Source organism: Hyperolius riggenbachi, chromosome 4 (genome assembly GCF_040937935.1).
Source record: "Hyperolius riggenbachi isolate aHypRig1 chromosome 4, aHypRig1.pri, whole genome shotgun sequence".
Lineage (NCBI taxonomy): Eukaryota > Metazoa > Chordata > Amphibia > Anura > Hyperoliidae > Hyperolius > Hyperolius riggenbachi.
This window is the reverse complement of record NC_090649.1, coordinates 210,001,802-210,145,980: the sequence shown is the minus strand read 5'-3', so window position 1 is coordinate 210,145,980 and position 144,179 is coordinate 210,001,802. Positions and strand designations below refer to the sequence as shown.

The 144,179-nt window shown below is 43.8% G+C and overlaps 1 protein-coding gene across 2 annotated transcripts; it reads left to right on the top strand.

Annotated features, from left to right (window-relative positions):
- Nucleotides 1-77,751: 77,751 nt before the first annotated feature.
- On the top strand, nucleotides 77,752-135,745 carry THPO (thrombopoietin). 2 transcript variants are annotated; one of them, XM_068279348.1, is made up of 4 exons: nucleotides 77,752-78,099; nucleotides 126,390-126,517; nucleotides 133,303-133,389; nucleotides 134,399-135,745. In XM_068279348.1, the coding sequence occupies exons 1-4, from the start codon at nucleotides 78,087-78,089 to the stop codon at nucleotides 134,717-134,719; spliced, it is 549 nt and encodes a 182-aa protein (XP_068135449.1). In that variant the 5' UTR covers nucleotides 77,752-78,086; the 3' UTR covers nucleotides 134,720-135,745. The 2 variants fall into 2 exon arrangements, with proteins under 2 accessions (XP_068135449.1, XP_068135450.1); XM_068279349.1 differs by lacking the exon at nucleotides 77,752-78,099 and adding an exon at nucleotides 95,719-95,903.
- The last annotated feature ends 8,434 nt before the right edge of the window (nucleotides 135,746-144,179 follow it).

Here is a 144,179-nt window from a genome sequence, read left to right as displayed (position 1 = left end):
CAGCCATGCAGTTGGCGGCACTGATTTTCATCAGATTCGATAATTACGCCGATGTTCAATTGGCTGCCAAGTCTACAGATGCACGGGCAACGTTACATCTGTAGAGGATCAGCAGGAGAGCCAGGCAACTGGTATTGCTTAAAACAAGAGACAACACTTCAGTTGTCCTTTAAAGGATACCCCAAGTGACATGTGACATGAGATAGACATGGTTATGTATTGTACAGTGCCAAGCACACTAATAGCTATGCCGTGTTCCTTTTTTTCTTTCTCTGCCTGAAAGAGTTAAATATCAGGTATGTAAGTGGCTGACTGCTGTCCTGACTCAGACAGGAAGTGACTACAATGTGACCCTCACTGATAAGAAATTCCAACTATAAAACACTTTCCTAGCAGAAAATGGCTTCTGATAGTAGGAAAGAGATACAAAGGGTCAATAGTTCATAGATTTTTAGCTCTAGCATACTTCAATTAATGTGTCATTGAGAAAAAAAACAATAAAACAATAAAAAGTAGATTTAAACATAAAATAAAACTGTGGAATATCTTAAAAAGTAATTTTTAGGTGAAGCAAGATAGATACAATAATTTACTTCATTAGTTTATTTTCGCTTCAGGTATCCTTTAAATGTCAGTACAGAAGGGAGGGAGACTGCTACACTCACATAGTATCCCAAATGGGAGCAGGGAGTTGCAAAGCCAAAAGTCCAGAAGTAGTGATAAAAATCCCGCTGCACCAGATGGTAGGGCAAAATAGAAAAGTCTTTATTAAGTTATTCCATATCAAAAATGTTACAGATAAAAGCTCACGCGTATCGGAGCAGTAGGTGGCTCCTTAATCATAGCTTGCAGATACAGATATTGCACAGGTTATATAGCATGCAAGGCCACACCCATATGGGTGTCCATCTAGGCCTTAAAGTTACAGTCATCAGTTCTAAAATGGTGTAAACCAATACATTATACATAAAATTACATAAAAACACATGCAGAGTCACATCATATTGTCGCAAATCAATTATTGTAATTATTTGTATTTATATATGTGAGACAGCTAGTAATAGAGAAGGGAAGGACAAGTAGGCAAGCACAAAGATCAAAAGACACTCCTTGTACTCTTCCATCCCCCACAAACTAGCCCTTAAGGCTGTGGATTTCCACATTAAAAAGTATGGGTCATTTTCATCCGCCACCAGTGATTTCCTCCTCCTGGCAGTAGACTATCTTCTCAGCCATAATTATTTTATGTTTGACGGGGTGTACTATCTCCAAAGATGCAGAGCTTCTATGGGAGCGAAATTCTCCCCATCCCTGGCTAATTTATACATGGGATGGTGGGAGGAGCTCCGCATCTTTGGAGACTCTAACCCCTTTTCTGAATCTTTATTTTGGTACGCTAGATACATAGATGATTTGCTGCTGGTGTGGAGAGGTCCTGAGAAAGAGATATCCAGGTTTCTGGCATATTGCAATGATAATGAGTTCAATCTATCATTCACGATGTCTCATAGTGCTTCTGAAATTAACTACCTAGATCTCACTTTGACTGGCCATGTTACATCCCGGAGGATACAGACTAGAACATTTAGAAAGCAATGCGAAGGCAACTCGTTGCTTCTTGCAACAAGCTGCCATCCCAAACATACACTCAAATCTATCCCATATGGGGAGATGATTAGAGCGGCTAGGAATTGCTCCGATCCCACCAAAATACAACAAGAATTAGATTTGGTACAAACCAGACTCCTTGATAGAGGGTATCGGAAAGATCATATTCGGGAAGTGAGAGATTGGGTACTACAAAGATCAAGAGCTGACTTACTTGTCTCTGGGTTGAATCGGAAGGGCAGGCAACACAATAGAAGTATACATTTTGTTACTTCATATAGTCTGGAATACAACCAGATTATTAATATTATTAAAAAATATTTGCCTGTCCTACACTCCGACCCAAAACTTCATGCTGTTCTATCAGATGGCTGCGCTTTTTCCTCACGTCGTGCACCTACCCTGGGTACGAGTCTATCCCCTAGTTTATTTCAGAGCACTGACAGGCCACAGCCCACATGGCTAACACATAAGGGTTCCTATAGATGTGGGTATAACACATGTAGGTATTGCAGAGTTCATAACCAAACACGTCAAGTGGTCTCAACCTCTCGGCATAGCAGCCATGACATGAGGCAATATATTAATTGTCAAACTTGCAATGTTGTTTATTTGGTCACATGTGTGAAATGTAAAACACAGTATGTGGGCTGCACAACACGTCCCCTTCGACAAAGGATCTCAGAGCATTATAATGGGGCAGGTAGATGTTTGAAGAATGCCGCATACATTACTAGTGCTTCTAGTGTTTCCAAACATTTTTATTTTGATCATTCTGGTGATATGTCAGGGTTCCAGTTCCAGGGTATAGAGAGAGTGGGGCATTCTGCAAGGGGGGGTGATCTTTATAACAGACTTTTGAAAAAGAGGCATTCTGTATTTGGAAATTGGAACACGTTCACCTTTGGGACTCAATTCCAGAATGGACCTCAACACATTCTATGACAAATAATTTGTGGTCTGTTGGTTTTCTTTTCCCTCCTTGCTCGTCCCTTCCCCCCCCCCCCCCCCCCACCCCCCCCCCCCCCCCCCCTTCTTGACGACAATGTTCGTTTTCTGGGTCTGCTGGTCTCTGTGTGCGTGTGTGTCTTTTGATCTTTGTGCTTGCCTACTTGTCCTTCCCTTCTCTATTACTAGCTGTCTCACATATATAAATACAAATAATTACAATAATTGATTTGCGACAATATGATGTGACTCTGCATGTGTTTTTATGTAATTTTATGTATAATGTATGGTTTACACCATTTTAGAACTGATGACTGTAACTTTAAGGCCTAGATGGACACCCATATGGGTGTGGCCTTGCATGCTATATAACCTGTGCAATATCTGTATCTGCAAGCTATGATTAAGGAGCCACCTACTGCTCCGATACGCGTGAGCTTTTATCTGTAACATTTTTGATATGGAATAACTTAATAAAGACTTTTCTATTTTGCCCTACCATCTGGTGCAGCGGGATTTTTATCACTACTTCTATCCTTTAAATGTGTTGCACCAAATAAAAAAAAGATACTTTTTTTCAAAAACAACATTTTTCAGTTTCAAAATGTCAGCATTAAATATAGGGCTTACATTATTTGCTAATAATCGCCGTCTGTTTTTCTTTACATTTTACACAATCTCACAGCTTTTCTAAAAACAGTGTTGTGATTTCTTGAAATAGAGGAAATAGGGGGAAAATACATGTTGGAAATCATTAAAATAATGAAGTACTGTACACCGTCCACAGGTGTGCTCATATTTTACATACATTTTGTAATAGAAACTTGAAGTGGAAGCAGGAAAATCGGGCGCATATGAGAAGTGGACATATCGGGCGCCGTCATTGACTCCAATGTTAAATATTGGCTATTGGGCGCAAAACTGGACAGATCGAACGCCCGTTAAACTCAGTTAAACTGTTTCGCGCCTATTGTTACAGTATTTATCATTTACAATGCAAAAACTGAAAATATTGTTATAAAAATTTTTTCCCAATCATCTTTTTTTTTCAATTATTGTTTTAACTTTTAAATATTTTAATATTGTACTTTTTTTATCAATTTTACATTTGTTCTTAGAATCATAATTATGTTAATTATCATTTTGACGTGCAATTTTTTTAAAATCATTTTTACATTCTTTTTGAGATTTTTAATAATTACGTTAATTGTAGTTTTGACATGTAATTCAACTATTTTATAATTTTTACATTGGTGTTGAGATTTTTAATTTCAGGGTCTTAGGGTTAGGCACCACCAGGGGGATCTTAGGTTTAGGCACCACCAGAGGAGTCTTAGGTTTAGGCACCACCAGGCGGGTCTAAGGGTTAGGGATAGGTAGAGGTTCTGTGTAAGATTAGGGTTAGGTTTTGTAGAAATAAGACAAACTTTAACTCTACCTTTAATTTTTTTTCAATCACATAAATCAGTAACACTAAAATACCGTTTGATTTATGGAAAGGTATTATATTGGACTTAAAGAATTAGCCACTAAAATTTACAAAAATATATGATTAAGATTACTAATGATTTTTACCGTTTAATTTATACTTTATATGTATTTTTACAGTAACATGTTATTAAAAGTTTCTGCTAAATATCAGAATGAAACACAATTAAACAAACTATGTGTTTCTGGAATAATAACAATTGTTAAAAATGAATTTTACACAAAGTGATAATTTAAAACTAAGTTTATTTGTAAACCGATATTTTTGTATTTATTATTGTAAAATAAGAAATTCATATGTATCCTGCGCCCTTTTTTCATATCGCCTCTATTTCATGCACGCACGTGATGTACCTGCGAAAGTAAATGGAGGCCATAAGTCATTTCCATCCACACAGCACAATTGTGCCAGAGACCATTACTTTTTGTTTAGTGTTCACAGTCACACAACCAATCTAAATTCATCTGGTTTATCTCAGGTTTTTGGACCTGATATGTAGATTGTAAGAAGTTAATCTGCATATCCCATATTTTACTTTAAGCTAGCAACACACAATGCCATTTCCTGTCCCATCAATGAGTGATCAGTTGGGAAGTTGAATGCGGGGTGCATATTATTTTGGCACCGCTCAGTTCAGCGCGGTGAGAGCCGAATGACGGCTTTCACCGCTGCCACTAAACTCCGAGGCGGCGTTAAATACTATTCCCCCTCTGAGTTGTCGCAACTCGGAGGGAGATGTAATTCGGGGTCTGGCAGCCGCCAGAACCTTGAATTACAGCTACGCGCCACGCGCAGCATAGCATTGCATGGCTCTGAGAGCTGCGCGCCGAAATCAGCTGATCCGGTGCAATGGGTACATGTCCAGACTGCTCTTGATTGATAAAGAAATCGATTTTCCAATGATAACTTCGCAAAATTGATCCCTTTCTCAATCAGAAACAGATAGGACATGTCGTAAATAATCGCCCAATTCCCATTGATCGGGTGCAAAGTACTGTATATTCCCAGCATTAGAGGCATATATTTTATTTATTCCTGACAGCTTGCAGCACAGCTGAAGTTGATTGCTGATTATCACTCTGATTATCACGTAATGAATGCTGTCATTTGGTCCATTATGTGCCATTGTAACACACACTTCCACTTAGTGCTGAACACTCAATCTGAAGCACATTCACTGATCACCAATATGCACCCTATTGTAGACTCACACTCTACTAATCACAGTGACAATACAAGACACCTTTACACAAAAACTCTATTATCAGATGTTTACATTCCGAAGGGAACAGCTACACTCCTGACGAGATTAGTGCTGAAGTTGTATGCCTTGTAAGATGCTGAGAAGGTGAGTATTTTCCTTTCACACAGAAGCTGTATTGCTTAACCACCATGACATAACAAGTTCATATTAGACCTTATCATGTTGGGAACCCAGACATCAGCGCTTTTTTCTGTCAGATTCACATGAGTTGGCTCTCTAAATTTACTAATAGAAATCTGGCATCAACCTATTAGTGATCTTTGAATGCCCTACTTATCTTAATTTCGGTTGTATTTTATGTAACACTCCCCTATATGTATTTGTATGAATAGAAAACCTATAATTTTCTTCATTAACTGTCATAGAAAAGCTTTTGAACGAATATACATATCACACCTAATAATATAGTGTTACTTTATATGTACTTTTCCATATTTGTGTAGGTACATTGTTACGCATTATCCTCCTACTTCAAACTGATCTTCTCTAGTTATATTTTGATCTCTTTGCACTTAGCATGTTTTAAATTTGCACATTATATATATCATACTTTCAACAAGTAATTCACATCACTTTATTTACATATATACCAGGGCCGGGCCGGGCCGAGGCATAGGCTGGAGAGGCTCCAGCCTCAGGGCGCAGTGTAGGAGGGGGCGCACAATTCATTCAGCTGTCATTCCTAATTGTGTATGAAGCAGAAAGAAATAAGAAAAGGGGATACATAGCAGTGATTGCAAGCCAGATAACTACATATTAAGGTGTTGGGGAGGTTGTGGGCCCTGTGGCCCTCTTAGTCTAATAGCAATCAGTGTGTGACAGCTGAGGTGGGAGGGATGGAGGGGCGCAGTTTGGTGTCTCAGCCTTGGGTGCTGGAGGCCCTTGTCCCAGCTCTGATATATACAGTATATAAGCCATGTTAAATAACTCAATTTCTGCCTTAATTTGCGCCGTTTACAGGTTTTAGAGTCACAACTAACCCCCATAAAAATATATATATACATTCTCTTAAATATTCATACATTAATGTAAAGCAGAACGTAAAATATGTATACGCTAAAAAAAAATGATAGTAAAATGATTAATGTTAATTCAACAAATAAGTAAATAAAATAAATGTGTACGTTTACAGCTTGAAGAAGTAGTGAATAAATAGAGTTCTTTTGTCAGATTAAAATTAGATCAAATAATAAAACATAATTAGAAAGCAGCAACATTGTCGTTTTTATTTAATTTTTTTCAGATTATTAAGGCTTTTTTTTAACATCTTCTCAACAAGCTGAAGCTCACTGACTTGTTGGTGACTTCTGTAAACCTGCTCATAAATTAGTAAATATGATCAAATAATTGCCTCACACACAATCTTGATGAAAAAGTATATTCTGCATAAACTGTGTAGAGAATAATTGAGAAATCAATATATAGGAAACAAATGTTAGTTTTAGTGTGGAGAAGTTAGTAGTCAACTTTTACATTTAAGACATTTTAGGGTGAAAGCTTAGATTTATAGAGAGACCCTTTCCAGGTTTTAGACCTTGATGCTGTGCGCATTTCGGCAGCGTGTATAGTGTGCAACCCGCTGTCTATGCCCTTCTACTGTTCCCAGCATATGTGCTGCGCAGCACTGCATGCGCTATCACACTGCTGTATGCTTTTATTAAGAATCGCAGCACTGACCCATTCACTGTAGTGAATGGGATCAGCAGCGCATAGCAGCGCAGATGGTGTGCAATCGTACGCATTGCGTTCCAATCTCACAGCCATCTGCGCTAATTGATGTGAATGAGGCCTAGCAGAACACCCAAGCAGCTCGCGGTGACCCAAAACCACTAGGACCCAAAATCACTTCCCAGGTTTTAAATATTTTGGATAATAAGCCCTGTGTCTGTGCTACTGAAATTGCTCAAAAAAGGATTTCTTTTTAATATTAGTTGATGCCAGTTAAAACGTTTGCGATCTTGTATTTGAGCTCTTTGCACCTTTGTTTGGAGCTATATATTTGTGGATTGTTTCCTCACATTAAGCTGGATTGGTTTGAATCACCATGAATTCCCCCTGAATAGTAGCTCCAGGCTTTGCTAATTGGCTGTCTTTGTGTATCCATCAGGAAGTGAAGCACTGTTCACCAGAACTGTGATCCCATTAGAGCCTCCATCAGTAGGTCCCCAGCTGGGATGAATGCTTCCATTATATTTACATGTACACAAATGAACAATGCAATTTCCTATATATGTTATACACGTTTTCACTTTCAGGTTATACAAGCATTCTGTTAAAAGTGAATTTCAGGGTAAATGTTGTGTTTACTGCTTAGTGATCAGTTTAACTGCAAAGAACTTGAAAAGCTAGCGATTTTCAGAAGGTTGAAGGCCTAGGCAAGGTGATAATCCACATAAGGTTTGGTTCCCATCTGCAGCTTCTGCAGCCGGATCATGTGTGGCCAGCGGGAGCAGAAAGTGTATTGTCCACTCCGATGCTCCACTGTGGTCTGGCTGGTGCCCGGGGTGGATGCGTTGCCACCATAGGCTATATGGGGGGCGCATCCACCTGTCCGGGATTATTGCGGAATGCGCAGAAGTGTGGTCCGCAGCGGATCCAATTGATCTGTTGCAGACTGACAAGTGTGAACAACTCCTATAGAGAAAATAGGAGCCGTTCACTGTCACTTTTACGAATGTTCGTTTTACTCTCAAGTGGGAACACAGCCTTATTTTTTCCAGCTCTATATACTGTTCTTAAAAAAAATCTTTTGTAATAAAGGAATTAATTCATGAAATGTATGTCATGAATTATCTTACCTTGGTTACTTTTCAACTCAGGTACAAGGTGAGAGATAAATAAGATGGATGTGAAGATGGATAGTGAACATGGAGGAGGAGAGAAAAATAATGAAATAAATAGATATGGAATGATAATTCATAAGAAAAAAATGTGTGCAACAACCCTCAAAGAATTGCATTAGCATTGCTTTGGTTATTTATTAAGTTTAGCAGGGGAGTATGGTTAGTGTCTTGCTAGCCAAAAACACAGGTCAGTCATGCTCCGATGATGAAACAACTGATTATTTCCTTATCAGAAATCAGCGTGGAAGAAGCTACTGCTACTGTTGCAACATGTTGCACCACTTTGAGCAGACGCCTTGTACACACACCTGACTAAAGTCTGCTGAGGTGGCCGATAACAACCTCCGCAGGCAATAGTCAGTCAGGTGTGTGTACAGTGGCCCCCGATCCATGACCCCCAGCCCACAAGCAATCCACCTGGCGGATCAGCTCACCCCCTCGACTGACGATTTCTTTGAAGATGCCGCGCCCCGCCCACCGCGCATGCATGTGCCACTCCATCCCCCCCCACATAGAGACTGAGCCACATAAGTAGGGGTGAGGGGTGGGGGAGGAGCAACAGGAGGTAATTAAATATATAACACCGGGGAGAAAATGGGTGTCTAGGTGTCACAGTGAGGGAGAGAGAACCACATGGGGGAAGGGGAGATATCACAGAGTGGGAGGGACAGTTACATAGAGGCTGGGGGAGGGGCATAGTAGCACAATGACACAGGGATAGAGAGACAGCTACATGGGGGTAGTGACACAGGGAAGGGGTGACAGCCACACCAGGAAGTTGTAACACAGGGAGGGAGAGACAGCTACATGGGGCAGAGGTACAGGAAGGGACAACCACGTAGGAGGAGTGTCACAAGGAGGAGGAGACAGCTACATATGGGATTGGCACAGGGAAGAAGAGACAGCCCAATTGGGGGAGGGGAGTATGACACAGTTCTGCAACAACGTGAATATACTGTTTGTCAATGCGCTTTGCAAAATATTTTATGAAATGTTGACATGATACGCAAACATCGTCATGATATACAAACACAGTAAGTATACATGTGTCACATCTTCACAACTAAGCCGATGGTACTCCCTTGGATGCTGCAGGACGGTTTTTGATTGTAAGGACCAGGGGTGCCTCTAGCCATTTTGCCACTCCAGGCGAGAAAACCAGTGGTGTGTCCCCCCCCCCCCCCCAAAAAAAAAATCATAATGCGGCAGTGTTTCACTAGAAAATAATCGTGATGCAGCAGCGTTTCAACAAAAATAATCGTAATGCGGCAGTGTTTCACCAGAAAATACACGTATTGCGGAAGCGTTTCACCAGAAAATACACGTATTGTGGAAGCGTTTCACCAGAAAAAAATCATATTGCAGCAGCGTTTCACCCAAAAATAATCGTATTGCAGCAGCAGTTCACCCGAAAATAATCGTAATGCGGCAATGTTTCACCAGAAAATAATCATAATGCAGCAGTGTTTCACCAGAAATTACACAATGTGGGCAGTGTTTCATCAGAAAATACACATAGGCAGGGCTCCACTTTCATGAGGCACAAAATGGGACAGAGGGATGCACAGGGGGACTGAATATGGCACAAGGGCGACATAGGGAGGCACAGCGGGACAGAAGGAGGCATGAGGGTCAAAAGAAGTCACAAAGGAGGACATAAGGAGGCACAAGGGAACAGAAGGAGGCACACAGGGGGACACAAGGAGGCACATGGGCAACAAAAGGAGGCACAATGGGGGACAGAATGAGACAAAAAGGAGGACAGAAGGAGGCACAGGAGGACAGAAGGAGGTACACAGAGGGGCAGCGGGTGATACAGGGGGACAGAAGAAGGCATGAGGGCCAGAAGGAGGCACAAAAAAGGACAGAAGGAGGCACAGGGGGAGTGAAGGAGGCACACGGGGACAGAAGGAGGCACAAAGGGGGACAGATTGAGGCACAATGTGGGACAGATTAAGGCACAAAGGGGGGCAAAAGGAGGCACAGGAGAAAATAAGGAGGCACAAAAAGCGGCAGAAGGAGGCACAATGGGGGACAGAAAAAAACACAAAGGGGGCAAAGGGAGGCACAGGGAGACAGTAGGCGGCACAAAGAGGAACAGAAGGATGCACAAAGGGGGACAGAAGGAGGCACAAAAGGGTGACAGAAAAAGGCAGAGGGGATGTATGGGGGCACAGGGAGGCAGAAGGAGGCAAAGGGGGACAGACAAAGCTACATGGAGACAGAAGAAGGCACAAAGGGGCACAGAAGGAGGCACAAGGGAACAGAAGGAGGCAGAGTGGGACTGAAGGAGGAACAGGGGGGCAGAGGTAGCACAGGGGGACAAAGAAAGGCACAAGGGGACATAAGGAGGCACAGGGGGACAGAAAGAGGCAGAGGTGGCACAGGGTGACTGAAGGAGGCACATGAAGACAGAAGGAGGCACAAAGGGAGACAGTATAGGTTAGATAGGTAGGTGCCCCACAGTATAGTTTAGATAGGTAAGTGTCTGCAGTATAGGTTAGATAGGTAGCTGCCCCGCAGTATAGATTAGATAGGTAGGTGCCTGCAGTATGGGTTAGATAGGTAGCTACCCCGCAGTATAGATTAGATAGGTAGGTGAAACTTACGCTAAGCAGAACACCCATGGGGGTGGGGCTTAGTCAGGGGGCATGGCTTCTGGCAGTGGGTGTGGCTTAATCCAGCAACATGGTGCCCCCAGGACCAATGGCACTTCAGGCAATGGGCTGTACTGCCTATGCCTAGAGGCTCCGCTGGTAAGGACTGTACAATGCCACATTTCCATGCAATCCTCAAAAGTAGGCAAAAGCATGTGTCATTGGATAAGTTCCTTGTTAAAGCCACACATACAGAAAAAAAAGTGAAAGTCTTTTTACTTTATACAGTACTATGTAGTAAATATTTTTCTATAGATGTTTTTGGATTGGGGAACTAATCATCTGAGTTCAATATAAATAAATGTATATTCTTATAATAAGAAGAATTCATTCTTATGGGGAAATTCACTTTGATGTAAGAGTCCTTTGGATACCGAGCATGTTTCCAGAATGAATTATGCTCCCAAACCAAGGTTCCATTGTATATGAAAACTGGCCCATAGAAAAACATTGCCAATCTGTTTTCAGTCCACTTCTTGTTTTGTCAACCGAGCTTGAGGACTAGATGTGAGGACCAGATGTGTTAACTTACCATATATACAAGTGCTGTTCTAGGAGCAAATTTGATAAACACCTCACAGCAATCAGAACTGACGCTAATTAGTATAACTAGTACGCTAACTAGTACGACCCTAGAGATATTTAACTTGTTTTCATCGATTGCAAAATCACTTTTTCTAGAGAATATTCTACTCCTGAGCCGGTTAAACCCTTAAGTTGCAATTTCCCTTTTCTAACATCCTCATCGTGTCTAGTGTTGCATCTTCTCTACTCATGTGGTCACATGAAAGCTTTTCTATGACCTATAATGAATCACTATTACTTTGTATACTTTCCAAACACTACATGTAAGATTCAGCTGTTGCTGGAAAAAAATATCACAGACCCAAGTCTGAAATAATAATCCAAAATAATCAAATGTAATACTTCATGGCAGTAAAACAGAAGTTTCATATTTGTTTAAATGTGCCATTAATGTGCCACTCTAAGCCAGAGCACACTGTGGCACCATAACAAAATATGCACGCTACATCCGATCTTGTGCTGATTCATACCCTTTTCCAGACATGATCTTTGTTTTGATAGATGCAATGTTATGGTGCAGTAAGAAATGTTTATATGTTACAATTTTTTTTATATGTTAGAATGTATTGAAATAAAATATTTTGTCTTGTTTTGAGTAAGTAGCATCCTAGACATGTATGTAAAAACTGCTAGGTGACTGGAATTGTGGTGTATAAAGTCTGTTATATCAAAGGGGAATCTGCAATGATTATGAAAGCAAAGGGGAATCTGCTCTTTTTTTTTCTTTCCCTGTGAGGAGGAGGAGTGGCCGGGCAGTTTTTTTCTTAAAGGGGCACAATGGCGAAAAATTGTAAAATGTAAAATACGTGCAAACATATACAAATAAGAAGTACATTTTTTTCCAGAATAAAATGAGCCACAAATTACTTTTTTCCTATGTTGCTGCCACTTATAGTAGGTAGTAGAAATCTGACAGAAGCGACAGGTTTTGGACTAGTCCATCTCTTCATGGGGGATTCTCAGGGATTTATTTATTTTCAAAAGCACTTAGTGAATGGCAGTTGCTCTGTCCAACTGCAAAAAAAACAGTGTATTGAACAGGAAAGCCGGCCAGCATCATTGCTTAAATCCTTTTTAGGGAATATCTTTGTAAAGAATAAAAGCCTTGCTGAGAATCCCCTATGAAGAGATGGACTAGTCCAAAACCTGTCCCTTCTGTCAGATTTATACTACCTACTGTAAGTGACAGCAACATCTTCGGCTACAAAAGGCACCTGGTCTAACCAAGATGCCAAATTTGGCTACAAAAGGCACCTGGTATAGCCGAACAGCTATATTGAGTTTATAAAAAAAAAGGGTACTGTTATAGCGGAAATTTGTCTGGCTATAAAATGGTGCTGGATATAGCCGAAATTTGTTGGGCTATAAAAGAGTGCTGTTATAGCTGAAATTTGTTGGGCTATAAAAGGGTGCTGGATATAGCCGAGAAAAGTGATATGGCCAAGAAAAGTGATATAGCCGAGAAAAGTGATTACTATGACCTAACTTCTTCCTACTCTCACACAGAACTCTCCCGCGGTGGTGCCTAACCCTAAGGACCCCCCCCCCCCCCCCGGTGGTGCCTAAGGTGGTCATACACTTATAGATTTGCAGCAGATTCGACCATCAGATAGATTTCTGTCAGATCCCTGTCAAGTCGAATCTGACAGGAATCTATCTGATGTGTGCCACACACTAGGAACAGATTTCCAATAGATCACAAAATGAAATCTATTGGAAATCGATCTAAATGCATTATTGGACCATTAGATCCAATGCAAGTCTATGGGCCATCGATCTGCTGCCAGCAGATCGACCTAGATTTTCCATCCTTTCAGATAGATCAAATCGATCAAAATCGATCGAAATCGGCCACAGATCAATCGAATGGGGAATTTAAAAGAATCGATTTCTGATCAATCGATCAATACTATACAATCAATTGATAGATCGATGGCTGAAATTGACCAGTGTATTGGCCCCTTTACCCTAAGACCTCCCGCTTATGATGCCTAATCCTAAAACCTCCTGGTGGTGCCTAACCTTAATCCCCAATAGTGGTGCCCAATCTTTGGGAGATTTCATGTCAAGCATATATGTTATTTTGAACTGATATAACCAAATTAACTGTTATAACCTAATTTAGTTACCTGCTGATATAACCGATGTTGTAGTTGCATTTAAATAGCCTAAAAAAATCTCGGCTATATCCAGCAGCCTTTTATAGCCGAAAAAATCTCGGCTATAAAAGGGCGCCCTTTTATAGTCGAATCAAAAATCTTGGCTATAAAAGGCAACATTTTGTAGCCGAAAAAATCTCGGCTATAAAAGGGCACCCTTTTGTAGCCAAAGAAAAAATCTTGGCTATTGTCACCGAATCAAAAACTTTGTAGCCGAATCAAAAATTTGGGCAAAAAAAGGCGACCTTCTGTAGTTGAATCAAAAACTTGGGCGCCCTTTTCACCACCTTGTAGCCGAAATTTGCAGAAAATAACATTAACACACTTTTTACACAGATGGCTCAGGCGCCCTTTTCAACTGATACCAGGGCCCATATGCAATTCACTTTTTCTCCTGAGTTTTCCTAGGTGATATTTTTAAGATTGTCAATAAAATGAATTTTAAGCCACCAGCTAGCAAGACAATACTCAAAATAATTTTGATAGTACTTTCTCACATACTTTTTAGTACTTTTTCAGTTTCAAAATGCTGAAAATGTATTTTAAAAAGACGTTGAAAAATTATCTCCTAGGAGAAAACTTAGGTGAAAAAGTGAATTGCATGGGCTCAGTTTTTCACCTAAGTTTTCTCCAAGGTGATATTTTCACACCTTGCCATAAAATTCCTTTTAAGCCACCAGCAAGCAAGAAAACGCTCAAAATAAATATAATATAATTAATAGTACTTTTTCACTAACTTTGGGGTACTTTTTTTTATTGTAAAATGCTGAAAAGTTTTTTTTTGGAGAAGATGAAAATTATCTCCTAGGAGAAAACTCAGGTGAAAAAGTGAATTGCATATGGGCCCCATTTTTGTCATTACGGGTTCGGTTCAAGATGACATCGCTCACAATAGGGGTGCTTGGCAATACTTGGTACATGGTACAATACTCTACGGCTACTACCACACTGATCCTAATCATCTGACTTTAAAGCATTCTCAGTCACTGACCTGGAAAAAGTAGATAGAAAATGAAGCCAGGCTTAAAGATGGTCAATGAGATGCAAATAAATCTGAATTGACTGCAAGTATAATGTAAACTGCTAATTGGCCAATCAAAATCGGCAGGAATAGCACAATTCCAAGCTGGCTACAATTTGCTATTTGCTTGCATGCAAGTCAGAATGATTATCACTAGATAGCGTGTATGAGGTAGTATGACCTACATATATCCTTTGGGTTATTGAGATAAGAAGTATTAAATGCAAATAACAACCAATACAGCTTAGCAAGCCTCATCTTCCTAGAAGGCTGGTAATGGCTTCTTCCATACTCCTGTAATTACAGGTTTTCCTTAAATATTCAGCCAGCATGTGGCCCCCTCAGCGACCCAGTACAATGTTTACCAACATTGGTGCGGATGGGAGAAAAAGGCTTCTGTGTCTGTAGGGGATGGACTAAATAGCAACACATTTGTTTAACCATTGAATGAATGTTTATTGGCTATTTGTAAATGTAAAATAACAGTGTTGTGTGTGTGTGGCCAGAGAGGTCATCTTCGCCCAGGTGTGTTGTCCACAAGGACAGGGGGTTGATGTGTGAATTAGCTCATCCTATTTCACAGTGACAAGGCATACATTGTACTGCTGCCCTCTCCTTATACATTTCACACTGTACTAATTGGATGCAATTATGATGATTGTCCTAATTAAAAAGAGAGAAGCAACCATGACATTCTCATGGCCAGTGATTTTAATCCTTGCAGTGAGTGGATTACAAAGGATGTAATTAAACTCTCACTTCTCTGAGCTCTTGAGTAACAGACTATTTTCTTGTATCGTTCAACTAATCTGTGGTGATCTACCTATAGAATAGCCTATCCAGATATGTGACTGGAGATAGAAAATTAGGGTTCTGACACACACATGAGATTCTGGACACACACATGAGATTCTGGACTCACACATGAGAACTTGCAAATTATACATTTTCTTGATAATCAAAATGAATTGCAGTCAATGAGGGGTCCAAAATGTACTTTATGACGAGTGCTAAAGGGGGTCTTAAAGCTTTCTTTGATGCCCTATTATTGACCCCTATTTGTGTGTTTATGGTAAATATTGTATGGCCAATTTCTGGGTACAAAGTTATCTTAATACCACCTGATTGCTGCTTAAAATAATAAATAAAAACAGCGGGATTTTTATGTATTGTACACACTATGTGATGCGAACAGTGTACATTGAAAACCACACATGCAAAAAATGAGTGAAAGGTTTCCAATGCATACCATCAATGTTTGTGTGCATTAGAAAGCACACAATCACATATAATTCAGTGGTTAGGAAAATGGCCACAAATGTAACATGCTATAAATTGTTCTAACATGAACACAAACACGTATTTGATGTCACCAAATCCATTGATCAACATGGGCTAGGCTGATACATTTTTGCATTGAATTAAAATTGACAATATATGTGTGTGAGTGTTAAGTAGAAGTAGAAGGTTTAAGCGATGATGGGCAGGTCCGACCAAGAGACAAATCTCTCTCCAATCGAATCTAAGTAGAGAGAGATCTGACGGCTGCCCATACACCACAGGCCGATTACCGATCAGTTTCATGTTGAAAATGATACGGAATCTGCCTTGTGATGCCGACACTGTCCTCCTAATGTGCAATGTGCCCCCCACCCGGTGCCCAGTGCACTATACATTACCTGATTACCTGTCCGTGGTTGCTGCTTATCCACAGCTGGCTCCAGGTGCAGTCCTTGGTCCACACACGCGCCCCACATGGTTGCCGGCGCACACGTGCGCATGTGTGACATCACACATGCACCCACGTTACTCCGGCAACCAAGCGGGGGGGGGGGGCGTGCATGGACCAAGGACTGCACCCGGAGTCAGCAGTGCACAAGCAGCAGACATGGAAAGGTAAAGTTTAGTGCACCGGGTGGGCACATTGCACATTAGGGGGACAGCATCGGGGTTTTGTCGCGTTCGTTGCTCGTTCCCATATTGCTCGCCATTACCACTGCGCACCCGATCGAGCAAGTCAGCCCTACAGCTTGCAGCATGTCTGACCGATTCATACAACCAATTTCGGCCCGAAATTGGTCACATCGTTGATCGGGCATGCACTTGGCAGCACCAATTGTCATCCGATTTGATTATAATAATGGAATCAGATGGTTGATCGGTCGCTAAGTCGCCGGATTTATGGCCACCTTTAAAGTTAGGTATTAGGAAGGGTTTATCTATTGAACTTATCTAAACCCAACTAAACCTGCACTTCTACTCTACACACACTTGGTGGTGGGCCTTCAAACCTCCAATTGCTAAGGCATAAAAGAAGTTATTGATTTGCCATAACTGCTGACCAAGCCATGTGGTCCTGGGGCTAATCAACACTTTTGTTTGCACTGTAGCTATCCAACAGAGGTTTGTTTACCTCTAAAGGCCCACTGCTAGACATAAATCCACACTGCCTGTAGACTGATCAGGAAGCAGGGGTTGCTGCACTCCCTGTGACACAAGGAGGCTAATCAAAACCTCCAGAAGTATAATTTGAAATATAAAATTAACTGTAGTTTTTCTGAGTTTCTTATTGGAATCAAAATTGCCCTTTTCAGTTCCAAATAGATTTAAACTTTTATGAGAATCCACCCCTAGTATATGCCAAGGATCTAATGCTGTCTACAGGCCAAGATTTACATCACATGGGCACAATTGAACTGGCACCCTAAACTTCACCCTCCATGGATCTACAAACCCCCGATGAACCACAGCGCAAATATGTGCCTTCTGGCCCAGCTGTCACTTCTCCCTTACTTCCCTTACCCATTATAGGTAGCTACATGTGTCCTTTAGCATTAGGTAGCCAAAGGTACCCTCAGTATTAAGTAGCTAGTGGTGCTGGTACCCCTGACTGCTCTGTATTAAGTAGCCCCTGACTGAAGGGAGATTTAGTCAGTGGAATGCCAAGAGCTGGGTGAGTAACCTCTCATTTAGGCTTCACACAGGAGTCAGCATAGGAAAGAAGGGAGGTGCTAGGGGAGGGGAATGAGCCACCCCTCCATCATCAGGTGCCTGTAGGTATGTGCCTACAGTGCCTTATGGTAAATCCAGCCCTGGATGTCTATGCCCTGATTGGAGAGATATGCCCTCATACCTTGTTTTTGGTGACCAGACATGAGCAAAAGTTGTGTTCTTTTTCTCTCCGCTAACATTTTTGGGAAATCAGCTAAGCATAAGTATGGAAAGGATGGACCATGGACAAGGTCTCCTCCTGTCTATCAGTCATCTCCTCCTGTCCGCTAGGTTCCTGAAACTAAATCTATACAAAACGGAATTTATGATCTTCCCACCCAGGACATCCATAAACCTCCCAGATGTGCATGTCAGTGTTAACCACACTACCATTCACCCTACCTCTCAAGCCCGCTGTCTGGGTGTCACCCTGGACTCCGCACTCTCCTTCACTCCCAACATCCAAAACCTCACAAAGTCCTGCAACTTCCACCTTCCTAAAATCTGTAAGATTCGCCCTTTCCTGACCTCTGCCACCACCAAACTCCTCATCCATGCCCTCATAATTTCCTGCCTTGACTACTGCAATGCCCTGCTGTCTGGTCTCCCTATGACCCGAACAGCTCCACTGCAGTCCATCATGAATGCGGCAGCCAGAATTATCCACTGCTCCCATCGCTCCACCATGGCGGATCCCCTCCTTGAATCCCTCTACTGGCTTCCTATCCAGTCCAGAATCAGATTCAAGATACTGTTGTTATAAACTGTTATAAATCACCTTTTCCTCCGGCACCAGCAAACCCATCAGCGAGAGTTGCACACACGACTCATCACAGCAAGCAGGAGATAGACTTTCTCAGGCTTCTTCAAAGTTTGATGGAGTTTATTAAGTACACAGCTATACTGATACAGTACGTCATATCCTAGCCAAGCAAAGTTCCATGTTGCGTTACAGCGGCGTGATTAACTTCCTGCTGAGGGTAATCAGGTCTTCTTATATCTACTCTATGTTACATCTAGACTAACTATGTACAGCATACATTATATCAGATTACATAAAGAAGGAAATTATTAGGTCTTCCAGTTAGCAGATAGAAGAGCATGAAAGTAGGAATCAGAGTGAGCTCTGTCAATCCACCCGGCCCTTTAATACCGACTAGGAAAGAGTTAAATGTGACCTCATCTTAGCCATCCCCCAGACCCGACTATTGGCTTAGACCCCTCGTGGTGTCCTAACACACACCTACTCGATTAATATTTAATGACCACTTTTCACTTACTTACAAGAATGTGGTATTTTGTAAATATGGCCTAATTGTTCTCGTAGTCCATTTGTCTGGGGCAGTGTAGGCCTGTGGCCTTCCTTCATGAACATGTTCTCAGTATCTGCTTGTTATTCATCTGCTTCAAGCAGACACTGAGATGCTTCTGCCTGCATCACAAGAAACTCTATTTATTTTAAAGGTATGCTCTGCAGACAAGCCTTTTACCTAAACTCAGTCCAAATAACTGAGGCCTACTTAAATTATAACAACTGTGTCTGACCTGCAAATCTGTCCACAAAACCTGTTCAACCTACATTTCCGATCTTACTCAGAGACACACACCTAGCCGCTCACTCCGCTCTTCCAATGAACTTCGCCTAACCGCCCCCCGCATCACCCAGTCCCATGCACGCCTCCAGGACTTCTCAAGAGCTGCTCCAACACTATGGAACTCCCTACCTCCACCCATTAGGGCTTCCCCCTCCTTCAACATCTTCAAGAAAGCCCTCAAAACTCACCTTTTCACTCTGGCCTATTACCTCTCACAAGTGCTCTAAACCCACAGCTGAACTCCCTTACCTTCCGTGTCCTTACCTCTCCCTCTAGATTGTAAGCCTTTGGGCAGGATCCTTCTCCTTTTGTGTCCTACCTGATCATGCACCTCCATTACTGTGCACCCATGCTATGCATCTGAGTGAACCTAACTTGCCTAATCTCCATGCTCACCTCCAGTGACTAAGCATTACCTGGTACTCATACTGTGCTGCATGATCTGGTCTTTCTTGTATTCAGGTATTGTCATTTTGCTGTATGTCACCCCTAAATATTGTATGTATCCCTATTTATTGTCCAGCGCTGCGTAATATGTTGGCGCTTTATAAATACAATAAATAAATAAAATTGTGGGAGGGGTATCTGTGCAATACTGCAAATCAAAATTCTTATATCCATTTAGAGCTTATTTTATTCTGAGGCATGATAATGGACATAGGTTGTACTGGCTTGTTACGTCAATGTGGAAGCACACTGCATGCTTAGTTTGCCAGTGTAAACTTGGCCAGCAGCAAACAGTTTATTTTGGAAATGGAGTCGCAGCACTAACACAGTAGGGAGTGACCCACTGAGCCGGTGTGTGTGGGGAACATAAATAGAAACTTTATTTGAAGTCAATTGCTACTGTGGGCTGTGGACTAGGATCTGTGGCACATGGGGTATTTTGCTTAATGTAACAATTTTATTACACTTTTTTTAAACACTTTTATATACAGGAACAACAAGAAAGATAAGGTTTGGTGTTAGTTGTAGGGAAGATCTAAAAATATATTTTATGTCAAAAATAACAAAAGTTGTTTTAAGAGCTAGGTTCTCAACACGTGGTACATGTACCCTACGGGGGGCTTCTGTTGGCTTCAGGGGGTACGTGAGCATCTCACAGTCAATCTCATTTGGCACATTTTCAAATAAATGGAAGAAATAAAAAATCATTTATAAACAAACCTGAACAAGTCTTCAATATAAAATATTCATAATACAATTATACATTTCTCATGAAGTACTTGAGATAAAATTATCCAAGGGAGATATTGCACACCACTGGTATAATAGCCTTCAATTAAAGTACCACTATCGTGAAAAAAATGTAAAATTTAAAATACATAAAAACACAAATAAAAAGTATTTTTCTTCCAGAGTAAACTGAGCCAAAAATTAATTTTTTTCCTATGTTGCTGTCACTTACAGTAGATAATAGAAATCTTACAAATCGACAGGTTTTGGACCAGCTCATCTCTTCATGGGGTATTCTCAGCATGGCCTTTATTCTTTTTAAAGACATTCCCTGAAAATGATTTATACAATGATGCTGGCCAGCCTCCCTGCTCACTGTACACTATTTTGGCAATTGGATGGAGCAACTGCCATTCACTAAGTGCTTCTGAAAATAATTAAAACACAGAGAACCCCTCATAAGAAGATGAGATGGTCCAAAACCTGTCAGTTCTGTCAGATTTCTACAAAATACTGTAAGTCACAGCAACATAGGAGAAAAGTAATTTATAGCACATTTTACTCTGGGAGAAATGTACTCCTTATTTGTATATGTTTACACAATTTTTTAAATGTTTGCGATAGTGGTCCTTTAAGCATAGGTCCTGTACAGCTGGATAGTGGAGGTACCACCAAACCAACAATGACAGTAGTCAGCCAACATACCTAGAGTATTCAATTACTCTCAATACATTTTATTTACAATCAATATTTCCAATGTTTCAAGATAATGAGGTACTCGTTTTTAGTATTATTTCTTATATCTGCATTTTATTCACTGCAATAGATCTTAGAAATACAGTAATTGCAGTACTTGTGCAGAGAAGCAAAATGTTATATTTGTGTGGACTTCAGACCAAAATTCTCACATTAAATGATTTTCCACAGATTTTCTTGTATTTCAGTCTGTTTGGCTCTAACTATGTTTAGTCCATATAATCCAATCCCTAACTGAAGGGCGTCCACCGAAATATTGTTATTGAGCAAATTAGAGAACATGGATCATTCTGAAATACTATTCCACTTTCTGTCTATAGCATTATATCTCTCTTCAGCTCTTAGTGAAAACTGACAAACTAAATTGGCTTGTGTAGGAATCATTTTTAGCTTGTTTTCCATTATATCACCTAAAGTTTGGGTGCGTGTCTTTTTAATACTATAGGGACAGTTCATTTTTAGCAATCTACTAAATAGCTGAGATGCTTGTTTCTCAAATTTATGGCCATCTGATGCATTTCTATGAATTTCAGAAGTAATTGCCCGTAAGGGAAAGAAGCAAGGATTAGTGGAGGCTGAAATGGTCACAGTGCTATATATTATTAGCAGCTCCTGGTTTACAGTAAGTCTGTACAGAGGCTTGGTCTTCCATCAAGCATACTTAAGATATGTGCAATTTTAACCATTTACAATTATTTCAATACTTTTCCTTCCCAGGGCATGAAACTTTAAAGTACTACTGTTGTGAAAAAATATAAAATACATTTGTAGGTGTACATATAAGAAGTGTATTTCTCCCAAAGTAAAATAAGGTATAAATTATTTTTATGCTATGTTTCTGTCACTTACAGTAGGTTGTAAAAGTCTGTCAGAATTGACAGGTTTTGGAGTTGTACATCTCCGCCACATGGGGGATTCTCATTATTTCCTTTCATCCTTTACAAAATTGGCAAATGGCAAACTACAATTTTACAAGTACTCTTGCTTTGTTCATGATGGATATGGAGGGCTCACCGCACTCATAAAGAAGCCCCTTGCTGTTGATCATTCTCTGAGAAGCTTATTAAGCCATCAAGTTTCCATTTGTAAAGGTTACTAAATATTATGTTTCAAGATATTCAGGAATGTCTAATGTACCTTTGGCACACTACTACTTACCACAGGAAACTCCATTGCTTTCTCTTGTACTGTGGAGCTCTATTGACCCTAGTGAAGGATGCAACACATACAGCACATATACTGTATACAATGTTTACATTATGTGTATTATATACTATTACATTTAATAACACAATGGAAGATGTTAGTCCTATGAAAATTGATATACAGTAGCTATAATAATCTTTTTTACACTGGAAAATGGCCAGTTAGAAGAAACCAAGGCCCACAGCTAATGTAAACAAAATGTATGGTCTGGCCAGGTGACAGGTCCACTCTGTTTTGACAGTGAATCTGGTCAGTCAGCAGGGCTGGGACAAGGTTCTCCAGCTCCAGGAGGCAGAGATTAGGCAGCCCCACCCAACATATGTAGAGTCGAGAGCAGAGCGTGCTTCATTCACCAGTCACGTCCACTGGGATCTCTCTTTAGCCCCGTCTGTTGCACACAGTCTCTACTCTATGATCCCCTTTAGTGACCACTAGAGGGTGTAGTAGAATTGAGACTGTGCAACAGACAGGGCTGAAGAAGGATCCGAGTGGCACCAACTGGTGAGTGAAGCCCGCTCTGCTCTCGAATCTGCATATGACCGGTCGAGGGAGGCACTCGGGAGGGGCACAGGCATTCCCTCAGGACTTTGCACCCAGAAGATGATGCCTCCCCAGCCTCTGTCCATCCCTGTCATTCAGGAGCTTAAAGGCTTTTTATACTGCTTTAATATTTTTCATGCTTCTTGAAAAGTGATTTTGCACCTCCACTGCATACTGTACATTTTTCTGCCAAGACTCAAAGTAGCCTTTTTTTAAGAATGGTTACCTGAATTCTAACTTTTTGTTAAAAAATATGATGACCACTTTTATCATGCCATATTTGTAAAATATTATATATTTTGGTTACTACTGATCAGTACTTGATCTGCAGTAAGGTAAACACATTGATGTGGTACTTTATTCACTTAAATCAAGTACCACATCAGCATCCATAAGCATTTCTTCTCATCTGAAAAGTAGCAGCATGCAGCCTATATAGAAAAGTGATTTAGAAATGTTTTTACTTCTCCCTGTGTCCCATTGGAGAGATTTGCTCACTCACAGAAATTAAAAATCTGTCATCTTCCCACCTGACTCCTTGCAACAAAGCATTTTGATATGTTAGAAAACGTTCAGTTCTCAGACATTAAAGTAACAAAATAATCCTAACGGGTAAATGCATCAGCAAACTGTAAAGACCTTGCTGGGGGATCAGAGATTTGTGAAGGTTTTTCTATAGCAGCAGGTGTGTCCAAAGGTGCCCGGTTTTTTAGCCTTAACTTTCAGGTTACAGATGTGCAGGTGTACCTTACCCTGATTGATACTGTGGCTTCTGCACTTATGCACTTTGTGAAGGGGGTGAGGCCATGATGAGCAAAATGCTGCAACTCAGTCTTCTATGGAGCACATGCAGGGACATACAGAGGCACTATTTTATATAGGGCAATCATCAAAGGCAAGGTTGATTTTTGTTAGGAGATCTGCAATTCTCTGTTTCACCTTCTGGTGGCATCGTATGGTGGCACATATCTAAACACTTCTACTATCCACCAGCAGGTGGCTTTTTTATTATTATTTGCAACTACCTGTTTCACCAGCAGGTGGTATGTGCCTGGGTTGCCTTGCAAGTTGCCCTTCCACTTCCTATGTAGGACGATCTCTACCACCTTTCTGGCAATACACCAGCGGATCTGGATGTAAGCCTGGCTGCAGGGGCATAAAGAGAAAAATTGCATATTCAGTAGTGATGCATTCTGGGAGACCACAATCGCTCTGAATTATCCCATATTCCTTGGGCTTGATTCACAAAACGGTGCTAACTGTTAGCACGCTGTGAAAAGTGCTCCGCGTGAAACTTCAGCAAGGAGTTTGCATTTTCTCCCCGTGTCTACGTGTGTTTCCTCCGGGCATTATGTACTCTGTACAGCGCTGTGTAATATGTCGGCGCTCTATAAATAAATAAACATCACTGCATTGAGGCCTTTCTGCTTACAGTGTGCACTCCTGATTCATATTGCTGAATTCTGATCTTCTGGCTTCTGACCTGTTAGTTCTGATTTTTGACCCATACTTTCATCCTGTATCATGATCGTTTCTATTTAAAATAGATTGTATTTACTCTTTTAAGAACGAAAAACAAAAATAGACAGAAATACTTTGCTCTGTTTTGATCAAATCACTGCATTTGTATGTGGTTCCCTTTACTGACAAGTGCATTGCTTTTAAAAGCACAAATGACTAAATAAGAAAAAAGAAAAAAAACATAAAAACTGTGCAATATGTCTGGCCATGTAATACAATACATCATACAGGCCATACAATCACTCAGGATTACTGTTTTCTCTGATTGCGATTATAGTCATTTCCTGATTGTCTCAGAAATCTATACTGTTTCCATGTCTCCCTGATGTCTCTTGCTTCCATTGAAGTGATCCAACTGGACAGTCCACGCAGATCGCTGACCCTGACACCCATTCTTCTCTGAGGGAACTCCTGCAGCGTGACACCACCTGTGACTCTTCTCCTCTTTGTTGGACAAAACACGCTGCTTGGCAGAAGCCAACAAGCATGTCTGTACAACAATCATTCAAAAATTGCTGATTACTGTAGGTATCACAAGTGTATATGCCAATTTAGGAAATCAGCCACTAACATGGTTTATAAAGGCAATATAATCACACTATTAAAATACAATTGCAAACAACACAAATCATTGCCTTTTAATGAGAAATGTGTAAGAATATGCATTGGTTTTCTACATAGACCCAAATTATTATTTTTTATTTATTACACTACACCTGCAGCATTTACAGCAAACGGCCATGTTCTCAAAGCATCCATGGTTTGCCTCCGCTCTGCTCATACTCTGATTCCTGCTGCAGCGCAGTCACAGCCACACCCACCGACATATCCATTGACTGAAACAAATGCGTTTTGAATGGCTGTACGCATTGTACGCACATTAGGCTCCACCCAAAACTAAACAGCTTTTCATAGATCTTATCAGAGTTGTATTGTAAAATATGGTGCACATTTTCAGCACAAATAGACCATGATAGAGCTGCAGCTAGTTCAATGTATGGTTCACATATTTCCTAAATTGCACTTAATTTATTATTTGATACTTTAACAGGGCACATAGCATAGGCGGTTATGTAACCCAAGCGGCCAGAATGTGGTAATAATTTTAGGATTCAGAGGGTAAGCCATACTGTCAGCTCGTTCACATAGCATTCCTTTCCCAACCTTTCCAACCTGCTGAATTCAAAAATGTTAAAATATGTGTTACATCCAGAACTCTTCTGATTCACTAAATATATCACTGTGTGTTTTATGACTTTGCTTTTCAAGTCTGCCCTAATAAAAGTGAAATGCTATGTTGCTGAATCCATGGATTCAGTTTGCAGGGACTTCCTGTTTCCCATGCTGTATTGTTTGAGCTCTTAGTATCATTACTCCCCTGTGCATTGGAGAAGATTTATGCCATTATAACCCCACCTCATACCTTCCAATATTTCAAATAGCTACGAAAGAACACTTAAAGGGGAACTGCAAAACAGAAATGAGAGAAGCTCTTTGTGAATAAATATGCTGTGCTTCCATAAGCATAGATCTAGAAGCACATACTCTGATTCAATGTAATATTAATTAAAAGACCACTCCCGTGAAGAAGTAGGCAGTTAAAATCTAACAGAACCAACAGGTTTTGGCCTATTCTATCTCCTCATGGGAGATTCTCAGGGTTTTCTTTGTTTTCAAAAGCATTTCCTGAATGGCAGTTGCTAAGACTAACTGACAAAGTAGTGTGCAAGTGAGTAGGGAGGCTGGCTGGTATCTTACTATTTTGCCAGTTAAACTGCTGTTCAGGAAATGCTTTTGAGAATCCCCCATGAGGAGATGGACTAGTCCAAAACCTGTCAGTTCTGTCAAATTTTAACTGCTTACTTTTTTTCCGCTGGAGATGTCCTTTAATACGATGGTGTTAAAGTACCCCTGAAGTGATATAGGAAGAAAAAGCGAGATTCTTACCTTGTTAGTGGGAAGCCTCTGGGAAGGCAGGCGCTTCCCATACTTTCTTACACCCCACCGTTCTAGTGATGGAACCTTCTAAATGTATTTGACTGGAGCCAGGTGTAAAAGTGTCTTCCAGCCCTGCTCCCAGTCATGGACGAGTGCATCCATACTGGGCATGTGCGAGTAGGATATGCGTATGCCCAGTAGAACAAAGCCACTCGGGCATGGCTTTTTTTCTCCATTCATAAACACTTTATTCTACTGGGCATGCATGGACTTTACTCGCACATGCTCAGTTTGGATGCGCTTGTCCATGGCTGTTAGCCTGGTTAGAAGACACTTAGGGACCCTTTGCTGGACTGATGGGGTGTAAGAAGATACAGAAATCCTTTGGACTATCCAGAAGCTTCCCGCCACTGAGGTATGTATCTTACGTTTTATTTTCATATCGCTTCAGGGCTACTTTCATTATGTTATCATGCTTTCATTACTTATCATTATGTTATGTGAAGTATTACAAGCTGTTAAGGTATCTTCAAATGTTCCATTGTTTTCAAACAGATCAGTTGATGATGGCACTTCAGTTGACAATCAATTGTCTGTAGATTCCAACAGACATCAGTAGTTGCTCTTCTGCTCAGCTAACAGGCTACTGCCAGATCCTCCTTTATTAATAGACTGGGCCAGGCCATGTATTGCCGAGTCTTCAAATGTGTGTTTAAATGACTCTTAACTTTTACACATACATTATAGCATCTCAGGAGACACAGATACAGATATTGGAAATGTTGGGATATAACCATTAGTTGGAACAGCACTGTTTATCTGACCACCCCCATTTGGAGCAATTAGGTACCACCATAAACCGTTGTTTCAATAAGTGTGAAACCCATCAGGCTCAGGGATTTGTCTTTAGAGCCACCAATCTCACCAGTGGTGGAGATGGAGATCTCTGGAAAGGAGGGGCCTATGTTGCTTTCAGGGGCCACCCCCCTCCCCCATCGCCGCGTAGATGGATTGCTTGATATGGGTTTATATCATTTCTCCATTTAAAGTTCTGTTCCCTCTGTTTGTGGTCCTGAGATTCTTTCAGAGGTGGGGGTCATGCTGGTTTTTAGTATTTTTTTTAAGGAGTTACATATTAGGCACCATAAAAAGTTTCTCATGCTGCAGTGGTAGCAGAACAAGAATGTTCAGCTGGTCATGGCATATAATGAACAGTGTGTTATCATAAAGCAAAAGATCACGTTGCTGTAGTGCATGAAGCCTGAAGCTTCAGTATGATGCAGGGATCAGCAGTAATTTCTACACTGGTTACTGCAGGCTGAATGAAGTGGAGTACATCAGACCTATATTATGAACAAGCTGTAATACACCTCTACATTTGCCAAAAGGCATTAATTCAACAATCCCAGGCCACAAGTCTAGTGAGCAATGTCTTTCATCAAGGGGCTACTAGTTGATAACATTGAAAAAAAAGGACATTCTGAAAATTATAATACACAAATATTTGTTCTTCAAAAATGATGGTGTTTGTTGTAAACATTGTTGTACGACGTATTATTTTTTTTTCCACTTATAAATGAAAAAGATCAATAAAATTGTAGGTAAAAAAATGATGGTGTTAGTTGTTTGAGTATGAGCGCATACCCAGCAGAACCCCCATCAAATTACCCCTCCAGCCTCTTGCCCCATCCCAATGAGCTCCATGTGCAGAAACTCATCTACAAAATGTGCAGAGTAAAGCAATAGCACATAGTAACTCACTCTCACATAAATCCATGGCATTGGATGTTTTCAACTGTTTTCAAATTTACATTACACTGGGAGGCCTCCTGTTCCTTCCATTGCTCTCCATTGAACAGCTCTGGCAACTACAGATGAGCAAGTGATATTGTTAAGTTAGATCTTGCGGCGGATCAGGCTTGTCTTGCTTACCGAACATTTTCATAAGAAAGGCCCAAATTGTCATTTTCTTGAGTAAGCGCAGGCAAAATTGAGGGGTGGTAAAGGCAATTTTGATGGGAAGCATGGAATGGGCATCTGCTGCAGCTCCCAGGATTCACAGCAAGTCCCAGCAGCCAATCACACGAGATCCCAGAACAGGCTGATATTAAAAGGGGAAGGAGGGAAATACTAAAAAAAACCCTGAAGATAAAACTGGATGAACTTTCAGGGATCACAGAAAGGTTAAAGTACCTGTCTTTTCCTGTACAGACAGAGCCCTGTGCTACGAGTCACATCTACTGATAAGGCACCAGTGGAATAGCTAAGGAGCTATGGGCCCCAGTACGAGTTTCACATGGGCCCCTCCAAGCACTCTATACATAACAATTAATACAACGCACCAGACCTGCCAAGGACAACCACAGTGTCAGAGGTGCAAGAAGCGAATGGGGAACAGTTTGTTAATAATTATTATCATTTAAAGCATTTAGAGAAGTGATCATTACAAGCACAGGACTAATAAAGAGCTAATACTGCGGTTGAGGGAGGGCCCTATGGGGGCCCCTCTAGTCCAAGAGCCCTGGTGCGGTCGAGACCTCTGCAACCCCTATTGATACGTAAGGCACTCCTACAGATAATTACACTCTGGTGTAGCTAAATAAACACACACAGCTCAGTGCAGTTGATGTCTACAGCATTTAACTGAGGAATGAAGACTTAATTGTATGCTATGCAAGTGTTTGGTTCTACCAGAAAAGGCTGAAAATGAACTTACAATTCCATTTTTATTTAGGAAAGAATTTTAATTCTTCGGGTATGTATTTTACCTTCTGAAATATCTGAAGTTCTTACTTCATTTGTGAACCTGTAAAGATGTCCTGAAAAAAAGACACCAAAGTAGCTCCAAATAGCTGTTGAGAGTACACAGCTTACCATTTAGGTATTTTTACAGCTAAATGTTGGACTTTCACAGACACAGCTATGGTAAACATTACACTCATTCTTTACTTGCTTACACACTGTGGTCCTGAAGACACTGTAAGGTGTGAGTCCTTCAGGCACAAAACAATGCATATTGTAATTGGACTAGTCAAAGCATGGGAACTGCCCGATCCATTTTGTCCAGTGGTTTTCTCAGACCTAGAAACTATTCAGTTTCTTGACGTATAGAATAGAATTAATAAGCAACATAAATTGAATGAGAGAAAGTAAATATATGTATTACTTCCATTTGTACATGATATTGTAGCATTGTAATTCTATTTTGGTTGCTTTACATACTGTATGTTCTGCAACGTAGCAGTAGTTGCTGAGTATGAAGGAATTAGGAGCTGAATATGTATGTAGTTGATGTGCTATTACACACAGGAACAATCTCTTACATATTGGATTTTAGGATATAGTCTTTTGCCCAATGCTATATGCAGGGCGACTTCCAATCACCTCAACAGTGACTGAAATCTGCAAATCATATGTAGCCTACCATGCAGAGCTGGAATAAGAACATACAGGGCCCTTTGCAGAGCAATAAATTTAGCATCTCTGAGCTAAGGAGAGGGGGAGTAACACTGTGTGTGCCTGTGTGTATAATTTCTTATCTCTGTAGTAAAGAATTTCTGCAGAGTTCTTGTTTTTTTACAGACTGAAATAGTTGCTTAAAGGGAACCTGAAGCGAGTAAAATGATTTAAAATGAACACATGACGTAGCTGCAAATGAATATTGCATAACCTCACCGTCTGTTCATCTCAGAAGCTCACTTCTTTCTTCTTACAGTGTCCCATCCAGTTCTGACAATATTTTGTCAGAACTGAAATATACCCGTTGCTGTCAGTTATATATCAGCAGCTGTCAGTTACAACTGAATGTGCAAGGTAATGTCCCTGTTTCCCTATGGCTCAAGTGGGTGATATTACAGTTGAACAGTGTGCTGACCAAGAAACTGTTATAGGGTAATGGCCATTTTTAAAATGGACGAAGAAGTCCATCGATCACAGTGGACAAATGGGATGGGAGAGGAGAAAGAGATCGAGGAGTAGACTACACGGGAGGTAAGTGTAATCTATGTATGGTTATTTTGACTTTTTATTTTCAGTTCAGGTTCTCTTTAAGGACTACACGAACAGAGGCAATAAATCTTTATTGGGCCTCCTTGACCTCCTGCAGCTCCAATCAATTGATTTGGTTGCCTGGTAATCCGGCACTACTACCATGATGCTGCAATACACTTTGACCAACATCAAGATGCACTCACTTGCAGCCTGTGCCCAGTATAGCACAGTTTCTTTATTTTTTGGGTGGATGGGAACATCTTACACCCACTGACATTACTGTATGAGCTGAGTCTCATGTGGAAAGTAAGAATTTTTGGTTGTAATTATTATCAATGTAAAAGGGATTTTATTTTTAAGGCATACATATTACTTAGCAGAGCAATGTCTGATGCAAGATTCTGATTGATTAATTAATGAACATTGCTCTCTAAATATTTAGGATCTATGTGCCAATATTGATGACTATGCAGAAATTTGAATGGATGTTTTCATTCAATGTGTGCTGGGAATCCACCTGCACCCATGAATAAATATTGTATGCATTAATCTAAATGGAAAGCTACATACACTCACAATAGCCCCAGATTTACTTGTAGAGTCATCGGAAAGGAATCAGATGTCAGCTGTCATTAAAAGTGAGTATATAAATTACCAACGTGGCATTATGACTCCGTTTTAGTTTCAGAAAAGACTTTCACAAGTGAACCTTTGTTTATTGATATTGTAAAACTGCACAGCATTTCTCCGAGCTTCTACGAATAGTAGCATTAGTGTAGCCAACAACGTGTCAGAAAATGAAGAATGTTACCAGTGGCGGAATATCGTGGCACACTGATGAACTTTATCTGCTCTGTGACTCACTGGCTGATTGTCACTACAGTAACATATAACTACAAAGTAGAGTACCTGGAAATTCTGTGTCCATGTGTCCTACCGCTGCTACTCATATACCCATAATACACCACTTCAGCGCAGTGGCTGTAACATGCACATGTATTTCATTATGCCATTGTTGGCCAGGTGTATATCCAGCACCAAACCTATAGCTTATTAATTTTCATTGTATTTTCAGAATGAGGCTTGGGCGTTTCTTTGCCCCTCGATAAACAATGATAGTACTGTATGATTTAGCTAGTCACCTTGTACCATACTGTACAATAAAGTGAGCTGAAAATATAGTGAATAATTACTGAAATATGGATAACGTGGGAAATGGTAAACTATCGCAACTAGGTTGAGAGCATGGCAGGAGTTGTAAAGCAACTAATATCAACTTCTAGTCTTCTACTGTTAAATTACTTTTGGAAAGTCAAAGTTTTATTGGTTGCCATGAGCTGTTTAAGACAGTCCGATTAAGCTGTCAACCTCTTTTGAAATAAGTGCAAGATGATAGGAGGCGCCCTAAGGGGTACTAGTCAAATAATTTGTATGCAATTCTAGATATATATCCACTTTTAGATTAGAACATAAGCTATCTCTATCATTTCTACGTAGGATAATAAGGAATGATCCTACCTTAATAAGTAGTCACTCTCAGTAAATAAAAAGATTTCTTTAATGAGGCACTTTTAAAAGACAACGCGTTTCGCGGTACACACCGCTTCATCAGGTCGCGTATTGTGCCTATGTGTGCAATATTCGAGAGTATTCATCTTTCACTGAATTACTCTCCCCTGGGCTCAGGGGATACCACCACCTTGGCAGGTGGTGGATTTTTCATAAGGCGCTGCGACCACGAACGCGACATCACAAGACCGAGTGGGGACGGTACTTCCCCACATGCGATTTGGATTGGTTGCCTCATGTGCAACCCGGCTTTGTGAGTATAAGTAATTATCTTCTACACCAACCGTATTATACGTGAGATAATACACGAGATTGGGCTCCCGCTGTCTTCCCGTCCTCCTTTTCTATTTTTCCCAGCACTCTTTTGAAATAACTTCTGATATAGAAATTGTAAAATATATGTGGATGACTATTTACTGGAAATCCCACCGTACATTTGTTGTGTTAACATTACTTCTAGCAAAATAGAGTACCGTCCTCTTCACTTCTTAAATTCTGTATCAATAAGTATACAGAAGATAAGAACGTTTATAGGTATTTGCCATCTATCTTAGCACAGAGGACACAAACTTCATACTTTATTGTATATATCATATCATAACCATCTGACACCAAATCTCAGTAATATTTTAGAACTTCTGTAAAATTGATTAAAGTAGCTTCTTTCCTTCCTTCCTTGCATTCTTCCTTCCCTTCTTCCTTCCTTCCTTCCTTGCTTCCTTCCATTCTTCCTTTCTAGCTTTCTTTCGACCGTCCTTCATTCCATCTATCCTACCTCACAAGGGGCATGATGCACTAAGGGCCTGAGCCCAACGTAGTTGTGTCTGCTTTTCAGCAATACATCAATGTTACAGATGCTGAAAAGCAGACAGAAGAAGACAACTGTTCCTACCACGGGGGAGCACCAGTGGGAGCACCAGCCATTAACCCATTAGTAGCACGTGTTACCGTGGTAACTCGCACTTTGCTATGGTAACGTACGTTAGGACGGGCACCTAACGGACTTTAGTGCAAAACGCCCAATGGAAGGTAATGTTAGACAAAGTGTTTTCGAAGATACCAGCAATGTTTTTATGGACTAAAAACTAAGATTTATGATAGCAATAGTAATGGTGCTTTAGTGTGCAGATAGTAGGCAGATAGTCACCCCTAAAGTCTGCATAATTGAGGCATATCGAATTTGTGTCAGCCATCAAAATTATGGCAACCAGTAGGTGACATTGCTACTAAAATCTAGAGCTATCTCAGTGCTTGACTAAAATAATCCATACTGGCATACTGGAGTTTTGGCTGGGAAAGGTCTTAGTTGGAACAGAAGGCCAGCTGAGATGGCCAAAGAAGTATCTTGTCTATGGGTACCTTTATATGTACAGTATGTGAACTTAATTTGCTAAGGTTACCTTTATTCTGAGGCACATCACAGACCCTGATTTTCTAAGCTTGGAGGACAGTGGAGAACCCATGTGATCCAGGAAAACCTGGATTTCAGTAACATAAGCATACCATTAATGATAACATTATCTAATAACCCAGGGACTTCCTTTGTATATAATAAGCAGTTTTCATGACATATACTGTACGACATTACAAATATATAACTGCTATTTCGCTATCCTTTTAGCAATTTTGGCTATGATTTGGTATGTTACAAATGATGATTGCAAACTTTTAGCACCTAATAACACAATCTTTAAAAGAATCTAATCTGGGTTTGCTGAATCCCAGTGATTGTCCACTGATCACCAACCTTAGTAAATCCGAGCCCATGTGTTGTAATGCAGGCAGAGTGTATTGGGGTCAGTCATGTTCAGCATGTGGGAGCTTCCTTGAGCCCTGCAGATGTTTGATGCTGAAAACATGCACTTTGAAGTGCTAAGTGTGGTAATCTGTTTACAGTGTTTCCAATGACACCTTTTAATGCAGCCACATGAAAGTTCTGTGTGCGATGTTTGTACATAAGATTTCCAGACCTCAAACATCTCCATGTTTGAAAGGATAACTGGGAGGTCTTGAAATCTCACACTCAAACAACATCTCCGCAGAACTGTCCTGCTCATCACCCCCTAGATACATTTCAGTTTCTCTTTTGCCACATTCTGTAGATACTTTGCATTCAACACCCACTATTTCCCAAGGCTCAAATCCTATTCAGGTAACAAAGAAAAAAGTCATCATCAGTCATGTTGTGTCCTATTATCTGATCCCTTCTAATATTTATGCACAGCTTTACTTTTACATTACATATATTGTTATTCCTCCAGAAAAGCAAATTACAATCAACAGTTTACATGCACCAAAGTCTTGTACAGTAAATACAACACCAAGGCACTGATTTATTTAAGGATTCATTCATTCAAGCATTAGTTATAAACTGGCCTGTTACATCTGTGCACCAAGTTCAATTGATGCAAGATGAAAATGCATTTCCCTTAAACATGACTTGATCTCTAGAATCAGTATCGGTTCACAAACCAAGTTTATATCATCCGCTCCACCCTAACTGCTTGTGCCCTGTGCTGGTCATAACACCCACCTTTCCTATGTTACCCCAGTCCTGCTCATACTACCCACCTACCCCCTCGCATGTCCAATCCTGCTCAAACCACCCTTCCTTCATCCTGCCTTCATCCTGCTCAAATAAACCCCAATCTGCCTGTGCTTGTCATCCTGCATCCTTACCAGGCCTCATGCTGCTCTTACAACCACTTACCCCACTGTACCCCCCATCCTGCTCATGCCATCTCCCTCTATACCCTAAATCCTGCTTATCAAACTCCCTAGATCATAAGGTAATCTCTCTGGCAGGTGGCTGCACACATCAGACCCCACTGGTCCATTATCAATAGCATTTACATGCATCATGGCTGATGGCGGGGCCAGATTTACCATAAGGCACTGTAGGCACGTGCCTACAGGCGCCTGCTGCTGGAAAGGCGGCTCACTCCCCTCCCAGAGTGCCTCCCTCCCTCCTTCCTTAGGCAGAGCACTGATGAGAGTGTAAATGACAGGTTACTCACCCGGGTCTCTGCATTCCACTGAAGAGATCTCCCTTCAGCTACTTAATACTGGATTCTTCTCAGGGGCGTAGCAATAGGGGTTGCAGAGGTTGCGACCGCATCAGGGCCCTTGAGCCAGAGGGGCCCCGAAGGGCCCCCCTTAACTACAGTATTAGCTCTCTATTGGTCCTGTGCTCATAATAATCACTTCTATAGGTACTCTAAATTGTGGTAATCATTAACAAACTGTTCCCCATCCCCTTCTTGTACCTCTGACACTGTAGTTGCCATTGGCAGGTTTTGGTGCGCCGTATCAATTGTTATGTATAGAGTGCTTGGGGGGCCCCAATGTAAAACTTGCATCGGGGCCCACAGCTCCTTAGCTACGCCACTGATTCTTCTAGCTACTTAATGCTAAGGGACACCTATAACTACTTGTGTCGGGCAAGGGAAGTAAGTGAGAAGTGACAGATGGGCCAGCCAGCACACTTGCGGTGCAGTTAGGTTGGAGTTTGTAGGTTCATGGAGAGCGAAATCTAAAATGCCACACAGCTGTGTCTATAGGCTCCTGTGAGGTAAATCCGAGCCTGGCTGATGGTCATCAGCTCCACCCATATACTAGGGATTGGCCCCAAGTACACTTCCACTGTTCATTAGTGCCCATAATGAGAAAGCATGATTGCTCCTTAGCTCTTCTGAACAAGTGAAAAACAAGTGTGAACTGACTGTAAATTTCCAGCCTACAAGATCTAGCCTTACAGCTGCTCTTCTGTCCCAAGGTCTTCTGGTGCCACTACTTTTTTTAAATAATATTTTTATTGTCTTTTTTACAGCAAAAAACAAAACAAAAAACAAGATAACAATAACATTACTCACAGTAGTGGCAATTGAACATGATGCTGCTATTAGGCGTCTCATAGGCAGTATATGGCAGAGTTACAATCCAATAGTATCACGTTGCCCCTGAAACGTCCTTGGTTCTGGTCTGGGTGTTCTCCCCTCAGATACCATTCTGTACCAATAAGCGATGATCAAACAATCACTTACTAATCATTCGATTTCAGTTTATATAAATATAAACTTGTTTTAAGAGCACCAGCTCCCTGTGCACAGTAGATAACCAGTCCGTCTTTAGCAGAGGTATGCTCTGATTCCATTTAAGGATGATAATTTTGCGGTGCCACCACTTTAAGCTCTTGTCTGTGCACAGATTTACACAGATATATAAATGAAAACTAAAGCAGAGGAGCTTTAGGCCAGACCCTGGCCAGCATGTCATAAATAGGTCAAAGTATACATTTGAAAAGCTCTTCAATGTGGACTGGAGTGTGCAACACAGCAATTTATCACAATTTATAATTCAGCCCTGGAGTTTTCTCTTAAGACCACCACTTAGCTTTGTCACCTGAGAATCCTTTGGAGATGGTTTCATGCAGGAGTTTTGTAATGAGAGCTGTATGCTGGGAGTTAAGAATAGTTCTACTCTTTGGAGAGAGGGAGGGTGTAGAAGTGGATCCATCCTGTGGAAACCTTCATAGAAGCTCCAGCATGAATAATAAGAGCTGGGCGACACTGACTCATGGATTGCTAGAGGTCCCCAGTCAATAATGTGAAGAACTGGAGTGTGGAGGCAGAAATAGTTTAAGATGACATGGGGCCCTAGGCAAGGTAGTAGTTTTTGCCAGGGCGGTTCAAGTAACAATTGGGCCCTAGGGCAAAATTAGCCTGGGGGCCCCCCAACAGACACCCCCTGACCAAAAAGCGTCATTAGGGGCCCTTTGTTGCAGCCAAATTTCCCTCCTGGGCCCCTGAGCTGGCTGTTGACCCTCCCCCAATCACCTCCCAACTTAACTGTGCTCCCTAGGACCTCTGCAGTGTCTATGCCAGTATAGTGTCTCACCTGCCCGCCAGCACAGATGAGACGCTACTCTGCCAAAGACTCTGCAGAGTCCCTGGGGAGAAACAGTTAAGATGGAAAGGGACACCTTGGGGGCCCCTAAAGGCTCTAGGGCCCTGGGGCAATTGCCCATTTTTTCCTATGGTAGTTCCGGCCCTGGTTTTTGCCCAGCTCTTATGGTCACCTGGTTTTTACTAAGCTTTGATGGGGGCTCGCATACACCAGGCCCCTATACTCTCTCCAGGCCCTAGGCAACTGCCTACGTTTGCCATGTGGATTATCTGGCTCTGTGTGTAGGACACCAGAACATGCTTTAGATGTCCAGCTCAAAGAATCAGTAGTGAGATCATTATTGTCAAGGACTGACTTGGGCGCTGGAGGACCTTGGCCAGTCCATACCCCAATACCTACTAACAACTGACAGTGTCTTTCATGAATTTATATGTAATAGTGTAAGTGCTGCTATATTTATAGATATATTACCGTAACCTACTTGCCACAGCTTGATTTTTGTGTGTTGAGTTGTGTGTTTACTGTTCCACCCTTGTTTGTCTTTTGGACTAATTTTCCTTTGTTTGCTCTTTGCCAAATATCACCGAACTCACTGCAAGGTCTATGTGCACAAGGCAGCTCACAGATCCATTTCTACATATAACATGCAGAATCCCCACACACTTCACTAAGCACAGCCTCGGCACACTGTTTCTGTATAGTGCTCAGCCCACCTGAGTAACTGGGATATGCCAAGATGGCGCCGGGTGAGGCGCCACGGCCTCAGGGCTCCGGTCTTTTTTTCTCCCCTTCTCCTAACTCCCCCTCTGGCGACCTCCCGACCACCTCCACCCACCTGGGGATGATGCAGGGTGCCACGAAGGTGCCTCGCGGGCTGCTGGAGGATCGGGAGGTAGCGTGCTGCGGGGTGAGGATCGCTTGCCCGGGGATCACTGCTGCCAGGGGAGCCGGGACGCCGCTCTGGAGCCAGGGGACGCCACACGCACCACGCAGTGCCGCTCTGCACCACGCCGCCTTCACGCAGCATAGGTTCCGCCTCTCCTGCCGGGGACCACACGGAGAGGGGCAGCGGCGGCTCCACACTGCCCTCGGTCGCTCTTGAATGCTGCCACCTGGGAAGAAGCCGCCACGTGCTCCCGCCGCCACCACCAGCCGACCAGGGCCGCCGGAGACCTCCCCCAGAGAACTCCCCATCACCGGACGTCTGCAGCCCAGGACTGCTGGGGTTGCCGGTCCCCCTCCACTACGGGTCGCCCAGGGGCCTAGCGACCAGCAAGGGCACATGGGCCACCCTCCACGTGCAGAGGAGGCCTGACTGCAGCGGCTCCCCCAGTCACCATGGGAACGACCACAACCACGCTGCCACCTTGCAAATGGAGGGCCAGTTGCTGCTCCTCGCAGCCACAGAGAAGGTATGATGCCCCTGGCCTGTCCACCACTGCTGCCCAGCCAGGGTGACCCCCCCCCCGGCCCTATGTCCACCAATGCTGCCCAGCCGAGGTGCCCCCCGCACTCATGTCCACCACTGCTGCTCAGCCTGGGTGGCCCCAGGCCCCACGTCCACCACTGCTGCCCAGCTGTCTGCATCCTCATCAACCAGCCGTGCGGACTCTGAAATTAGGAGCGATTCTTCTCGAGCAACCTGGCTCAAGTGATCCCTGCTGTCCGCCTCCATCATGATCCCCCCCAGCATCCTCTCTACTTTTCGTGGACAATCGGTAGCACCTGTCTAGTTGGGAGCGCGTCGCTGTGTAGCGTCCAGTGCCGAAAATGGCAGCGCTCATATCAGCTCTCAGGCTGCTCCTCCAGTCCCACTCTTTTTCTGTTCCTGCTATCAGTGTATGTCTTGCTATGTTTGTATTACGTTAATTGTACGTGTATGCTGTAATGCTCTGTTTGTATTATGTTAACTGTACGTGTATGCTGTAATGCTCTGCTTGTTTACGTTAACTGTACGTGTATGCTGTAATGCTCTCTGTTTTTTCTTTGATTTTGCTTTTGTTTATACGTATGTACCATGCTTAACTGTATACGACGCTCTGCTTAAATGTACGCACAAACTGTAATGTTGTCCTATGTATGCTTGTCCCACGTCTACGTATGTACCATGCTTAACCGTGCTATTTTCTTGTTTTTCACCAACGACCCTGTATGCGTGAAAACCAGGTACAAAACCAGGTACAATCCACCGTTGTACTTGGCGAAATAAATTCTGATTCTGATTCTGACCATACATTGAAAGACATGTAAGTCGATGGGCATGCTGTCCGAGCTTAAAATTCCATGCAACAGATCATAAAAATGTGATGGTGTCTTCAGTATAAAAATAATAATTTCATGAGATTTCTTATCATCTATTGCATTCGGGTTTTTAGCTTGCACGGCTAGGTTATTCATAAAGTATGTTTTGCAGACACCTTGCATTCCTCCAATTTACATTTCTGTTCTTTCAATGTATAGAAGGCTCACAATGTACAACAACAAAAAAATGCCAAAATACTATGCAGAGCCATAGCAAAAATATAGTTATCTTTAGTCTGTCCAGCTGTTCAGTATAGCAAGTTCCAGCATTCCATATATGGCAGCAGCCCTGTGGAAAGCAGAGATATCCAGGAAGGCAGACGTCCACCCCACTTGCAATCCCACTTATATATTGTTGTTTTGTTTTGTTTTGTTTTTTTTGTAACAATGTCACTAACTGTTTTCGCTTTCATTGGTGTTTGTGTGGATGTAAGTGATGCTGCTGCAGGGAGTTCATAGTTGATGACCAATATAGCCAGCTTTCAAATGGAACCTGAAGTTATAAGAATACAGAGGCTGTGATCTTCATTCTCTAATAAACAATGCCAGTTACCTGTGGCTGGATAATGCACTGGTTAAGGGCTCTGCCTTTGACATCGCAGACGAGGGTTTGAATCCTGGCTAGGGTCAGCACATGTTCAGTAACCTTGGCCAACACTGCAGGGTGACCCCTTAGTTGTTGCAGCTACTGAGCGATTTGAGTCCAACAGGAGAAAAGTGTTATACAAATGTTAGGATTATTATAGTTTGCCTTTTATCCTACAAGTCACTGGCCCAGAATCAGCATGCAGATCAGATGCTTTGACTCTGTTCTGACTGCACCAGCTACATGTTTGTTGTAAGTGTGTGACTCAAAAACAACTAAAGGCCAATACACACGCCTGACTGCAGGCAACAATGGGTCTGTCGTCACCTCCCGCTGGGCGGGTTTTCAGCAGACAGTCCGGCGTGTGTACAGTCTGTCGGAGGACTGATAAGGCTGTTTCTGAGCGATCCGCCGGGCGGATCGCTCAGAAACAGCCTCATCAGAATGACAGCCAGGCAACTGGCATTGTGTATAAGGGAATTAAGATGGCAGCTTCCTTATTCTTCTCACTTCAGGTTTCCTTTAATGAAATGCCTATTTTCTCATGTTCTATAAACTCTCAATGGGAAACCTGGAGTACATTTCCATAAGAGTCTTCGGGAGGGATACGAGCAGTGTCTCAGTTGAGTATCTGCCATGTTTCAATTAGAATTGGTCTCCAAGACAGGTGACACACCCAGCAATAAAATGCGTTGGAGAGAAGTTAGGACCTCTGTCTGTAGCATATCAAGTGATTGCTAGTCTAGGTCAAAAACAACATTAATCCTTTTAAAAATGACCCTCTTATGCTGGGAATACACGGTTCGTTTTTGCCTTCGTTTAAACCTTCGTTTCGATTGTGCCTTTTGTCCTTTTCGATCCCGAAATAATCGGTCATACGGTTAATATCACCACCCACGGTTTCGTTTTTTTTTTCGATTCTGATGGTTTCGTTTTTCCAATGATCGAAGGCTGCAAAGAAACGAAACGAAAATCCCTTTTTACAGGGACGGACTAGCATAAACGAATATATAATCGATCTGAACAGCCATCAAGCCTACCAATGGCTCGATTAGATGGATAAAGAGAGATAATATCAAACATGTTCGATCACTAGTCGTTCGTTTTTGGGGTCTATTAATCGAAACTATAATGAGATTATGACTATTTTCACATACGTTTTCAACACTCGATTCGTTTACCGAACGAATCGAAGGTTTAAACGAAGGCAAAAACGAACCGTGTATTCCCAGCATTAGAGCTTACTGTATCTGTTATCTATATTTCCAGCAGAAACCAGAAGGTTTCTTGAGGGACAGAAAAAAGGAGTAAATTCTTAGTGCATGTGGGAATAAAGGAGAGGGGGATTAGGGGCTGACCACCTCCGTTTCTGTACACAGGAGAATAAATATTCCCATGCTCTGGGATATTGAGTACGATGGACACTGTCAAACATTCACCAGATATAATTTAAGCCTCATTTGTTAAAAGTGTCCAAGGGAGGAAGTTTTTTTCCCCTATAATAACAAGTTATATTTTTTACTTTCACTTTCAAACAACCAGAACAATTCTCTTTAGTACAGTCTTCTTACATGAGGCCTGTGATTACTAATGGTAAGCCTCACCATCACCAATTGGTTTGTTCATGTGCAAGCTACATACACACACTAAACTGTGTGAATCTAGCATGTGTATCGGAGCCCACCGACATCCCCTAAAAATCTGGCATGGTGATGTTTAGTGACATGTGACCCCCAAGCACATTATTCTCCTACTAACCTAGCCCACTGGAAGCTGCTCCATCATAACACATGCATCACTAGCCTGCAGGCTAGAGATGCGTCTGTACAGCCTTGGCCCCAAACTGTTGACTGGGGGATCAAGTCCCAATCCATGCCCAAGTGATGCGTGTAGGAGGTTTAAGAAAATATGGAGAGTATTATTTACTAATACTTTATTCATGATTTCTAGGTGTAAGAAAGGATAATGGTGAGACAAATTGTATTGAAAGTGATTTTGAGGCTTTGCAAACTAATTTTGTGCCAAATTAAAAATGTCTAGGTTGTAACATAAAGGTAAGGGTAAATACTGATTGGGGCATGGCTGCTGTGTCATAACTACTTTCTAGCTCTGGTACAAGATGGCAATGAGAGGGGGAACATGTTCTGAACAATATTTTTGTTGTACACATGAGAAACTATGTTCCCATGCTGCTTTGCAGTATCTTTATACTCACATCACTTTGCAATTTGATTCTAAGTGAAAGGTACAGTTTGCTGTCAATTGAATCTTGTCAGTGTTTACTTGTTCCTAGAAAGAGCAAATTGTCAGGAGGCTGTCAAAAGTTCTTTGGCAGCCAACTCCTGATTTAGAGCCCATTTAGGGCATGGGTGTGCGGTTCTTTGACCAAGGCCCTCTTGCTTCCCCCCTTTTTTTCTCTCTTTCTACCTACTTTTGTCAGCAGGAGTAGTCCCACCCAAACTGCTGGTGGCCTCTGCTGCTCCCTCTCTCTTTATGTGACACCCTCACTGATTCATTTTCCTGTTTGATCAAGAGGTTTCCCTTTGTATGCAATGTTTTTTGTTTCCATTTGAACTTTCCTGAAGACTCGGTGCATGATCCCCATTGGGCCCCGAGCCCTCCTGCCCACACCAGCTTCAGTAAATGGGAACCACAAGACTACAGCAAGAGAATTTTCTGTAAATTATCACAGGATTCCCCCAAGATACCTGTTTTAGCCTTTGGACAGGATGTCATTACTTTACTTCATTTAAGGACATCAAATATGTTTTTAGAGGCAGCACTGGATAGCTGCTACTTTCTCTCTTTGTTTATCTTAACATTATCTATTCATCAACATTGTATGTACATTGAGCTTGTTTCTCATTCTTTCTCTGTATCAACTTTGCTGTTTTTTTTAAACATAAAACTCCTTTTGAAATATAAAATAATTTATCTAAAAAGACAGCATTCTTCACACTACAGGGTGGGTTTATTAAAATGAGGGCCACAAAAACTGGTCTGTGCTCTAATTTTGATAAATCTGCCCTTGAGATTCTTGTGATCATCTTAAAGAGGTGGACTTGAAGATAGCATGAGTCTTGTACTGTCAAATATTTTATTTACTGAATCAACATGGGTCAGTTGCTTGTATTGAAAAGCACTCTTGATGTTCCATGTAGTGCAAATAAATAATGTAGCTGAATTCTCACTAATATATTATGTACAGATGGAATGATGTGTGTATTTCTGCAGGATGGTGCCCTCATGTGGCCAATAAGTAGACAACATTGAAAGCTTCAGACTAGGCTCACAGTGGTCAGTTGCATAACTCACATGATATAATGATTGTGAACTGCAATGGAGACTGGCCATAAACTTTAAAGAAAACCTGTAATGAAAAAAAACCCTCAGGGGGATATTTACCTCCGGAGTGGGAAACCTCTGGATCCTAACGAGGCTTCCCCCCGTCTTTCGGTGTCCCAGCAATCCAGCACGACATCCCCCTGAACAGCGGCGAGGTAAATGTTTCCCTACAGCGATCCTGCGCTGGTGCACTAGCGGCTCTTTGTTCGGGTTAAGACGGAAATAGCCAAACCCCATCGTATCCTCTCTACTGCGCAGGCGCGGATATGATCGGTTTTGGCTATTTCTGCCTTACCCGCACAAAGAGCGACTAGTGCGCCTGCACAAGATCGCGGAAGGTAAACATTGCCCGTGCCTGTGCTGTCTTGTCAGCCTTTGTCGAGGAGCTTTCGTGGGAGCCAGCGCTATATTCCCCCAAGCTACAGAGGACAGGAAACCTCATTGGGACCCTGAGGCTTCCCCCTCCGATGGTAAGTATCGCCCAGAGGGGTTTTTTGTTACAGGGTCTCTTTACAAAGCCTGCAAGCAGCAAGTTAGAATAACTCAATCCGTTACTCCATAGAACTGTATGGACAGTGATTATCAGAAAATAGTGAGATAGAAGAAAAAAGTGGGTATGACCCGGTTGAGCACAAATCACAGATAATTGATTACTATATCAAACAGAATACTTTATTAATCCAAATGTATATAACATTAAAAAACATAATTAAAAATGTGCCCGCCCCGCACCCCCAGCAACCTCTCCGACCTGGACCCTCAAACCCCTACAGCAAACCCCACTGTTGAATCTGTACCTCCACTGATAATGAATGATGGAACCTAAAGGACCCCTGTAAAATGATAATCCAGCTTTACAAAGCCTGCAAGCAGCAAGTTAGAATAACCGCCCTTCAAGATCCCCTGCGGGAGCGGGATTCTTTTTTGTTCAAAAAAAAGACGGAGGTTTGCGTCCCTGTATTGATTACAGGGGTTTAAATAAGATCACGATTAAAAATCGTTATCCACTTCCACTCATTGACGATTTGTTTACACAAGTGTCTGAGGCTTCCGTATTTACTAAACTAGATCTGAGAGGGGCCTATAATTTAATTCGTATCAGGAAAGAAGACGAATGGAAGACGGCGTTCAACACGCCCAAGGGGCATTACGAATACTTGGTGATGCCCTTTGGGTTGTGTAACGCTCCTGCGGTTTTTCAGGAGTTTGTGAACGAGATCTTTAGGGAGGTACTGGGTCATTTCGTGATTGTGTATTTGGATGATATTTTGATATTTTCTAAAAATCTCACTGATCATCGCCAACATGTCAAGTATGTGTTACAAAAACTCAGGCAGAATCAATTATTCGCAAAATTGGAAAAATGTGTTTTTGAGACGAATGAGATCTCCTTTCTGGGACATATTATCTCCACGACAGGGTTATCCATGGATCCCAGGAAGGTCTCTGCTGTGAGGGATTGGCCACAACCATCTGGACTTAAAGCACTGCAGCGATTCCTGGGATTCACAAATTATTATAGGAAATTCATCAAGGGTTTCTCGTCTGTGGTGACTCCACTTACCAATTTGACGAAAAAAAGGGGCTGATGCCACTCATTGGTCAGAGGAAGCATGTGCGGCTTTTTCTTCTTTGAAAAAGGCATTCTGTTCTGCTCCTATACTACGTCATGTAGATGTGGCTTACCCATTCATAGTAGAGGTAGATGCCTCGGAGGTTGGAGTTGGAGCAGTGTTGTCCCAGCGCTCAGGTCCTCAAGGTAAACTTCATCCCTGTGCTTTTTTCTCCAGAAAATTCTCTCCAGCCCAGAGGAATTATGATGTGGGAAACAGGGAATTGTTGGCCATCAAACTTGCTTATGAGGAGTGGCGCCACTGGTTGGAGGGGGCGGAGCATGTAATAACTGTATATACGGATCATAAAAATTTACAGTATAATGAAAAAGCCAAAAGACTCACCCCCAGACAGGCCAGATGGGCTCTCTTTTTCTCCCGGTTTAATTTTATAATTACATTTACACCAGGGAGTAAGAACATCAAAGCAGACGCTCTATCACGTTGTTTCGAACTGGAAACAGCGCCACCTCCTTCTCCAGAAAGTATTCTGTCCATTTTGGCAGCCACCGAAATAGTGGAAAATCTTGCTAACCTTCTTAACCCTTTTCAAGTAGAGGTTCCAAAGGGGAAACCGGAAGGCGTTCTGTATGTTCCCTGTCAGTTGCGTACCAACGTTCTGTAACTGTTTCATGGACATAAGAATGCCGGACATCCTGGTATTTCCAGAACCCAAGAATTGTTATGTAGATCTGTCTGGTGTCCATCTTTACAACCTGATTGCAGAGAATTTGTTAAAGCTTGTTCTGTCTGTGCTAGGAGCAAACCCTCCCGACAGGCTCCAGCCGGAACCTTACAGTCTCTGCCCTTCCCTCAGGAACCATGGACGCATATTTCCATGGACTTTGTGGGAGAACTTCCGGTTTCCAGTGGAAAGACTGTCATATGGGTGGTCACAGATAGATTCAGTAAGATGGCCCACTTTGTGCCTTTGAAGGGTCTCCCTACTGCCCAAGAATTGGCTGATCTTTTCGTGCAAAACATTTTTAAATTGCACGGTATTCCGGAGAATATCATCTCAGACAGAGGGGTCCAGTTCGTCTCGAAATTCTGGCGGGCCTTCTATAAGAGGATGGGTATGTCTTTGTCCTTTTCGTCGGGTTACCACCCGCAGACCAACGGTCAGACGGAAAGGATCAACCAGTCCTTGGAACAGTTCCTGAGATGTTATGTGGCGGACGCCCAACACCAGTGGGTAGAGTTTCTACCATTTGCAGAGTTCGCACATAATAATCTCAGGAATGAGTCTTCGGGGTATGCGCCTTTTCAGGTGGTCAGTGGGAAGTTTCCTAAATTTTTCCCCTTACCCGTGAGGGCCTCTCCGTTCCCTGTTCTGGAGGAGTGGCAGAACTCTTTAAGAAGGATTTGGGCTAAGGTTAGTGCAAATTTGAAAAAAGCTTTTGGCATACAGAAGAGGCAGGCAGATAAGAGACGATCTGTGGAGTGGGAGTTCAAACCTGGAGACAAGGTTTGGGTGTCTACTCGACATATAGCTCTGAGACAGCCGTCAGCAAAACTTGGGCCCAGGTATATTGGACCATATTCAATTTTCGAAAGGGTTAATCGTGTCATTTACAAGGTCAATTTACCCCCTTCTCTAAAGGTGGGAAAAGCCTTTCATGTGTCACTCTTGAAGCCGGCTGTACAGATGCATTCCTCTCCTCCTCACCCTATCATGGTTGATGGTGAACCTGAATGGGAGGTTGAGGAAATTTTGGACTCCAGATGAGTTCGTGGTTCACTGCAGTATTTGGTGCATTGGAGAGGGTACGGTCTTGAGGAAAGATAGTGGCTTACAGCAGATCATTTACATGCAGATAATATTAGAAAACAATTCCATGAGCTTCATCCTGACAGGCCAGGTGGGACGTGTCCGGAGTCCACGTCTAGAGGGAGGGGTACTGTAACGGAAAATCTGCAACGCCGGATGGACTGCGGACATACGGTTGCATCCGTTCCGGCAGGCGGACTTTCCAACGCGGGATGCGGAAATTTGTCCGTATCTGTTGCGCAAAACCTTCCGAGCGCACGGCGCCAAACTCACCAGCGTGCTGCTCACCAGGGCTCTGTCATTGTGCCTCTAGGGGGTGCGCGCGTACGCCAGAAAGCGGGTCAGCTTACCTGGAGGTCAGCTGATGTCTTAGCCTGCTCTGATTGGTTGCTGCTTGGGGTGGAGACTCCCTTCCCAGGCAGTATTTAAGGAAGTGCTTTTCAGTAGCACTTCGTCTGTGTTTGCGATACCCTGTGTCAGCACTCAGACCTAGTCAGTTCCCGTGTGATAATCCGGCAGGACCCCGGCTCTTGTCACATCTAGTCAGCCTTGTATTTGATTTTGTGTAATATATTGGTTTATCGCCAATATATACACATATTATACTGTCTTGATTTACCATGTATGATCCTGTGCCTGTCTTGACTATTCTTCTGCTTCCTGATTCTGTACTTCGCCAGCCCGTACCGTTATCGACTATTGGCTTGGTTTCCAACTATTCTCTTGTCTTACGTTTCTGAACTGTTACTGCCTGATCTGTTGCCGAACCTCATTTTGTCTGACCTTTCTCCCTTCAGTGGAACGTCTCCCACTGTAGGGTTCTATCAGAGGCTTGCCTCTTTGAGACGACCGCCTCTAGCAAACCCTTGCTGCTAGAGGCCGTGACTCCTCCACTCCGTCCTTTGGAGGATCTCACACACAGGGTTCCCATTCAGAGGTAACCACACCTCTGAGGAATTACTGTGTGGTGGACTTTTCCACATACTTGTGAATTCACACTGTATATCATTGTTGTCTGCTGTTCCAGCTTGCTGGAGGTTGTATTTCTGTGCCCTATAGAGATACTTTATTACACCAAGCACCTTTTTGCATCCGATTGTTCCGTGTCACGCTATACTTGCATTATTGGTGATTCTGCAGATCACCATATAATCAGGTATAGTGTCTGATTTATTGGTGATACTGCAGATCACCAATAATCAGAATATCTTGCTTGCCACCAATCGTTACAGAGGGACACAAGCCACCCTCCTGTCACACCCCTAATTACGCCCCCAACACACCCCTAGTCACGCATACCATAAAGATCTCATAAGAAAAATATGCTGTTTTATAATTCAAACCACACTGGTCCTTGTTTCTATTCTGGTTCATTTTCTTCATATTAACACATGAAAATAAGAAATATATCAATTTAAAGGATGGGAATAAAGTTTAGAATCAAGTAAACACAATTTTCAATAAAAAAATATATATAAAGTATTTACATAGATCTGTAAATAAGTCTTGAAAGAGGGACAAATGTGGATGAAAGAGGGACAGAGGGACTGGGCTCTCAAAGAGGGACTGTCCCTCCAAAAGAGGGACAGTTGGGAGCTATGGAAAGGTATGCAAGTGTTATATGGGATAGTGGTATAGTTCACCATAGAGCCTCCATGATTAAGTAAGACTCCATGGCCCATATACAATTCACTTTTTCTCCTGAGTTTTCTCATAAGTGATATTTTCAAACTTTTCAATAAAATGCCTTTTAAATCACCAGCAATCAAGAAATTACTTACAATAGTTTTGATAGCACTTTTCCACCAACGTTTTGGTACTTTTTCAATTGCAAAGTGCTGAAAAGTTATTCTAAATAGATGATGAAACATTGTCTCCTAGGAGAAAACACAGGTGAAAAATGTAATTGCATATGGGCCCATGGGCCATATGCAATTAACTTTTTCTCTGAGTTTTCTCCCAGGAGATAATTATTCATCTTCTATTTCAAATAACTTTCCAGCACTTTTCAACTGAAAAAGTACCGAAAAGTAGGTAAAAAAAAGTACTATTAAAATTATTCTGAGTATTTCCTTGCTTTCTGAGGGCTTAAAATGCATTTTATTGACAAGTTAAAAAAATATCTCCTAGGAGAAAACTCAGGAGAAAAAGTTAATTGCATATGGGCCCATGTTTGAAGCCAATATTGCCAAAACAGAAGTAAGGGCTGGTGCACACCGAGCGGCTTTTTGGGCGTTTTCAGATCCGCTTGCGGCTGCGGATCTGCTTGGTCAATGTATCTCAATGGGGTGGTGCACCACAGAGCGGCAGGCGTTTTGCAGAAACGAAAAATGCCTGGGTGAGGCATTTTTTGGATTGCGGATGCGTTTCTGCCTCAATGTTAAGTATAGGAAAAACGCAAACCGCTCTGAAAAACGGCACTTCAGAGCGGTTTTGCAGGCGTTTTTGTTACAGAAGCTGTTCAGTAACAGCTTTACTGTAACAATATATGAGATATATATATATACTGAAAACCGCAGCAGCAATCCGCAAAACGCTAGCAAAACGCCTCATAAAAATAAAAAAAATCGTTTAAAAATCTGCTAGCATTTTGCGGATCTGCTAGCGGGTTTTGGTGTGCACCAGCCCTAAAGAAGTGTGCATACAAGTTGCATGCAGTTCTTGCAAGCAATGCGGATAATCCAGATGGAAAATACACTTCACAGTGTTGATAACCAGAAGATAGAGTCCAAGAAGGGACAAGTCCCCTTTTCAGCTAACTGGGTCAAATAAAGCATTGCATACAGATTGCATGAAAATGCGGGTGTCAATGAATGCAAACTCAAAACAGATCCAAATTGTAATACGGATGAATAGAATAGAACTCCATCAAGGGGAGAGATCCGTTGTATAGCAGATAAGTTGGTGCAAGTATTGCAGGTATTGTCCAATGGTTTATCACAATTCCTTAAGGGATTATACATCACCAGAAGAGAAACTCCACCAGAAAACCCCCTGTATGCAGCCTCCTGCATACAGCCTGCCTTGGAAATGGGAATTTCTGATCAACTAGAATCCTAAATCCCTAGTTGTAAGGCACCATTCTTGCTGTCAGTACCCCGGGAATGTTAGATTTGTTGGCCTGGATTGCAAACATAAGGACATAAGAGGTGGCAGCTGGGATCAGAGGCTGCTTCAATATGAATTCTTTTGGATTTTGAAAACTCAGGAAACAATTGCCCTTGGATTTAATGACAGCGTGGATTTCTCACCGTTTCTGGGAATTTGTGTAATGATCTCACTCGGGGTGGAGTTTTTTTTACTCCTGGCCCCATTCTGGTTAACCTGTTTTCCACCCAAAACAAGCACAACATTTTTTTGCTCTTTACTTATAGTTTTTTGCTCTTGATTTATGTGTTAAGCTACAATCTGGTAGTTGCAGGGAAAATCACTGCACTCTAAATGAGTGGTTGATTATTAATTTCTATATTTTTCTTGCATATATTATTATTACTTGTATTATTTTGGTTGACCCTTGAGCCCTTGTCCTTTTGTCTTGCCTTTTCTTGTGACCGTGCGCACCCTCGCCGGGGAAGGGGGGGGGGGGGGCTGTCCCCTGCCACCACTGTGCTTTTGTCACCTTGTAGTTTTTGAGACAATCAATTTAAAAAAAATCAAAGATAAATGTTTTTTAAACTTTGTAAAATTACATTTTGTGCACGCCTGTGATCCAGTGCTGGGACCCTCCTCCAAGTTTTGTGGTTTTTTAAGCATTCACTGCAAGCTGCACAACTGCTGGTCCTTTTTCTGCTCATTCTTGGGAGCTGCATCTTCAATTACATGGATCACTTTTAGATGAGGCATTGCAGTGCTTGGCCATGAAATGTGAAACAAGTATGCACATGCATTTTTATCAAACATGTAATTTCAGCCTATTGTAGCTTCTGATGTGCAGAGAGCCACCCCGGGAGTCTGAATTTCTTGCATTTTTGTTGTGGCATTGCTGTCTGTGTCTGAAAAGGATGAAACTGCATCTGAAACCTGCAGCGAGAAAGCACATACTGTACCTCCCCAATAACCAGCACCTCCAGTGCTTTGGGTCACAGGAAAGATAAGTGGGTAGTGGGCGCTTCTCTAAAAACTCCTACTTTATCTTCACACAGTACCAATTACTGAAGAAGCAAGATATGGAAGCCACCTTGGAAAACTTTTAAAAACACCGACTTTTCATGTACCAATGCCAAAAGACTAAACTTCAGTTTGTACAATATAATATAGTGTTGAAGATACAGTATGAAGAAGGCAGATGTTTGAAATAATTTATTTTGTCCTCAAGAGGGCAGTCACATACCACATTCATCTATCCTACCAACTGTGAATATTTGTCCTATCTCTAGTTATAAATACAGGTGTGTTCACATAAGTCTGTTGCAGTTACAGGGATATGTTGTTGTGCGGCACACGATAATTCCAGGCATATATATACAAAAAAGGCACTTTGAAATTTAGGCCCCAGATGAAGCTAGTAGACGCTAGTAGAATATCGGTAATGTTACCAATATTCTTCTATTGCTTCCCCTAACCTACTTCTCACTCTAACACTCCCCCATCTACCCCTAACACTACATAGTAGCCAAAGTTCATGGGCCGCTTTCTCATTCCCTATGCTAAAAATGTGTTTGGCTATCAGATAGAAGCCAATAAAATCTCCTTTAGCGCTATTTGGAGTTTGACTAGCTGATATGATACACCGCTATATGCCATACCGTAGTTATTCCTGTACCATGGATATTAGCCACAGTTTGGCTATATTACAGCCGGACTTCAGCGCCCAAATTGTATACTAGACTCCACTATAGCCGCAATTAAAACTGTGCTCTATGTTTTGCCCAAACTTTCAGCCTAGCAGAGGTGCCCAAATTGCCTGCTTCTTCATTCTGGACATTGGACATGTCACATGCTATGTATATGTCCAATGCAGAAGAGTACCTTGAGTGTCATGCCCAATTCCTCTCCACTTTTGACTGGCCACCCTTTAAACTATGAGAACCAGTAATCCATAACCGTACTTCACTACTCAACTGTGTACGGCAGCGGCAAAGGATGAGAGGAAGGTGATTGGTCACATCAGCAGGCAGAATAGGCCTTGTGTATGCACACAAACGAGGTTCAGGGTGGCCCCAAGTTGCCTATATCAGTGGAAGTGCATAGAGGTGACAACTGCCACTACTCCCTCATGCAGCAATGATAACAAGGAACTAAGTAAGCCTGTAAAGGGTAAATGGAAGCCATGGATTTTGCAGCTTTCTCCTCTCCCACACAACTCTACTGTCTATCGTGGCACACAGTATTTCCAATCAGGCCTATTATCAAAGCAGCAAGAGAATAGTCTATCCTTCTTCAACTTCATCTTGCACTGGACTTAAGGGGCATAACTAGACTTAATAGGGCCCCCCTTGGTCCCCAAACCCCATTCGGGTCACCTGATTTGGAGCCAGCGAATTACATCTAGAGTGTTCTGCTGTTAAGCAGCATCTGGAAGCAGGAAAAATTACACTTGCTCCTGTACACGGTTTTTGTGAGCGAATAGGGAGGGGATTTTTTTGCTAATTGGCTGCACTTGAGGTTGGGTAAGAGGAAGGCGGGGCCCCCAAAGCCACTGGGCCTCCCTGCGATGGCAGGGGTCGCAGCGGTGATTGTTACGCCCATGCTGAAATTTGAAAAGGTGGGTAGGGAATGCCAGGAATAATGCAGCCCACCCTTCATATGTCCTATCAGGGCCACACATATTGTGAGCTAGCTGTCATCATGCCACTATATGACACACAATCGTATACACAGATTTCTCAGTGATAGGCAGATACTTCAGCTAGGAGTAAATAGGATTCCTCAATGTCAGGCAAATATATGACCCAAAGATCTGTGTCACATTGAATAATGTCCCCCAGGTGTCACACTAGTATGCGGGTCAGCAGCCTTCCTGGTGGAAATTATTTGCATGACACTGGGACAATGTATTTGCCTATATCTGGGGTTATTGTCTATCCCTTGGTAATCTGTCTGCATGTCACTGTTGTGCCTGTCACCAAGCTCCTTGTCTGTCACTGGCATACATACCATAGTGGAATCTGTGTGTTGTTGATATCTGCACATTATTGGTATTATTTGTGTGCCATTGATGTCTGCCTGTAATTCATTGATATTAGCCTGGTATTGGTAATATTTGCAAGCCATTACTATGAGTTGTTGCCGGTAATATATGCATGTCACTGATACCTCTCTGATGTTGACTCTGAAAACACCCCTCCCTGTAGCTAGGATATCAAACTGATGTAAAAGCCCATGTACTGAATACTGGCATTTTGTAAATAACCCCTATGTAAATAAACAATATTTAAGTGCTGTACTATATTTGAAATACAACGACGCTACAGCGCGTCGCAGCGCAGATCCATCGCAGCAGCCGCTTGTCCTGGCCAGACAGCGGCAGAGGAGTTGATCGTTGGGTGGCCTAGAAACACGCTGATTCAAAGACACCAATCTTGTAAGTGCAATTTGTACATTGCGTTTTAATCCATTAAAAGTTTAATGCACTATAGGAGCGCTTTTCGTTTTTTCTCTCTTTGCATGCTATCCACTGGTTCCACCCAGAAGAGAAGCTGCTCCATAGTGCACCAACGAAAGATTATCTGAAAACTCAGTCTTGTAGTTAGATAGATAGCGCTAGACAAAATCGTTATATTTGAAATAAACAAGGCACAAAAGCTGAAAACTGAAAATCCATAATCTCAATTAGAAAGAAAAAGATTTTTAGTTCTGTATGTGACCAGTAGGTAGCAGTGTGGTGATTTCAAATATTATTGGTTTAAAGTGACACAGCAAAAAATATAACAACAACTTGTTATGATGTAATGAATTGTATATATAGTATGGATAATGAATAGAACATTAGTAGCAAAGAAAAAAGTATCATATTTTTACTTTCAGATATATATATATATATATATATATATATATATATATATATATATATATATATATATGTTTTTCTATAACATTGCAACATTCTCTAATATTTGCAGCTTAGCTGGGTCACAGTTAGAAGGGGTAGGGAAAAAAGTGGCAGGGAGGCTAGTCCCGAGTTGTCCCTCACTAATAAGTATGCTTGTTTGCGTAATATTGGGGAGGATGATTCAGGAGTAGCAATGCTGCAGCAGGATGTGCTCCTTAGCAACCAAGGGGCAGACTGCTGTAACGAGAAAGGGAATAGGAGTGCAGCTAAGGCTAGACAGGTACTGGTGGTAGGGGATTCAATTATTAGGCGCACAGATAGGGTAATCTGTCGAAGAAACCGCGAATGCCGTACAGTCTGTTGCCTCCCGGGTGCTCGGGTTCGGCATGTAGCGGAAAGAATTGACAGATTACTGGGTGGGGCTGGGGAAGACCCGGCTGTCATGGTACACATTGGCACCAATGACAAAGTTAGTGGGAGATGGAAGGTCCTCAAAAATGATTTTCAGGTACTTGGAGATAAACTTAAAGCAAGGACCTCCAAGGTGGTGTTTTCTGAAATACTGCCAGTGCCACGTGCTACATCTGAGAGACAGAGGGAGCTTAGGGAGTTAAATAAGTGGCTGAGAAATTGGTGTAGGAAGGAAGGGTTTGGGTTCCTGGAGAACTGGGCAGACTTTGCAGTCGGCTACAGGTTCTACATCAGGGATGGGCTGCACCTTAATGGGGAGGGTGCAGCTGCATTGGGGGAGAAGATGGCTAAACGGTTGGAGGAGATTTTAAGCTAGGATCTGGGGGGAGGCGGGAGGATAAAGTCTCAATACGTAGACAAGATGAGGTAAAAAGACAGTGGGAACCTATCATTATGGAGGGTGGAGAGGGGGGTGGGGACAGTGTAAAGATTAAGGAGGTTGGTAAAAATTCAAGTAGCCCATTTCATGTAAACAAAATTGGTAAATGTGGTGGTAAAAATATAAAGTGCATGGTAACCAATGCTCGGAGCCTTGCAAATAAAATAGACGAACTAGAGTTCATTCTGAATGACAAAGGCTATGACATTGTGGGAATAACCGAGACATGGATGGATGAAAGCCATGACTGGATAGCTAATTTAAAAGGATACAATGTGTTTAGGAGGGATAGAACAGGGAAAAAAGGTGGAGGGGTTTGTCTCTTTGTTAAGAATTCTCTTACCGCTGTCCTCAACGATGAGATGGAGGAAGATTGCGAAGATGTGGAGTCCGTTTGGGTAAATATTCATGGTGGAAATAAAAGTTGCCAATTGCTTATTGGGGTATGCTACAGGCCACCTCTTATTAATGAAGCTGCAGAACTGCGATTACTACAGCAGATTGAAAAAGCTGCAGGTAAAAATGAGGTCATAATTATGGGCGACTTCAACTTTCCAGACATTGACTGGAGTATTGAGGCTACCCATTCTGGTAAAAGCAGCAGATTTCTGGCAGCACTACAGGACAATTACTTGACTCAAATGGTAACTGAACCAACTAGGGGGAATGCGTTACTGGATCTGATAATTTCAGTGGCGGACATACGGCCGTGCAGGCCGTGCCGCCGCACGAGGGCCCCTGAAGTTCCGTTTTCTTCAGGGGCCCATTAAGTATTTTTTTTTTTATATATTTTTTTTTTAATATTTTATTCCCCCGGGGGGCCCCCCGACTCCTATCCTCCCTCCCTCCCTCCCTCACCTCGGGGGGCCCCTCTCCCGATATGCGCGGCGGGAGAGCGAGCGAGCGGCAAATGCAGGAAGTCTTCAGGGCTCTCCAGGCATCCGCTAGAGGCCCAGCCGCTTAGTCTCCAATATGTCTCCAGTTGGAGACATATTGGAGGCTAGCGGCTGGGCCTCTAGCGGATGCCTGGAGAGCCCTGAGGACTTCCTGCATTTGCCGCTCGCTCTCCCGCCGCGCATATCGGGAGGGGGCCCCCCGAGGTGAGGAAGGGAGGGAGGGAGGGAGGGAGGATAGGAGTCGGGCCCCCCACCCGGATAGCTACCCACCCGGCTACCTAACCACCTACCCACCCGGCTACCTACCTACCCACCCACCAGGCTTCCTACCTACCCACCTGACTACCTAACCACCCACCAGGCTTCCTACCTACCTACCTACCCACCCGGCTACCTACCCACCCACCAGGCTTCCTACCTAACCACCCACCCAACTACCTAACCACCCACCCGGCTACCTACCCACCCGGCTACCTACCCACCCACCAGGCTTCCTACCTAACCACCCACCCAACTACCTAACCACCCACCCTGCTACCTACCCACCTACCCACCCGGCTACCTACCCACCCGGCTACCTACCTACCTACCCACCCGGCTACCTACCTAACCACCCACCCGGCTACCTACCTAACCACCCACCCGGCTACCTACCGGGCTAGTTACCAACCCACCCACCAGGCTACCTACCCACCCACCCGGCTACCCACCCACCCACCAGGCTACCTACCTACCTACCCACCCGGCTACCTACCTAACCACCCACCCGGCTACCTACCTAACCACCCACCCGGCTACCTACCGGGCTAGTTACCAACCCACCCACCAGGCTACCTACCCACCCACTAGGCTACCTACCTACCCACCCACCAGGCTACCTACCCACCCACCAGGCTTCCTACCTACCCACCCGGCTACCTACCTACCCACCCGGCTACCTACCTACCCACCCGGCTACCTACCTACCCACCCACCCGGCTACCCACCCACCAGGCTTCCTACCTACCTACCCACCCGGCTACCTACCTAACCACCCACCCGGCTACCTACCTAACCACCCACCCGGCTACCTACCGGGCTACCTACCTACCCACCCACCAGGCTACCTACCTAACCACCCACCCGGCTACCTACCGGGCTAGTTACCAACCCACCCACCAGGCTACCTACCTACCCACCCACCCACCAGGCTACCTACCTACCCACCCACCTGGCTACCTACCGGGCTAGTTACCCACCCACCCACCAGGCTACCTACCCACCCACCCACCAGGCTACCTACCCACCAGGCTACCTACCTACCCACCCACCCACCAGGCTACCAACCCACCCACTAGGCTACCTACCTACCCACCCACCAGGCTACCTACCCACCCACCAGGCTTCCTACCTACCCACCCGGCTACCTACCTATCCACCCGGCTACCTACCCACCCACCAGGCTTCCTACCTACCCACCCGGCTACCTACCTACCCACCCACCCGGCTACCCACCCACCAGGCTTCCTACCTACCCACCTGGCTACCTACCTAACCACCCACCCGGCTACCTACCTAACCACCCACCCGGCTACCTACCGGGCTACCTACCTACCCACCCACCAGGCTACCTACCTAACCACCCACCCGGCTACCTACCGGGCTAGTTACCAACCCACCCACCAGGCTACCTACCTACCCACCCACCCACCAGGCTACCTACCTACCCACCCACCTGGCTACCTACCTACCTACCGGGCTAGTTAAAGCTAAAACCAGGCTACCTACCCACCAGGCTACCTACCTACCCACCCACCCACCAGGCTACCAACCCACCCACCCACTCACCCACCCACCAGACTACCTATCCACCCAACCACCCATGGGAGCTGCGCGCCGGATGGAGGCTGGGACAGGAGGTCTGCTGCTGCAGGTGAGTAAATGTTTTTGTTTTATTTATTATTATTATTATTATTATTATTTAGTATTTATATAGCGCCGACATATTACGCAGCGCTGTACATTGTATATATATATAGCAGGTGTATGTTCTGGGCAGGTCTGCCACATGATTGCATGTATTTTCTTCGCAAATCTGCTGACATGATTGCATGTATTTTCTGGGCATATCTGCCGACATGATTGCACGTATTTTCTGGGCATATCTGCCGACTTGTTTGCACGTATTTTCTGGGCATATCTGCCGACTTGATTGCATGTATTTTCTGGGCATATCTGCCGACTTGTTTGCACGTATTTTCTGGGCATATCTGCCGACTTGATTGCACGTATTTTCTGGGCATATCTGCCGACTTGATTGCACGTATTTTCTGGGCATATCTGCCGACATGATTGCACGTATTTTCTGGGCATATCTGCCGACATGATTGCACGTATTTTCTGGGCATATATGTGTATTTTCTTGAGAAAACCTGCACAATTATGTGAATTTTCTGGGGAAAGGGTCACCAAAACTTGGGCCCACTGTCTTTGCTTTGTTGCACTTTTCAAGGGAACCTGAGGTGAGAATAATATTGAGGCTGCCATATTTCTCTCCTTTTAAGCAATACCAGTTGCCTGGCTGCCGTGCTGGTCCTCTGCCTCTTATTCTTTCAACCATAGACCCTGAACAAGCATGCAGCAGGTCAGGGGTTTCTGACAATATTGTCAGAACTGAGAAGATTAGCTGCATGCTTGTTGCTGGTGTAATTCAGTTTATTACTACAGCCAAATAGATCAGCAGGGCCGCCAGGCAACTAGTATTGTTTAAAAGGAAATAAACCCTCACCCCGGGTTCGCTTTAAGTTACAGTTAGCTCCGCCCTCATCCGGTCATTGCCACGCCCATTTTTTTTTGCCGCGGCTCTATCCACTATTTTTTGGGGCCCCACAATTACAATTTTGCACAGGGGCCTACTGCTGGCTGTGTCCGCCACTGGATAATTTCTAATAGACCAGATAATGTATCAAATGTGCAGGTTCAAGAACATTTGGGAAATAGTGATCACAACATGATAACGTTTGATCGGGTGACTGATAGGCCACGGGGCAGCAGGACCACTAAAACTATGAATTTTAGAAAAGCAAAGTTCACTCAAATTAGGCAGGCACTAAGTTTGGTGAACTGGGGTAATGTACTACAAGGGGAAGACACTAAAGGGAAATGGCAAGCTTTTAAACTTATACTCAATCAATACTGTAGTATGTATATCCCATATGGAAACAAAATGTCTAGGAATAAAAAAAGGCCTCTATGGATGAATAGAAAGGTTAAAGATAAAATGAAGAGGAAAAAGAATGCCTATAAGGTCTTAAAACAGGATGGGACCGAGGCTGCACTAAGCAATTATAAGGAGTGCAATAAAAATTGTAAAAAAGAAATTAGGCAGGCAAAGATTGAAGCTGAAAAACAAATCGCTAAGGATATCAAATCTAACCCAAAAAAGTTTTACAAGTACATTAACTCTAAAAAAAGAAAGGTTGACTGTATAGGACTCCTAAAGGATGAGGGTGGGAACTCAATGGTGGATGACCAAGGTAAGGCAGAGTTATTAAATGCTTTCTTTGCTTCTGTCTTCACAAAAGAAACAGCACTGTTGCAAACTACAGAGGCGGAAGAGTCTCAATCTTCTAACTGTAATGTTAAATACTTAACGCAGGAAGAAGTGAAGGCAAGACTAAATAAATTAAAAATAGACAAGGCACCTGGCCCGGATGGCATGCATCCTCGGGTCCTAAGGGAATTAAGTTCAGTTATAGATAAACCCCTTTATCTTATCTTTTGTGACTCTCTTGCAACTGGCAGAGTCCCAGTGGATTGGCGTACAGCCCACGTTTTCCCATTATTTAAGAAGGGCAAAAAATCTGATCCAGGAAATTATAGACCTGTAAGTTTAACATCAGTTGTATGCAAACTATTTGAGGGGTTACTAAGAGATACTATACATGACTTCATAGTAGAAAATAATCTTATTTCTCAGCATCAACATGGGTTTACTAAAGACAGGTCCTGTTTGACTAACATGCTCAGCTTTTATGAGGTAGCGAATGCTAATATGGATATTGGGAATGCTGTAGATGTGATATACTTGGACTTTGCAAAGGCCTTCGACACTGTTTCCCACAAAAGTCTGGTGCAAAAGTTGAGGATGCAAGGACTGGGGAAGAGTCTGTGTTCATGGATAGGGAACTGGCTAATGGACAGAAAACAAAGAGTTGTGGTCAATGGATCGTACTCAAAATGGGAGACTGTTAGCAGTGGGGTCCCACAGGGGTCTGTTCTGGGTCCAGTGCTCTTCAATTTATTTATTAATGACCTAGTAGATGCAGTAGTGAGCAATGTTGCTATTTTTGCAGATGATACAAAATTGTGCAGAATCATCAACTCTCAGGAAGATAGTGTCATATTGCAACAGGATCTGGATAGGATGGCTATATGGGCACATACATGGCAGATGAAATTCAATGTTGACAAATGTAAGGTCATGCATTTTGGACGTACTAATGGTCTAGCACCATACAAAATAAATGGGATACAGTTGGGGACATCAAACTTGGAGAAGGACTTAGGAGTACTCATTGACAACAAGTTAAATAATCGTACTCAATGCCAAGCAGCTGCAGCTAAAGCTAACAAAATTTTGGGATGCATTAAAAGGGAAAGAAAAACTCGAGATGCTAGCACAATATTGCCCCTGTTTAACTCTCTAGTAAGGCCACATCTGGAATATGGAATTCAGTTCTGGGCACCACATTACAAAAAAGATATTGCAGTTTTAGAGCGGGTGCAGAGACGAGCAACAAAATTGATGCGTGGGATGGAAGGTCTCACTTATCGAGAAAGGTTAGATAAACTGGGTTTATTTAGTCTAGAGAAAAGACGCCTTAGAGGGGATCTAATTAACATGTATAAATACATCAGAGGGCAATATAATACCTTGGCGGATGAGCTTTTTGTCCCTAGGCCTTCTCAAAGGACTAGAGGACATGATCTGCGCATGGAGGAAAAACGTTTTAGCCATTTATTTAGGAAAGGGTTCTTTACAGTTAGAGTGATTAAGATGTGGAATGCATTGCCACAGGAAGTCGTTATGGCAAACTCTATACCTGCATTTAAAGGGGGCTTAGATGCTTTCCTTGCGTTGAAAGACATCCATGGCTACAATTACTAGGTAATGCCTAATGATGTTGATCCAGGGATTTTATCTGATTGCCATCTGGAGTCGGGAAGGAATTTTTCCCTTTAGGGGCTAATTGGACCATGCCTTGTAAGGGTTTTTTCGCCTTCCTCTGGATCAACAGGGATATGTGAGGGAGCAGGCTGGTGTTGTACTTTATACTGGTTGAACTCGATGGACGTATGTCTTTTTTCAACCAAAATAACTATGTAACTATGTAACTATGTAACAAGTAACAATCTATATTTTAAATGATGAAAGAGCAGAGCTAATGACCCTTTAAACTTCCTGTCAGCAAAGCCTAAAATAAACAAGAAACAGTGAGAGACAGGTTGAGACGAAGTGCTTCAGAAAGTAGTATTTATCTTATTAACCACTTCCCGACCGCCTAACGCACAGAGGCGGCCGGGAAGTGGAGCCCTGAAGGACCGGCTCACCCACAGAGGCGGCGGTCCTTCTAAGGGCATGGGCGGAGCGATCGCGTCATCCGTGACGCGATCCTCCGCCGGCGCCTGTCACCGCTCGCCCGCCGCAACATCCCGCCGGCTATACGGAAGCGCCGGCGGGATGTTAACCCCGCGATCGCCGCATACAAAGTGTATAATACACTTTGTAATGTTTACAAAGTGTATTATACAGGTTGCCTCCTGCCCTGGTGGTCCCTGTGTCCGAGGGACCACCAGGGCAGGCTGCAGCCACCCTAGTCTGCACCCAAGCACACTGATTTCTCCCCCCCCCCTGCCCCAGATCGCCCACAGCACCCCTCAGACCCCCCCCTGCCCACCCCCCAGACCCCTGTTTGCACCCAATCACCCCCCTAATCACCCATCAATCACTCCCTGTCACTATCTGTCAACGCTATTTTTTTTTTATCTCCCCCCCTGCCCACTGCCCCCTCCTGATCACCCCCCCACCCCTCAGATTCTCCCCAGACCCCCCCCCAGCCCCCCCCCCTGTGTACTGTATGCATCTATCCCCCCTGATCACCTGTCAATCACCTGTCAATCACCTGTCAATCACCCATCAATCACCCCCTGTCACTGCCACCCATCAATCAGCCCCTAACCTGCCCCTTGCGGGCAATCTGATCACCCACCCACACCAATAGATCGCCCGCAGATCCGACATCAGATCACCACCCAAACGCAGTGTTTACATCTATTCTCTCCTCTAAACACCCACTAATTACCCATCAATCACCCCCTATCACCACCTGTCACTGTTACCCATCAGATCAGACCCTAATCTGCCCCTTGCGGGCACCCAATCACCCGCCTACACGCTCAGATTGCCCTCAGACCCGCCCCCCTTATCAATTCGCCAGGGAATTATTTACATCTGTCCTTCCCTGTAATAACCCACTGATCACCTGTCAATCACCCATCAATCACCCCCTGTCACTGCCACCCATCAATCACCCCCTGTCACTGCCACCCATCAATCAGCCCCTAACCTGCCCCACGCGGGCAATCTGATCACCCACCCACACCAATAGATCGCCTGCAGATCCGACATCAGATCACCACCCAAGCGCAGTGTTTACATCTATTCTCTCCTCTAAACACCCACTAATTACCCATCAATCACCCATCAATCACCCCCTATCACCACCTGTCACTGTTACCCATCAGATCAGACCCTAATCTGCCCCTTGCGGGCACCCAATCACCCGCCTACACGCTCAGATTGCCCTCAGACCCCCCCTTATCAATTCGCCAGTGCATTAGTTACATCTGTTCTTCCCTGTAATAACCCACTGATCACCTGTCAATCACCTGTCACTGCCACCCATCAATCACCCCCTGGCACTGCCACCCATCAATCACCCCCTGTCACTGCCACTCATCAATCAGCCCCTAACCTGCCCCTTGCGGGCAATCTGATCACCCACCCACACCAATAGTTCGCCCGCAGATCCGACGTCAGATCACCTCCCAAGGGCAGTGTTTATATCTGTTCTCTACCCTAAACACCTACTAATTACCCATCAATCACCCCCTGTCACTGCTACCTATCAGATTAGACCCCTATCTGCCCCTAGGGCACTCAATCACCCGCCCACACCCTCAGAATGCCCTCAGGCCCCAGCCCTGATCACCTCGCCAGTGCATTGCTTGCATCTATTCCCCCCTCTAATCACACCTTGAGACACCCATCAATCACCTCCTGTCACCCCCTAGCACACCTACCCATCAGATCAGGCCCTAATTTGCCCCGTGTGGGCTCCTGATCACTCGGCCAAACCCTCAGATCCCCCTCAGACCCCCTTCCGATCACCTCCCCAGTGCATTGATTGCATCTATTTTCCCCTCTAACCACCCCCTGAGACACCCATCAATCACCTCCTGTCACCCCCCCTAGCACTCCTATCCATCAGATCAGGCCCAATACAACCTGTCATCTAAAAGGCCACCCTGCATATGACCGGTTTTACAAAATTCGCCCCCTCATAGACCACCTGTCATCAAAATTTGCAGATGCTTATACCCTGAACAGTCATTTTGAGACATTTGGTTTCCAGACTACTCACGGTTTTGGGCCCGTAAAATGCCAGGGCGGTATAGGAACCCCAGAAACGGACCCCATTTTAGAAAAAAGACACCCCAATGTATTCTGTTAGGTGTATGGCGAGTTCATAGAAGATTTTATTTTTTGTCAAAAGTTAGCGGAAATTGATTTTTGTTTTTTTTTCACAAAGTGTCATTTCTCACTAACTTGTGACAAAAAATAAAATCTTCTATGAACTCGCCATACACCTAACGGAATACCTTGGGGTGTCTTCTTTCTAAAATGGGGTCACTTGTGGGGGTCCTATACTGCCCTGGCATTTTAGGGGCCCTAAACCGTGAGGAGTAGTCTAGAAAACAAATGCCTCAAAATGACCTGTGATTAGGACGTTGGGCCCCTTAGCGCACCTAGGCTGCAAAAAAAGTGTCACACATGTGGTATCGCCGTACTCAGGAGAAGTAGTATAATGTGTTTTGGGGTGTATTTTTACACATACCCATTCTGGGTGGGAGAAATCTCTCTGTAAATGGACAATTGTGTGTAAAAAAAATCAAACAATTGTCATTTACAGAGGTGTTTCTCCCACCCAGCATGGGTATGTGTAAAAATACACCCCAAAACACATTGTACTACTTCTCCCGAGTACGGCGATACCACATGTGTGGCACTTTTTTGCACCCTAACTGCGCTAAAGGGCCCAAAGTCCAATGAGTACCTTTAGGATTTCACAGGTCATTTTGAGAAATTTCGTTTCAAGACTACTCCTCACAGTTTAGGGCCCCTAAAATGCCAGGGCAGTATAGGAACCCCATAAATGACCCCATTTTAGAAAGAAGACAACCCAAAGTATTCCGTTAGTAGTATGGCGAGTTCATAGAAGATTTTATTTTTTGTCACAAGTTAGCGGAAATTGATTTTAATTGTGTTTTTTCACAAAGTGTCATTTTCCGCTAACTTGTGACAAAAAATAAAATCTTCTATGAACTCACCATACTCCTAACGGAATACCTTGGGGTGTCTTCTTTCTAAAATGGGGTCATTTGTGGGGTTCCTATACTGTCCTGGCATTTTAGGGGCCCTAAACCGTGAGGAGTAGTCTTGAAACGAAATTTCTCAAAATGACCTGTGAAATCCTAAAGGTACTCATTGGACTTTGGGCCCTTTAGCGCAGTTAGGGTGCAAAAAAGTGCCACACATGTGGTATCGCCGTACTCAGGAGAAGTAGTATAATGTGTTTTGGGGTGTATTTTTACACATACCCATGCTGAGTGGGAGAAAGATCTCTGTAAATGGACAATTGTGTGTAAAAAAAATTAACAAATTGTCATTTACAGAGATATTTCTCCCACCCAGCATGGGTATGTGTAAAAATACACCCCAAAACACATTATACTACTTCTCCTGAGTACGGCAATACCACATGTGTGGCACTTTTTTGCAGCCTAACTGCGCTAAGGGGTTCAAAGTCCAATGAGCACCTTTAGGCTTTACAGGGGTGCTTACAATTTAGCACCCCCCAAAATGTCAGGACAGTAAACACACCCCACAAATGACCCCATTTTGGAAAGTAGACCCTTCAAGGTATTCAGAGAGGGGCATGGTGAGTCCGTGGCAGATTTCATTTTTTTTTGTCGCAAGTTAGAAGAAATGGAAACTTTTTTTTTTGGGCACAAAGTGTCATTTTCCGCTTACTTGTGACAAAAAATAATATCTTCTATGAACTCACTATGCCTCTCAGTGAATACTTTGGGATGTCTTCTTTCCAAAATGGGGTCATTTGGGGGGTATTTATACTATCCTGGAATTCTAGCCCCTCATGAAACATGACAGGGGGTCAGAAAAGTCATAGATGCTTGAAAATGGTAAAATTCACTTTTTGCACCATAGTTTGTAAACGCTATAACTTTTACCCAAACCAATAAATATACACTGAATGGGGTTTTTTTTATCAAAAACATGTTTGTCCACATTTTTCGCGCTGCATGTATACAGAAATTTTACTTTATTTGAAAACTGTCAGCACAGAAAGTTAAAAAAATCATTTTTTTGCCAAAATTCATGTCTTTTTTGATGAATATAATAAAAAGTAAAAATCGCAGGAGCAATCAAATAGCACCAAAAGAAAGCTTTATTAGTGACAAGAAAAGGAGCCAAAATTCATTTAGGTGGTAGGTTGTATGAGCGAGCAATAAACCGTGAAAGCTGCAGTGGTCTGAATGGAAAAAAAGTGGCCGGTCCTTAAAGAGGAGCTGTTAGGTATAAGGTCTCAGAGAAAATAAACACATATATCAGTAGCTAAAGATTGGCTGTACTTACATTACATATGCATTTCACTGTCCACGTTTGGATTTCACAGAATTTGTATATAGTATATGCAGAGATAGATGCTCCTGACAGCTCATGGCAGGCTCCATGTTTTTCTGTCAAATGTGTCGTCATGTCCTGCCTGCTTCCTGATCACAGATAAGCTTGTACTAAATAACACAGTGTGCAGTGAATATTAATGAGCCATGTGGCTAGGAACAATAGCTGACTCCTGCAGTGTACTCTGCCCGAGATTTATCAGTGCTACGCTCTGGACTGATTACACAAGCTGCTGTAACGTCTCATTAGCAGCCGAGGGGAGGGCCCCAGAATGCTTTGCAGTTTAGAATGCGGCTTGCGTCTTTATGGGTCTATAACAGCCTTTAAGATAAGCACACATCAAAGGTAACTAAGATTTTTATCTTCACTAATTGCTTTTGGGCTTCCTTCTAAACTGTTTAACACAGGAGAATAGAGGTTTAAATTAGCTTCTGCAGCCTGACAGTTACTCTTTAAGGGGTAGAAAGCCCTAGGTCCTCAAGTGGTTAAATTAGTATACATTAGTCAGAGAGCTCAGAGAAGCTCTTTTGCATAGATAACAACTGAAGTTTCTTAACTCTTCCTGTACTGGAAACATTATGAGACTTATATCTGTGCTACTAATGTTCTATTTCTTAGCTGTACAACACATAGGGCCTGATTCACAAAGCGGTGATAACTCAGTTATCACGCCTAAAAGACTTTAGGCGTGATAACCTTTGCACCGCTGAGTTAGCACCGCTTTGTGCTGGTTATCGCGCGCAAAGTCCCACGCGCAATCGCGCTGCGCGCTGCACGGCTGCGCGCGCAAAACTTTGCGCGAGTTTCTTCTTATCACGCCTAAACTGAGTTTAGGCGTGATAAAGGGCTTTTCACTGGCGTGCAAAGTGTTTGCACCGCTTTGTGAATCAGGCCCATAAAATGCTTTATATCATAAGTTTATTTTCACTTCAGATTCCCTTTTAAATGCCATCCATAGACTTAACTTGCTTAAATCCAAGCAGATGTGCTGAGGTTGCACTCACTGTGTTCACATTATTGTTATTATTATTATTAATATTAATAATATAGAAATGTATATAGCTTCATCATCTTTCATGGCGCTGTAATATCCAATCATGTGGAACCTCTCTTCATACCAATACATGAATGATATTACCACAGTGTAACTCCTTCCCCTTCATTGCACTTCTTCATTGGTAGGTTTTCCCCCATCACCACTTCTATATACAGTCTACCTAGCATAATATACTGTATATTTTATAATATACTAGCCATTAGGCCAGTTTGGTAATTAACAGTCGCTAGATAACTTTTGACAAAAGCAACCACTCAATTCAACTCAATTTCCATGTAAATGAGATGTATTTTACTTTTGGATGTAATCTTAAGTGCTGTAAATGCCTGATATCTCAATCAGTGGCTCTTACTGTTGCTGGCACAGTGGTTTCTGCTAATCAGTGTGGCTCCTGTTGCTGGCACAGTGGTTGTTGCTGCTGGCGGCACAATGATAACTGCTGCTGGGTGCTGACACATGATTGCTTCTGCTAGCACAATGGTAACTGATGCTTGCACAATGGGAACTGCTGCTGGCACATAATTGCTTCTGCCGGCATATTGATAACTGTTGCTGCTGGCACATAATTGCTTCTGGTGGCACAATGATAACTGTTGCTGCTGGCACATAATTGCTTCTGCTGGCACAATGGAAACTGCTGTTGCTGACACAATGATAACTGCTGTTGCTGACACAGTGATAACTGCTGCTGCTTCTGGCACAATGACACCTGCTGCTGCTGGCACAATGGTAAATGCTGCTGCTGGCACAATGATAACTGCTGTTGCTGAGACAGTGATAACTGCTGCTGCTTCTGGCACAATGGTAACTGCTGCTGCTGGCACAATGGTAAATGCTGCTGCTGGCACAATGACAACTGCTGTTGCTGAGACAGTGATAACTGCTGCTGCTTCTGGCACAATGGTAACTGCTGCTGCTGCTGGCACAATGGTAACTGCTGTTGCTGAGACAGTGATAACTGCTGCTGCTTCTGGCACAATGGTAACTGCTGCTGCTGGCACAATGGTAAATGCTGCTGCTGGCACAATGACAACTGCTGTTGCTGAGACAGTGATAACTGCTGCTGCTTCTGGCACAATGGTAACTGCTGCTGCTGACACAATGGTAAATGCTGCTGCTGGCACAATGATAACTGCTGTTGCTGACTCAGTGATAACTGCTGCTGCTTCTGGCACAATGGTAACTGCTGTTGCTGACACAATGATAACTGCTGTTGCTGAGACAGTAATAATTGCTGCTGCTTCTGGCACAATGACAACTGCTGCTTCTGGCACAATGGTAACTGCTGCTGCTGGCACAATGGTAACTGCTGCTGCTGGCACAATGGTAACTGCTGTTGCTGACACAGTGATACCTGCTGCTGCTTCTGGCACAATGACAACTGCTGCTGCTGGCACAATGGTAAATGCTGCTGCTGGTACAATGATAACTGCTGTTGCTGACACAGTGATACCTGCTGCTGCTTCTGGTACAATGGTAACTGCTGCTGCTGGCACAATGGTAAATGCTGCTGCTGGCACAATGATAACTGCTGTTGCTGACACAATGATAACTGCTGTTGCTGATACAGTGATAACTGCTGCTGCTGCTGGCAAAATGCCAACTGCTGCTGCTGGCACAATGGTAACTGCTGCTGCTGCTGGCACAATGATACCTGCTGTTGCTTAGACAGTGATAACTGCTGCTGCTTCTGGCACAATGAAAACAGCTGCTGCTGGCACAATGGTATCCTCTGCTGAAACACAATTGCTTCTTCTGGCACAATCATAACTGCTACTGCTGGCACTATGGTATCTGCTGCTGGCACACAATTTCTTCTTCTTGCACAATGGTATCTCCTGCTTCTGGCACAATGGTAACTGCTGTTGCTGACACACAATAGCTTCTGCTGGTAGAATGATAACTGCTGCTGGCATAAAGATAACTGTTGCTGGCACAATGGTTACTACTGCTGTTGCTGGCACAATGATAACAGCTGCTGGCACAATTGGGACTGCTGACTAACTTTGTGGAGATGCTTCTCTATGCAGTTGCAAAAATACCTGCCAGAGGAAACCGCACCCTTTCTATATAAAGGGCATGGACTTCCTTCACCCACCATGCAGCCTGTGGTCTCCCTCTGCTCCTCCTCCTCACTCCCTTCAGTCCAGAGTCCAGCGGTCGTAGCTACAGAGAATAGCTGCTGGAGTCTGCATTCGCATCCATATTTTTCAACTTATACTCCAGCTGTCATTTTTTGTAGCCCTATTGTAACTACAATGGACTACCGAGAGCAGAGGGGCAATCAGAGTGGAGACACATAGCTGAGGTTGCCACAAAAACGTGGGGAACCGCTGCTCCAAAGGTTTATGACATGTTTTAGCATATTTTATCCACACTTATGTAATGTATTTTCAGCGCCTTGCAATTGAAAGAGTACTAAAAATAAGGTGAAATGCCAAACTCCTGCTACTTTCATCTCAAAAATATATTGAGAATTCATCCCTTCCTTCTCAAGAGGCTAGTAAAATGCTTGTAAATGCTCTAATCATTTCCCATCTAGACTCTGCAGTCTACCAAAGAAAAAAAAGACTGGCACTTCTTTCCCTAATGAACTCTGCTGCTCATCTTATGCACCTCTGATCTTCACTCCACTGGCAGCAAATTACCCAAAGAATCCAGTTTAGACTCCTAACACTAACACTATCATAGAAAGATCTACATTAGCTGTCCTCTCCATACATTTCTTCATTAATCTCCAGATCCCATCCCTCCCACGAGACCCTCTTGTCATCCAGCTTGGTCACCTCCTCTCACTTTCGCATCCAGGACTTCTCAGGAGTGGTACTTCTCCTTTGGAACTCTCTCCCACAGCCTATCCGTCATGGTCCAAGCCTGGAGATTTTCAAATGCAACCTTAAAACACACTTCAGACAAGCTTATAATTTGTCATAGCTATAATTTGAGGCTCACTGCCTCATCCGCTAACCCCTTTGTCTCCTACCTGATGTCTCCACCAACTGCCCCCTAGATTGTAAACTCACAAGGGCAAGGACCTGCTTCAACCCCCTGCTCCCACCATTTTTCCCTGTTTGTATTGTATGAAATGAACGTGTACCAGTATTGGTGATGTTTTAAATCACACATCAGTTGTATGTATTTGTACTTATGTTGTGAATGTCCTGATTGTACAGTGCATTGAATTGCTCATGTATTTATGTTCCCCACTATTGTCTGTTTTGTACTATGTACAGCACTATATACTATGTTGGCTCTATATAAAAAATAATAATAATGTTTTACCGGTATATCTCCAAATCATCCATCATCTTTAAAGTGTACCTGAGATGGCCAAAAAGGAAAAATGTATACATACAGTACCTGGGCAGAGCAGGGACAAGGTCCTCCAGCACCCAAGGCTGAGACGCCAAAGTGCACCTCTCCATCCCTCCCTCCCCAGCCGTCACACACTGATTGCTATTACACTAAGAGGTACCCCAGGGCCCCCAAACCCTTAATCTATAGTTATCTGGATTGCAGTCACTGACATGTATCCCTTTTGTTTTTTCTCTTTGCTTCAAACACAATAGGGGAATGATAGCTGAGTGAGTTGTGCGCAATTTGCTACACTGCGCCCTGAGGCCGGAGCCTCTCATGCCTCTGCCTCAGCCCTGTACCTGGGGCTCCAAGTAATTTAGCCAGTCAGGGCCAGGCAGTCGGCGCAGGCACAGTCTGGCTGCGCTCACTTCCATCGTGCTCCTGATTGGCCAGATTACCAGGAGCCATAGTGGAGGATCCAGGAGGCGGAGGAGGAAAGCGAGGGACCAATCAGCCTGAAGGGGGCTGGAGGAAGCTCCAGGAATGTATACATTTTTCCGTTTGGGCCATCTCAGGTTCACTTTAAGCTTCAGAGCCGAACTGAACTAATCCCGCTTGCTGCACGCTACATTACATGACATTATTGACACTTATGTTGGGGTTACAGCAGTGGCATCTCATGATCTTTACCATGAGTAAAGATGGACAATGGGATGACAATAATTGCAGCTTGCAAATGTAATTTACTAATGCAGGAAGTGATCACAGCAAATCAGAGCACAGCAAATCTATCAGTTGATCAAATTGATCATACTGTATGTTTCTGTATGAATTTTCATAGACACGAGCAAGGATGGTCAGTGAGATGCTAGTAATTCCAAGTTGATGCAAATGCCAAGCTAATTTTACACAAATGTATTCATCTTGGAAACTGGCCCATCAAATGCAACAGATATGCATAGAATTTGCATCATCTTAGAAATATTTGCATGTGGTTGACCATCCCTAAACACAAGCACTCCTAGTGCAGACCATTTGCAGATCAGCATCCAGTATCACCATAACCGTGTAGTTGCTTGGTTTGATCAGCTTGGTGTGGTCTGAAATTATTCTATCCAGCTAATGAATGATGAGGAAAGAGCAGCCTTATGAATGATAGTTTACCATTGTTTAGCTTAGTGTCTTGCTTAAAGCATTTGGGTCACTGATCCCAAAGCAGTGTGATAAAATGCACATATGCTGCATGTCAAACTGTTTCCAGGAAAAAAAATGTGACTTTGTCTTAAAGACTGTGATGAACTTTTCTCATTAGTGTTTGGTGTTATCTCCTTACATATTATGTAAAGAATTGTAAAGTTATGCACTTCTGGGACCCCATATAATATAGGGGTGCAGGGTTGATTTAGGTAAATCCATGATATAAAATTATTTTGGTGTCCTTGTAGATTGTAGACTGAGCACAAGAAAGCATTGGCAATTCACATCTTTTAAAGTGAGCAAGATATTGGAAGTTAAGTAGAGGCAACAAAAATATAATTTAGCATTTATATAAAGCCTAAAGGTGGCCACTAACGGTCCAATTTCTAGAGAAAAATCGTTTCAGTGATCAGAAATTGTGACCGGAAGTGAAATCGTTCACTACACCATCAACGAACCAATCTTTGCTTCCTATCTATCACAACCAACAAGAAAATTCATATTTTGGTTAGACGAAAATTCAATTGGGCGATTGTTTTTATAATCGTTCATAATCGATTATGCCCATCAACAGAGATTATTTACAACCAATCTGATCAGAATTTCTGATTGCTCTAAGGATTTTTCGCTAGAAATTGGACTGTTAGTGGCCACCTTTAAAACAACCACACTTTTAAGCAGTTTAGATTCGACCACTTACTGACAAAATGTATACATTGGATGGAGGACCTTTGTTATGAGGAAAACCTGACTGAACTAAGGGCTCTTTTATACAGGCAGAGTAAATTCATCCCTTATCAGCTACTCTCTTGCACTGGCCGTGTGCTTGTTAGCGCTTGGTACCAGCGGTAAACAAGTGCCCCCTCCATGGAGTCCCATCTGAGCACGGCCGCGGCGACATGTCACTGTTCTCTGCCTATGGGCAGTGCAGTTTCTAGGCTAAAATGCACCCAGGGCGAGGGTGTAAAAATTGCACTCCCACCCCGGAGCAAGGTATGGGTGCCCGCAGTATAGGTTAGCCAGGTCTAGTTGCACTTAGTATAGGTCCACCGAATATAGGTAGCCAAGAATAGGTACCCCAGTATAGGTAGCCAGGCATAGGTGAGCTAATATAGTTGCCCCTGCTATAGGTTAGCCAGGTAGGTGCCTCCAGTATAGGTAGCCAGTATAGTTTCCCCCAGTATAGGCTAGATAGGTAGGCGCTCCTGGTATAAGTTAGATAGGTAGGTGCCCCAGTACAGGTTAGCTAGGTGGGTGCCTTTAATATAGGTAGCCAGAATAGTTGCCCCCAGCATAGGTTAGATAGGTAGGTGCCCCCAGTATAGGTTAGTTAGGTAGGTGCCTCCAATATAGGTAGCCATTATAGTCGCCACCTGTATAGGCTAGCTAGGTAGGTAGGTGCCCCCAATACAGGTTAGATAAGTGCCTCCAGTCTAGGTTAGATAGGTAGCTGCCCCCAGTATAGGTTAGATAGTGTAGGTGCCCCTCAGTATAGGTTAGATAGGTGCCCCCCAGTATAGGTTAGATTAGGTAGCTGCCCCCCAGTATAGGTTAGATTAGGTAGCTGCCCCCCAGTATAGGCTAGATTAGGTAGGTGCCCCCAGTATAGATTAGATTAGGCAGGTGCCCCCCAGTATAGGTTAGATAGGTAGGTGCCCCCAGTATAGGTTAGATTAGGTAGGTGCCCCCCAGTATAGGTTAGATTAGGTAGGTGCCCCCAGTATAGGTTAGGTTAGGTAGGTGCCCCCCAGTATAGGTTAGATTAGGTAGGTGCCCCCCAGTATAGGTTAGATTAGGTAGCTGCCCCCCCAGTATAGGCTAGATTAGACAAGTGCCCCCCAGTATAGGTTAGATTAGGTAGCTGCCCCCCAGTAAAGGTTAGATTAAGTAGGTGCCCCCCAGTATAGGTTAGATTTAGGTACGTGCCCCCCAGTATAGGTTAGATAGGTAGCTGCCCCCCAGTATAGGTTAGATAAGTAGGTGCCCCCCAGTATAGGTTAGATTAGGTAGCTGCCCCCCCAGTATAGGTTAGATAGGTAGCTGATCCCCAGTATAGGTTAGATAGTTAGCTGCCCCCCAGTATAGGTTAGATTAGGTAGCTGCCTCCCAGTGTAGGTTAGATAGGTAGCTGCCCCCAGTATAGGTTAGATTAGGTAGGTGCCCCCCAGTGTAGGTTAGATTAGGTAGCTGCCCCCCAGTATAGGTTGGATTAGGTAGGTGCTCCCAGTATAGGTTAGATTAGGTAGCTGCCCCCCAGTATAGGCTAGATTAGGTAGGTGCCCCCAGTATAGATTAGATTAGGCAGGTGCCCCCCAGTATAGGTTAGATAGGTAGGTGCCCCCAGTATAGGTTAGATTAGGTAGGTGCCCCCCAGTATAGGTTAGATTAGGTAGGTGCCCCCAGTATAGGTTAGATTAGGTAGGTGCCCCCCAGTATAGGTTAGATTAGGTAGCTGCCCCCCCCCCAGTATAGGCTAGATTAGACAAGTGCCCCCCAGTATAGGTTAGATTAGGTAGCTGCCCCCCAGTATAGGTTAGATTAGGTAGGTGCCCCCCAGTATAGGTTAGATTTAGGTACGTGCCCCCCAGTATAGGTTAGATAGGTAGCTGCCCCCAGTATAGGTTAGATAAGTAGGTGCCCCCCAGTATAGGTTAGATTAGGTAGCTGCCTCCCCAGTATAGGTTAGATAGGTAGCTGATCCCCAGTATAGGTTAGATAGGTAGCTGCCCCCCAGTATAGGTTAGATTAGGTAGCTGCCTCCCAGTGTAGGTTAGATAGGTAGCTGCCCCCAGTATAGGTTAGATTAGGTAGGTGCCCCCCAGTGTATGTTAGATTAGGTAGCTGCCCCCCAGTATAGGTTGGATTAGGTAGGTGCCCCTCAGTAGAGGTTAGATAGGTAGCTGCCCCCCAGCATACTTTAGATTAGGTAGCTGCCCCGCAGTGTAGGTTAGATAGGTAGCTGCCCCTCAGTATAGGTTAGATTAGGTAGGTGCCCCCCAGTATAGGTTAGATAGGTAGCTGCCCCCCAGCATAGATTAGATTAGGTAGGTGCCCCCCAGTATAGGTTAGATAGGTAGCTTCCCCCCATAATGGATCGGGGAGCCGGAGCCACGGGGAGGGCAGGCCGACCTCTTCCTTCCTCTCCTCTCTCGGGCTGCCCTCCGTGCTCCCCCCTCAGATGCAGAGCGAGCAGGCAGGAAGCGCTGTATACAACTCACCTCCCTGCGTTCCAATCACCGCTCTCTCGCCGCCGGTCTTTTCCTCTCTGCCTACACGCTGATACACACGCTGCTTCCTGTTTAGCCGGAAGCAGTGTGTGTATCAGCGTGTATGCAGAGAGGAGACCGGCGGCGAGAGAGCGGCGATTGGAACGCAGGGAGGTGAGTTGTATACAGCGCTTCCTGCCTGCTTGCTCTGCATCTGAGGGGGGAGCACGGAGGGCGGCCCGGGAAAGGAGAGGGAGGGCTGCCCTCCCCGCGGCTTCGGCTCCCCCCTCCATTACAGCGCCCCCACCTCCCAACAGCGCTCAGGGCAGCGGCACGCCCCGCACGGCCCTAGAAACGGGCATGCCTATGGGTAATGCTATTGCGTGTCAAGCGCTCACATGTGTGGTGTAATAAAGGCTGCTCATTGGCTGCATTTTAATTGCACCCAAATTACGCTTTTGGGTGACAGACTTGACACTAAATTGCTTGACAAGTGTCCAGTTCAGCCTCTCATCTGAAAAAGGCCTAAGTTTATTTAACTCTGAAACTATATGACTTTGGTGATAGTGAAACTTAGCAACTGTGCAAGGAGAATGGGGAAATTGCACTATATGCAATACTCTTAATTTTGACCAAAATTCACAAATTGGTAACTGACCACAATCAGGTTAAAACCTACCTATGTGTATTTAAAAGTGGCCATACATGGCTTTTTGTTAAAATTAATTTTTTAATTATTTTTTTAGTGGATCATTTATATTACCGTTTTGAAGTCAAATCCTAAACAAAGACAAGAGTACTTTTGATCAGATTTAAAGTCAATCAAATCTGCTATATTATATCATGATCAAACCAGTATAAACTAAACAAATGTACACCTTTTATATATGAACCAAGCCATAGTGGAAATTATCATTGGAATTTGCTTTATTATAGCATTGATTTTAACCAAAGAATTATTGTATAGTAGGTTAGTTTTTTTCCCATTCAGTTTCTACATATTTGACCTTAGAATGATATGGGGTACTGTGGCATGAAAAGCAGTGATATTTACTTGTGGTCCACGATATAATGCACTTTGTATAAGGGAAGGAAGTGTTGCACAGAAGTGATTACAACATGTATGGTAAGTTAGGTTCAGATACTTTTCTGTTTGTTGTTGGGACCTGCCCATAATCTGTTCTGACCATTCCTCCTTTGTAGCATGATGCACTTTTCTTGCCTCACAATTTCCCGTTCTTTGGTGTCCTGGATCTGCTGGGATCCTAGTAACACCCCTGAATGCAGGCAATATTCATTCTGCAATCACCAACTAAACAGAGATAACAATACTGCACAGCTTCTGTAGATAAACAATAAATAAAATACTGAATATTATGATGTTGTCATTTAGAGCTGGTTCACACTAGGTCCTTTGCCTGTCTATTTGTTGGAGCAGACTGTAGCAGACTAATGGACATGCAGAAATGGCCCTTGCTTTCCTATGAGTCTATATATACAGTACATGTCCATGTGTACCATGTATTGTTTTGCCAGTTGTGGGGTTTTCAGACACTGGACAATGACTTTCATCTGGTGAATGTCATGCATCTGTTCAGGAATGGCAGCGGACCCTGCAACGGACCCCGCAGTGATACAGTGATAATATCTTTCTTCAATACAGATATGGACCTGCTTTGGATGGTTACATTTCACGTGAACTAACACTGAGGCCCAAATGTAATTATTTTTTTTACCTGAGTTATCTCCTAGGACAGGGCTTTTCAACCTGTGGTACGCGTACCACCAGTGGTACTTTACTGTTGGCCAGGTGGTACGCGACATGTTTGCCTGCCACTTGTCCTGGTCCAGTCTCCCCAAAGTTCGCTCCCCTTCACTTGCTCCTTACTGTGCTGCCCTGAATACATCAGACCTCAGATCAGCCAGGTGAACGGTGCACATTGATGCCACATATACATAACATACAGGAAGTGACATCACTGCTCACTTGTATTTGAAGTCTACGCTCCATCACTGTGCACAGTTCCCCTAGCTGTCTCTTCACTGCTGCCAGGTTACCGCTGATCTGAGTGTACCTCAGATCAGCGGTAACCCGGCAGCTGTACCTGTAAGAAAAGCTGTAAGTGTACCTGTAAGGGAAAAAAAACAGTGCCCATGGGGATTATTTAGCTCTGGGGGGGGAAGCCTCTGGATCCTAAAGAGGATTCTACCTTCCTCCTCAGTAGAGGGAATCTAGTGCTAGGATCCCCCAAAGATCTCCTTGTCAGGTGTTGTAGGCATTCGCGCCTGTGCAGTAACAGCTCTCTGCTCGGATGCAACCGAGCCAGATCGGGTCCGCTCGACTGCGCAGGCACACTGTGGTACTTGAACATTTTCAGGGGAAAGAAGTGGTACAATTAGTGAAAAAGTTGAAAAGACCTGTCCTAGGAGATAATTTCTAGCATTTTACCATTGAAAAAGTACTCAGAAGTTGGTGAAAAAGTACTATCAAATTTATTTTGAGTATTTTCTTGCTTGCTTTTGACTTAAAAGGCATTTTATAAAAAGTTGTGAAAATATCACCTAGGAGAAAACTCAGGAGAAAAAGTGAATTGCATATGGGCCTGAGTGTTTTGAGACTTCGGGATGTATTCATTAAACTATGGTAAGCAGAATGGTGTGCATTAAGTCTTATTGCATGATGAGTAGAGCAGAATGCAATACATAACATGCAATGCATTATGCTCTACTCATTTAGACTTAAGGGGTCCTAGAGACCCCTGACGATGGTGGCCGAAATCGGTCGGAAACTGGAGCTGACTACCATTGCACTGAGCACTTTATGTGCATTTTATGCATGATTTCATTTGTTTGATCCCAGTTGCACAAGACCCCCGATGTTAGTATCTTTTTTCATCATTTTATGGAGTACTGACCACATTCTCTGCTTCATGTTGTGATGGTCACCTTGTTGTACTGTTGAGCACTTGTCAGCTGCAGGGACTGCCAGAGGTTTCATATTGTTGGCAGTGCTGAGGTTGAATTGTTTGAGTTGTTGTGGTTTTGTAAGATACATTTCTTTGTAGATTAACCCACCCTTTAGCCGTCCATTGGACTGCTTTAAGCTGGAGACATACAATCATACATACGTTTAGGATTGATTATTATTATTTATTGTATTTATAAAGCGCCACCATATTACACAGACAAAGACAAAGCTATACAAGGCAAATGGTATAAGATGCATGATCATGTGACATGGGTCTGGTTAGGTATGCCCAGTAATAGAAGTATGAGGCTGTCATAGGAAAGAAGCATAGCACAGATTCCTGAATACACTAGGGAAGGGAGGACCCTGCCAAAGGCTTACAATCTATGGGATCTGTTAAAATAATAAAGTTTACCATCAACTTTGAAACATGGGCCATCCTAAATAATCTACACATCAACACAATTAACAGTTATACAGCCTAGTAAATGTTTGCTCTTATCTAGGCTGTGGTTCTAAAAGATCAAATGTGACAATGTATGAACAGTAAGACTCAAAATGTCCCGTGTGAGAAATCCACAAGGTTGAGTACAAATATACATTACTACATTTTAAAATGACTTGTGATAATGTGAGAACTGCCTAGACTGGCTAGCTGCCAGATCCCTGAGATGGTGTTGTTCATAGAGCATGGTGCACCTGTGACTTGAATAACATTCTCTGACAACACAAGAAATTGAAATGTTTCAGTAAATATATGACTTTGTCTCCTTTCCTCCTTCCGCTCCTCCCCCATGCCTTGACAGCCGGAATGTTTCTGAGATAAGTGCTCTGTCATACATTGGACCATGTTCTCATCTTGCCCAGTGCCCTGACATCTCTCAGAACAACAGGATGTGGATGCTTCTGGTCCTTGGCAGGGAGATGACATTTCATTTGTTCAGTTTCTTATGGCTGGAGTCTGATTCATATGCTGAAACATCATTCTATTTCTGATCATCTTTTACATTTTTTATTGCAATATTTTGGTACATTATAATTTTTTCCTGTTTCCAATCAAGCCTAGTTATAGTTTCAGTATTTCTATAACCCATACACAGCCACCAGTCAATTATCTTTTCCTATAGAGATTCTTTTTCTGCTGTATAAATGGACCTAGGACATGGATCTATGTGTTTCCAACAACAAACCAATGGAGACCCTATAAGAACCGGCTGGGGATGGATATAAATAGTAAGTACTACAGCAATCAAGTTAGTTTTATCATTATTGTATTGCTGTGTTGGTACTGTAGTCTTTGTTAAAATGTACTGCCCACCATTGATTTGAAGGGAATATGCTTTCAACTTCTGGTATTAACTCTAAACTAAAGTAGCTCTGGTTTATTCAAATAGCATCTTCTCTGATGGCTAAGGGGTAAGCAAGTACCTACTAAAAACCACTTCATTACAGCAATCATATGACACAGTGTTCAGAAAATGAACCAAGTTCAGATCTGTTGATTTCCTATAGTCATACCATACCTTCAGTCATAAGAGTCTGTAACCCCCTGGCCTAGCACTACTTCATGGAACGCACTAGTAGTGCTGCTGGGACACTGTACGCTGTTCTTTAATAGGAAACTCCTATCATAAGGCCGTTGAGTAGCCAGTACAGTTCAAACCTGCACTGATGCAAGGTACAAAAAAATTACACTAAATGGATAGGTCCTAACTCTCTCCTAAATTTGATAGATTCCATAATATTCATATTATTAGACATTGTCATGAGCAGTAAAATATTTGTATATCTCAGAAACTGTGTCTTACCCCGCAAAGTATAGAGCATCCTAGTCCAACATCTAACATAATTGTACCATGGTACTATGGTCTTGCATTGCTTACATCCAAGATTTTAAGCAAGGACAAAATCTACATGGAGTTTGTATGTTCTACTCATGGTTTTCCTATGGACAGACCATTTTCCTTCTGCACTACAAAAACATGCTAGTCCAATTAATGGATTCAGCCTCAAACTGTCTCTATTCTGTTGTAGGAACTTTAGACCATGACTATGGTAGAAACAGGCAGTAGAATGTGAGTTCCTCTGGGGGACAATTGGTTGCATGAATCGTCAGATGCACTCTGTGAAATACTGCAGAAAATGTCAGAGCCAGTGGCGTAGCTAAGGAGCTGTGGGCATCGATGCAAGTTTTACATTGGGGCCCCCTAACCACTCTATACATAACAATTGATACAGCGCACCAAAACCTGCCAAGGACAACCACAGTGTCAGAGGTGCAAGAAGGAGAAGGGGGACAGTTTGTTAATGATTACTACTATTCAAAGCATATATAGAAGTCATTATTATGAGCACAGGACCAATAGAGAGCTAATACTACAGTTGAGGAAGGGCCCCTCGGGCCCCTCTGGCCCAAGGGCCCCGATGCGGTCGCAACCTCTGCAACCCCTATTGCTACGCCCCTGGTCAGAGCTTTATAAATGTATAACGTGCATAATAATACCGTAATCACAATGTGTACAATGTGCTTCTGTGCAGTCCCAGCTATATCCATGTGTCAGAAAAAAACTTTTGCAAAGCTGTGTGTGCAGTTTGCTCCAACTGCATTTGGCATATTTGGTATAGTTTACTGCAGAACTTTTGTCTTCAATAAAATAAGCTGTGGCTGCCAGATTTAATTACCAGCAGATTTTGGCCTTCCCAGACACAGAACACCTGATGCTTTAAACGTCTTAAACTACACTTCTCAGCAGATGGCACAACCTAGGACACAGCCCCTGTTTACCCCCACTCATTTTTGGTAGTGGGCAGTGCAAAAAAAAAAAAAGCAATCTGAATACAATTGGTATGCATACCTGAAATGACACCCTATTCTCCTGCTGTATGTTGAAGCCCCTCATTCTCCCCGTCTATTACCAGTACGCAACAGCAAAACCTCCCTAGCAACAAGTCCCGCCCCGCTATACCTCTAAGAGGTGGGGGGATGGTAGAGTAAAACTCTGCAAGAGACATTTGAAAGCTAAGGGATCACTCCCATGCCGCCGTCCTCTGCTGCCTGCAGCTCCGGTATCAGGTCCCGTTACTTCAGTCAGTCATGCCCAGTCTGCGCAAGAGGAAGTGCGCTCTTTACATATCTCTCCAGCCGCTGTTGAAGAGATACGTAGAGAGCACACTTCACTTGTGCAGACTGGCTGAAGTAACGGCCCCTATACCAGAGCTGCAGGCAGCGGAGGACGGCGGCAGGGTGCGATCAGTGGCCATGGGGCTAAAGGGAGCCCCAGGTATGTATAAAAAGATAAGTATCGTTGGTCTCTGGTACACTTTAACAATTCCTTTAAATGGCATTTTATTGATAAGGTGTGAAGGAGGAGTATAAGTGAATTGAATAAGGGCCATTATCTTAATAGCATGAGCAATTTCTATGTAACGCGCATGTTTTTGCATGTTATTCAGAAACTCACTGTAGAAAGTGTGTTAGGATAATGTCATCTCTTACATCCATATGAGCAGGGAGTACACATGAAGAAATTCAGTATGGCGCAAATGCATAGTGTGAATGCATTCACAAAGGTGTCTCCTTCAGATAATGTGAGCTTGTAAAGGAGGAGGGTTTTTTATCCAATTGGTCTTACGCATCCACAGCCCATGAGTGGTAAGGCTGTAGAAGAACACTAACAACTAAGAATGGCTTTATCTATATTACCAGAAGAGTCTTCCCTATGTCAACCATTAGCATAAATATTAGTAGTAGAGAGATGACAAATCCCCTGAAAATTAAGCAGGATGTGCTGGTCAGAGGAAAAACTCTTAGTCTGTTCCAAGTCCTCCTGCACAGTAGCCACGGAAGGTCACTGGAAAGATAAACAGCTTCCTGTCATGGGAAATACAAGGGTTAGAAAGCACAGCCTGATTTCCATTCACCTCTTTGTACAAATAAGTGTAAAAAAGAATTTGGCGGGTGATCATCAATAAACGAGACAGGTGGTGACCTTCATGGCTGAACAGTATTTCAAAGCACTAAAACACAAGTTAGTGATTATTTGTTCATATAACAGGGGCACCTGGTGAAACGTGCATGTGGAAATCCTAATACCAGAATATTGGTAATTTTACCATTATTCTACTATCCCTGATAGTAGAATATCAGTAATTATACCGATATTTTACTATCCCTGACTGTAATGCTATTCTCACACTAATCCTATCTAAGCCTAGCACTAACCTCCCCTCCCCTATTTACTCCCAAAACTAACCTTACCCCTCTATATGCCTAACACTAACACCTCTTACTTGCAACACTGACATGGCACCTAAAGCACTGTCAGTGTCAGTGAAATCACATCAATCAGCAATTGGTCACATGATCAACACCAGTGCATAAATAAACAGTGCGTGAGTTTCAAAAATCTGAATATATCATGTCCATTCTGGTGACCTACACTATTTGGTGTCTACCCCAGCAGTTCGCTGAGGAATTGGTCACCCAGATACATATAAACAATACATTACACAATTTGCTTTTTAATCTTAACGATACCCATCTCAATACAGTCCTGTTTCAGAGACTGTAATCAAATTCAGCCTGGAAGGGAAGACAACATTACAAGAAAAATGTCATCCTAAGGTTCTCATTGAGACCATTAGGGTAAACACAATTAAATTTACTGATCCATTTGGCGTCACACTGTTACAGCAATTTTTTCCTATCCTCACCTCTAGCAGGGCAAGCTCAGGATTTTCAAGGAGGGGATTTCTGAAAGGTCTCCCTCAGCCATTCAAACGACACACATGTGTACAAATGAATTGTTGTTTGAAAGTCTGTTACTTTGGCACTAATAGACATTCAAACAACAAGTCTTTTGATCAGTCTTTTGATCTGGTCCTTCGTTCTATCCAGTCCAATGACCAGTCAAATGACATTTAAATTAGCTGTAATTAGCATTTCAAACGTTGTCGTCTGTGTGTACAAAGAATCTGAACAACTTTTTGTTTGAATGACAAATCATTCAATCGTCCAGTTTGAACAACAATCGGGCATAAAATCAGACGTGTGCACGCACCTTTAATTCACCTTTACTTTTGGCCATAAGAGTAATATCATCTGCATATCTGAGGTTATTGATATTTCTTCCAGGAATCTTAATTCCAGCTGTTGCTAGATCCAGTCCAGCATTTTGCATGATATACTCTGCATATAAGTTAAATAAATAGGGTGACAATATACAGCCTTGTACTCCTTTTCCAATATTGAACCAATCAGTTGTTCCATATTCAGTTCTCACAGCTGCTTCTGACAGGTTCCTCAGGAGAGATTTTAGGTGATCTGGTACTCCCATCTCTTTAAGAACTTGTGATAATGTATTGTGATCCGCACAAAGGCTTTATTTAGTCAATAAAGTAGAAGTAGAGGTTTTTCTAAAACTCCCTTGCTTTCTCCATAATCCAGCAAAGGTTGGCAATTTGATCTCTGGTTCCCTTGCCTCTTTGAAGACCAGCTTGCTCTTCCGGTAGTTCTTGATTCACGTATTGCTGAAGCCTAAAATCTTGAGCATGACCTTGCTAGCTGCTGAAATGAGGGAAATTGTTCTGTAGTTGGAACATTCCTTTGCATTGCCCCTCTTTGGAATTGGGATGTAAACTGAACTTTTCCAGTCCTGTGGCCACTTTTGCATTTTGCAAATTTACTGGCATATTGAGAGCAGTACTTTAACTTTATAATCTTTTACTATTTTAAATCATTCTGGGCAGCACACCTTGCAGCGCTGGGTCCTGGGTTTAAATCCCAGCTAGGTCAACATCTGCAAGGAGTTTGTATGTTCTCCCCGTGTCTGCGTGGGTTTCCTCCGGGCACTCTGATTTCCTCTCGCATCCCAAAAACATACAGATAAGTTAATTGGCTTCCCCCTAAATTGGCCCTAGACTACAATACACACACTACACGATATAGACATATGACTATGGTAGGGATTAGATTGTGAGCCCCTCTGAGGGACAGTTAACCTCCCTGGCGGTTTAATTATTTTGCCAGGGAGGCTGCAATGTGTTTTTTTTTGAATAAAAAAAAAAATATTTCATGCAGCCAACTGAAAGTTGGCTGCATGAAAGCCCACTAGAGGGCGCTCCGGAAGCGTACTTTCGATCGCCTCCGGCAATCGAAAGTAACAAGATAGGCCGCAATGAGCGGCCTATCTTGTTTCGCTTTTCTCGTCGCCATGGCGACGAGCGGAGTGACGTCATGGACGTCAGTCGACGTCCTGACGTCAGAGCCGCCCGATCCAGCCCCTAGCGCCGGCCGGAACTGTTTGTTACGGCTGCGCTGGGCTCGGGCGGCTGGGGGGACCCTCTTTCGCCGCTGCACGCGGCGGATCGCCGCGGAGCGGCGGCGATCGGACAGCACACGCGGCTGGCAAAGTGCCGGCTGCGTGTGCTGCTTTTTACAGAATGTAAATCGGCCCAGCAGGGCCTGAGCGGCGACCTCCGGCGGCTTACCCCGAGCTCAGCTCGGGATTACCGCCAAGGAGGTTAAAGAGAAACTCCAACCAAGAATTGAACTTTATCCCAATCAGTAGCTGATACCCCTTTTTACATGAGAAATATAATGCTTTTCACAATCAAACCATCAGGGGGCGCTGTATGACTGATTTTGTGCTGAAACCCCTCCCACAAGAAGCTCTGGGACCACGGTACTTTTGACAGTTTATTACAATGTAACAATGTTCACAGACAGGAAATAGCTGCTTACAGCTGTCTCTAACAGCCAAAAGAGCTAGCAGCAGCTACATAACCTGCCCACAGTAAAAATGTCACCATGTAATACATGTCAGAATGTGAACCTGGGAGAGGAAAGCTTTTACAATGAGCAAACACTGACTAAATCATTTATACATAATTATTGTAAAACTGAAGCACTTTTTTTATTACATTATTTTCACTGGAGTTCCTCTTTAAGTGACAAGACTATATACTCTGTACAGCACTGCAGGAGATGGAAGCGCTAAATTAATACTAAAATAATAATAATAGTTCAACTGGAATTCCATCATCTCCTCTAGCCTTGTTGTTAGCAATGTTTTCTAAAGCTCACTGAACTTCACTCTCTAAAATGTGTGGCTCAAGCTCAAATATCATACCATCAAGGTTATCAGTGAAGTTGAGATCTTGTTTGTTTAGTTCCTCTGTATATTCTTGCCACCTTTTTCTTAAAGGGAATCTGAAGAAAAATCTGTAGTACTGCTAAGAAATAAAACATTAGCAGCAGAGATATGAGTCTCATATTGTTTCCAGCACAGGGAGAGTTAAGAAACTTCAGTTTTTATCTATGCAAAGGATCTTCTGTGAGCTCTGCAACATGGACAGCACTGTCTTTTGAAGCTCTTATCTCAACTGTCTCTATTTTTCTGCAGAGGAAAGTTCAAAGGGCCAATAGCCTACTCTGTAAAATCATTTAAAATGCTAAGTGTAGTATGTAAACTGCAATTATTACAGAATGGTGCAATGTTATTAAAAAACGCTATATACCTAAAAATAAAAATATTACACTATTTTCTTTGCTACTAATGTTCTATTAATTATCCATATTACACACCCAATTAGTTATATCATGAGGTTTTTTATCGCTTCAGTGTCAATCTCTTCCACTTCTGTTATGTCCCTACCATTTTTGTCGTTTATCACGCCCATTTTAGTGTAAAATGTTCCCTTGATATCTCTAATTTTCTTGAAGTGATATCTTGTTTTTCCCACTCTGTTGTTCTCTTCTATTTCCTTGCATTTGCTGGTTTAGGAATGCCTTCTTATCTCTCTTTGCTATTCTCTGGAAATATGCATTGAGTTCCCTTTCTTCTTTGCCATTTGCTTCTCTTCTTCCCTCAACTATTTGTAAACCCTCATTAAACAGCCATTTTGTTGTTCTTTTGCTTTGGAAAAAAATGTTTTTAGTAAAAATATTATGAATCTCTGTCCATAGCTCCTCAGGTTCTCGGTCTGCCAGATCTAAGCCTTTAAATCTATTTTTTCACCTCCTCTGAATATTCATAAGGGATACTATTTAGGCCATACCTGCATAGTCTAGTATCTTTTATTACTTTCATAAGTTTAAGTTTGAATTTTGCAATATGAAGTTGATTATTATCTGAGCCCCAGTTAGCTCCAGGTCTTCTTTTTTATTTGCTTCTGACATCTACAAAATATCAATAACTATCAACTCAAAAACACATCTGCCATCCAACCTTTTCTCACTCAGGAAACTACTAAAATGCTAATGCATATCCTAATAATATCTTAAGTCCTTGATTTGTGTAATATCCTGCTCTGTGGCCTACCAACTAACAGACTTGCATTGCTCCAATCTATACCAAATTTGGCAGTTCACCTTGTCCTCCTCTCTTCTCACTCCTCATCTGCTGCTCCTCATTGTCAAGCTTGTCATTGAATGCAAATTAACCAGAGGATCCACTTCAAACTTTTAACTCTAACCTCGAAAGCTCTCTACATGTTTCTAACGAACCTCCAATTTCAACAACGATCGCAACCTCCACTCTGCGAATGACATATCCGCTCCTAGAATCACCCCCACCCATTTACCTACATGGCGCCAGATGCAGTGCCTGCTTGTTAGACAATGAGCACATGCTCACATGGATACTTACCAGCACATCATGATTACTATCACTCAAGTGACCCAGTGTCACCAGTTTTATATATCTTCTGGGCAATATCTATTTGCACTTTTTCATAAGGGCTGAGGCATGCCTCCTGATGAAGTGGAAATGTGTTCACAAAATGTGTTGCATCTACTGACGCTAGGTCTAATACTATACAAATAGTTTCAACGTGTATTGCATTTGATTCTGCTTTATACTGGAGATAAACACACCTTATTATCTCCCATGGTAGGATCTTTCATTGTACTTCCCTCTCATGACAACGTGTGTTGGGGTCATGAGAGGGCGCCAGTAAACAGGGCACAGTACGGAAGCCTCTGAGGACTCTCTGCCGTTATAGCGGCTGAAGAAGTTCACTTCTGCTGGGATTGCGCAGACACGGGAATCACAGCCAGGTGCAGCATCCCCGGACAGTACAGCGGTTAAGGACAATGAAGATCGCGCTGATAAGGGGCTGAGGAAGGGACAGGACACATGCCAAGAGTACCGGTATTTCCAGTCATGACAGCGGCTGCTGCTATGCCGCTTGGGAGCACAGCGCATTGCAATGATACAGGGCTGGGAAGTGGCAGGATCACAGCCAGGAAGCGTCTGCTGTTATGCCACTTAGTAAAAACACCTGGGATCGCACTGTTGCTGTGCTGTTGCCTCCCCACATCACCGTGGATGTCATCAGTTTCATTTACAGCCTGGACACCCACAAGTGACCTGACTACTTTCGAAGAAGTTGTGACCCAGGCTGGTGAGATCTGAAATGTCATTGTAGTGGTTAGTTAGTATAGCTGGGGGAGAAGGGGGAAGCAGGGGTTTGTGTAGTGTAGTGTAGTGCAGTGTAGCTGTGTGTGTGGGGGGGGGGGGAGGCATCAGGAGTGAGGTGTGTAGCTGGACAGTGTAATTTAGACAGAGACATCTTTGGGGGGAAAGGCCTATAAAACACTCCTGGACAAAGATGCACCTAGGTTTAGTATTTTTTTTTTCCTTGATTTTTGTCCTCTAAACCTGGGTGCGTCTTATAGTTCGGAGCGTCTTATAGTCCGAAAAATATGGTACTTAAAAAACACACAGGTATCTAAAAACTTATATCGTGGGCCCTCACAACAGGAGCTCTTGAAGATAAATCTCGCATGTAATGTTTTCCATACACATATACAAATCGGTATGGTAAATCCAGTAAATGCCCAGTGTTCCGTTCCTACCGGTTTCGGCCTTCCGCCATTCTCAGGGAACACTGGAGACTGAGCTAAACAGTTTTAACTTTTAACTTTTGTTAATTTACATTAAGAAGAGTACTTTTACAGTAGTGTGACTCTGTGCATAAGCAGGGTGGGGTTCACAGTACGATTTAGTCCCTTTCAATAATATGAAAGTCACTAGTAACTTTTCATGCGCTGCCTTGACACAATGGAGGGTCTTTTAATGCTTCGGGCACTGCTCCAGGTGCTGGGTGGTGCCAATAGTCCTATTGTAATGGATTGTGGAGACACCGCCGCACGGTCTGACAGCGAGGCGGCTGTTTCCGCGTTCAGACCAGCGGTTTCTCCGCAGCAGCATGCGTCTGGTTTGTCTGAGCCTAGTAGTGCACACAGATGGAGAGCTATGTGCGCGCGCTAACAGGCAGGCCCTTTATGCCAGTAGGAGAGGGATCAGCTGATCAGGACGATCAGCTGATCCCAGCGCAGTAGGTGATTGGCTGAGTGGGACTGGGCGGTGCTGAGGAGCGCTCTGCTATATATACATCTTGCCTGTCAGTTGCTGGTTGTCTGCCGTTGCGAATGCTTATGTGTTAGCACTCAGACCATAGTCAGATCCCATAGTGTGTTAGAACCAGGTGGACCTGGGAATTCACACTTAGCCAGATTACTGTGTTATTACTGTGTTATACTTTAGACCAGTCCCAGGGTGTTGAAACCACAGACCTCACACCCAAGCTTAGGGATACTGTGTTATTACTGTGTTATACTTTAGACCAGTCCCAGAGTGTTGAGACCACGGACCTCACACCCAAGCTTAGGGATACTGTGTTATTACTGTATTATACTTTAGACCAGTTCCTGGGTGTTGAGACCACGGACCTCACACTCTAGACAAGGCTTCTGTTTGATATCTGTTATGACCTATTGCTCTCTTGACTCTTCTCCTGCTCTCTGATTCGGTACCTACGCATATCTGATTACCTGTTGCCAACCCTGCCTGTCCCTGGTTACCGAATCAGCCTTCTGTCTCTGTACCTTATCTGCTCGTGTGTTGCCGACCCGGCCTGACCGACCCTTCTACCTGTGACACCCCCCCGGTGGGGTGTCCAGTAGCTGCAGGGACTCCCTGTCCCTCAGAGGGACCCTTCTGCAATCCAGTCAGGGATTCTATCTCATAGGAGTCCTTTGACTGCAGTAGAGTCTGACTCCCAGCAGTTCAGGGAATCACTGGCTCTCTGGTTATCTCCAACCCTTTCTAGGAGATACTCGTTATACGGTCTAGGGTCACCTGCTCCTCAGGTGGTCCAGGCTCATATACTGTTGCACCAAACACTTACACTTTATCAGGTGTCCAGAGGTTAGTTATACTTGTATTATTGGTGATTCTGCAGATCATCAATAATCAGGTATATATCTGTATTGGTTTTTTTTTAACAGGTAATTTTTATTGATTTTGTTAAAGTTTACACAACAAGGAAAAGAGTAATAGACAGTGCAAGCATACTTCCTCCATAATAAAAGTTACAGCATCGTATTATGCATAATAATATAATACACTGGGCTATAATATAACATGGTAGTCAGCCGGTGGTAAGTATGACAATATAGTTCCAGTAACACATAACAAGCAAAAATATCAGCGAGCGGGAGAAGCAGCTCGCACTGAAAGGAGAAGTCAGAGGCGGGCCTTGATTGAGGAGCTTCTGCAGATGCTTGGCCCGTAAGGAAGAAAGAGAGGAAGAGAGGAAAAGGGAATGAAAAGAAAGTTTGCCCGCTCACCCCTAGCCCGCCACCCACCTCACCCCCACCCCACCCAGGAGTTATTTAGTCGATAATAGGAATAAATTTGTCATTAGTAGGATCCAGGATCCTGTCCTCCCATATACCCCATACTTTATTAAATTTTTTGGGAGATTTCCTATTTAAGTAGGTAGTTCTATATAGTGGTAAAGCACTATTAATTGATTTGGCCCAGGTGCCAACCGTTGGAATGGAGGCCTTTTTCCAAAATTTTTATATTTCTTTCCTTGCTTGAAAGCATAATATTTTAAGCAGTATTTGCTTATGTCTCGAAATATTGACCGTCTCTAGTTTGCCCAGGAGTAATAAACCCATGTCCATAGGGACCGCTGTTTCTAATAGAGCATTGATGATTAAAAGTATGCTTTTCCAGAACGGAATAATTATCGGGCAGGACCAGAATATGTGGATAAAATCTCCCCTGCGTACCACACATCTCCAGCAGCTATCAGAGTGGGTAGGATTCATCCTGTGTAGCCGTGCAGGGGTAAGATATATCCTATGTAGGAATTTTATTTGAATAAGTTGGTCACTTGCGGATATCACTGTTGAAGGGAGTTCCTCTAAGATTATATCCCATTCCTTATCGCTAAGGGAGGGGATATCTGCCCTCCACTTCTGGTAGCATTTTACCAATCTAGGGTTGTTAGAGTCTGACAATTCTGCATAAATGGCAGAGAGGGTCTTTGGAAGATTTTCGGTCAGTAGGAGTTTTTCTATCTTATCCGTTTGTAGATCTGGTGGCTGAGAGCCAAACTGTGATCTGTACGCGTGGTGGAGCTGCAAATATCGGAAGAAGTATTTATTTGGGAGATCACATTGGGACTTAAGTGTATTAAAGGTATGGATAGATTTTTCGTGCTGTATGTGAGATATGTTTTTTATACCATATCTTGCCCATATGATTGGGTCAGGAATGGTAGTAAAGTGCTGAAGAGAAGGGTTGCCCCACAGAGGCGTGAAAGGTGAGATTGTGCCTGTAGCTATGAAGGGGGTTCTAGCTGCTTTCCATGCCTTCAATGTAGTTGTCATAAGTAGCGTAGTTTGGGGGTTGGCTTTAGGGCCCCTGTAGGGTAAGTTAGTAAGCTGTTCGTAGGAGCCCAATATTGCCGCCTCTGCATTCACTGCTGGATTCGTGACTTCTTGCGAGAACCACCATCTAATAGTGACAAGAAGAGAGGCCCAATAGTATTTTTGGAGATGCGGGAGGGCCAGTCCACCTCTAGATTTAGGGAGCTGCAGTACATCTAATGCTATTCTGGGTTGCTTACCTGCCCAGATAAAAGTAAAAATAATTTTGTCAATTTTCTTAAAGAGGGCGGAGGGGAGCCAGACAGGGCATTGGCGGAAGAGGTACGTAAACTTAGGTAGGAAAATCATTTTAAGAAGGTTAATCCTTCCTATCAGTGTGAGTGAAAGTTTGTTCCAAACTGCACACCTGGATTCAAGTTGGTGAATGACCGGATCTATGTTGAGGTTCTGGTATGTGGTGAGGTCACTGGTCACTTGAATTCCTAAGTACTTGAATTGGTTTACTATTGATAGCGAAGAATTTAGTCTAAGTGGTGGGTTGGGTGCAGCATCTATAGGAAACAGTAGTGATTTATCCCAGTTGATTTTGATACCGGACATCTCCCCAAATTTCTCAAATAGATGGAGTGCTGCATCCAGAGAGGAATGGGAGTCATTTAGGTAGAGAAGTACGTCATCCGCATAGAGAGATATTTTCTTGTGTAAATTGCCAATCGATAGTCCCCTCACCAGGGTGCCTTGTCTGATTTTAGCTGCAATAGGCTCCATGGCCAATGCAAATAGACCTGGTGACAGAGGGCAGCCCTGTCTGGTACCCCTCCGCAGACAGAAGAACTGCGAAATTATGTTCCCTGTTTTAATTTTAGCTTTAGGGGAATCATAGAGTAATTGGATCCACTTAATGAAGTTGGTACCAAACCCGAATCTACGTAGTACCGCCCACAAATAATCCCATTCAACTGAGTCGAAAGCTTTTTCAGCGTCTAATGACGCTATTACCCTCTGGCCCACATTAGAGTGAGAGGCGACAATATTGGTCAGCAGCCTGCGAATGTTGATGTCAGTGCCTTTACCAGGCATAAAGCCTGACTGGTCATGGTGTATCAGCTTGAGGATATGTAAATTTAATCTAGTGGCTAAAATTTTGGCTAGTATCTTTGCGTCCGTGTTCAGGAGGGAGATTGGCCTGTATGAGGAGCATTTACTGGGGTCTTTCCCTGGTTTGGGAATTACTATTATTAGGGCTTCTGTCATAGAAGGTGGTAGGGAGTTCGTCTCGAATGAGCGTTGGAGTGTAGTTTTTAGTTTAGGAGCTATTAGTTTAGAGTACTGCTTGTAATATTCTACAGGGAAACCATCCAGGCCTGGAGTTTTGCCAGTCTGCATACTAGCTATGGCATTAATCACCTCATCAAGGGCGATTGGAGCCTCAAGTACCTCAGCGTCTTCTATGGGCAGTGTAGGTAGTTCTATTGCTTCTAGATAATTATCTAAGGTCTCTGCCGATTTTTGAAGACGGCTAGAGTATAGTTCGGAGTAGAATTGGAAAAAGGTTTTATTAATTTCTTCTGGGTCAGTAATGTGGTTGCAAGAGTCAGAGGATATTTGTGGTATGATGGTCATACTCCTAAAGTCCTTGGAAAGCCAGGCTAGCATTTTCCCAGCTCGGTCTCCGTGCTCGAATATCTTTTGTCTTAGGTCTAGCATGCTCTTTTTAGTGGTATCTATTCTGTAGAGTTCTAGATTTTGTAATGCCGTTTGCCATTTCTTATACGTTGTAGTATTCTTAGTGGTAATAAATTCTGCTTCCAGGTCTGTAGCATTTTTTTCCCTCCATTGTAGTGAGGCGTACACCTGATCTCTAGCGATTTTTATGGCCCCTGCATAATGCCCTCTCAAAACAGCCTTATTAGCATCCCATATAAATTGAGGTGTAGTGGATCCCTTATTTTCCTCCCAGTAATGTCTGATTTGACTTTTAATGATGTCATCTATTGTAGGGTCAACTATCCAATGAGGAGATAATCTCCATATTTTATCCTCCCATTTCATACCCCCTTGGAATATTACTTCCAAAGGTGCATGGTCTGAAATGCCTCTAGGCAGAAAGGAAGAAGCTTTAACCAGGGAGAGCATGTCGTCTGAGGCAAGGGCTAAATCAATGCGTGAGAGAGTGCCATAAGAAGCCAAGTGGCAAGAATAAGCTATAGTACCAGGGTGTTTCCATCTCCAAACATCTGTCAATTTGTATGCATCTAGCCAGTGTCTGAATATTAGCGTGTCCTTACTAGAGGGTTTGAGTCTGTCTATAAGTGGATCATGAATAAGATTAAAGTCACCACAAAGGATTAATTTTTTGGATGGCATTTGTGCAGTGATAGTAATTATTTTATCAAGGATAGAGATATCTGCCGGAGGTGGCAGGTAGACGTTTACTAGTGTAAATTGCTCTTATTCTATGGTAGCATTTAGAATTATATACCTGCCCCCAGGGTCTATTTTAATTTCGTGTAGCTGGAAAGGTAAAGTCTTGCTAATAAGAATTGAGACTCCTCTGGAGTAGGATGAGTATGTGGCATGGTATGCGTGTGCTACCCACGGCTTTTTAAGCGCTAAAATCTTTCCTCCTGTAAGGTGGGTTTCCTGCAAGAAGCATATATGAGGTGAGTGTTGCTTTAGGAAGTTAGTAACCAGCGTTCTTTTTATTTTGGAGCCTAGACCCCTAACATTCTAAGATAGTAATTTGACTGTGGACATTTAAGTAGCATATATTAATAAATGAGTATAGACTAGGTAATCATTCCCGACATCTCTATCAGAGGGGAGCGGGGGGAGGGGGGGGGGAGCCCAGGCAGGGGGCAGGCAGGCCAAGAGAGGAAAAGAAGAAAAAGAGAGACGTAGCATAGAACAGTTAACTTACAACAATACATCCCAACAAACCCCCACCCTACATCCTGGAGAGAAACCCCAAACATCCAGATGTCTAAGATCCCTTAACTAAACTGTATTTTAAAGAGCCTTCAGTCCCAAAATAGGACTGGAACAATCTAAATTAAACCTAAAAAGAAAACCTCTTAAGAGGGGGGGCGGTAGTGGCCAAGGTAGAGGTCCGCTACCCAACTACACCCAGTTGTCTTTCTGGGGGTACGGCTTGTGCTTCATGCTTGTATATATTTTTTTATATTATGGGGGGGTCGGTAAACAGAAGGAGGGGGGGAGGGAATGGGGGGGGGGGAAGAGTAGGGGGGGTCATTACCAAAGGTATGTGGTGTTGGCGTACATCATGTATATAGGCTTCAGACATGCTAATATATCTGTATTCTTGGTGATACTGCAGATCACCAATAATCAGATTCTCTCTGTGTGCTGACACCGACCGTTACACCTATGCAGAAAGTGAACAGAAAAAGGAGCGCTCTTTTCGTGCATTAACTTCTTTAATACAGGTAATCACACTTAAAAATTGCACTTACAATGCTGCAGCGTGAATGCTCCCATAAGGAGACATTGTGCAAACAATTTGCTGATCACGCAAATGGCCCCCAATCATCGAGGTGTGAAACAACCCTTATTCCTTCTGTACCCAAACAGACAAACTTTTGTATGCCTAACTTCAGGTCAGGAATTAATGAAGTTCTGCTAATTATGCTAATTTCTTTGGAAAAAAATTAAAACATACATTATATGAGTATGTATGGATTGTCAGTGTGGTAATTTGCGGGAGCCGAAAGACGGCTCTTCCTGTGCTAGATAATCTTGGGGAATGTAATAAATATATACTCCTACTGATTGCCAGCACTCAAACTACGGTGATTTTATCGAAATTCGGCTCCGGCTATTGCCAGCACCCAAATTTCGCAGTGTGTGCTCCCTATGGCGGCACCCAAATCTGGCACAGCGCAGGCACCGAAACAACCTGTCTCATATTATACTGCTTAAAGCAGACCTAAACTCTTGCACAAGAGACAAAGAAAACAGAAATCCAACCTGTGTGTATTTAGAGAGAAAAGCCTTTCTAATTCTCCCATATCTGCAAATAATCACAACAATAATTTATGTTATCAGCTCTGTCTGAACTGTGCCGAGGTGTGTGCCGAGTTGTGTGCTAATATGTGAACACGGGAGGTTAACTCCTTCTGTGCTCCCATTAAATAAATGTTTTTCTTTAAAAGGTTATTATGCTGTTGTTTATCTTTTAGCGCAGAGAGGAAGTTTTGGGTTTAGGTCCACTTTAAATCCTCAAAATATTGGGTATCTGGCATGTCACTTTAGGTTCTGAAAAAGAAAGTGTTTTTTTTCTGGGCAAATATTGTATAGTTAAGGTCTGAGAGCTCTCCAGAAGAAAGGAACACCTCTATGTCCAGCCTTACCATGACCTGCATTATGTGTAGTCTTATCAGATGAGTACACTTTTTAGTTTTCTCTATATTAACAATAGCATATATGTTATGACTTTACTTTGATGAAAGGGTTGCTTGTTTGCATGTTATTATTTTACAGTATGAAAACATTATGATTTTTAATAAATGGAAACTCTCACAGCTAAAGGTTTCAGAGGAATCCATGGTCATTATTTCCTCGAAGAGATATTGACAGGAAGTGAGGGGAGGATAAGCAGGGGCTTCCAGTAATGTTTGTCAGAGCCTGGTGTGTCACATTCTTCACCTCAGCAATCAGTGACAGTGTAGGCAACGTGCATTTCCATCAGTAGCACTGTGCAGGACTTCACGCCACCCTCAAGCAAAAGCTTTATTTACTTCTGACCTCGTTTTGCAGATTTATGCATTATCAGGACTACAAAAATTCATACAAAATTCTATTCAACAAGTACTTCCTCTTATGTAGTTTGGTATGCAAACTGTGAAAAAATAAGCAAGTTGTGTCGTATTCTCTTTCACTATAATGGAAACCAGGTCTGTGATTTCAGGCTACTAATATAAATCTGCAGTATGCTAAAGTCCAGGACTGAAAGATCATAATATTGTTTCAGGAAAGCTGGTAAATTAAACAGTTCCACCACATTTGTGAAAAGAAAAATCCTCAAGGACAGCTATATACAATACCAAGATTTTGTCAGATGTAGCTTTAATCAGCTTACCAGCCAATTCTCTATCTCTGTCTGCTCAGCAATCAACGAGGCTGGACATACACATCCTTATAAAAACAATTACATTAAATGCACCCTGTCTGATACATACATTTTCTGACCTTGAGTTACTGTGGTAGTGAGAAAGTTGTTAAAGGAATACTATCGATTGAAACAACTTTTTTTTTTAATACTCTATATTAGTGTACACATTACCACTAGTGCTAGGGGCACTTTATTTATTCACCCAGGTCTCTCTCTCACTATCCCTGCTTAAAAATTCATTTCTCACACAGCTCATAGTAGTTTGGGTCACCCTGAGCTGCTTGGTTACTCTGTCACACAGCTCACAAATATATTTCACTGTGTCACTCACAGCATGCAGGAGACATGAGGAGAAACAGGCTGATCTGAGGTGTAATATTGCTGGAATATAACTAGCTATAACACTAGTCAGTGTTTACACTCAGACTGGCTGCCTGCTTGAGGTGATTCACTCCAGGCTGCATCCACTTTACAAGCTGCTGAGAGGGGCAGACCGCTGTCTACAATTAGCATTATTAGTATCTTTATCAGTCAAGAGAAGCAAAGATAATAAACACACATTGCTAGAATCTTTAACCCCTTACCACCATATCAACAAGATTCTTTCAGCAAGGTGATAATTAAACTATAGACTGAGGAGTTGATAGCAACTCCCCTGTGCAGAGACATGGTCTAGCCCTCTGGGAGCCTCAGTATTAGATACATTTTGTATCCAACACTGACGCCAAAACTGACAGAGGATTTTACAGCTGAGAGGAACATCTGTGTGAGGAATCAAATTGCTCCTAGTACTTGTCAGTGTTGCCAACCGTCCGTAAATTTACGGATTGTCAGTAAATATAGAGTTAAATATTGCTGCCCGTAAAATCCGTAAGCGTTTTGGCAGCGTCCGTAAAAGTACGCTGGCTCTGTGCACCGCATTGTGCACATGCGCACTGGGCTGATTTGCGGGGGGCAGGCTGTTTCCGTGGCCCGCTAGTTATCTCTCCCCTTAGCTCACTCTGCAGCAATAGTAAGCCCGCAGCCTTCCTGTGACTGTCCCATTGGCTGCGCTCTCCTCCTCTCTTTCATTTTGCCACGCCTCCTCAGCGCTCAGGCAGCCCAGCCCCAGGAGGACTCGAGTGGGGAGTGAACATGTGTGAGGACTCCGTCTCCGTGATGATCACAGTGCCTGGGGCAGGAGTCGGGGGAGACCAGAGACGAGAGGACAGAGTGGTGGTGAGACAGGAAAGGCTGCTGCTGCCAGCTCGCTCCACAGTAGCCTGCTTGCTGTCCCCTTCATTGTGCCAGCATCCTCCTCAGCTGCCAGAGCCTGCTCTCGTGTGTGTGTATAGTTTGTACCAGAGCACCCCCCTCCCCCCTCCCTTTCTAAAGGAATGTCATGTCAGCGTTTCTTCTCAGCAGCTGACATGTGATGTGAAAGCTAGGTGCTCTCTGGCTGTAGACATGTAGCACATCATATATCTGCTGCTGAGAATAAACACTGACATGACATTTCTTTGGGAGGGGGAGAGCTGCTCTGGTTCAAACTATAACGCGGGCACACAGGAGTCAGCTCTCCCCACTGCGCTGCTCTCCTCCTCTGGCTACATATACTGGGGACATATACCATGCCTACATATACTGGGGACATATAACCTGCCTACATATACTGGGGACATATACCCTGCCTACATATACTGGGGACATATACCCTGCCTACATATACTGGGGACATATACCCTGCCTACATATACTGGGGACATATACCCTGCCTACATATACTGGGGACATATACCCTGCCTACATATACTGGGGACATATACCTCTGGCTACATATACTGGGGACATATACCTCTGGCTACATATACTGGGCACATATACTCCTGCCTACATACTGGGGACATATACCTCTGGCTACATATACTGGGCACATATATCCCTGGCTACATATACTGGAGGACGCTGGCTGTTTGCCATTATGTGCATTTACTGGTGAAAAGCTGTCTCTTATTATGTGCATTTACTGGTGAAAAGCTGTCTCTCATTACGCGCATTTACTGGTGAAAAGCTGTCTCTCATTATGTGCATTTACTGGTGAAAAGCTGTCTCTCATTACGTGCATTTACTGGTGAAAAGCTGTCTCTCATTACGTGCATTTACTGGTGAAAGGCTGTCTCTTATGTGCATTTACTAGTGAAACGCTGTCTCTCATTATGTGCATTTACTTGCCATGCCCACTGTCGTCGCCGCGGCGCGCAATTTTCTCGACATGTTGTACCCTACCCATTTGACTGCCCCCTCATATGTGCCAGTCTAGAACCGGCCCTGTACCCCTGCCTACATATACTGGGCACATATACCCCTGGCTACCTGTTCTGGGGACATCTCTCCCCCTGGCTACCTGTTCTGGGGACATCTCTCCCCCTGGCTACCTGTTCTGGGGACATCTATACCCCTAGCCACCTATTCTGCGGACACCTATAGACCTGGGGCTACCTATTTTTGGGGAACCACTGCTGTCAGGTTAAATGTATTTTGGGGAACTGCTGCCAGATTATATGTATGTTGGGGGAATCGCTGCTGCCAGATTACATCTATTTTTTGGGAACCACTGCCATATTATCTGTATTTTGGAAGAACCTCTGCCAGATTACGTGGATTTTTGGTGAAATGCTGTAAGATTACATGTATTTTGGGGGAAGGGGGGAAAACGCTATGGCAGAGCTCAAACTTCCCTGGCAGACCTTTTACAGCAATACTAAAATCATGTATATTTGGCCCCACCCATGACCACGCCCACATTCTGTTGCGTGGCCACGCCCATTTTTGCTACAATATGTATGGGAGAGCTGGCAGGCACTCGGGGCAAAATAGTTATTACACCCAAACAACTATGTGCTCAAGACTGGTAGAAAGTAGAATGTTCATGAACCAGAAAGCATGAAGAAAAGTCTGGCACTATAGTGTTTACTGTTGCAAAACAAATGACACAAATCATGCAGATCACAGTGGACATCAGCAGGAACTGATAACTATGTCAAAGTGGCAATACAAAAGTTATATCATAAGTGTCGTTTATGATACCTGGGTGTTAGTTGGAGGTGGCGGGTGCCAGAGGGTGCACGCCCGACGACCGTTTTGCGTGGCTTACGCCAACCTTTTTCCAAGGTGGATGCACATTCACCTTGGAAAAAGCTTGGCGTAAGCCACGCGAAACGGTCGTCGGGCCGTGCACCCTCTGGCACCCACCACCGCCACCTCCAACTAACACCCAGGTATCACAAACGACACTTATGATATAACTAATGTGTGCTACAACATACAGCATTTCAAAATAAATGCATAGATCAATAGTATTCCTTTAAAGAGGTACTTTAACCAAGGATTGAACTTCATCCTAATCAGTAGCTGATACCCCCTTTCCCACAAGACATCTTTACCTTTTCTCGAATAGATCATCGGGGGGCTGTGTGTGGCTGATATTGTGGCTAAAACTCTCCTAAAGTGTGACGTCATGACCAATGCATTGACAGTTTCCTTTCTGTGAACCTTGTGGCATTTTGCGAAATAATGGCTGCTTTCAACTCCCAAGCAACCAGTATCTCCCTTTGTGCATATGTATATCTATAAAAAAAAAAACAACAGCATTTAACGTATTGCCTTGTTAGAGGGTGTGGTTATAGATATTGGTAATGTCTAGTTTTTTTCTTCTCTGCCAGTGGTTAAAGAGAAACTCCGACCAAGAATTGAACTTTATCCCAATCAGTAGCTGATACCCCCTTTTACATGAGAAATCTATTCCTTTTCACAAACAGACCATCAGGGGGCGCTGTATGACTGATATTGTGGTGAAATCCCTCCCACAAAGAAATTCTGAGTACGTACTCTTGGCAGTTTCCTGTCTGTGAACCCTGTTGCATTGTGGGAAATAGCTGTTTACAGCTGTTTGCAACTGCCAAAACAGCATACAGCAGCTACATCACTTGCCAGCCGTAAAAATGTCACCATGTGATAAATGTCCGAATATAAATCAGGGATTTAAAATATTTTACAACGGGCAAACACTGACTAAATCATTTATACATAATTATTGTAAAAATGAAGCACTTTTTTTATTACATTATTTTCACTGGAGTTCCTCTTTATGATGATGACTAGCAGGCTCTTAGTGGCTTAAACAACATCAACGAATTACATAGTGAACATCAATTATTTGTTTTCCATAAGATAAACAGAGAACGAGTGCACACCAACGTTAATGCCTGATACCCACCAATGGACTCCATAAAGCGGTGCAACATCCAGAGAAGAAAAGATCCATATAAGTTATACTCAAAGAGAAAAGATTTCCAGGAGCAACACGCTCCAGGCATAATATAAAAAACATGTACAGGTCCACACAAAGGACCGGCACCACACAATGGCCTCAATTTACTAAGATCATGCTGGAGATAATAAGGCAAGAGAAAACTTACCTCCACACAGTGAGAGAGTTATCTTATCTCTTCATCCTCTGTAGTTAATTTACCTCCTCTGTAGTTATTTTCACACGCAGTTAATTAACAGACTGTCTTTAACTCTGGAGTTATTTTAAGGATTGGAGAGTTAACTTAAAGACAGAAGAGTTAACTTTCGGTTTGCCTGAGGTAAAATGTTTCCTGAATACGACATGCCTCATCACCATGGTGATCACTCTAGAAAAGTTATTAAAGACAGGAGATAAGCTTAGTGAATTGAGGCCAATGTATTTATAGCTCTTATTTTTTAGGTTTTATTGATGCAAACATGATAGCAAAAACAGACCGCTGTTTCGGCCTCCTCAGGCCTTTGTCAAGTTGCCTAGTGATCATAGGCATCTTGACAAAGGCCTGAGGAGGCCGAAACAGCGGTCTGTTGTTTCTAAGATGCTATCATGTTTGCATCAATCAAACCTTAAAGAGCTATAAATACGTTGTATGGTGCTGGTCCTTTGTGTGGACCTATTGCTGTAACCCCCCAAGTACCGGGGTGAGGACCTAGACACACTGCTATTATGTATTTGAGCCTCTGGTGGTGCTCCTGGACAGTTGACGGATAAAAAACATGTACTTATCATTTCCTGAAGGCACAATATGTAGCTAGCAGAGGTGCAAAGGCAGGTCGACAATCGTTTCACTCCTTGATTAGGGCTTTTTCAAGACTATATGACCCCTCTCACCACTTAGGTCACATATATACCCAAAGACACATCTACTCAATATTGGCTGAACCAATCACAACTCTGCTCCAGATGACTCTCACCTGTATGCAATTTGGATATTCGCACCATTCACGCGTACCACGTTGCGTCATTTCCGCTTCCAGTAGTTTAACCAATCATCGCCGCCTTTCACTTGATCTCCATCTTGCTTCAACTTGATTATATATGTTTAACAATATTTAGCAGATATTTTAGTGAATTTCAAGAATGTATGATTGTAAGCAGAGTTATTCTTTAATCAGAGCTAGATTGTTGGTTAGAGTAACCCTTAGTTTCATACTCTGCAGTAAGCTGTTTGTTCCCTGTACAAGGTTATGTTTATATTAAGATAGCGTTGAAGAAATGTTCTGACTTTACTCAGTTCTTGCTGTAATGCCTACTTAGCAAGGCTTGCCCATCAGAGATATATACCGCACAAGCTAAGCCTGCTATATGCTGATATATGGTAATCATGTATAGTGATCATAGAGTTATTAATTAATGAGGAGATCAATAATAGACCTATATATTAAGGTAGATTAGTTTGCAGGGTCATGCCGAGGCAGAGGCAAGAGAGGCTGCAGCCTCAGGGAGCAGAGTAGGAGGGGGTGCACAACTCACTCAACTATCAATCCCCTATTGTGTTTGAAGCAGAGAGAAATAAGAAAAGGGGATACATGGCACTAACTGCAAGCCAGGTAACTAGAGATTAAGGTGTTGGGGGCACTGGGTCACCTCTTAGTCTAATAGTGTGATGGCCGGGGTGGGAGGGATGATTGTGCGCACTATGGTGTCTAAGCCTTGGGTGCTGGAGGACCTATATAATTTTGCATTTATTAAATCAGATGGCTGTTTGTTATGAAAACAATAAATCATATGATCAAGACATGTAAGTACAACCTGTGACCACAAGGGGAGTTAAGCTCCAGTTATCTATGCAAAAGAGCCATTGAGCTCCACGACTTTCAAAGTCGTAGAGAGCTCTGTCTTCTGAAGCTTGTTATCTCAACTGTCAGTCATTGTATCTTATTTTTCTCTACAGAAAACAGGTCAATAGTTCACTGACCTGCTCTGTAAAATCATTTAGAATGCTGAGTAGTGTAAACTGCAAATATTAGAGAATGATGCAAAGTTATTAAAAAAAAAAGTATATAACGGAAAATAAAAATGTGAGAATATGTTTATTGCTACTAATGTTCTAGTAATTATCCGTACTACACATACAATTCATTATATCATAATTATTTCTCCGCTTCAGTGTCTCTTTAATGATGTACCAAAGAACATGCCAATTTCTTAGAATAAGATAAGAACATACGTGATATATTTTGGTTTACCTCACTCCAATTAGGAGTATCAGATATAGAAAGATGTCATAGAACACCACTTGGGTAATAAGTTTTTTTTTTTTAAAAGAGAATTTTTATTGAGTTTTACACATAAAGGTATCCAGAGCTTGACATTTAAAACATTAAAACAGAAAGGAAAAGAAAAGAAAACAAGAGCAACAAAAAAGAAAAAAAAACATAAAGCTACCAGCAGTCAAGCAAATAATGGCCATAGGCCAGTATATATTGATAATAGGTAAATCTAGGGAACCATTGAGTGTTGCGCAATATTTGACAGATGCATATACAGTAATAGTGAGCGTTCGGGGTATTACCCTATAAAATACCTCTATTGGTTATTCAAGGAGATAACCCTCTTTCTATTTAATGATAGTCTTGAACAGAGGCAGTTATGTCCAGGTTGGGGACCGTGGTATCCAAGGCATCAATCCATTTGTTCCAAATTTTATCAAATTTTTTGAATTGGTTTCGTATTTGATACGTTAGTTTAAATAATGGTAGAGCTTGATTAATTGTTTTCTTCCATTCTGTGATTGATGGGGGAGAGGGACGCTTCCAACTTAGTACAATCACCTTTCTGGCGTAAAAGAGCAAGATTCTAACCAAAATTGTTTGATTTTTGGAACATGCCAAGTGATCCACCATCCCCAACATGCACATTTTAAGGTCCAGTGCAGAGGTGTCCGAGCCATTAGGCAGCTATAAATTTTCGCCTAAGGCGACAGGAAGAGGCAAGGGCGCTTCTGCACTGAGTAGTGAGAGAAGAAATGCCTCTCAGCTGACTCAGGTGTCAGTTTACACAGCAGCAGCAGCGGGGCTGACTGGACTTCAGCTCAATGATTCAAAGAACCACAGTAATGAGTCAGTGAGAGAAGGCACTCATCCTAGTCAGGGATCCGAGGAGTACAGCATCATCAGCTCCTGAGTCCGACTCCTGAGAATTCAGTCCCTCTCTCTCTCTGCTACTGGTAACTGCGTGGATGTAGAGACTGTGTAGCAGCCAGGCATTGACTTCCCCCCAGGCCGCCTTTCATTCAATGATTTAGGGTTGGTCCTGTGTCTGCTGTATTCAGGTTTGTTGATGTAAGGCAATGTAAAATACTAGGCTAGCTGATAAAAGTGCAATTAGAGGGCAGGCTAGCTGGTAAATATACACAGCATGATGTAGAACTCGTCTGGAGGGTCAGTGGGAAAAAATCTGTCTGGTCTCTCCCCATTGTTATAATGACTGCATGTGTAGATAAGGTCTTAAACAGGTTGAAAAGTTTTGACAGTCCCTAGACTCCAGGAGGGCTGCTTGCTGACTTGTGTAAGAGATTGGCAGGGACAGCAGTCCTATTACCAGCAACTAGTCTCTGTGTAATGTGGGACTGCAATACAGATAAACTGCTCCATCTCAGGCTATTCTCAGTCTCACTCCACTCCTCCTATCTCTGTATGTGTATAGTGTATGTCTACTGTGTGCTGTGTATAGTGTGCTCTCTGTGTGTGTGTGTGTGTGTGTGTGTGTGTGTGTGTGTGTATGTATGTTGTGTGCAGTGTGTGTACTGTGTGTGTGTGTGTAGTGTGTGTACTGTGCTGTGCGTGTCTAAAGTGTGTGTGTGTGTGTGTACTGTGTATAGTGTGTATGTTGTGTGCAGTGTGTGTGTGTATGTTGTGTGCAGTGTGTGTGTGTGTGTGTGTGTGTGTGTGTGTATAGTGTGTGTACTGTGCTGTGCATGTCTAGAGTGTGTGTGTGTGTGTGTACTGTGTATAGTGTGTATGTTGTGTGCAGTGTGTGTACTGTGTGTGTGTGTGTGTGTACACTGTGTGTGTGTGTATAGTGTGTGTGTGTGTACTGTGTGTGGTGTGTGTGAGTGCATGCCGCAATAAGTATATTTTATGGTGAAACGCTCTGCTGCATAACAACTATTTTCTGGTGAACCCATGCCGCAATAAGTACATTTTCTGGTGAAACGCTGCTGCATTATGATTTTCGGGGGTCTTGGGGGTGGGGTTCACCACAGGAGTGGTGTTCACCATGCCACAGGATTTCTCGCCTGGAGTGACAAAATGGCTAGAGACGCCCCTGGTCCAGTGCAATTGGTATAGACAGCTTGTCTCTAATAAAATGAGTCACTGATTTCCAGAATCTCTGCACCATTGAGCACATCCACACACAATGTATAAAATCTGCGTCGAGGGCCTTACATTTAAAGCATCTTCCGTCTTGTGTGGAGCCCATTTTAGCTAATCTAGCTGGTGTCAGGTAAGCTTGGTGTAACCATTTGATATTAATAAGCCTGTCATTAGCTGCTATTACGGTCTTAGGGAAAGTTTCTGCTAATTCATCCCAATTTTCTTTAGTCAAAGATACGTCAATCTGCTGCCATTTTTGTCTGATTTTTTGTACTTTTGGGCCATTATCCTGCGTCATTAGGAAGGTATACATAGTGGTTATCTGTTTGGTTTTGTCCTGGTTCAGCAGTTGTGTCTCCAGCTGTGAGGGGGTCAGTGAGACACCAGAGGTCCCCAGTTGCGTCCTAATGGCATGTCTCAGCTGGAAATACCTAAATAAGGCATGTCTAGGGAGATTAAATTCAAATCTTAGTGCCTGGAAGTCTTTAAATGAGCCATCTACAAAGAGTTGGGATAAATATTTCACCCCATGAATGTGCCAGAAGTGTGCGTCCGGGATGGATTGTAACTCTGAGAGATTTGGGTTCCCCCACAGAGGTGAATTTTGGGAAACATAGTGTATTGGTTCTCCAAGTAATTTCCGAGTCTTTTTATAGATATTAATGGTGGTCTGGGTAATTTTAGTATTTGCTGGGGCATTGGAGACTCTATATCGATATATAGCCCCACATAGAGATTCGTAAGAACCAGCGATATCGGCCTCTGCTGCTAAACTGGAGTCCTGTCTGTCCCCACCTAACCAGCTTCGTATTGGTATCAGCTGTGAGGCCAAGAAGTATTTATAGAAGTGTGGGACAGCCAGGCCACCGCAGCTTGTGGGGAGTTGGAGTGTAGAGAGCGCTATACGCGGTATTGAGCCTGACCAGATAAATGTAGTTAATATTGAATCTATACGTTTGAAAATAAAGTGGGGAATCCGTTCTGGGGACATCTGCAATATATATAGCAGCTTAGGAGCAATTATCATTTTTATTATGCACACTCTGCCACAAACATTGAGGGGGAGGGTCACCCACCCTTTTAATTTCAGTTCTATTGCTTCAATGATTGGAAGGACATTGCTGTCTATGAAGGATATCGCAGGTAGTGTTATCTTTATTCCTAAATATTTAAAGTTGTCGACAATTTGCAATTTGGATTGTTTTGTTATAAGTTGATGGTCAAAGGTATCTAGTGGTAGGAGGATCGATTTGGACCAATTTATGGATAATCCCGATATTTTATGAAAGGTGTCATAGATCTCCAATACTCTCATTAGCGAAGGACCTGGATCTGCCAGAAATATCAGCATGTCATCTGCGTATAATGATATACGTTCTTCTACATTGTTTATTTTAAACCCCTGTATTGCTGGATCTAACCGTATAGCTTGGGCTAGGGGCTCGATTGCTATGGCGAACAGTAGGGGTGAGAGCGGACACCCCTGACGCGTTCCCCTAGAAATTGTAAACATAGATGAGATTATAGAGTTAATTCTAAGTTTTGCTCTGGGTTTATCATATAATATTTGGAACCAGCGTTGAAAAGAGTCCCCAAACCCGAAATATTTCAGAACTGTTGCTACATATGACCATTCAATCGAGTCAAATGCTTTGTTCGCATCTAACGATAATATAATTCTTGAGCCGGCATTTTTATGTGGATAGTGCAAATTTAAATATAACCTGCGTACGTTGAGTCTGGTGGAACGCCCAGGAATAAAACCTGTTTGATCAGGATGTATTATGGATGTGATATGTTCATTTAATCTGGTAGCAAGAATTTTAGTGAGTATCTTGGCATCAGTATTGATGAGGGAAATGGGCCGGTATGAGTCACAAGAGGACGGATCTTTATTTGGTTTTAGTATGAGGGTTATAAGGGCTTCATACATAGAGTCAGGGAGCGTCTTTGTTTCAAATATGTGGTTAAAAAGGGCCATTAGATGGGGAACTATCAGTGATCTATTTTTTATGTACCATTCTATGGGAATTCCGTCAGGGCCTGGGGCTTTGTTGCGTTTAAAGGTGTTTATCGCATTAATTATTTCAGTTGGGGTGATGGGAGCATCTAGTTCAGCGACCGCTTCAGGTGACAGGACCGGCAGATCCAGGTCCCTAAGAAAGTCCATAATTCCCTCAGTTATTGGGCCTGTTTTGGTACTATATAGTTCAGAGTAGAATTCTGTGAAGGCAGATGCTATCTCAGATGAAGTGTGGCAGATAATACCAGAAGGCGACACAATGCGTGGGATAGCAGAAGAGCCACCAGAGGAGCTTAGTAGGTAGGTGAGTAGCTTACTACATTTGTTGCCAAATTCAAATAGTCTCTGGGACTGAATAATGTCTTTCCTTTTCGTCCTTTCCAGGGTTTTAAGCTCTAGTTTACGGCGTGCCGATTGCCATATGGCATACTGTTCATCAGAAGGACTTAAAAGTAATTGGGCTTGTGCCTCGGTAGTTTCCTTCTCAAGGTATTTTTGTGAGGCTATCTCATTTTGTCTGATAATAGAGAGAGCTGCTCTGAATGAGCCTCTTGCAACTGCTTTACCTGCATCCCAACACATGTGTCGCCCCGTAGTACCCTCATTGACAGGGCCGGCCCGCCCATGAGGCGGGGTGAAACGTTTGCCTCAGGCGGCACTTCTGCGGGGGCGGCACCCGCCCGTCCGTGGGTGTGGAGGGCCGCCCGAGCTGGAGGGGATAGCGGGCAGGAAGGGGGTATTGGGCCTAGCGGCGGGGAGGGGGGTCGGACCCCCCCCCTCCCTCGCCTGGGTCCCCCGTCCTCCGCTCCCCTCCAGCTTGTTAGGTCGCTGGCTGGCTGCAGCTATAAGAGGCAACGGGCTGGGATTACTCACCTTCCTTGTTCCAGCGTGCGCTCCACTGACGTCACTTACTGCGGCTCCGCTACAGGCCCCCTGCTCCCAGCATGTCATGTCTGGTAACTGCGAGCGGCTGCTGCAGCAAGTGATGATGCCAGCCAATCACAGAGGAGGGTGAAGCCAGTGTCAGACTGAGCCAATGGGAGGGCGGGATTTCCCCCGGTAGGCCCCACCCCAAAGTCCCGACGTGGTGCATACAAAGACACGGCCAGGCTGGCTGCCGTCCAGCTAAGGCGGGTCTGGGAGGAGGAGCTGCAGGTAGCATGCTGGGAATGGAGGAGGCCTGGTGCTGCTGAAGATGGAGGAGGCAAGATGACTGAGGTGATGGGCTGGCTCACCCAGCCAGACCTCAAGAAGAGAAGTTTTCAATAAAGATCGCCTGGCCACGGAAAGAAGCCCCGCCCACCACTCCCGGTAAGCCCCGCCCACCACTCCCGGTAAGCCCCGCCCACCACGTCCGGTAAGCCCCGCCCCCACACAGCACTTTGGCCTAAATCCTAGTGTCTCTCCGTCCCCCAGCACCCACACTGACCTCCCAGAACCTACACTGACCTGACCTCCAAGCACCCACACGGACCTCCCAGAACCTACACTGACCTGACCTCCCAGAACCTACACTGACCTCCCAGAACCTACACTGACCTCCCAGAACCTACACTGACCTGATCTCCAAGCACCCACACTGACCTCCCAGAACCTACACTGACCTGACCTCCAAGCACCCACACTGACCTCCCAGAACCTACACTGACCTGACCTCCAAGCACCCACACTGACCTGACCTCCCAGAACCTACACTGACCTCCCAGAACCTACACTGACCTCCCAGAACCTACACTGACCTGACCTCCAAGTACCCACACTGACCTCCCAGAACCTACACTGACCTGACCTCCAAGTACCCACACTGACCTCTCAGCACCCACACTGACCTCCCAGAACCTACACTGACCTGACCTCCAAGCACCCACACTGACCTCCCAGAACCTACACTGACCTGACCTCCAAGTACCCACACTGACCTCTCAGCACCCACACTGACCTCCCAGAACCTACACTGACCTGACCTCCAAGCACCCACACTGACCTCCCAGAACCTACACTGACCTGACCTCCAAGCACCCACACTGACCTCTCAGCACCCACACTGACCTCCCAGAACCTACACCGACCTGACCTCCAAGCACCCACACTGACCTCCCAGAACCTACACTGACCTGACCTCCAAGTACCCACACTGACCTCCCAGAACCTACACTGACCTGACCTCCAAGCACCCACACTGACCTCTCAGAACCTACACTGACCTGACCTCCAAGCACCCACACTGACCTCCCAGAACCTACACTGACCTGACCTCCAAGCACCCACACTGACCTCCCAGAACCTACACTGACCTGACCTCCAAGCACCCACACTGACCTCCCAGAACCTACACTGACCTGACCTCCAAGCACCCACACTGACCTCCCAGAACCTACACTAACCTGACCTCCAAGCACCCAGACTGACCTCCCAGAACCTACACTGACCTCCCAGAACCCACACTGACCTGACCTCCAAGCACCCACACTGACCTCCCAGAACCTACACTGACCTGACCTCCAAGCACCCACACTGACCTCTCAGAACCCACACTGACCTCTCCCTGCACCCACACTGACCTCTCCCTGCACCCACACTGACCTCCCTGAACCTACACTGACCACTTAACACAAGCCTTCCCATCACTACACCTAACACTAACCTCACTGTTGCACAAACTGAGGTGACACAGAGGGAGACACTTTTTTACTGCGTCGTGCTGTGCGTGCCACTTTCTTTGGAGCCATGCACAGTTTTTGACGCTACGGGCACGGGGGTGGGGTGGCTATTGAGCGGGCTCAGCAGCCAGTGGGTGGGCTTGGGAGGGGGGGGGGCAGGCCTGATGATGTGCGAGGGGCCCCAAAATTTCTGATTTTGGCCCTGGCGCCGGCACCCGCCTCTCCATGGACGCTGGGGCCGCCCGCCGAGCTGGAGGGGTAGCGGGCAGAAAGGGGGTATTGGGCCTAGCGGCGGGGAGGGGGGTCGGACCCCCCCTCCCTCGCCTGGGTCCCCCGATCTGCACTCCTCCTCCAGCGTAAAGTACCAGCCAGCGTGCATATGACGAAGAGGCAACAGGCGGGGGAAATCACTCACCTCTTCCGCGTTCCATCGCCTGCTCCACTGACGTCACTTCCGGCAACGCCGCCCACTGTATTGTAAGTGGACGGCCTTGCAGGAAGTGACGTCAGTGGAGCGCACGATGGAACGCGGAAAAGGTGAGTGATTCCTCCGCCCGTTGCCTCTTCAACATATGCGCGCTGGCTGGTACTTTACGCTGGAGGAGGAGCGCAGATCGGGGGACTGAGGCGAGGGAGGGGGGGGTCCGACCCCCCTCCCCGCCGCTAGGCCCAATTCTCCCTTTCTGCTAGCTACCCCTCCAGCTCGGCACCCCCCCCCCCCCCCCACGGCTGGGGGGGGGGCGATTTTTTCTAATTTTGCCTCAGGCGGCAAAAAGTCTAGGGCCGGCCCTGCTCATTGATGGACCAATATTCTGTCACTTCTTTTTGACATTGCCTAAAAACCATCTCCTCCTCCAACCAACATGGGTTCATGCGCCATAAAGCTGCTGAGGTACTGTTTCGAAATTGTAATTGGCATGTCAATGGGGCATGATCAGAAATTCCGTGGGAGAGATATTCAATAGAATCTACTAGGGGCAATAAGTTCACTGAGCCGAAGCACATGTCTATTCTAGACATCGTCCGGTGAGTATCAGAGAAGCAAGAGAATATCTTTGTAGTAGGGAACTTCCATCTCCATATGCCATATAGTGCATATGTTTCTTTCCATCCAAGAAAGGCGGGCAAGGATCTACCCCCCCTTTTAAGTCTATCTAAATTTGGATCAAGGGTGGCGTTAAAGTCGCCCATTAATATGAGGGGTCCGTCTAGCAGTGGGTGCAATTTTTTCATGAGATCTGTCAGTATATTGACGTTGAAGGGAGGTGGGACATAGACAGATACTATTATTAACGGGTTTCCATCTATCTGACATCGTAATATAACATAATTCCCTTTATTGTCTACCCTAACATCCATAATCACACCTTTGAATGATTTAGTGATTAGGATTGCCGTCCCCCTAGAGTATGAGGAGTAGTGAGCAAGGTAATAATTCGCGATCCAGGGTTTTTTTAGGGTTAGTCCTCTAGCTCCCAACAAATGTGTTTCTTGTAGGCATATAATTTGTGGTGATATTTTACGTATATGTTCAAACACCAGCTTGCGTTTAATCGCATTATTCATTCCCCGGACGTTCCAGGACAAAAATTTAATTATAGCCATATTAGGACTATTTTTGTATTGCTAGGTACCCCCGCTCGCTCACCACTCCTCCACTCGATGTGTGCAGTTGCATGGCCCCTCATCTGGATAGTCTGCTGGAAAATAAAGAAAAAAAGACAACAACAACTTATACAAGACATAGAAAACCCCTTCCCTGTAGTCTGCCCCTCCCTACTCTCTGCTTTAAACTTGCAAAGAGTCTCGTTTCCCAAAACTTGAAAACTTAACTAGTACAGGGGACTAACTTCGGTCGCCATGTCCGACCTAGTGTAGTGTTTCCCCTATGGGTGAAGTATAATTGTTTGCATTAAAGGAGATATATATGATGTCTCCCAACATATTTAAATAGTGCATATAAGAAAATAAGAACATCTTAACCGTAAATAGCTTCATGGATGCATGTGTATAAACTGGCGTAATAGTATTCAGTTAAAGATAGGCACATACATCATTAACCTGAGCCCTTCATACTGAGTGCCATAGTCCTTTAACCAGTTGCCCTATGACCAATACTGTCAGCATTACCATAATAACATTGTAACCTGGAACTGATATAGCATAAGTCCACTAGGTGGCAGTATAGGCCTGTATAAAGGAAAAGTTAGTGCTGGTTGTTTTATCTTCTTTCAGGTCTATGTACTTTTCCCTGTAAGTCTTAAAACATTACAATGTTATGCATAAGTCCTTGAGGGGTTTCATCTTGTAGGCACCCCAGATTGGGCACTGTGGTGTCTAATTATTTGTAAGCAGGTGGAAACCGGACAGTATCTTAGGCATATAAGAGGCTCATAAAGAGTTTGTGTCCAGAGGAGAAAGGGGCGGTCGCCCAGTAAATAATTCCATAACCATCAGCGCTTACAGTTTTAATCAAAGGAGCCTTTCTTCTTTTTGTCTGCTAGTACAGGTATGTTGATTCCCTGCTGTTCCATCCAAGTGACAGCCTCATCCGGGGTTGAAAAGAACATAGTCTCATCGTGATATTGTACTCGCAATTTTGCTGGGAACAACATGGTATAGAGAATCTGCTTGGCTCTCAGGCCCGCTTTTACTGCCATAAATGATGAGCGCTGTCTTTGTACTTCAGAGGAAAAGTCCTGGTATAAGGATATTTTGGTGCCGTTAAACTCAAGTGGTATATCTCTGGCTTTCCGCAAAATTTCCACCTTATCCCTATAGTTTAGGAACTTAGCGATCATGGGTCTGGGGGGTCTCCCTGGTTTCGGAGGGCCCCCAGGAATGCGATGTGCCCGTTCTATAGAGAAGGTATGTGATAAGTCCATGTTTGGCAGAGCTTGCTTCAGCCATGCTTCTAGAAAAGATTCAGGGGAGTTGCTTTCAGATTTTTCAGGGAAGCCCACAAATCTAAGATTAGAGCGTCTAGATCGATTCTCCAGGTCATCTAACTTCAGGGTATTTTGCTCTGTAGCTTTTTGGTTTGTTTTTTGAGCTTTTTGCATTGGTTTAACTGTGTCTTCCAAGTCCCCTATGCGCCTGTCAGATTCTGCTGCCCTGTCTCGTAGCTTTTTTAAGTCTGCTTTAACCAGGGATAAATCTGACTGTACAGTGTCCAGTCTTGAGGTTAGGCTATTTTGCAGTGCTTTTATGGCCTCCAATAGGTCTGCCCGGGTGGGTTCCCCCTCCTCTGAGTCAGTGTCCTCCGTGTTGGCTGTTTGGGCCTGTGTCTGCCTGGATTTCCCCTGCCTGTGCTGCGATCTGCCCCTCCGTGCCTTAGTACCAGTGTCTTTACTCACTGTGTGCCCCTTTCTGGTGCGGGAGCTGATGGATTCCGCGTCCGTGTCTGTGTCTGGCGCTGGTGAGCTGGGGCTGCAGTTCTCATGGCGCTGGGACGGAGCGGCGCCATCTTGTCCAGCGCCATGCGCGTACTTCGCCAGCCTCTCAGCGGCTTCCGCGGCTTTGTCTGCTCCGCTTTTCGGCATCTTTGCCTTGGGGTGATGTTCCGCTGCGGATTGGTGTGGGTTGGGGGTAATAATTTCACCCGGAGGGTGCAGGATGTCTCAGGATCCGTGTGAGGTCGGCGGAGCAAGGCTGAGCTGCGTCCTCACTCTCTCATGGCTAGCCACGCCCCTTGGGTAATAAGTTTAACGAATGGTGTAGCAAAACAGATGTCTGATTATGTGTGATCTGCAGAATCACCAATAATACAGACGTTATACCTGATTATGTGGTGATCTGCAGTATCACCAATAATGCAAGTATAGCTGGTAACCAACGAGGTATGTAGTGCTTGGTGCAACAGCAACAGAATAGTTTAGCTAGACCTCACCAGAGGAGCTGGTGGGTATAGAACACTGTAACTGATTAGTTTGGCTTAACCTCACCAGAGGATCTCATGGGTACTATTAGAACACAATGGGCTTGATTCACAAAGCGGTGCTAACTGTTAGCACGCCTGTGAAAACCCCCTTAGCACGTCTAAACAAGCTTATTGCGCATAAAACTTTACGCGCGCAAAACTTTATGCGCGTAAAACTTTACGCGCGTACTGCACAGAGCGCAGGGCGCTCTGCGCAAAGTGCCCATTAAAGCCTATGGGACTTAGCGCGCGTAAAACTTTGCGTGCGTAAAACTTTGCGCGCACAAAGTTAGCGCGCGATCTGATTAAGAAATCCGGTGCTAACCTACTTAGCACCCTGGTTAGCGCGTCTAAAGATTTTAGACGTGCTAAGTAGGTTAGCACCGCTTTGTGAATCAAGCCCAATAACTGATAGTTTGGCTTAACCTCACCAGAGGAGCTGGTGGGTACTATCAAAGAAGCACCTCACCAGTGACAAGGGCTCACTGGTGAGCAGAGAGGTCAGACAGGCTAAGATCAGTAACGAGCGAGCAGGCAGAATCGACAGGCAAGAGAATAGTAAGATATCAGGCAGGGTTCAGCAACAGAGTCAGATGGGCAGATGTACAGGAACGATAAGCAAGAGCAGAGTCAGAGGGTAGCAAGAGTCATACACAGAATATCAATAAACAGTATACAATATCCTAGTCTTTTGTGAAATCCCTGGTTTCCTACCAGATCAAAGCACACCGGATACTATCTAAGGTCTGAGCGCTAGCCAGGGCCGGTCCTGGACTTTCTGCTGCCTGAGGCAAAGATCGTAAAGGCGCCCCCCCCCCCCCCAATATTTCTACATAACATTACATCCCCCACACAACCGACCGTGTCCGTGAAGGAAAGCCTGAGTGACGCAGCAAAGTGAGTGACTGACTCACCGGGGATTGGGTCTCCCTCCGGGTCTGGCGGCGGCGAAGGGCGGGCATCCGCATCCAGCATGCATCCTGCACTGGCAGGGGACAGACGGCTGCGGTCTGCGGCGGGCATGCTCCATCTCGGATCTGAGGGATCTCGCGCTGGGCCAGTGAGCGGCGGCCGGCGGCAGCCAGCCAGCCTCATCATCGTCACGGTCACGTCGGCGGCGCTCGCTGCTCAGTGACTGACCGTGACAATCAGCTGCAGCTAGGGCAGCAGAGCGGGCGGCAGCCGCCGCCATCAAATCAGCAGGCTTAGGCACTAGGCAGCGTCACCAGCGTGCAGCCTTGGAGGAGACAGGAGAGGCCGCAGAGCTCGGAGTCGTCGGACTCGGAGGCCGGCGGCAACAGTGCAGTTTCTAGGCTAAAATGCACCCAGGACGAGGGTGTAAAAATTGCGCCCCCCCCCCCGGTATAGGTAGCCAGCTATAGGTCCCCCCCCCCCCCCGAGTATAGGTGGCCAGGCATAGGTGAGCCAGTAAAGTTGCCCCCAGTATAGGTTAGCCAGGTAGTTGCCTCCAGTATAGGTAGCCAGTATAGTTGCCCCCAGTATATGTTAGATAGGCAGGCACCCCCCCCCCGGTATAAGTTAGATAAGTAGGTGCCCCCAGTACAGGTTAGCTAGGTAGGTGCCTCCAATATAGGTAGCCAGTATAGTTGCCCCCAGCATAGGTTAGATAGGTAGGTACCCCCAGTATAGGTTAGTTAGGTAGGTGCCCCCAGTATAGGTAGCCAGTATAGTTGCCACCTGTATAGGCTAGCTAGCTAGGTAGGTAGGTGCCCCCCAAACAGGTTAGATAAGTGCCCCCAGTATAGGTTAGATAGGTAGCTTCCCCCCAGTATAGGTTAGATTAGGTCGCTGCCCCTCAGTATAGGTTAGATTAGGTAGGTGCCCCTAGTAAAGGTTAGATTAGGTAGGTGCCCCCAGTATAGATTAGATAGGTAGCTGCCCCCCAGCATAGGTTAGACAGGTAGCTGCCCCCCAGCATAGGTTAGATAGGTAGCTTCCCCTCAGTATAGGTTAGATAGGTAGCTGCCCCCCAGTATATGTTAGATTAGGTAGGTGCCCCCCAGTACAGGTTAGATTAGGTAGGTGCCCCCCAGTATAGGATAGATAGGTAGCTGCCCCCAGTACAGGTTAGATTAGGTAGGTGCCCCCCAGTATAGGATAGATAGGTAGCTGCTCTCAGTATAGGTTAGATAGGTAGCTGCCCCTAGTATAGGTTACATAGGTAGCTGACCCCCAGTATAGGAAAGATAGGTAGCTGCTCCCCAGCATAGGTTAGATAGGTAGCTGCCCCCCAGTATAGGTTAGATAGGTAGCTGCCCCCCAGTATAGGATAGATAGGTAGCTGCCCCCCAGTATAGGTTAGATTGGTAGCTGCCCCCCAGTATAGGTTAGATTAGGTAGGTGCCCCCCAGTATAGGATAGATAGGTAGCTGCCCCCAGTACAGGTTAGATTAGGTAGGTGCCCCCCAGTATAGGATAGATAGGTAGCTACCCCCAGTACAGGTTAGATTAGGTAGGTGCCCCCCAGTATAGGATAGATAGGTAGCTTGCCCAGTATAGGTTAAGTAGGTAGGTGCCCCCTCATAATGGCGGAGGGGGGAGCCAGAGCCGCGGTGAGGGCAGCCCGACCTCTCCCTCCCTCTCCCTCCCTCTCCCCGGGCCGCCCTCCATGCTCCCCCCTCGGACTGCAGGCAGCAGAGTTAGCGCGCAGGGAAGCGCTGCTGTACACAGTTGTTACTCACCTCCCTGGATCCGATCGCCGCTCCCGCCCTGCTGGTCTCCTCTCTGCCTAGCCACTGATACACACGTGGCTGCTTCCTGTGTAAACAGGACGCAGCGTGTGTAATGTATCAGCGGCTACATTGCAGAGAGGAGACCAGCAGGGCGGGAGCGGCGATCGGATCCAGGGAGGTGAGTAACAACTGTGTACAGCAGCGCTTCCCTGCGCGCTAACTCTGCTGCCTGCAGTCCGAGGAGGGAGCATGGAGGGCGGCCCGGGGAGAGGTCGGGCTGCCCTCACCGCGGCTCTGGCTCCCACCGCTATCACAGCGCCCCCCCTTCTTCTGCGCCCAGGGCAGCGGGCGGTCCCGGCGGTGCATAGCCTAATGGGGGGCGGCGGGGCGGGTGACTCAGCCAGAGCACAGACAGTCTGGGCGGACTCGGGAGGGAGGGTCAGTCACTCACGGTGTGTGCAGGCACGGGGTCGGAGGCACGGTCGGGCACCACACAGGAGCAGCCGGACTTCACTGCAGAGTCTGCACTGCAGCCTGCACTCTCTCTCTCGTCTATGCAGTCATTTCATTTGGTGCCGCCCCTCCACTTCCTGCCGCCTGAGGAACCCGCCTCACCCCGCCTCATGGGCGGGCCGGCCCTGGCGCTAGCACATAAGTATTCGCAACAGCAGACCAGTTGCGAGTGAACAGTGCAGGCTTATGAAGCAGAGGAGACCCCACAGCCGCGCCCACAACAATCAACCAATCCGGAGCGCCGTGAGTCTCCTCTGACGTCAGCCGACTGGCCGGTCAGCTGACGCGCCTCCTCCCTGCGCGCGCGGCCGCGCCATACAGCAACTCCATGTGCAAAAGACAACCCCGTCCTCGGCGTACTAGACGCCAGAGACACGGGCAAAGTCCCTGAGCGGAAAGGCAAGGCGGCTGCCGAGACACCCTGCGTGCCTGCAGCCGCCATTTCTACGGATGTTACAATAAGATATAATTAAAATGTTATTGATGTAATTTTGATTAGAAAAGAGGAAGATTGCTTACGTTAATAAGCCAAGTAGCGTCATATATGTACGCAGCGGCTCAGGTAACCCCGATAGTTTAAAATGTCACAAAATGTCAGGATGTACCAGTTAAAAATAAGTTTGAATGTTGTGCGTCACCATAAAATCCCCTAAAAGACGCCATCTTAGAAACTTTTATGATAAAAGGCCTGGCAGGCTGGTATATTTTATCATTGAGTCTGAAACTCTACTGAGGTTGACCTGAAAGAGACTCTACCTTCCAATGTTACTCTAGGTCTACCACCGCCGCACATCCAACACGCACGCACGTCCACCACAAGCACGCTCGCACACATGGCCGCCCCTCCTGGCCCCCGTCCTCCCCTGCAAGCCGCGGGTCAGTGTCTCTGTGTCCCTGCACATGCGCAGAGCAAAATAAACAAACACACACAGGGACATGGTCCATGGAATGCTGAGACACTTAGGTTTTAGTAGGTAGGATAGCTTATATAAGCGTTACAGACTTGTCATTTCAAACTTCAGCAGTTTAAATTTTTTTAGTTAACTTTTTATATACCAATCAGTAAGCATTACTATTTAAATGCAATTGAAAGCTTAGGGACAACTACCCAGCTTTGTTCAATGAAGATCTATCTACCTAAAGTTCTTTATATAAGAATAGAACTCAACATACTACTATATAAGAATAGAACTCGACATACTACTGGTAAGGATAAAGCTATATTTGTGTGCACCATACATTGTACAATCTTGAGACAATTATCGATGGAGGATAATAAATCTAAATAAATAAATCTACAGAAGAACAGTTGCTATATTGATATGGACTTGTTTCATTAAAGGAACTTTGACAATGTATATTGGATGATGGACAACAACTGGAGAGATGTATATTTCTGTATATATATATATATATATATATATATATATATATATATATATATATATACATATATATATATGCTTTATCTGTTTTTTATATCAATATCATTTTATAAAATTCAACTGAGTGTTGCGTATTTCTTCAAGAGGTAAACCTGTTAACCTATAAAAATGTTGTTTATAGTGACCACTACTGGCAAATCTTGATTATATGATGAATTTAAGCTGGCCCTTTAAGTAGTTAATAGTCATTTAAGGCAGCTATCGATAAGATATTTGACACTCATGTGTTACAACCAGGGCCGCCATCAGAAATTTTGGGGCCCCTCACAAATCATCAGTCCGGGCCCCCCCCCCAAACTGAGAAATGTGCGTAGCCATTACATGTTGGCAGAGCTAGTTGGAGGCTTGCTGTCCACAAATTAATCACGAATAACCATGGTGGATACTCGTGATTCAAGTTAGCTCTAATTGCCACAGCTGAGCGGCTAGATGCGGCGGGGTTAATTACCCAGAACGCCGCTCTCCGCCCAGCGTTTCAACGAGGTGCAAGTGTCCGAATGGACGCGTTGCAAGCCTCGATATCGAGCACTTCCTCCTTCAAGCCGGAAGGAGGAAGTGCTCCATCATTTTTTTAGAACCTCCCAGTTTTATTTTCTGTTTAAAAAAGCTAAAAAAGTAGGTTTAATGCTATTGTCTCATATGGTAATGATCCAGCTTTTCCCATAGTCTCGCAGTTAGCAATCATGTGACCCCCAACAAGACAAATTCAGCAATCATGAGGCCCCCAACAAGACAAATTCAGCAATCATGAGGCCCCCAACAAGACAAATTCAGCAATCGTGAGACCCCCAACAAGACAAATTCAACAATCATGAGGCCCCCAACAAATCATGAGGCCCCCAACAAGACAAATTCAGCAATCTTGAGGCTCCCAACAAATCATGAGGCCCCCAACAAGTAAAAATTCAATCATTAGGCCCCCAACAAGACAAATTCAGCAGTCATGAGGCACATAAATAGACAGCATTTCACATAAATAGGCAGAATGCCCCCTTATTATGGTAGACACCTCTCACCTGGATTCTGACAGGGACCCCCAGGTTAGGTAGTGAGTGACATGGAGCCCTTTAGGCAGTGAGTGACAGGGAGCCCTTTTAGGTAGTGAGTGAGTGACAGGTAGCCCCTTTAGGTAGTGAGTGAGTGACAGGGAGCCCCTTTAGGTAGTGAGTGAGTGACAGGGAGCCCCTTTAGCTAGTGAGCGAGTGACAGGGAGCCCCTTTAGCTAGTGAGTGAGTGACAGGGAGGCCCTTTAGGGAGTGAGTGAGTGACAGGGAGACCCTTTAAGTAGTGAGTGAGTGACAGGGAGCCCCTTTAGCTAGTGAGCGAGTGACAGGGAGCCCCTTTAGCTAGTGAGTGAGTGACAGGGAGCCCCTTTAGCTAGTGAGCGAGTGATAGGGAGCCCCTTTAGCTAGTGAGTGAGTGACAGGGAGGCCCTTTAGGTAGTGAGTGAGTGACAGGGAGCCCCTTTAGCTAGTGAGCGAGTGACAGGGAGCCCGTTTAGCTAGTGAGTGAGTGACAGGGAGCCCCTTTAGCTAGTGAGTGAGTGACAGGGAGCCCCTTTAGCTAGTGAGCGAGTGATAGGGAGCCCCTTTAGCTAGTGAGTGAGTGACAGGGAGGCCCTTTAGGTAGTGAGTGAGTGACAGGGAGCCCCTTTAGCTAGTGAGCGAGTGACAGGGAGCCCGTTTAGCTAGTGAGTGAGTGACAGGGAGCCCCTTTAGCTAGTGAGAGAGTGACAGGGAGCCCCTTTAGCTAGTGAGTGAGTGACAGGGAGGCCCTTTAGGTAGTGAGTGAGTGACAGGGAGCCCCTTTAGCTAGTGAGCGAGTGACAGGGAGCCCCTTTAGCTAGTGAGTGAGTGACAGGGAGGCCCTTTAGGGAGTGAGTGAGTGACAGGGAGGCACTTTAAGTAGTGAGTGAGTGACAGGGAGCCCCTTTAGCTAGTGAGCGAGTGACAGGGAGCCCTTTTAGCTAGTGAGTGAGTGACAGGGAGGCCCTTTAGGTAGTGAGTGAGTGACAGGGAGCCCCTTTAGCTAGTGAGCGAGTGACAGGGAGGCCCTTTAGGGAGTGAGTGACAGGGAGGCCCTTTAAGTAGTGAGTGAGTGACAGGGAGCCCCTTTAGCTAGTGAGCGAGTGACAGGGAGCCCCCCCCAGCCGCCGCCGCTGTTTCCCCTACCTTGCCAGTCAGACCTCAAGATCAGCGGCGACCCGACCAGTAAGAGCGGGCGCTGGACGCACCCGCTCTATATGCGGAAGTGACGTCACTTCCGCATATCAGTGCGGGCGCTGGGTCCTAGCGCCCGCACTATTGTCGCCGCCTGATCGGGGTCTGACGCGGCGGAGGCGGCGGCGGCGGCTAGGGGGATGGAGGGAGGGAGCAGCGGCCAGGGGGGGTCGAGCGGCGGCCGGGCGGCACCCGCCAGGGCCGCGGCGGGGATGGGGCCCCCCTGCAGGCCCAGGGCCCGTGACGGGAGTCACAGATGTCCCCCCCTGATGGCGGGCCTGGTTACAACAACCAGTAAAATGACATACTTAGATGTTTTCAGTGGACATAAGCACAGTATTCTCTAGTTAAGCTATCAGCCATTCAGTCTATGTATATGGAGAAAAGAAGTTGCTGTTTGGTATCATTTATTGTGTGTCCCACACAGAACATAAACTAAAGAAGGCATAGTACATAGTTGTTGAAGGAGATCAGAAAAATTATAAAGAAACTTGTCAAAGGCAAAGGGCCCTTTCACACCAGAGGGCTTTTTCGGCGTTTTTAACGCCACAGCCGAAGTTGGCGTTTTCCTAGGTAAAATGAAAGTCCATAGACTTTCATTTTACCTTTCACACTTAACGCTGCGTTGTGGAGCGTTGCGTTTTGAAGCTCCCAGGAGCTTTTTTAGGGCTGACCGCGGCGTTTCTCATTACAATTGATACTAATGTATTGGCGTTAAAACGCCTTAAAAACGCCTTGAAAACGCCTTAAAAGCGCCAGCAGCCAAAACGCAGCGTTTTAGCCTTTTACCGATGCCTGTAGTGTGAAAGAGCCCTAAGACCATCTCCAAGCAGCTTCACGATTCTGTGAAAACACATGCAAAAATTGTTACAATGTTTAAGGTCCACGGGACTGAAGCCAAACTCAGCATCTCGACCTATGAATGGGCAGAAGGATAGTGATAATGTTAGCCAATAAAAGCCAAGGACAACTTCCAAAGAGAAACAAGATGAATTCCATGATCCATCTGTGTCTGATTGCACCATTCATTGCTTTTTGAATGACAGTAGGGCTTAACAGAAGAAGGACTCCACTGTTGAAAGAACAAAAAAAAAAACAGACAGAATTTGTTACATTTGTTAAAATACATATTGATAAGCCACAATAATTTTGGGAGTATATCCTTTAGTCAAATTAGAAAACACTGGACAACTCACATCTATCATGAACTCACACCAACTCATATCAACTCTGTGTTCCCAGACAAATAAAACAACATTTTTGAAGAAAAGGACATCACGTACTGTGAAACATGGAAACTCCAGCATAACAAAAGGAGGTAATCCACTGGCATGAGCTGGCAATTTATTGCATGTGAACAGCACACATAGAACGCAAGTTTATGTCCGCGGTGTGCCTCCTTCTGTTCTGTTTTATGTATAGCAAGTGTAAAAGAGTGGTGGACTTTACTATTTGGTTCCCCTTATGAAATGCTTGTGAAGTATTATTTATTTTTCCCATACTTATTGCTAATTGAAGCTCTGACTAGAGATATCATGCATGTTTTATACTATTGTACTTATGTTTGCTATGTAGCCCCATCAGCTGTCGATTTCGTGGATTTAATTAATTTTAATGAATTGTGCTTTTGTTTCTTTTCTAAATACTTTTTTTTATTATTTTACCATTATGGTGTGGAATCCTCAGCTTCTTTCTTATGCAGCATCTCTTGTTTTTGTTGAGCTACAGATTTGGCCTTACTTATGTTACAGTGCTCAATCATGGTTAGTGTGATTACTGATTAACCCTAGCCCTACCACTGCCAATCTCCACTGTTCAGATGACAAAAGGGAAAATACAGACAGACTATATAAGAGGATTGCTATTACAGCTACAACAGTCAGTAAAGTCGATAATGTAGTAATTATCCATTGCCAGGGCTTCTGAGCAGGTGTTCTACAAGTGATGTATTGCCTTATGAAAGAACTTATATACAGACAAATACAAATATATTATTACAGTGGAGGAAATAATTATTTGTCCCCTCACTGATTTTGTAAGTTTGTCCAATGACAAAGAAATGAAAAGTCTCAGAACAGTATAATTTCAATGGTAGGTTTATTTTAACAGTGGCAGATAGCACATCAAAAGGAAAATCGAAAAAATAACCTTAAATAAAAGATAGCAACTGATTTGCATTTCATTGAGTGAAATAGGTTTTTGAACCCCTACCAACCATTAAGAGTTCTGGCTCCCACAGAGTGGTTAGACACTTCTACTCAATTAGTCACCCTCATTAAGGACACCTGTCTTAACTAGTCACCTGTATAAAAGACACCTGTCCACAGAATCAATCAATCAAGCAGACTCCAAACTCTCCAACATGGGAAAGACCAAAGAGCTGTCCAAGGATGTCAGAGACTAAATTGTAGACCTGCACAAGGCTGGAATGGGCTACAAAACAATTAGCAAGAAGCTGGGAGAGAAGGTGACAACTGTTGGTGCGATTGATCAAAAATGGAAGGAGCACAAAATGACCATCAATCGACCTCGCTCTGGGGCTCCACGCAAGATCTTACCTTGTGGGGTGTCAATGGTTCTGAGAAAGGTGAAAAAGCATCCTAGAACTACACGGGAGGAGTTAGTGAATGACCTCAAATTAGCAGGGACCACAGTCACCAAGAAAACCATTGGAAACACATTACACCGCAATGGATTAAAATCCTGCAGGGCTCGCAAGGTCCCCCTGCTCAAGAAGGCACATGTGCAGGCCCGTCTGAAGTTTGCCAATGAACACCTGAATGATTCTGTGAGTGACTGGGAGAAGGTGCTGTGGTCTGATGAGACCAAAATAGAGCTCTTTGGCATTAACTCAACTCGCTGTGTTTGGAGGAAGAAAAATGATGCCTATGACCCCCAAAACACCGTCCCCACCGTCAAGCATGGGGGTGGAAACATTTTGCTTTGGGGGTGTTTTTCTGCTAAGGGCACAGGACAACTTAATCGCATTAACGGGAAAATGGACGGAGCCATGTATCATGAAATCCTGAACGACAACCTCCTTCCCTCTGCCAGGAAACTGAAAATGGGTCGTGGATGGGTGTTCCAGCACGACAATGACCCAAAACATACAGCAAAGGCAACAAAGGAGTGGCTCAAGAAGAAGCACATTAAGGTCATGGAGTGGCCTAGTCAGTCTCCGGACCTTAATCCAATAGAAAACCTATGGAGGGAGCTCAAGCTCAGAGTTGCACAGAGACAGCCTCGAAACCTTAGGGATTTAGAGATGATCTGCAAAGAGGAGTGGACCAACATTCCTCCTAAAATGTGTGCAAACTTGGTCATCAATTACAAGAAACGTTTGACCTCTGTGCTTGCAAACAAGGGTTTTTCCACTAAGTATTAAGTCTTTTATTGTTAGAGGGTTCAAAAACTTATTTCACTCAATGAAATGCAAATCAGTTGCTATCTTTTATTTAAGGTTATTTTTTCGATTTTCCTTTTGATGTGCTATCTGCCACTGTTAAAATAAACCTACCATTTGTATCTGTAGAGTAGTGGAGCACTCCCCTGTATCAAAGAGGTGATGTGCCTCGGCTATCCTGGCAACACTCCAGGGTCTTAGTAGAGAAGAGGAAGCGAAGCCGGCACCATCAATCGTATCAATGCTCTTTTATTGAAGTAAAATATGCATACAGCTAAATGTGCGACGTTTCGAGGCAAATAAGCCCCTTTCTCAAGCTAAGCTGTGCATGGTCAAAAAATGACAAATGAACAAACACGTTTATATATACAACATGGAGTACAGGCAGCCAATCAGCATTGCTGATGCAGAAATCAACCAATCAAATCAGGTCCTACCAAGTGGACCTGAAAGAGATCTACATTGCTGCCTACCTCATTGGATCGTTTGAAGTGGAGTATGCCCACCTCTCACACTACGTCAATCTCACGAGGGGTAAACGGCTTCTCTATTGCTGGGCTGCGAGCGCGGAAGCGCGTCTCCGCCAAGCCACGCCCCCGGCGGACCTGAGAGGAGACGTCCCGCACTATGTCATGAGGAGATGGGGGCAACTCGCCGCCGACTCCCCTTCTGCCCAGCAACTAGTGACGCGAGCGGGTAGGCATCCGCTCATTCGTCACTATAGATGTGAATGGAGAGCCAAGAGTGTCCGCCCCCAGTGGGAGGAAGAGCGTGTGTCCGTTGTCTAGCAACGGCACCGCTAAAGCACAGTGTGTCCCGTGTCTCTATAAAGCACATTGCTGGAGGGATTACTACTATATATAGATGAAGTTGGCCAAAAAAGGGAACATATCGTTACTCAGATCTAACAGTCCGTCAGGACAGCGGGGGGCCAGCGGGCACATATAGTTGTATTTGCTAGATGAGTCCTAAATAAACAAAAATAAATATAAATAAAAGAAAAGAAATAATAATAATGATAATGAAATAAATATTAAATAAATGTGAACAATAATGAAAAATAATAAAACACAGATGTGTATACATAGAATAAAAAATAAAAAATGAAAATAAAAATATAAATATAAATATAACAATAGATATAAAAATAAAATGAAATAAAAATTATAAATTAAATATAAGCCTAACAAACGAAGTCAGAGAGAGGTGGAGGCAGCGGAGACAAGGCCGCATGTCATGGGGCACAGGGGCCAAGGACTGTAAAAGTCTACAAAGTATATAGAAAATATATCAAAAATGTATAATAAATAAATAATAAATAAAAAGGGGGAACATCATAGTAGCCATATGGAGGCTGGACAGCATGGAACAAGGTCAAATAAACGGTATCAGATCAAGTTCTCTGTTAAGTCCTCTAGGTTTCATGGTGTCCAATCTTTTGATCCAATGTGCCTCTCTCCACAGCAGCCTCCTCTCCCTGTCACCACCCCTCCTCAACGCTAGCACTTGTTCTATAATCTGAAATCTAAGTTGGCTGACATGATGATTAAGCCGGCCATTAACAGTCCAATTTCTTGTGAAAAATCGTTCGAGCGACCAGAAATTCGGATCGGATTGGTTGTAAATAATCTCAGTTGATGGGCACAATCGATAATGAACGATTATAAAAACAATCGTCCGATTGAATTTTCGTCGAACCAAAATTTGGATTTTCTTGTTGGTCGTGATAGATAGGAAGCAATGATCGGTTAGTTGATGATGTAGTGAACGATTTTTCATCCGATCACAATTTCTGATGGCTCGAACGATTTTTCGCTAGAAATTGGACCGTTAGTGGCTACCTTTAGCCTTAACAAAATGATAAGGGACAGCCTGATCTATTAACTTCTCTCGAATAGCGTGTTTGTGTGAGGACAGTCTTTTTTTAAACTTTTGTGTGGTCTGACCTACATAGAGTAGTCCGCACGGACACTTGAGGGCATATACTACGTAAGCTGTGTCACAGGTATAGTAACCATTAATCCCAAATTTTTTTCCAGTATGTGGATGGCTCACATATTCTCCCTTTGTCACAGAGCTACAATGGACACAATGGAGACATGGGAAAGTACCCTTCCGTGTGATAGTTGATTTACCTATGTCAGTGCCTCCCATATCTGCATGTACCAACCGGTCTCTCAAATTTGGTGCTCTCTTATAAGAAACCAATGGGGAGCGCTGAAAATAGGATATATCAGGAAAACTATCGGCCAAAAGATACCAATGTTTCCTGATGATTTTAGCTATATCTTCACTCTGTGTACTGTACCTCGTGACAAAGGGGATACGGTCAGTGTTGTTCTTTCTGCCTCGTCTGTGTCGTCCCTCTAGTCCTCTCTGCAGTCTGTCATGTGCTGGCTGTAATACATTTGTTGGATAACCTCGTTGCGAAAATGTATCCGTCATTTGTGTCAACCTCTGCTGTCTAGTCACCCCGTCATCAACTATCGTCTGAACCCTACGTAGTTGGCCAATCGGTATAGCTCTCCTAGTTGTCTCAGGATGAAAACTGTCATAATGTAAAAGTGAATTGACATCTGTAGGTTTAACAAAAATATCTGTCCTTAATTTATCGTCTTGTCTGTACACAAGTGTGTCCAAAAAATTAATCTGACTTTCAGAATGGTGAATGGTCAGGCGTATATCAGTACATCTAGACATCAGTTCAGAAACAAAGGCTTCAAAGGTCGAATGTGGCCCCGCCCACACGCAAAAGACATCATCAATATAGCGATACCATAATCTGGCATGTCTATGGCTTGGCGGAGACGCGCTTCCGCGCTCACAGCCCAGCAATAGAGAAGCCGTTTGCCCCTCGTGAGATTGACGTAGTGGGAGAGGTGGGCATACTCCACTTCAAACGATCCAATGAGGTAGGCAGCAATGTAGTTCTCTATCAGGTCCACTTGGTAGGACCTGATTTGATTGGTTGATTTCTGCATCAGCAATGCTGATTGGCTGCCTGTACTCCATGTTGTATATATAAACGTGTTTGTTCATTTGTCATTTTTTGACCATGCACAGCTTAGCTTGAGAAAGGGGCTTATTTGCCTCGAAACGTCGCACATTTAGCTGTATGCATATTTTACTTCAATAAAAGAGCATTGATACGATTGATGGTGCCGGCTTCGCTTCCTCTTCTCTAATAAACCTACCATTGAAATGATACTGTTCTGAGACTTTTCATTTCTTTGTCATTGGACAAACTTACAAAATGAGTGAGGGGTCAAATATTTATTTCCTCCACTGTACATCCAATGTATGTATTTTATTCACTCATTTTTGTCATGATTGTGTCAAAATCAGACATGTGTGTGGTACATTGGTCAAAAAAAGTCTAATTTTTCATTTGAGCGAAATAAAAAGATAACATTCGTTGAATTAAAAAAAATTGTAATGAGGCCACCATTTGGCTTTAATATTTAATATAAATAACTAGATTTATGAATTCAGCTTTAACAACTATGCTAATACAGAACATTTGCAGATTACCTACCCCATCTTAATATCTAAGAATCAATGCATTGGCATCCCTGTAGATTAGCAGCAAATTATGTGGCAGAATAATAAACTTAAAGAACAACTATCAAAGAAACTGTTTTTCTGTAAACCCCACGTACCTATACAGCTTTTAGCCAGGATCTCTACAAAGCTTTTCAGAGGTCTCTCAGCACAGCCTGTGTGAAAAAAAAATGCCTTGTTCACCAATTGTTTGTAACAATTTTGTGTCAGAATTGGGGGGAGGGGGAGGCAGAGATGTACTGTAACTTGGCTGTAAACTGTTTGTTTTAGACTGCATGGCAGAGAGAGAGAGACACAGGAGCACACAGACAGAGCTGCAGCTGATGACTATTTACAAGCATTTGAAGCTATATTTTACTCAGAGTATTAGAGCCAGTGAGGATTGTTTCTGTATGCTGAATGTGACACCGCCCTACATAGTAATGCCTACAGTGAGAACTGTTCTCTGTTAATATAATTTTCTTCACATAAAACATGAAAAGATGAAAAAAGCCCTTGTATTGCTATTTGCTACTAATTACTGGAAATATACTGTATGTGGCATTTAGAATTTAGTTAACTTTGCTAGTTGTCCTTTAACTACATGTATTTTTTTCTCTAGGAGTTTATCTTCTGATGTTTCTTATTCTGAGCCCTGGCATGAGCAGGATGACCTCCAGAATAGTGTGTGACCATCGGATTATACTTGTCTATGTGAACCGTACCAAGACAATGGAAGAGAGGCTGGCGGTGAGGAGAGGCTTGTATGAAGAGGGGAAGATCTGAGTGATAACAGAAAATAGGGTGGTGAGCCAAGCTATGCACCTTCAGTGGTATGAGAACAGCATGCCAGGAGCAGCTGTGACACAAACATGTCCATATACATCAATGTTATGAGCTTGGGTCATAAACAGAGATAGTCAGTAAAATGCTAATAATGTGGCTTGCATGCAAATTAAATGCACTTTGAAATTGAGCCAATCAAGTACACGTCCTTCTAATTTTCATTGGCCCAATTCCAAGCTGAATACAATTTGCATTAAAGCTAAAATTATTAGCATGCAATTGACCATCTTTAATCATAAAATGCTGTAGGGTTTTTATACGATTTTATACAGGGTGATGCAGCTGCCTCTTAAGCTCCACACACTCCACAATGGAGCTCAAGTATATCTTCCAGATGAAAAGGATACTGGTCATTTTTCAAACACAACTTCATAGCTAACAGAAATGTTGTGTTGGTTGTAATACCTCTGCAGCCTTCACAGAAAGCACAAGAACATTTGGAAGTCAAGGATATATATCTATGTCCACAACGTCCACATTGGACAAAAGAAATTGCTCCAAGTAATGAAATCCATAGGAGGTAGAATTCCATGGAACCCACAGTGTAGTCTAATATTACCTAATTTTTCCAGCAGTGTGTTAGTGTAACCCAATTTTACGAGTGTCTGACTTCAGACCTATTACCTTCTACAGTCTCTCGGCTCCAAATGATAAGGAAGACAAAAGTTTGCCTTTTTAAAACAAAAGGTATTTGCGATTATTCAGGTTGCAGTGTGCTCTGAGATGTCTCCCAAAATGCATTACTGCTGAATATGCTAATCATCCTTTATTGTTTCTGTAAGCTAAACACACCTGCAGAACCACTGGAATGCAATTATGTGTCAGCTTGTTAAATATACAGAGCCACAATACCCAACATGTATACAGACTGTGTCAGACTAGTTGGTCTTCATCAGTGGATGGCATGGATTAATGTGGCTCTATGGGGTAGGACTTGACACACCCAGAGTTACAGACTACCCAGCAAGCTCATGGTGAACCAGAATTCCTAGGGGTGTGGAAGGGACTACAAAGGACCAAAAAAGCCCTCCAACTAAAATGCTATGGAAAACAAAAGTTTGCCTTCTTAAAAAAGAAGATATTTGCATAGCTTGGCTCAGAGCTCACTCCAACCTGGATAATCTCAAATACCTTCTGTTTTGCCTAATTTGGATGATTGGAGGCGCCCAATTGTAATGATAGACAAATCTTACGCCGAGAAAGGCGTTGTCACAGTGCTGTTTGCAAATTAATAAATGAAATTATATTTTAATCTTATCGTTTAAGTAAAGTTTTTTTTACTGAGACAAACCTACTTTTATTCCTTATCGTCTTCAAAATTGAAGATTTGTCTATCATTACAATTGGGCGCCTCCAATCCTCCAAATTTTGCATAGTACATCCTACTCAGTAGGATTTTTTCGCTCTCTCTCTTCAGGAGAGTCAAAAATATTTTTTCATTTTGGAGTTGCGACCGAGGATCTACAGGAAAAGGCCGAGTGGAGACGGTACTTCTCCACCTGCACATATGAGTGGTTGCCTCTTTTGAGCAACCTACCTTTGTGAGTATAATTACATGAGTATTTTTTTACCTTGCCCTAACCAAGAAGTTACTACACCAGATCAGGCTCCCGGGGGCCGGGTGTTTGTTTACTTGTCTCTCGCCAGTTCCGAATTCTGTTTTGCCTGGCCCTCCCTTTGTTCCTGTGTCTCCATGGCTGGATAGTGTACTGGTTAAGGGCTCTGCTTCTGACACAGGAGTCCAGGGTTTGAAACTCAGCTCTTCCTGTTCAGTAAGCCAAGCACCTATTCAGTGAGGAGACCTTGGGCAAGACTCCACTGCTCCACAGCCTATAAAGCGTGCCCTAGTGGCTGAGGCCCTGGTGTTTTGCGTCCGCCAGGAGAAAAGCCTGATATAAATCTTGTTTAGTGTAATACTTTTTAGCCATAGGTCCTGGACAAGCATGCAGATCAGGTGCGCTGACTCAATTCTGACTGGATTAGCCAAATGCTTGTTTCAGGGTTGTGACACTATTGATGCCAGAAGATCAACAGGAGTACCAGGCAACTGAAAATAAATATGGCTGACTCCACATCACATTGAATTCAGGTTCACTTTAATGATATAGTAAACTACCGTATTTTTCGGACTATAAGACACACTTTTACTCCCTCAAAAGTGGGGAGAAAAAGTCACTGTGTCTTATAGTCCGAAGGTAGCAAAAAGTAGTGCACAAATTGAAAAAAACCCACAAAACCGTTCCTTACTATTTGCCTGTGTGGTTTGCTGCACGTTAATCACCTTTTTCTCCTTGCTCTTCAGCCAGCCTCATGCGGTGCCCCCACTGTAGCCACACATCTGTGCCTGGGATTTAAATTAATCGGCCACTCAGACCCGCTCCATGCCGCCAAACATCTGCCTACGTGCCTGCCCTAAATGCCACTGCCAATCATTCACCTCCATGCCGCTGTCAATCATCCGCCACTCTATGCAGTTCTGAGGCATCAGTAGTTATAACTACCGTTACGATCTCAAGTCTTCTGCCATGCCGATGCCATGCAGGAACTTGGCGAGCAGGCATAGATGCTGCACGGAGAGCTGGCCAGAGGCGGATGATTGCAGAGGCACAGAGAGCGGGCATGGAGGGGGATGTAGTGGCGGCATAGAGAGGCGGATGATTGACGGCGGCATGGAGGTGAATGATTGGCGGTGGCATTGAGGGCAGGCACGTGGGCAGATGATTGGCGGCATGGAGCCAATCTGAGTGGCCAGAGGTGGGTTATTGTGACAGCGTGGAGAGCGACCATGGAGTCAGAGGGACTTACAACTGACTTTATCTGCAGTTAGCCCTGGGTGGTGCGTTTTCTTCCCCCTCCCCCCATCACAATACATGGAGGAACAGCCCCCGCTGAGATCGCCACTGCACCCCTGCCGAGTCAATATCATCACAACTGACATCAAAGGACAGGAGTGCATAGATGGACAGCTGGATAGGTGAGATCACAAGTGTTTAGTTATTCTAGCCGGTGGGGGGAGGAAAGCATTAGTTTAATGTAGTGTTACAGGTGGGGCAGCAGGGGTTAGTTAGTGTAGTGTAGTAACTGGTGGGGGAATCGGGGATTAGTGTAATGTAATGTAGTGAAGTGTGTTGTAAGGTTACTGGTGGGGCATCAGACTTTAGTGTAGGGCACTTAGTCTACTGGTGGGGGCAGCAGGAGTTAGTGTAGCTGGGCCCTGAAGCTTAGTTATTGTAGCTGGTGAGGACAGCTTGGGGGGGAAAAGGTATACAAGATGCCCCTGCACCATGGACACACACAGGTTTAGGCATATTATTTTTTCCTGGTTTTTGGCCTCTAAACATGGGTGCAACTTATGGTCAGGAGCATCGTATAGTCCGAAAATTACGGTAGTAAGAAGCAAAACATCTTCTTAACATAAATTTTAAAACTACCACAGGGCATTTTAAAAGTAAAGTCTGAGATGGTCAATGAGATGCAAGTAATTCTGACTTGCATGCAAATTTAACATAAACTGCATGAAGCTTACAACTGGGCAAATAAAATACACTGCCTGACAATTTTGAATGGCCACTTCAGAGCCACATACAGTTTACATTACATTTGCTTGGAAATCTGAAAATGTATTTGAGCATGGTGGACAGGCATCACATTAATGAATGCAGAGAGTGGAAGAGAATGGAAATATCCCTATTTGCATACAGTGGTGCTTGAAATTTTCTGAACCATTTAAAATGTCCTGCATTTTTACATGAATGAAGTCTAAAATATCATCTATAGATGAAGAAAACCTGGTGAAAAGGGACCCTGAGCAGCGCTAAAAAAAAAGTAATCTGGATTCGTAGCCCGTGAGGTCCCCCGGCATCCTCTGGGTCCCCTCCGGGCCACGCTGGTGACTCCGTTAACCTGGTGATTACGGCTAAAGTTGTGCATGCGCAGCCCGCCTGCGCACGTGTTGCGATCATGCACCCATTGCTGTAAGCGTCCTGCACATGCAAAATTCAGTCTTACAAGAACTGCTCATTTGCAGGACACTTACGACGACCGGTGCAATGATGCACTCGGTGTCTGGACTTCGGCCAAAGTCGTCTAGTTAACGGAGCGGCCATCGGGACCAATGAGGGGACCTAGAGGACGCCGAGTGACCTCACGGGCTGGAGGAAGCCCCAGGTAAGTCCCGATTACCTTTTTTTAGCAGTGCTCAGGGTCCCTTTATATGGATTAAAAAATAATTTTGTCATGTATGTACTTATTGAAAAAACAATGATCCAATAACATATCTGCAAGTGGCAAGAGTAAGGAGTTGTGCTCTCAGTATTTGGAAGAAAGGATCAGTGACATGCAAATACTTCTGAGTTGATGCAGAATCATATACATTTATGCAGCTTGAAAATAGAAGATATGACTGGTCCATTTTCAAGCAGATTATATTTGCATAAATAATTTGCACAATTATGCATCAACTTTGGAATATTTGTATTTTATTTACCATCTCTAGCATTTAGTGTGACCTCCTTAACTACTTCCGTACCAGCAGTCTTTGCCCCCTTAAGGACCAGCGAATGCTTGTACAGAAAAATGCAGCTTACTGACGAATTTCTGCAATAATCCGACTCTCCAGCAGGTCACGCCATTCTGTCCCCGCCACAGGTCCCTCTCTCTGCCGTCCCTATGACACCAGAGCTGTGCAAGCAGGTCAGGAGCCGCTTTCAGTGGCTCTTGACGCTGTCAATCAATGTAAGCTGTCAATCAATGTAAGCCAATGGGATTGGCTTACAGTGATGACAGGGTCAGGAGGTACAATTTAGCATGTGAGAGTTTGGCAGAAGAGTTCACTTAGTAACCCACCTCCCCTCCTCTTTTGTAATGAGGTATACAAAGCTTATCTGCTTCTATGTGACAACACTTTTATTATAGCAATCAGATAAAGCTCTTCATTGGCTACAACACATGAAAAGCTGCAGTAGACTACATAGGACTGCTGTGTGCAGAGATCAAATAAAACATATATCCACATGCAAGTTCTACAGTATAGCACCACTGCTCAGTATTCAAAATATCATTTTAAACAAAAGATTGTTAACAATACTCCATACTGATTCACTGATGTGACAGTGATAAGCAATTAATACAATCAATTCATATGTGACTAACAAAAAAATACAGTGCTGAATAACCTTCATAAATATCCCAAAATAAACAAACGCTGAGCAAGAATCTCTTCACTGGAACTATTTGAGGTGCTTGCCTGTACCAGAAACACATCTATGACATGATTAAATCATGTTTCTTCATAATAAGTCTCTGATTAGCTGCTCAGTGTCATGTTTCCTGTGTGAGGAAATTATCACAGCTGCCTTCCAGGCTTCCTTTGCAGGAATAAGACATGTCTACAAATATGGTATAGATGTGTCAGGAGCTTAAGATAATGGACATGAAGATAACAAGATAGTCTTTGGTGAAGTGAGCATCATTCTCACACCCACAAGCACTTCCAGCCATTCCATCCTCTAGTTTTGAGTTGAGTTCCTCTTTAATGCAGTGTCTTTCACCAAACAGCCCTGTTTGGCTGCAACACTGGAGAGGCTGGGAGGCATTACAACAGATATTTATGTTACACTTTTGTGCAGGCCAAGTCCCCAGAGAACATACAGAAAGACAGAGAATGTTTCACTCCTTAATTATCAAACAAGTGAATGTAGTTATTTATTATTTATTTATTTGTTGTATTTATAATGCACCAACATATTACGCAGTGCTGGACATTAGTTTAGGCTACAGACAATATCTAGGGGTGACATACAGCAAAATGACAATACAGGAATACAAGAAAAACCAGATCATGCAGCACAGTATAAGAACAAGGTAATGCTTAGTCAGTCACTGGATGGGAGCATGGAGATTAGGCGAGTTATGTTCACTCAGATGCATAGCATGGGTGCACAGTAATGGGGGTGCATGATCAGGTAGGACACAAATGGAGGAGGACCCTGCCAAGAGGCTTACAATCTAGAGGGAGAGGTAGGGATAGGAAAGGTAGGGGACCAGAGTTTAGCTGCAGGTTTAGAGCACTTGTGAGGGGTGGTAGGCCAGAGTGAAAAGGTGAGTTTTGAGGGCCTTCTTGAAGCTGTTGAAGGAGGGGGCTGCCCTAATGGGTGGAGGTAGGGAGTTCCATAGTGTTGGAGCAGCTCTTGAAAAGTCTTGGAGGCGTCCATGGGACTGGGTGATGCGGGGGGGGGGGGGTGTCAGGCGAAGTTCATTCAAGGAGCGGAGTGAGCGGCTAGGTGTGTACCTCTCAATAAGATCGGAAATGTAGGTTGGACAGGTTTTGTGGACAGATTTGTAGGTCAGACACAGTATCTTGAATCTGATTCTGGACTGGATAGGAAGCCAGTGAAGGGATTCTAGGAGGGGATCTGCCGTGGTGGAGTGATGGGAGGAGTGGATAGTTCTGGCTGCCGCATTCATGATGGACTGCAGTGGGGCTATTCGGGTCATAGGGAGACCAGACAGCAGGGCATTGCAGTAGTCAAGGCGGGAAATTATGAGAGCATGGATGAGGAGTTTGGTGGTGGCAAAGGTCAGGAAAGGGCGAACCTTGCAGAAGAAATGTAAGAAATGCATATAGCATAAAACATGCATAGTGAAGATATTTGTAATGTATACTGAGAAATATTTTCCCTTTTCCTCAGAAACAATGCGCAGATCAAAATATGCTCCTGGCTCCAATTACCCTTCCAAATGTTGAAGTCAGAGTTGGAGAATGGAAGAACATGACGGTGAGAGAAATCAATGACGGCTATGGCTTATCTATATTATTTGATGTTTATTATTTCTGACCTAATCTCAGTGGCTGTCAGTTTAGCTCCCTAATGACATTGGAGGTTTATATGGCATATACTGTTGTTGTAAGCATAATACTACTATTAATAATACTGCACAAGGCAAAAGGTGTACTTCTCACTAATGGGAAGAAAAAAGTAGAACACTGGCTAACAGTGCCAGTATCTTGGTGCGGTAAGTTTTGGGAGCAGGGATGTTAATAGCACTGTAAAAAAATAGCTCAAAATACCTATCACTGACTTCCTTTAGTAAGTATTAACTTCAAAGCATTTCTTTACCCTAACCACAATTAGAGATACGGTCACAAAAGCAGGTTTCAATTGCAAAAACGGATGCGTTTGAAATAATGTGGAGAGGGGGGATAAGTTAAAAGCAACTGGCTGAAAGAATAACAAGATTGTTGCACACAGTTATTTCCACTCGGCTTGCAGCGGTCTTGCCCCTTGTCACTGGTTATAGCAATAAATGGGAGCAGGACCACTGTGAACTGAATGGATCGAGCTTTCTGTGCTGCAGTCTCATCATTTTACCAGCCAGTAGCTTTTGCCTGCTGCCCCATCAGCACGTTTAAAATAAAAGCAAAAAACTGCTTTAGCATATAAAAGCTCATTTAATTACTATATCTACTGGGGACATCATATTGGCTCACAGTGATCACAGGGTCTGGACTAGAGCCAATGAAAACGGCTCCTGACCGGCTCAAGGAACTCTGCTGTTAGCGGCGGGAGAGAAGCATGATCGGCGGGTCCGTGAATCATCATGTTGGCGAGCCCTTAAAGAGCCATAGACTTCTGGTCCTGAAGTGGTTAAGCAAATTTTGTGTATATTTACAAATCAAATAGTGTATAAGTATGCCAGTTACTTTGCATAACCAATCATTGTATCAATCTATTTGTCCATTAAGTTTTTGCGGTTTGTAATCCTGCATTCTGTTTCACATTGCAGACATCACAACAGGGGACTGAGGTCTTCTCACAGCTGAATCATTTTTTGAATGTCACACATAATGTGAAGGCTCCAGAATGTTTCTACACAGAACTAAAGAAACTGACGCACTCTGTATATGAGATTAAAGGTCTTGTTAATAAAGCATGGAGATATGCTAACAACAGTACTCCAATTACTCCAGAAGTAAATCCAGTTTCACAAGATGTGATTTCCAATAACTCAACAGACATAATGGATATCTTCCAAAGATTTTCCAAACTTCTTCGTGGAAAAGTAACTTTTCTGATGCAGGCCCTCAGGGAAGGCAACTGCAGATGATACCTTTGGAATAAAAAAAAACTCTTGGCACTTGGACATATGAACTCGCCTGTAAAGTCTTGAGATGTAAAGTAACTAAAGGGCAACCGAGTTTCTGAGCTCATAAGTGTACATCACATACAAGCGTAAGGAATAAGATGAGAGTGGGAATGCTACAAAACCTCACCTGTGTATTATTGTCTTCAATGGACTTTAATTGGAAAATTAATATAGGAACTTGTGATGTGGATCCAGAGTAGGCCATGTCCTGTATCCTGTAGCAAGATATGGAATATGTACACCGCATACATGAAATAAAGGCGCTTGGAAAAATGGATAAAGGTTAATAGAATGTCAATAAAATGAGTGATATTCTACTATTGGCCAGTGGTATTTCCAATAGTAAAATATCAGTAAATTTCAGTAAACCCAACTCAATTCTCACATGAGCCCTCCCTCTACCAATGCCTAACCCTAACCAACCCCCCACCACCACCACCGATGCCTAACCATAAACCACCCACCCACACATGCCTAATATTATTTAGTTTATTACCGATATCACCATAGGTGTCTATGAGGCACCCAAACTTCTGCAGTGTCTCCAGCACCCAAATCTCCTGTTCCGTGGTACACTTATTACGGTAAGTCACCTACAACTTCTAAACTGTAAGTGACACGAAGCTTTAATGTCAAACATTTTTAAACAATCAATCTTACCAGGAAGCTCAAAATTCCATGTACCTATGCTTTGCTGGTATAGTGCTAATCTGCTACAGCTTAGACTGCAATGGACTACTGGCCTGTTCATCCCATGGCTTCTATCCTGGAATTTCATAAAAGCACAGTATATATACCAACATATGTAATGATAGGGTCATGACTACTAGATGGTCTGTACTGATCCAAATTACCTCTACAATGACTATGATGTTCTGCGGTTAGTGGTGTTTAACAATGCAACTTCTATTTTTTGTGTATCAAGCATGTGAAACTGACTTTTATTTAAAAATAAGAATTCATAAGTTATTATTTACAGGATAATAATGTGGTTTGACTCTGATTTGTTAACATATGCAGAGTGAAACACTCATGACAGTGAAGGAATCCAAATCTAATGAAACAGTAAAACAAAACAAGCACTACTATAAATGTATGCTGCTTCTAATCAAGGCCATTTCTAAACGGTTTGGTGCTCCAGACAACATAAGAAGTGCCACCCCTCCTCCCACATCTATCAACAGCACAGACATAAACACATAAATGCACAACATGTTACTGATACAAGGCAATCACTTATTTAATTATATACACAGAATTTTTATAGGATAAAATCAAAATACAGCAACAGCACAAGCTCTAGCTAGTCTCTAAAAGTTGGACAGGGGTGTTACTAGCATATGAGAATATCTATGTAACGATCGGTGTCAGCTCGCAGAGAGAATCTGATTATTGGTGATCTGCAGTATCACCAAGAATACAGATCTATACCTGATTATGGATGATCTGCAGAATCACCAATAATACAGATATAGTGCTAACCTCTGGACACCTCTGATAAAGTATATAGTGAGTGTTTGGTGTAACAGTATGACTTTGAGTAACCCACCTGACGAGCAGGTGGCCCTAGGCAGTACAGGAAGTACTGCTATAGAGAGTACAGAAACCTTCCAGCAGCCTGAGACTCTCCAAGGGGTGGAGTCAGGCTGAAGGTAGGAAGGACCAGAGAGTGAGTGACACCTGGAGGTGGATGTCACTGACAGATCTGGAGACTATCTCTTAAGTGGAGAGAGATAGCTGTCGAGGTCGGGCAAGCCAGGTCAGCAACACACGGACAGACAAAGTACAAAAGACAGAAGGCTGATTCGGTATCCAGGGCAGGCAGGGTTTGGCAACGGTATATCAGATATGCGTGGTACCGAATCAGAAAGCAGAGGGATAGTCAGGAAAGCAACAGGTCATAACAAATATCAAACAATGCCTAGTCTTGGGTGTGAGGTCCGTGGTCTCTACACCCTGGAACTAGTCTGATGTATAACAGAATGATAACACAAGTTCCCTAGTCTTGGGTGTGAGGTCCGTGGTCTCTACACCCTGGAACTAGTCTGATGTATAACAGAATAATAACACAAGTTCCCTAGTCTTGAGTGTGAGGTCCGTGGTCTCTACACCCTGGAACTAGTCTGAAGTATAACAGAATAAAAACACAAGTTCCCTAGTCTTGGGTGTGAGGTCCGTGGTCTCTACACCCTGGAACTAGTCTGATGTATAACAGAATGATAACACAAGTTCCCTAGTCTTGGGTGTGAGGTCCGTGGTCTCTACACCCTGGAACTAGTCTGATGTACAACAGAATAATAACACAAGTTCCCTAGTCTTGAGTGTGAGGTCCGTGGTCTCTACACCCTGGAACTAGTCTGAAGTATAACAGAATAAAAACACAAGTTCCCTAGTCTGAAGTATAACGGAATAATAACACAAGTAATCTGGCTCAGTGTGAATTCCCAGGTCCTCCTGGTTCAAACACACTGTTGGATCTGACTAAGGTCTGAGTGCTTCCACGTAGTGATCGCAACGGCAGACAATTTGAGAGTGGCCAGCAGTAACCATATATAGAGCAGTGCTCTCTGGCGCCGCCCTAAAGTGATCAACCAATGGTTACCAGCTCTGAGGTCAGCTGACCAGCCTGGTCAGCTGATCCCCCCTTGGCCATCATAAAAGCTCTGCCTTTCAGCGCACGCGTGTGTATTCCTAAACCTATGTGAACTAACAGGCTCAGCCACCCCAGCTGCACGCTGCTGCGTGCAAACCGCCGTGCTGGACGCGGAACCAGCCGCCTCGCCATCAATACATGCGGCGGCTTTTCCGCGTTCTGCCATGTCACTAGATGCATGCTTCCGCGTGCAGACCGCCGCGTTGGATGCGGAATCAGCCGCCTTGCTGCTAGTACACGCTGCGGCTTTTCCGCGTTTTCTCACAATCTACAGTACCATTCAGTACCAAAAAAGAGTGCAATGTGCATTGCCACAATTAAAAACTGAAAAATGGCTAAGGCCATAGTATATTGTGGGCAGGGCTAAATATTTAGCATAACACACTGCTTTACCCCATAGTGTCCCGTTCTGTCCGGTCAACAACGGAATGAGCCAGGGCCCTGTGACCTAGCTGTCTTTGGTGGCAAAGTAAACTGGTGCTCACAAGGAGTAACAGCTTATTGAGTGAATCAAACAAAGGAATTACATTTCATTGGCCTAATTCCAATACTTTAAATTAAATTTGCATGCAAGTTATTATGTATACAAGTTATAGAACTATCATCATCTTATTTACCATATCTAGTGAAGACTGCAAAGGATCATTAAACTCCACATCCTGGATGAGACTGCATCACCTGCTACTGATTTGTATACCGTATTGTAAATACTTGTGCAGCATAGTGCCTTATTGTCAAGGAACTAAGATGCACAAGTATTAAAAACAAGAAAAAAAACTTAGTTCAGGAGTACTCTAAAGAGACTCAGAGATGAGTCTTCTTGACTTTTCTTTTACTTACCCAGGGATTCCTCCAGCCCCATATGCATGGCTGTGTCCCTCGCTGTCCTCCTACAATGTCCCATTCAGCTGCGGTGAGCCCCGGTAAGCGGCTCAGTGATGTCAGCGGCGGACCTTCTGCGCATATGCAGACCTTCTGCACAAGCTCAGAAGGCCCTGGCTGACGTCACTCACTCAGACTGAGTCCGACTCAGCAGCGCACCAGGAGTTGACGGCGGCTGAACGGGAGATCGCAGGAGGACGGCGAGGGACACAGCCATGCTTATGGGGCTGGAGGAAGCCCTGGGTGAGTAAAAAAAAAGGCAGGAAGACTCATCTCTAAATCTCTTTAAAGGGAAGGTTCAGGGACTGTTAAAAAAAAAAAAATCCGCATCCACTTACCTGGGGCTTCCTCCAGCCCGTGGCAGGCAGGAGGTGCCCTTGGCGCCGCGCCGCAGGCTCCCGGTGGTCTCCGGTGGCGCGCCCGACCTGGCCAGGCCGGTGGCCAGGTCGGGCTTCTTCTGCGTTCCAAAATGCTCCTCACGGTGGCGCGCTGACGTCATCGGACGTCCTCTGGGCTTTACTGCGCAGGCTCAGAACTACTGAGCCTGCGCAGTACAGCCCGGAGAACGTCCGATGACGTCAGCGCGCCGCCGTGAGGAGCATTTTGGAATGCAGAAGAAGCCCGACCTGGCCGCCGGCCTGGCCAGGTCAGGCGCGCCACCAGAGACCACCGGGAGCCTGCGGAGCGGCGCCGAGGGCACCTCCTGCCTGCCACGGGCTGGAGGAAGCCCCAGGTAAGTGGATGCGGATTTTTATTTTTTTTAATAGTCCCTGAACCTTCCCTTTAAGGAACCATAATGTTTAAATTATTTTCTTTGTTTCTCAGGTGTATTAATCCCTTTCCTTTTATGTGAGATTATTGTAGTAAGCCATTAATCAGTTGTAGGGCAAAGCATAACCACATGCACTATAATATAATCAAAGAGTAAATGTAATACCTCTTACTTCCACAAGAGAGAGCAATAAACCTGCATACATAGATTATCTGGCAAGTTATGGGCCAAATGCAATTCTTTTTATCTCCTAAGTTTTCTCCTAGATGATATTTTCAAAATTGTCAATAAAATGCCTTTTAAACCACCAGCAAGAAAACAAATAATCAAAATAATTTTGATAGTACTTTGTAACCTATTTTTTGGTACTTTTTCCATTGCAAAATGCTGAAAAGTTCTTTTAATTCAATTTTCCCAGGATTTCTGTGCAAAAAGTGATAAAATGTATTTTTAAAACTTTTTTTCCCCCTGTAACTTGCCAAAATGTGTCAAGCAAGGGTCTAGTATACAGTGCAGGAGAGTATTGATGTGTATGCACGTTTATACTGTTCGCAACATGTTTTTATGGACTGATATATTTGTCCATACCGCTAGGGAGGTTAAATTGAAGATGAAAAATTATCTCCAAGGAGAAAATTCTAGAGAAGAATATGGCCCTATGTAGCTAAAAGGCCATCTTAACCCAAACAAACCATTATCACTGAGCATAACATAAACCAATACATATCACGAGCACAAACTAAAAAGAATAACATAAAAATACTCATATCTACGAACAAAACTGTACCAAAAATAGACATCTGTAATTGGGAAAACCAGTTAACCATGGGATATGAGTCAGGTGTGAAGTACATCAGGCATCAGGGTTATTTCTGGCCTACACCATTCACCATTTATATATACACTAAGCAGAGCAGGATCATCCACCAGGTAATCTAGGCAGGTGCCTGGGGCCCAGTGGGTGACAAGGGGCCCACCTGCCACCTTCTCTGACCTCTCTCCACTTCAGCTAACTAAAAGGACCACAAGAGGGCGCCAAATCTACTACCTTGCCTAGGGCCCCATGGTATCTTAATCCATATCTGACACTAAGATATTTAGGCAACAATAGTTTGATCTAGCAAAGTAGGGTATAGGGGGACTAAGAAGCCTACAAATGAATGGCTGATCTGATCACTTTGGTTATTGCTATTAGCATTCCATTCAGTGTGTGCTGTTGTAATACTGAAAATAGGGAGAACTAAATAAAAAACTTAAAATCCAAAGAGGGGATCTGGGTGCAACCACATTGCTTCTCCATTACACAGTATAGATTTGATCCACAAAATGTTTTGAGACAAGACTTCCTAATAGAGTGTCTAGATCTTTCAAGTAAAGAATAATAATAGAAATGACGTATGTTACTAGGAGATATTTCATGCATTCACCACAACCTGAGACTCGCAACATCAGATCATTTTTTAATCTAAAATGCACACATTTTTAAAATATTCATGTACAAAAATGCTACAATAAAGGGCAGAATGCATTAATAGAATAGACAGAATAAGAGGGTCAACCTAGACTTAAGGACAAATATCGCTAAAATTGTACTCAAAGTATGTGTAAACATACACAAATTAGTATATTTCTCGCCAGGTTAAATGCGCTATAAAATAAATTACTTTTCTCACATGTTGTTGGGACGTACAGTAAGTTGTACAAATCTGACATAACAGACAGGTTTTGGACCTGCTCATTTCCTCATGGGGGGTTCTCAGTGTTTTATTTATTTTCAAAAGCACTTAGTAAATGGCAGTTGCTCCTTCTAACTGCTAAAAAGCGTGTAGTGAACAGGGAGACTGTCCAGCATATTTGTATAAATCCTTTGCAGGGAGTGTCTTTATAAAGCATAAAGGCCATGCTGAGAATCCCCCATGAGGAGATGAGCTGGTCCAAAACCTGTCAGTTCTATCAGATTTTTACTACCTACTGCAAGTGACAGCAACATAGGAGAAAAGTAACTTATGGCTCATTTTACTCTGGAAGAAAAATACTTCTTATTGGTATGTGTTTACATGTATTTTAAATTTTACATCTTTCGAGATAGTGGTCCTTTAACGTAAGACTAAATTAAAAATCAATTAGCTAAGTATATAATCTCTAGTTGACCTCTCCACCAAAACAGTATCAACATATCTGAGATGATTGTAGAAAGACTCATTCAAGTACAATTTTAGGAACTTTGTAGGTTTAAGAAGTCAACTTATTTGTCTACTACCTTACATGTGATACTGCGCTATAATAGGGACAAGCATGCCCAACCCACATGCCTTTGCCACAGATATATATTACATAACGCTTGCTCTGTCTTTAATACAGCAGGAAAAGCAGTAAATGTATTACAGGTAAGATGTGCTGGAAAGCACACAGACACAACTTTGTGAAGTAGAAAGAAAGGAAGCAGGGGCGTAGCAATAGGGGGTGCAGAGGTAGCGACCGCATCAGGGCCCTTGGGCCAGAGGGGCCCTGAAAGGCCCTCCCTCAACTACAGTATTAGCTCTCTATTGGTCCTGTGCTCATAATAATCACTTCTATAGATACTTTTAATAGTGGTAATCAGTAACAAGCTGTTCCCCATCCCCTTCTTGCACCTCTGACACTGTAGTTGCCATTGGCAGGTTTTGGTGCGCCGTATCAATTGTTATGTATAGAGTGCTTGGGGGGCCCCATTGTAAAACTTGCATCGGGGCCCATAGCTCCTTAGCTACGCCACTGAAAGGAAGGTAAGGTAACAAAGCTGTTAAACTAACTTAACAAGTATAAACAAATCACAAATAAATTCTGTTTGCTCTTGTAAGATATTGGTATTTATGATAGTTACACTTTTACTACAAGATGACACTTCAGAAATGCTGTTTATGTAACAAAGTATGCAAAGACTTGGGATAATTATGTGTTTGTTTTTAGCAGTGTGATAACACAAACATATGGGTCAAATGTGCAGAGCCTGCTGCCATGCACAGATATAAACCTACCATCATATCCCACAAAATATTGCTTCTGTCAAGGACTTTCACAGAGATGAATTTGTACAACACATTGTACATGAGAAATCCCACCCTAAATATTAAAGAAATGGGTATCTAATAAACACAACTCCCTGGAAGCTCACTAATAAACGCTATAACACTTTGCAAACTCCTCCTCCCTCCCAATCTAAAAAAGGGGAAAAGCTGCGGTGTGACTGGTTATCACCATATGAGAATCAAGCAGGCTAAATTGCATTTAGAGAGCACAGACTTTTTGACTACAAGAGTATATGTGTTCATTTCATTAACTACAGTGATGTTGTAGTGTTGCAAACCTTGTCAAACCTTGTAACACTATCCTCAAATCCCAGGGAGAATAAGGTCAGTAGACTGAAAGTTTCCTACTAATGATTAGAACTGGATAGTTAAAGAAAAGGATGGAAAATAGTTGCCAGATGTAGCTTTTTTATGTTTACCAGAGGTACATTCTAGTGTGGCATCCATTTCAAGACCAAACAGCAGATACCCCTGGAAAGGTACTGAGCATCTTCAAAATGTTGACACTATACTCCCCTCCCAGGTTCCAGATTTTCATCTATAATTCTCTTCTGGCTACATTCAAAAGTGCCAAAGAGCAGGCCCTAAACCTTATGATTTTGTCTGAAGCATCTGCCAAGTAGGCAGCTGCTTGATACAGGACCAGAATTTCCTCCTAAAATGTATCAGCCAATGAGCTTTAAGTTACATAGTTACTGTAACGATCGGTGTCAGCAACACAGATTTTTCTGATTATTGGTGATCTGCAGTATCACCAATAATACAGATGCTATACTTGATTATGTGGTGATCTGCAGAATCACCAATAATACTAGTATAGCTAGACACAGGACACCCAATGTGGTATAGTGTTTGGTGCAACAGTAATTGGAGAGGTTATCTCCCGAGAAGCGGGAGATACAGACCCTACTGCAGCCCAGGATTCCCTGAGGAGCAGGGAATCAGACTGCACTGCAGCCAGTGGACCTCTGAGGGGCAGGGTCCCACTGACTGTGCTGCCAGGTAATGATGTATAATGGAATGAGTGATTCAGATAGACCTGTAGCCGAGGATCTCCTGAGGAGCAGGAAATCAGACTGTACTGCAGCCAGTGAATACCTGAGGAGCAGGGATCACTGACTGGAGTAATGTGATGAGAATTGGTCTGCAGCTAGGGATTCCCCGAGGAGCAGGGAATCAGACTGTATTGCAGCCAAGGATTCCCTGAGAGGTACGGAATCAGACTGTACTGCAGCCAGTGGACCTTAGAGAGGTAGAGACCCACTGACTGTGCTGCAAGATGGTCTCCAGAGGAGCCGGTGACCATAGGCCTGATCTTGCAGCTAGTGACCACCTGAAGAGCAAGTGTCACAGATGTACAGTGAGGCTGATCACCCAAGGGCTAGGTGACAGCCAGAAAGGTCAGACAAGCCAGGTCAGCAACACACGGACAGATAAAGTACAGAGGCGGAAGACTGATTCGGTATCCAGGGACAGGCAACGTTGGCAACAGGTAATCAGATGGGTGGAAGTACAGAATCAGAGGACAGGAGAGTAGTTAGGAAAGCCAAAGGTCATAACAGGTAACAGTAATGTATCTCAGTCCTAGTCTTAGGTGTGAGGTCCTTGGTCTCAACACCTGGGATCTAGTCTAACAGAAAAACAGTAGCGATGTAGCAATCTCCTAGTCTTAGGCGTGAGGTCCTTGGTCTCAACACCTGGGAACTAGTCTGAAGCATAAACAGTAGCAATGTAGCAATCTCCTAGTCTTAGGTGTGAGGTCCTTGGTCTCAACACCTGGGAACTAATCTAAAGCATAAACAGTAGCAATGTAGCAATCTCCTAGTCTTAGGTGTGAGGTCCTTGGCCTCAACACCTGGGAACTAGTCTAAAGCATAAACAGTAGCAATGTAGCAATCTCCTAGTCTTAGGTGTGAGGTCCTTGGTCTCAACACCTGGGAACTAGTCTAAAGCATAAACAGTAGCAAGCAATAGTACTTTAAAGCTATCAACGGAATCTGACTCAGTGTGAATTCCCAGCTCCGGCTGGTTCTAACACACTGTGGG

What these genes read in the sequence shown, in the direction of transcription:
- THPO (XM_068279348.1), top strand. An exon ending in CAATGGAAGAGAGGCTGGCG is followed by an intron (nt 126,518 to 133,302) that starts GTGAGGAGAGGC and finishes CCTTTTCCTCAG; the next exon opens with AAACAATGCGCAGATCAAAA. An exon ending in GAGAATGGAAGAACATGACG is followed by an intron (nt 133,390 to 134,398) that starts GTGAGAGAAATC and finishes TTCACATTGCAG; the next exon opens with ACATCACAACAGGGGACTGA.